Source organism: Chlorocebus sabaeus, chromosome 20 (genome assembly GCF_047675955.1).
Source record: "Chlorocebus sabaeus isolate Y175 chromosome 20, mChlSab1.0.hap1, whole genome shotgun sequence".
NCBI lineage: Eukaryota > Metazoa > Chordata > Mammalia > Primates > Cercopithecidae > Chlorocebus > Chlorocebus sabaeus.
Genome location: NC_132923.1, coordinates 104,996,457 through 105,139,141, shown reverse-complemented (window position 1 = coordinate 105,139,141; position 142,685 = coordinate 104,996,457). Strand labels below are relative to the sequence as shown.

The 142,685-nt window shown below is 46.0% G+C and overlaps 2 protein-coding genes and 1 long non-coding RNA gene across 10 annotated transcripts; all 3 read left to right on the top strand.

Annotated features, from left to right (window-relative positions):
• Nucleotides 1-51,967: 51,967 nt before the first annotated feature.
• On the top strand, nt 51,968-80,373 carry KHDRBS1 (KH RNA binding domain containing, signal transduction associated 1). 2 transcript variants are annotated; one of them, XM_007979612.3, is made up of 9 exons: nt 51,972-52,664; nt 67,183-67,307; nt 68,387-68,503; nt 70,023-70,169; nt 73,390-73,523; nt 74,323-74,524; nt 75,038-75,105; nt 76,008-76,066; nt 79,027-80,373. In XM_007979612.3, exons 1-9 carry the CDS (start codon nt 52,283-52,285, stop codon nt 79,122-79,124), a joined length of 1,332 nt encoding a protein of 443 aa, XP_007977803.2. In that variant the 5' UTR covers nt 51,972-52,282; the 3' UTR covers nt 79,125-80,373. The 2 variants fall into 2 exon arrangements, with proteins under 2 accessions (XP_072863661.1, XP_007977803.2); XM_073007560.1 differs by lacking the exons at nt 75,038-75,105; nt 76,008-76,066; nt 79,027-80,373 and having other exon boundaries at nt 51,968-52,664; nt 74,323-74,578.
• Nucleotides 80,374-90,208: 9,835 nt separating this feature from the next.
• On the top strand, nt 90,209-97,904 carry LOC140709265 (uncharacterized). Its single transcript, XR_012089737.1, has 2 exons — nt 90,209-92,357; nt 96,337-97,904. It is a non-coding gene; the product is annotated as an uncharacterized lncRNA (long non-coding RNA).
• Nucleotides 97,905-107,800: 9,896 nt separating this feature from the next.
• Nucleotides 107,801-136,892, top strand: TMEM39B (transmembrane protein 39B). 7 transcript variants are annotated; one of them, XR_012089736.1, is made up of 10 exons: nt 107,801-107,951; nt 110,133-110,259; nt 110,781-111,000; nt 111,880-111,963; nt 112,281-112,435; nt 126,090-126,426; nt 128,120-128,307; nt 130,104-130,225; nt 133,792-133,912; nt 136,457-136,892. XR_012089736.1 is itself a non-coding variant. In XM_007979608.2 (9 exons), the coding sequence occupies exons 1-9, from the start codon at nt 107,816-107,818 to the stop codon at nt 136,697-136,699; spliced, it is 1,611 nt and encodes a 536-aa protein (XP_007977799.1). In that variant the 5' UTR covers nt 107,801-107,815; the 3' UTR covers nt 136,700-136,892. The 7 variants fall into 7 exon arrangements, 6 of the variants coding, with proteins under 6 accessions (XP_007977799.1, XP_072863660.1, XP_037850101.1 ...); XM_007979608.2 differs by lacking the exon at nt 130,104-130,225; XM_073007559.1 differs by lacking the exons at nt 133,792-133,912; nt 136,457-136,892 and adding an exon at nt 133,642-133,785.
• Nucleotides 136,893-142,685: the final 5,793 nt, after the last annotated feature.

The following is a 142,685-nucleotide window of genomic DNA, read 5'->3' as shown; positions in this document are numbered from 1 at the left end:
GAACTCTATTCTAATGATATAATCAAACAAGAGAAAATACATATGCATAGGATGCTCGCTGCAATAGTGTTTACATTAGAGAAAAACTGGAAGTGACTTAAATGGCCAACATTCTGTTTTGCTTATTAAACGATGATACCTTCATACAACAGACAGTTATAAAGATTTGGAGGAGAAAGGACAGAATATTTTTAATTGAAAACAACTATTGAGCAGAATTCAAAATGTTATGGGGTATGCTGCAGAATTTGTCTGAATGTTTAAGGCGAAAGTCCAATATTTCAAAGAAGTTTCTGTTGCTCTCTTACATTCCAGACCCCACACACAGTCTCACGCACTACCTGTCTGGCACAGCATTCATCTTCTCTGCCTCCGGGCTTACTGGGTGGAAAAACTTAAGAAGCATTTATGCAAGTACAAGTTCTGAGGCCTCTAACATTAAAGGTATTTACAAAGATAGATATCCACAACATTTTCCAAGTACGAAACACAGGTTTCAAAAATATTGCCAAAAAAAGGGCAACCCACTTGGATCTCCCATCTACGCTGTGGAAGCTTTGTCCTTTCACTCTTCACAATAAACCTTGCTACCGCTCAAAAAAAAAACTACCAAAAAACTCCAAAAAACAAAAATATTGCCAAAAATTTGAACAGTGGTTATTTCAGGCCACACTTCAGGAGATCTTTCTCTTCTTCTTGGTTTTTGTTTTTTTGAGACGGAGTCTCGCTCTGTTGCCCAGGCTGGAGTGCAATGGTGCGATGTCAGCTCACTGCAACCTCTGCCTCCCAGGTTCAAGTGATTCTCCTGCCTCAGCCTCCTGAGAAGCTGGGACTACAGGTGCGCACCACTATGCCCAGCTAATATTTGTATTTTTAGTAGAAACGGTGTTTCACCTTGTTAGCCAGGATAGTCTTGATCTCCTATCCTCGAGATCCTCCTGCCTCAGCCCCCCAAAGTGCTGGGATTACAGGCAGGAGCCACTGCACCTGGCCTCTTGGTATTTTTATGTATTATTTGAAGCTTTTATAATCTGCATACATTATATTTATGAGAAAAAAATGAAGCTATTTTCATGAGGAGTCCACCTTGATTTTACTTTCTCCTATATTGTCCTCAAATCACATTCGACCAGATTTCCTCTAACATACCTTCCTTCTTCAGGAAGAGGAGAATTTACCTGGCTGCCCAGTCCTCCGGGGAGCTACTCCAGACACTCCCTGTGCAGGAAGGGCCTTCCATGAGTCTGGCAGAAACGCTAGGCAGCTCACTACTGTCCTCTTGTGGTCAGAACAGGTCAGAGCTTGATCTAGCGAAACACAGCTCACCCAGTCTACTCTGAAAGCCAAGGTCATCCCCAGAAGTGTGACCTTTGGCTAGCCCTGCGGTTAATGCGATGCACACCAGCATCAGTAGCCCAGCACCCCATCCCAAAACGGGCCATAATCAGAGCTTAGCAGCCTAAGTCTAAAGACTGCAAACCTATCTGAACAACGCTGTCTACTCCAAGCCAGTGACTTTCAGGAGACACTCTTTTCTGACAGCTAGAGCAAGTGATGGAGAGCTTGCCTGTCCACTAGAGAGAGCACTCATGGTCTGAACTTGGGGTTTAAGACTGCAGAGAACGCAAAGTTTCAGGAAAACAACAACAATCATCCTAATCATAAAAGCCCTTGCCCTTGTATGGTTCTTTTTACTTTTCGAAGTATTTCCCAAGGCAGTTTGGCATGTCCAAAGAAATTAACACAAGGATGCTTGCTACAGCAAACGAGAATTTAGGCTGGGCACCTGTAATCCCAGCATTTTGGGAGATCGAGACAGGCGCATCACCTGAGGTTGGGAGTTTGAGACCAGCCTGACCAACAGGGTAAAACTCTGTTTCTACTAAAAATACAAAAAAATGGCCAGGGGTAGTGGCTCATGCCTATATTCCCAGCACTTTGGGAGGCCAAGGCAGGTGGATCATTTGAGGTCAGGAGTTGGAGAGCAGTCTGGCCAACATGGTGAAACCCCATCTCTAATAAAAATACAAAAATTAGCCAGGTGTGATGTAATCCCAGCTACTCAGGAGGCTGAAGCAGGAGAATTGCTTGAACTCAGGAGGCAGAGGTTGTAGTGAGCCGAGATCGCGCCACTGCACTCCCGCCTGGGTGACAGAGCAAGACTCCATCTCAAAAAAAAAATTAGCTGGGTGTAGTGGCAGGCACCTGTAATCCCAGCTACTCAGGAGGCTGAAGCGAGAGAATCGCTTGAACCTGGGAGGAGCAGGTTGCAGTGAGCCGAGACTGCGCCACTGCACTCCAGCCTGGGAGACAAGAGAAACTCCGCTTCAAAAAAAAAAAAAAAAAAAGAGAGAGAGAGAGAGCAAATCTAAAAATCCTTCAGTAAGACAGCCATTTACTAAAATGGAATAGTATGCAACTGTTTAAAAGAATGAAGTAGGCTTGTATGAGTGCAGTAGTGTTTACAACTGATTGATCACAACCAGTTACAGATTTCTTTATTCCTTTTCCACTCCCATGGCTTCACTTGACTTAACTAGCCTTAAAAAAAAAAATTGGTCTACCAATTTGGTCTACAAATTGGTCTACAAATTGGGCACAGTGGCTCATAGCTGAAATTCTATCACTTTGGGAGCCCAAGGTGGGTAGACTGCTTGTACTCAGGAGTTTGAGACCAGCCTGGGCAATGTGGCAAAAGTTCTTCTCCACAAAAAAATACAAAAAATTAGCCAAGGTGTGGTGGTGTGCACCAGTAGTCCCAGCTACTCAGGAAGCTGAGGTGGGAGGATCACTTGAGGTCAGGAGGTTGACGCTGCAGTGAGCTGTGGTCACGCCACGGCACTCCAGCTTGGGTGACAGAGTAAGACTCTAAAAAAAAAAAAAAAAAAAAAGGCCAGGCACAGTGGCACACGCCTGTAATCCCAGCACTTTGGGAGGCCAAAGCGGGCGGATCATGAAGTCAGAAGATCAAGACCATCCTGCCTAACAAGGTGAAACCCCGTCTCTACTAAAAATACAAATATTAGCCAGGTGTAGTGGCAGGCGCCTGTAGTCCCAACTGCTCAGGAGGCTGAGACAGGAGAATGGTGTGAACCTGGGAGGTGGAGCTTGCAGTGAGCCGAGATTGCGCCACTGCACTCCAGCCTGGGCAACAGAGTGAGACTCTGTCTCAAAAAAAAAAAAAAAAAAAAAAATGAGGCCGGGGGCAGTGGCTCCCGCCTGTAATTCCAGCACTTTGGGAGGCCAAAGCAGGCAGATCACTTGAGCTCAAGAGATCGAGACCAGCCTGGCCAACATGGTGAAACCCCATCTCGACTAAAAATAAGAAACTTAGCCGGGCATGGTGGTGGGCGCCTGTACTCCCAGGTACTCAGGAGGCTGAGGCAGAATAATTGCTTGAACCTGGGAGGCGGAGGTGGCAGTGAGCCAAGATCATGCCATTGCACTCCAGCCTGGGCAACAAGAACGAAACTCCCTCTCAAAAGAAAAAAAAAAAAAAAAGATAAATCTATCTGGATGTGTTGGTATGGAATAATCTTCAAGATTCATTGTTAAGATTGTTTTTAAAAGAAGAAAAAAATAAGTGTTTATGTGTCTGTTTAAAATAAGAATTTGTATAACTGTAGATGTATGTATTTAGGTATGTATAGAATACATTGTAAGGAAATACCTCCAATAATGACTGCCTCTAAGAATGGAGGAAAGAGGGCATGGCAGTAGGAAGGAGAACTACTTCCTACTGGATATCCTTATGTACTATTAAATTCTTTATCATGCACATTATTACATTTTCAAGGTAAAATTTATTTAAAATTTAAAATGTACTTTCAAAAGACCGTGGGATATAATGGAATTAGAAAGACGGGTTCAAATCTAGACTCTGAGACTTACCAACTATATGACCTTAAGTAAATCACTTAACTACTTTGAACTCCAATTTTCTCATTCCTAAAATAGGATTAGTGGCCAAGTGCGGTGTAATTCCAGTACTTTGGGAGGCCGAGGCAGGTAGATCGCGAGGTCAGGAGTTCGAGAGCAGTCTGGCCAACATGCTGAAACCACATCTCTACTAAAAAGACAAAAAATAGCCAGACATGGCGGTACACGCCTGTAGTCCCAGTTACTCGGGAGGCTGAGGCAGAAGAATTGCTTGAACCTGGGAGGCAGAGGTTGCAGTGAGCCGAGATTATGCCACTGCACTCCAGCCTGGGCGACAGAGTGAAACTCCATCTCAAAAAAAAAAAAAAAGAAAAAAAATATATATATATGATTAGTAACATCAACCTCATGGTACTGTGAAGATTAAAGATAAGTTTTTGGGAGCTGGGTGCAGTGGCTCATGCCTGTAATCCCAGCACTTTGGGAGGCTGAGGTGGGCAGATCACTTGAGGTCAGGAGGTCGCATCAGCCTGGTCAACATGGTGAAACACCATCTCTACTAAATATATAAAAATTAGCTAGGCATGGTGGCAGCCACCTGTAATCCCAGCTACTCAGGAGGCTGAGACACGAGAATCACTTGAACCTGGGAGGCAGAGGTTGCAGTGACATCTAGATTGGAGTAAAACTGTCCGTATTTGCAGATGACATGATCTCGAATATAGAAAATCCTAAGGAGTCCACGAAATACTATTAGAACTAATAAATGAGTTTGGTGAGGTTGCAGGATACAAGATTAATACACAAAAATCAGTCGAATTTTTATACACTGGCAATGAACAATCTGAAAATGAAATTGAGAAAATAATTTTTTTTTTTTTTTTTTTGAGACGGAGTCTTGCTCTGTCACCCAGGCTGGAGTGCAGTGGCCGGATCTCAGCTCACTGCAAGCTCCGCCTCCCGGGTTTACACCATTCTCCTGCCTCATCCTCCCAAGTAGCTGGGACTACAGATGCCCACCACCTCGCCCGGCTAGTTTTTTGTATTTTTTTAGTAGAGACGGGGTTTCACCGTGTTAGCCAGGATGGTCTCAATCTCCTGACCTCGTGATCCGCCCGTCTCAGCCTCCCAAAGTGCTGGGATTACAGGCTTGGCCACCGCGCCCGGCCGAGAAAATAATTTTTATTTACAATAGCATCAAGAATAATAATATACTTGGGAGTAAATTTAACAAAAGAAGTATTACACAAGACTTGGACAGGCATGGTGACTCATGTCTGTAACTCCAACCTTTTGGGAGGCCGAGCTGGGCAGACCACTTGAGGCCAGGAGTTCAAGATCAGCATGGGTGATACAGTGAAACCTTGTAGCTACAAAAAAAAGTTTAAAAATTAGCTGGGTCATCCTGGCTAACACGGTGAAACCTCGTCTCTGCTAAAAAATACAAAAAACTAGCCGGGCGAGGTGGCGGGCGCCTGTAGTCCCAGCTACTCTGGAGGCTGAGGCAGGAGAATGGCGTGAACCCGGGAGGCGGAGCTTGCAGTGAGCTGAGATCCGGCCACTGCACTCCAGCCTGGGCGACAGAGCGAGACTCCATCTCAAAAAATAAAAATAAAAAATAAAATTAGCTGGGCGTGGGTCAGGTGCAGTGGCTCATGCCTGTAATCCCAGCACTTTGGGAGGCCAAGGCGGGCGGATCACGAGGTCAGGAGATCAAGACCAGCCTGGCTAACACGGGGAAACCCCATCTCTACTAAAAATACAAAAAATTAGCCAGGCATAGTGGCGGGCACCTGTAGTCCCAGCTACTCAGGAGGCTGAGGCAGGAGAATGAAACCCAGGAGGCAGAGCTTTCAGCGAGCCGAGATTGTGCCACTGCACTCCAGCCTGGGTAACAGAGCGAGACTCTGTCTCAAAAAAAAAAAAAAAAAAAAAAAAAAAAAAAAAATTAGCTGGGCACGCACTCCTCTAGTTTCAGCTACTTGGGAGGCTGCAGCGGAGAATGGCTTGAACCTGGGAAGTTGAGGCTGCAGTGAGCCAAGATTGCACCACTGCACCCCAGCCGGGGCGACAGAGCAAGGCTGTGTCTCAAAAATAAACAAATAGATAACAAGATTCAGGCCGGACTCGGTGCCTCACTCCTATAATCCCAGCACTTTGGGAGGCCAAGGCGGGTGGATCACAAGGTCAGGAGATCGAGACCACGGCGAAACCCCTGAAATCCCATCTCTACCAAAAATACAGAAAATTAGCCGGGCATAGTGGCGGGCACCTGTTGTCCCAGCTACTCAGGAGGCTGAGGCAGGAGAATGGCGTGAACCCAGGAGGCGGAGCTTGCGGTGAGCCGAGATTGCGCCACTACACTCCAGCCTGGGTAACAGAGCCAGACTCCGTCTCGGAAAAAAAAAAAAAGATTCAGACACTGAAAACTATAAAAATGTTAGGACTTTGTGTCTGTTTTGTTTGTTTGTTTGGTTGGTTGGTTGGTTTTATAGACAGAGTCTCACTCTGTTGCCCTGGCAGGAGTGCAGTGGTGCTATCACGGCTCACTGCGGCCTCTACCTCCCAGGCTCAAGAGATTGTCCAGCCTCAGCCTTGCAAGTAGCTGGGACTACAGGTGTATACCACTAATACATACCTGGCTAATTTTTTTCATTTTTTGTAGAGACAAAGTCTCACTATGTTGCCCAGGCTGGTCTTAAACTCCTGAGTTCAAATGCTCCTCTCGCCTCCACCTCCCGAAGTGCTAGGCTTAGAGGCATGAGCCTCTGCTCCTGGCCTGTTGAAAGAAATTTAATAAGACCTAAATAAATGGGAAGACATCCCATGTTCCTATACTGGAATGAACAGATGGCATTCTGGGGAGTAAGAAGGCAATACTCCCCAACCTGATCTACATTTTCAGTGAAATTCCTATCAAAATTTCAGCTGGTGTTTTTTTGCTTTTTGTTTTGTTTTGTTTTATTTTGTTTTTTATGCAGAAATTACCGAGCTGATCCTAAAATTCATATAGATATGCAAAGGACACAGAATAGTCAAAATAATCTTGAAAAAAAATAGTTGGAGGACTCACTGATTTCAAAATGTATACATAGCTAAAGTGATAAAGACAATATGGTACTGACATAAGAATAAATATTATAGGCCGAGTGTGGTGGCTCATGCCTATAATCCCAGCACTTTGGGAGGCTGAGGCAGGCGGATCGCCTGAGGTCAGGAGTTCGACACCAGCTGGACCAACATGGTAAAACCCCATCCTACTAAAAATACAAAAATTTGCCAGGTGTGGTGGCACGTGCCTGTAATCCCAGTTATTCATGAAGCTGAGGAGGGAGAATCACTTGAACCCAGGAGGTGGAGTTTGCAGTGAGCCGAGATCATACTATTGCACTCCATCCTGGGTAACAGAATAAGACTCTATCTCAAGAAAAGAAAAAAAAAAGAATAAATATATAGATTAATGGAATAGAACTGAAAGTCCAGAAATAAATCCTTACATTTATGGTCAATTTTGAACAAATGTGTGAAAACAATAACTGGATGTTCGCATGCAAAAAAAAAAAATTAAAATGAACCCCATTTACACTATATAAACAATTTAATCAAAAATATAACATAGACCTAAATATAAGAGCTAAAAAAAAATAATACTCTTAGACCAAAACATAGGAATCAATCTTTACAACACTGGGTTAAACAATAGTTCCTTAGATATGATACCCAAAAGCACAGACAAAACAAAACGAATAGATAAATTGGACTTTGTAAACATTAAAAACTTTTGTGTTTCAAAGGACACCGTCTCTTTCTGTCTCTCTCTCTCTTTTTTTTTTTTTTTTTTTTTGAGACAGAGTCTTGCTCTGTCGCCCAGGCTGGATGGAGTGCAATGGTGTGATCTTGCCTCACTACAACCTCCACCTCCCAGGTTCAAGCAATTCTCATGCCTCAGCTTCCCAAGTAACTGGGATTATAGGCGCCCGCCACCATGCCCAGCTAATTTTTGTACTTTTAGTAGAGACGGGGTTTCACCATGTTGGTCAGGTTGGTCTCGAACTCCTGACCTCAGGTGATCCACCTGCCTCAGCCTCCCACAGTGCTGGGATTACAGGCGTGAGCCAGTGTGCCCAGCCCATCTCTTGTTTTTAATTTAATTTTTATTTGAAGTTCAGGGGTACATGTGCAGGTTTGTTGCATAGGTAAACTTGTGTCATGGGGGTTTGTTGTACAAATTATTTCATCACCCAGGTACTAAGCCTAGTACCTGTTAGTTATTTTTCCTGATCCTCTTTCTCCTCCCAACCTCCACTTTCCAATAGGCCCCAACATGTGTTGTTCCACTTTATCAGGACACTATCTCCTGATGGTGAAAAGATAACCTACAGAATGGGAGAAAATATTTACAAATCATATATTGGATAAGGGACTTGTATTCAGAATAAAGAAGAACGACAACAAAAAAACCCCACTGACCTGTATGCTTTAAAAGTGGATTTTATGGTATGTGAATCACATATCACTAAAGCTGTTATTTTTATTTTTATTTATTTATTTTTTTTTTAGACAGAGTCTGTCTCTGGCGCCCAGGCTGGAGTGCTGTGGCACGATCTCGGCTCACTGCAAGTTCCGCCTCCTGGGTTCACACCATTCTCCTGCCTCAGCCTCCCGAGTAGCTGGGACTACAGGTGCCCGCCACTATGCCTGGCTAATTTTTTGTATTTTTAGTAGAGACGGGGTTTCACCGTGTTAGCCAGGATGGTCTCGATCTACTGACCTTGTGATCCGCCCGCCTCGGCCTCCCAAAATGCTGGGATTACAGGCATGAGCCACTGTGCCTGGCTTTTTTTTTTTTTTTTTTTTTTTTTGACACAGGGTGTCACTCTCACCTAGGCTGGAGTGCAGTGGCAGGATCTCAGCCCACTGCAGCCTCCACCTCCTGGGTTCAAGCGATCCTCCCGCCTCAGCCTCCTGACTAGCTGGGCCTGCAGGCTGTGCCCCTGCACCTGGCAAATTTTTGTGTTTTTTATAGAGATGAGGTTTCACTATGTTGCCTAGGCTGATCTCAAACTACTGAACTCAAATGATCCACCCGCCTCCGCCTCCCAAGGTGCTGGGATTACAGGTATGAGCCACCACACCTAGCCAATAAAGCTGTTTTTGTTTGTTTGTTTGTTTGTTTTTGTTTTGTTTTAAGAGTTACAGATTGTTAGACAGAAAATACTCCTATCTTTCCCTTCCATGGGAAAGGCATCCATAGTGTAACACTCCTGGCTTCTCTCTGCTTCCCCTGAAAGAGGCAAGTAACTGAATCCATCCATGAGTTTGTGATAAAGAATGGGTATAGGCCGGGTGCAGTGACTCACGCCTGTAATCCCAACACTTTGGGAGGCCAAGATGGGCGGATCACCTGAGATTGGGAGTTTGAGACCAGCCTGACCCACATGGAGAAACCCCATCTGTACTAAAAATACAAAATTGGCTGGGCTTGGTGGTGCATGCCTATAACCCCAGCTACTTGGGAAGGCTGAGGCAGGAGAATTGCTTGAACCTGGGAGGTGGAGGTTGTGGTGAGCCGAGATCGCGCCATTGCACTCCAGCCTGGGCAACAAGAGCAAAACTCCGTCTCAAAAAAAATTAATTAATTAAAGAAATAATTGGTATATGCAGCTCTGCACACTCTTGTCCTAAAGGATGCGTTCTGCCTGTCTCTGTATGCCTTAAGTTCTACTTCATCGGGCACTGCCTGTAAATCCATGGTTAAGCCGATGCAATTCTGGGGTCAGTACTTGAATGCGCACCTATCGTCAGACATAGGTCACTCTCTCTAATATCAGCTTTATCAATAATAAGGTTGCAATTTTGGTCTTCATATGCCTTATTTCTTTTTTTTTTTTTTTTTTTTTCCTGAGACGGAGTCTCGCTGTGTCTGGAGTGCAGTGGCTGGATCTCAGCTCACTGCAAGCTCCGCCTCCTGGGTTTATGCCATTCTCCTGCCTCAGCCTCCCGAGTAGCTGGGACTACAGGCGCCCGCCACCTTGCCCGGCTAGTTTTTTGTTTTTTTAGTAGAGAGGGGGTTTCACTGTGTTAGCCAGGGTGGTCTTTATCTCCTGACCTCGTGATCTGCCGTCTCGGCCTCCCAAAGTGCTGGGATTACAGGCTTGAGCCACCGCACCCAGCCACCTTATTTCTCAAATGGTTCAGAGCTTTTTCAAGCAAAGAGAGTACTATTTATAGACTGCTCTTCCAAGAACCCCCACAGCACTGAGAGCCTGATATGAGTGCCACCAAGTAGCCGCAGGTGTATCACAGACACTTAGTTTGGAGAAGTAGCACGGAGCAATTAAATGAGTCAACAGACCTCATTTCTTCTTCTAAATTCATTTATTCATACATTTATTCAACAAATGTGAATCAAGCACCAAGGATGTGCCAGTCATTGTTAAAGGAGCTGGAGATTCAGCCATGAACAAAACTGATCAAAATCCGCCGTAGCGGGGCATACATTTTAGTGGGACTGACAATAAGCCAGGATATATGGTATTTTAGGAGGTAATACATCCTAAGGAGAAATAAATAGCACAGGGAAGGAAAATAGGTAACATCAGTGGAGGGTGTCAAATGTTAGGTAAGGTGTTCAGGAAAAGCCTCATTAAGAAGACGGCATTAAAGACCTGAAAGATATGGAAGCAATCAATGGGTATTTGGAAATAAAAAATTCCAGGCCAAATAAGTGCCACATGTAAAGGCTCTGAAGTGAGAGTGTGTGGTCTGAAGAAAAGTTTGTGTAGCAGAGTGACGGCAGGTGGAGAGGCTAGAAAATGAGGGAAGAGATGTCTCAAGAAGCCAGCTTAGTCTGGGCGCGGTGGCTCACGCCTATAATCCCGGCACTTTGGGAGGCCAAGGCGGGTGGATCACTTGAGGTCAGGAGTTCAAGACCAGCCTGGCCAACAAGATGAAACCCCATCTCTACTAAAAATATAAAAATTAGCTGGGCGTGGTGGCATGTACCTGTAGTCCCAGTTAGTCAGGAGGCTGAGGCAGGAGAATCACTTGAACCCGGGAGGTGGAGTTCACAGTGAGCTGAGATCACGCCACTGCACTCCAGCCTGGGTGACAGAGGGAGACTCCATCTCAAAAAAGAAGAAGACAGCGCTCAGCTGGGCACAGTGGCTCATACCTGTAATCCCAGCACTTTGGGAGCCCAAGGTGAGAGGATCACTTGAGCCCAGGGATTCAAGACCACCCTAGGTAACATAGCGCAGCCTTGTTTCTATAAACACATTTTAAAAATTAGCTTGATGGCACGCATCTGTTTTCCCAGGAGGCTGAGGTGGGAGAATTGTTTGAGCCCAGCCAGTCTAGACTGCAGTGAGCTGTGATTGCACCACTGCACCCCGACCTGGGTGACAGAGTGAGACTCCATCTCAAAAAAAAGCCAGTTCAGATAACACTTTGTAGCTCAGGGTAAGCACTTTGACTTTTACTCATCCATTTACCCACTGCGGTGCTCAGGCAGAAGGGTGACATATCTGAATCTGTTGAGAGCAGATTGGGGGAAGCAAAGGCAGAAACCTGAAGAGCAGCCAGGAGGTTGTTGGTGGCTTAGGCCAGAATGGGAACAGTGGAGAGAGTTGGAAGGGGTCAATTCTAGAGATATTTTGAAGGTAGACCTTACTAAGTGTTGATGCATTGAAGCTAAGGTGTATGACAAAGAGAAGATAAGGATAGCTCAAGATTTTTGACCTGAACAATTGAAAGATGCAGTGGCAATTAACTGAACAGTTTAGGGGTCAAGGGAGCGGATACCAGGAACTTGGTCCTGGACATGTTAAGTTTGAGGTGCCCGTTGCACATTTAAGGGGACGTGTCAAATAGGCAGTTGGTCATATGTCTCGAGTTTAAGAGAGAGGTCCAAGCTGCTTTTTAGCTTACCATTTAGCCACTTGCTAGCCCCATGACCTTACACCAGTCATACTTCCCTCTTACATTAAGCAGAAAGAAAAACAGTAGCTATTATACAAGGTTGTTGTGAGGATTAAACTTGATGATTAGTTAAGTCAGTGGTTTACCGGAGGCTCTGAAAAAATTATGACTATTACTAAGTTCAATTAAACATACAGGCTGGGCTGGATGGCTGATGCCTGTAATCCCAGCACTTTGAGAAGCTGAGGCAGGTGGATAACTTGAGGCCAGGAGTTTGAGACCAGCCTGGCCAACATGGCAAAACCTCGTCTCCACTAAAAATACAAAAACTACCCAGGTGTGGTGGCATGCACCTGTAATCCCAGCTACTCAGGAAAATGAGGCACAAGAATCGCGTGAACCCGGGAGGTGGGAGGTTGCAGTGAGTCAGGACTGCGCTACTGCACTCCAGCCTGGGTGATACAGAGAGACTCTGTCTCAAAAAAAAAAAAAAAAAAAAAAAAAAAACCAAAAAAAAAAAAAAACCCAAAAAACCATACAGGATGGGTGCAGTGTGTAATCCCAGCACACTTTGGGAAGCTGAAATGGGAGGATTGCTTGAGCCCAGGGGTTTGAGACCAACCTGGGCAACATAGTGAGACCTTGTCTCTACAAAAAATTGTCCGGGCATGGTGGCTCACGTCTGTAATCCCAACACTCTGGGAGGCCAAGGTGGGTGGATCCCGAGGTCAGGAGTTCAAGACCAGCTTGACCAACATGGTGAAACCCCATCTCTTCTAAAAATACAAAAATTAGCTGGGTATGGTGGTGTGTGCCTGTAATCCTAGCTATTCAGGAGGCTGAGGCAGGAGAATTGCTTGAACCCGGGAGGCAGAGGTTTCAGTGAGCCGAGATCGTGCCGTTACACTCCAGCCTGGGCGACCGAGAGAGACTCCATCTAAAAAAAAACAAATTAAAAAAAAAAATTATCTGAGCATGGTGGTGCATGCTTATAATCCCAGTTATTCGGGAGGCTGAGGTGAGAGGATTGCTTGAGCCCAGAAGGTGGAGTTTGCAGTGAGCTGAGATCACGGCACTGAACTTCAGTCTGGGAGACAGAGACTCTGTCTCTCAAACAAAATAAAACAAAACAAGGCCAGGCGCAGTGGCTCAAGCCTGTAATCCTAGCACTTTGGGAGGCCGAAACGGGTGGATCACGAGGTCAGGAGATCGAGACCATCCTGGCTAACACGGTGAAACCTCATCTCTACTAAAAAAATACAAAAAACTAGCCGGGCGAGGTGGCGGGCGCCTGTAGTCCCAGCTACTCGGGAGGCTGAGGCAGGAGAATGGCGTGAACCTGGGAGGCGGAGCTTGCAGTGAGCTGAGATCCGGCCACTGCACTCCAGCCTGGGCGACAGAGCCAGACTCCGTCTCAAAAAAAAAAAAAAAGCAAAACAAAACGTGCGTTTGGTTGCTGGAAACCCGAAAATGAAAGATTCTGTACCTACCCTCACTCCCAGTGCAGAAAACTTAGTCAAAGCTTTCAACAAACTCTCGGGTAACAGCAACAATTTGGGAAAATCAGTAGGTCCTGATATCCAATTGGACAATAAAGGAAGAGTCAAAGACAATGGACAGTTGGTCTCAGTATGGAAACCATCCAGGAGATTAGGAAACAAACCAGAAGGTGTACCTGGTCCTCAGGCCAGCTTGCCAGGCAACATTGGACTCATGACCCTTCCACCCCCTGCCCCCTGCTAACCTCTCACTTCCCTAGTAGGGTGAATCCCAGTGCCCTGGAGATGTTTTTGTTTTTGTTTTCTCCAAGACAGAGTCTCACTCTGTCTCCCAGGCTGGAGGGCAGTGGTGTGATCTCAGCTCACTGCAACCTCCGCCTCCCAGGTTCAAGCAATTCTTCTGCCTCAGCCTCCCAAGTAGCTGGGACTACAAGCACCCGCCACCACACCGGGCTAATTTTTTGTAATTTTAGTTGAGACAGGGTTTCACCATGTTGTCCAGGATGGTCTCACTCTCCTGACCTTGTGATCTGCCCACTTCAGCCTCCCAAAGTGCTGGGATTACAGGCATGAGCCACCGCGCCTGGCTGAGATGTTTTTAAAATGTCCAAAGTCGCTCGGGCTAAAACACCTGATGCTGTGATAATCACATCACCTCCCGAGGCCTATTTTCCCACCTGCTTTCCTCTCACTGAGCCCTTTCTCCCCATAATGACCTCTCCAGGCACAAGGGCCATGACCCTGATTCTTCTCAGCTTCTAGGCAGCAGGGGAAACAGCTCAGGGACCCTGTGCAACACTGAACAATGAAAACTCTGAAAAAATGCTGGAACCAACATGAAGAGAAAAGTCAGGCAGCATAAAAGGAGAGAAGCTACCACTGAGTTCCTATTGGGTGAGGGGCTGTGCTAGATGTTTTCAAGACTGAGAAATTATTGCAAGATTTAAACATGTGTCCACACAACATTTGGCTTAGGGGCTGGCATACAGTATGTGCACAAAGAGAACAATAAATTTTTGCTGTACTATTTGTATTATATCTCTTTTAACCCTCACAATACCCTGCAAGCTAGGCTCCAACTGAGAAGCAGTTTGGTAGAGAGGTATGTGTTCTTCTGTTAAACAAATCTGGGTTCGAATTCTAACTCTGCCATGTCTAGGCTTTTGTGGCCCTGAGAAAGCCTCATGTCTTATCTTGTCTTTTTTTTTCTTTTCTTTTCTTTTCTTCACAGAGTCATGCTGTCTCACCAGGCTGGAGTGCGGTGGCGCCATCTCGGCTCACTGCAACCTCTGACTCCCTGGTTCAAGCGATTCTCCTGCCTCAGTCCCCCAGGTAGCTGGGATTACAGGCACACACCACCATACCCGGCTAATTTTTGTATTTTTAGTAGAGATGGGGTTTCACCATGTTGGCCAGGATGGTCTTGATCTCCTGACCTCGTGATCCTCCCACCTTGGCCTCCCAAAGTGCTGGGATTACAGGCATGAGCCACCATGTCTGGCCTTTTTTTTTTTTTTTTTTTTTGACAGAGTCTCACTCTTGTCATCCAGGCTGGAGTGCAGTGGCACGATATCAGCTCACTGCAACCTGCACCTCCCGGGTTCAAGCGATTCTCCTGCCTCAGCCTTCTGAGTAGCTGGGATTACAGACGCCCGCCACCATGCCCATCTAATTTTTGTACTTTTAGTAGAGATGGGGTTTCGCCATGTTGGCCAGGCTGGTCTTGAACTCCTGACATCAGGTGATCTGCCCACCTCGGCCTCCCAAAGTGCCAGGATTACAGGCGTGAGCCACCGCGCCTGGCTCACTTTACTATTCAGAGTCTTGGTTTGCACATCTATAAAGAGGGGGAAACAATGATACCTACCAAACAAAGATTAATCTGAAACCCTCAGTGTAGGTCCTGGCGCACGGTAACTGCTCAGTAATCATTATTATTAGTAGTATTGGAAGAAAGAACACAGAAGTTCCAGAGGTTAGGTCATTTATCCAAGTTCACACAGCCAAGTAGAATACACTCATGGAAACCAGGCTCGGTGGCTCACGCCTGTAATCCCAGCACTTTGGGAAGCTGAGGTGGTGGATCTCTTGAGGTCAGGAGTTTGAGACCAGCCTGGCCAACATGGTGAACACCATCTCTACAAAAAATACAAAAATTAGCCGGATGTGGTGGCAGGCACCTGTAGTCCCAGCTTCTTGGGAGACTGAGACATGAGAATTGCTTGAACCTAGGAGGTAGAGGTTGCAGTGAGCCAAGATTACGCTACTGTGCTCCAGGCTGGGCGACAGAATGAGACTTTGTCTTGAAAAAAAAAAAAAAAAAAAAAAAACAGATTCATTGGGCCTACTCAGCATCTGCGCCTTTCCTTCTGGTGAGAAAACCTTGACTTTTTTTTTCTTTTTTTTTTGAAATGGAGTCTCGCTCTGTCGCCCAGGCTGGAGTGCAGTGGCCAGATCTCAGCTCACTGCAAGCTCCGCCTCCCGGGTTTACGCCATTCTCCTGCCTCAGCCTCCCGAGTAGCTGGGACCACAGGCGCCCACCACCTCGCCCGGCTAGTTTTTTGTATTTTTGAGTAGAGATGGGGTTTCACCAGGTTAGCCAGGATGGTCTCGATCTCCTGACCTTGTGATCCGCCCGTCTCGGCCTCCCAAAGTGCTGGGATTACAGGCTTGAGCCACCGTGCCTGGCGAGAAAACCTTGACTTTTGGGAATTGCCTGTCCCTACTATCAGGCCTGTTGACTTAGGTGGGATTAACACACCTTTTCCCAGCTCTAGAGGCAAGACATGACCCACATCTGGCCAATGACGTGCTCCATCCCTCTGGTACCAGTGACTGGTTTGAGGGTGGCCTTATGACTCATGCCAAGTCCACGAGAACACTGAAACTTTGTCAGATCCATTGGGATGGAGATGAACCTTTCTTTTTTTGTTTGTTTTTGTTGTTGTTGTTGGAGGGGGTTGTTTGGTTGTCTGTTTGCTTTTTTTTCTTTTTAAGGCGGAGTTACCCAGGCTTGAGTGCAGCGGTGTGATCTCAGCTCACTGCAACCTCCGCCTCCCAGGTGCAAGCGATTCTCCTGCCTCAGCCTCCTGAGTAGCTGGGATTACATGCACCCACCACCGCACCCAGCTGATTTTTGTATTTTTAGTAGAGATGAGGTTTCACCATGTTGGCAGGCTGGGCTTGAACTCCTGACCTCAGGTAATCCACCCATCTCGGCCTCCAAAGTGCTGGGATTACAGGCGTGAGCCACCGCGCCTGACCATCTTTGTTTGCTTTTTGAGACAGGGTCTCCCTCTGTCACCCAGGCTGGAATGCAGTGGTGCAATCACATCTCACTGCTGCCTCAACCTCCCAGGCTCAGGTGATCCTCCCACCTCAGCTTCCCAAGTAGCTGGAACTACAGACATGTGCCATTACACCTGGCTAACTTTTGTATTTATTGTAGAGATGGGTTTTTACCATGTTGCCCAGGCTGATCTCCAGTACTCAAGCTCCAGTACTCAAGCTATCTGCCCACCTCGGCCTCCCAAAGTGCTAGAATTACAGGTGTGAGCCACTGCACCCGGCCTGAAATGAACCTTTCTTTGGACTTGACATTTGGAGGATATAAACTTGGAGTTGCTGGAAGTTGCTAGGTAGAGAGAGTGCCCAAATGCAAAGCACACCCAGAGGAACTAGAGCTGAAGGAGAGAAAGAGACTGAAGCTGCCAACTCTAAGTAAGCTCTTGCCTAAACTCTTGAACAAACATGTCTAATGTCTGTACATCAAGTTTTGAGTACATGAAGCAATAACAAGGCAATAATTCTCTCTCTCTTTCCCTTAAGACAACCGAAAGAATCCTTATTTGGCAAATGTATCAGTCAGGGTCCCAAGTGAAAACAGATGACACACTAAAATTAGAATAATTTGAAGAGGGTTTATTTATGATGGTATGAGTGGGTGCAGAGAAACCATAGGGATAGCACAGTGACCCGGGGCTAGCGACACTTGAGGAACTGCCACCACCCTTAGGCCTGAAGGGACAGGGGAGAGCGTTTCCTGAGGGAGGGAATTTTGGAAAAGAGGCCTCCGTAAGAAGAGCTGTGACTGCCCATCAAGGACACCCTGTCAACCTGTGGAGGGAGCAAGGGAATAACTACCCAACTTCTCTCCCTTCTGGCCCCTCAGCCCCAGGGTCTCCAGTGGCTAAGCCCAAGGAGCTGGAAGGCAAAGGAGCCTGCTGATGTGTCCAGATAAGGCAGACACAGAACAGGACAGAAAAGAGAGAAGCATGAGTCTGGAGGCGCCGACAGGAGATAGCTGGCTCGCCCAGAAAGCAGCACAGCCTGGTCTGACTCTCTCTCCTACAGCCCCTACAGTGATGGCTGGTGACAATTTGGAATCTCAGGCCAGAGGGGTTTTTTGTTTTGTTTGTCTGTTGTTTGCTTGTTTTTGATACGGGGTCTCACTGTCACGAGGTTGGAGTGCAGTGGCACAATCTCCGCACACTGCAACCTCCGCCTCCTGGGTTCAAGCGATTCTTCCGCCTCAGCCTCCCGAGTAGCTGGTACTACAGGCATGCGTTACCACGCCCAGCTAATGTTTATATTTTTAGTAGAGACAGGGTTTCATCATGTTGGCCAGGATGGTCTCTAACTCCTGACTTTGTGATCCGCCCGCCTCGGCCTCCCAAAGTGCTGGGATTACAGGCGTGAGGCACTGTGCCTGGCCTGTTTGTTTGTTTTTAAAGGGACAGAGTCAGGGCTGGGCACTGTGGCTCACGCCTGTAATCCCAGCACCCTGGGAGGCTGAGTAAGGTGGATCACTTGAGGTCAGGAATTTGAGACCAGCCTGGGCAACATGGTGAAACCCCATCTCTACTAAAAAATATACATATATTATATATATCTATAAATATATATATATATACACACACACACATATAAGCTGGTGGTGCATGCCTGTAATCCCAGCTACTCCAGGTGGCTGAGGGTTGAACCTGGTAAGCGGAGGTTGTAGTGAGCTGAGATTGCACCACTGCATTTCAGTCTAGGTAACAGAGCGAGACTGTCACTAAATAAATTAATTGATAAACAAACAAAAGAACGGGGTCTTGCTTTGTTGTCCAGGCTGGTCTTGAACTCCTAGACTCAAATGATCCTCCCACCTTGACCTCCCAAAGTGCTGGGATTACAGGCATGAATCACTGAGCCTGGCCAGATCAGAGTTTTAAAACTCTCATCGTTCCCTTTAGTCTTTTCTATATATCCGTGTCCCTCCTTCCCTAGAGAAGACCCTATAGGAGGTTGGAATTCTGAGAATCTGGGAAGAATCCACTGACCAGCCCAGCTTCCCTTGTAGTAGAAGCCTCTAGCTCAGCCTCCCAGTGACCAGAATCCTGGGCCGAGCCTCAGGCCTCATCCTGCCAGCTCCCTTGCCCCACAGACATCTCTCTGCTTGCCACTGTGGCCCCAGTCACCACCAGACAGCAGCTCCGTGACTTCCCTTTCTCTCTGTAGGAGATGTCTGTTTCCTTCTGTAGCCAAGCCGGAGAAGGTTCTGGGATTCCCCACTACTGGCAGAAGCCCAAAAGTGCCCCGAGGACGGGGCTGAGTTGCATCCAAGTATCTCATTTTGGTCACACAGACACCTGTTCCCTCTTTTTTTCTTCCCAAGACACTCACCCTAATCTTCTTTGCCAAAATGAGTTCCTCCCCACTTTCAAATCCAGTTTAAACCTTAGAATCTTTCAGTTTCAACACCAGAGGACATACAATTTTAAAAATTAAAAAAATAAAAAAACCTGGCCGGGCGCAGTGGCTCACGCCTGTAATCCCAGCACTTTGGGAGGCCGAGGCGGGTGGATCACAAGGTCAGGAGATCGAGACCATCCTGGCTAACACGGTGAAATCCCATCTCTATTAAAAATACAAAAAATTAGCCGGGCGTGGTGGCAGACGCCTGTAGTCCCAGGTACTCTGGAGGCTGAGGCAGGAGAATGGCGTGAACCCGGGAGGCGGAGCTTGCAGTGAGACGAGATCATGCCACTGCACTCCAGCCTGGGTGAGAGTGAGACTCCATCTGAAAATAAATAAATAAATAATAAAATAAAATAAAAATAAAACAATCTTAGAATTTCCTCAAAAAGCCTTCCTCATCAGTTCTCCTGACTCCACTCTTGCTATTATGACGATTATTATCGGAAGGACTTCTGCACATGAATACCTAATAATAGCAACTAACAGGTACTAAGATGTACTAAGTGCTATCAGCCCATTGCTGAGCTATTTGCTGTACAGAAACCATCTCATTTAGTCCTCACAGCCACCTTGTAAGGTATGTGCTACTGATATATAGAATATGTTGTGATTGGTAGCCCTGGACTGTACCATGAGGTGACCTTAGGAGCAATTACTTTATCCATTTCTATGGGGAAAAATGAGGCTCAGAAAGGATGAATTACTAACTTAAGTTCACACAAGCAAGCAAAAGGCAGAGATGAAACCTAAACCCAGGTATGACCAACCCCAAAGTCTATGTTCTCTCTCTCTCCCTCTTTTTTTTTTTTTTTTTTTTTTTTTTTTTTTTTTTTGAGACAGAGTCTTGCTCCATTGCTTGGGCTGGAGTGCAGTGGCGCAATCTTGGCTCACTGCAACCTCCGCCTCCCAGGTTCAAGTAATTCTGTTGCCTCAGCTTCCCAAGTAACTGGGACTACAGGTGCCCATCACCATGCCCAGATAATTTTTGTATTTTTAGTAGAGACAGGGTTTCACCATGTTGGCCAGGCTAGTCTCAAACTCCTGACCTCAGGTGATCTACCCACCTCGGCCTCCCAAAGTCCTGGGATTACAGGCATAAGCCACCTCGCCTGGCTAAAGTCTATATTCTTAAGATTGCAATATTTTACTGTGTCCCATGTATGTGCAGTTCCAGAGTTAGGTAGTAGCTGGAGGAGTTTCTGAATTTTCTCTGTAACATGGTTATATATGTGCTAGAATCGCAGTCAGCGAACTTAATATGCAAATGAAATAAATACTCTGTACACTGTAAACAATGTTATCTCTCAAGTTTTTGCAGCAAACACCACCATTATCCCTTTGTAGTTAAGCCCACTTGGCTACCACTCTTGCTCTCAAACCCCCATGAGATGCCATACACTTGAAAAGGGTTTCATCAGAGACGTCAGTGTAAGATTAAGAACACACGACAGATGAAACAGAGAAAACGAGGGAACTCACTAGCAGTTACGGGTAAGACACTCAGGCTATTCGCCTGTTGCACTCCCCATTGCCAGCAAAGCCATCTTTAGTCACTTGGAATCCTGGCCTTGCTTTCACTTTCTTTGTGAAATGTCCCAGATAGTATTTTCCCCACAGTGTAAACAAGTCTTTTTACAATAATCAATGTATTTAATTTTCACAAAAACACTATAAAGTAAGTACTGTTATCATCTCCATTTTACAGATGACGTAACTGAGGCACAGAGAGTCTAAGTAGTTCGCTCAAAGTCACATGCGACATATGGTAGTGCTAGATTCAAACCCTTGAGTTACTGCAGCATTTGTGCTCTCAAAAACTACTACTCAGGCTGGGCACAGTAGCTCACGGCTATAAACCCAGCACTTTGGGAGGCTGAGGCAGGCGGATCACCTGAGGTCAGTCGTTCGAGACCAGCCTGGCCAACATGCCAAAATCCTGTCTCTACTAAAAATAGAAAAAAAATTAGCTGGACATGGTGGTGCACGCCTATAATTCCAGCTACTCAGGAGGCTGAGACAGGAGAATCTCTTGACCTGGGAGGCAGAGGTTGCAGTGAGGTGAGATCACACCACTACACTCCAGCCTGGGTGACAAAGTGAGACTCCGTGTCAAAAAAATAAAAAATAAAAAACATACACACACACACACACACACACACAAACTCCTACTACTCTGTAGTTTGACAACAGAGCTAAATGAAGATAATTAGAAAATCCGCTGTTGCACCAGAATTGCAAAAGGGCTGTGGAGATACGCTTTTTTGTAGAATCTATGTGCTCTAGTAATGTGGAAGGGAGATCTCCCACCTAAAATGTGTGGTGGGGGAGGCCTGTGTCACTCCCCAGACCAGAATTCCCAGGCTCCAGGCTTTCATCTTAGCCCTGTAGTAACCCCCTTAGAAAAAGAATGCTTCTTTCCCATTTGTTCCAACAAAAGTCCTAAGATTGCTCTGATCTACTACCTTGGTTCTGTGCTTAACATTGACCCAGTTACGGAACTAATGGATAGAATATGCTGACTTGTCGGGCCTGGGTGATATGCACACCCTTCTCTGCAGCCACACCCGAACACATGGAGCAAGAATGGAGAGATGGCTCCTAGCAAAAACTAGAGTACTGAGAAGAGGGGAGAGAATGCTGAGCAGGCAAAACAACACATGATCCAGGGATGTAGGTATTGACACTGGTAATTACAAGCCAGTGTGATAAATGACTTGACAGGAAGGAACTGGCACTGGAAGACAGCAGAGGAAACACCTAAACTAGAGGAAGTGACATGTAAGTTGAGATCCAAGGAGGAGGTATCCAGGGCAAGGAGGGTGTGGGGTTGGGAAAGGAAACACGCTGTGCACATTTTTTTTCCTTCTTTCTTTCCCTTCCTTCCTTCCTTTTTTAGAGACAGAGTCTCACTCTGTCACCCAGGCTGGTGTGCAATGGCATGATCTCGGCTCACTGCAACCTTTGCCTCCCAGGTTCAAGGGATTCTCCTGCCTCAGCCTCCCAAGGAGCTAGGATTACAGGCGCCTGCCACCACCCCTGCCTAATTTTTGTATTTTTAGTAGAGACAGGGTTTTACCATGTTGTCCAGGCTAGTCTCGAACTCCTAACCTCCAGTGATCCACCTGCCTCAGCCTCCCAAAGTGCTGAGATTACAGGTGTGAGCCACCACGCCCAGCCACATTTCTTGAAATGTGTGAGATCGGGGCCTAAACATTCACAGAGTCTGTGAGGATGAAGATGTTGGGCCAGTCTGGGTGCCCTGAAGTGGGCCTGAGCAGAAAGGAAGGAAAATGGATTGGGGGCTGAAGATGAGATGAAGCTTTCAGTTTGGATACTGATCCTGAGGGGCACATGGGTCATCCTGTTAGATATGTCAAAGAGACAGCTGAATATGTGGGTATGGCTTTTGGGAGCAGGATCTCTGGACAGAGATTTGGGTGTGATCAGCACAAGGATGACCATTGAATGACCATCAATTAAGGTCACCAAATGGTTACTGAGTATAGGAGAGACATCCTTGGGTGAGGGGACCAAGGGGGAACAGACTCTTCAACAAAGACATCCAGATGGCCAAATAACACAAGAAACAAGCATGTAAAAACATTATTACTGGCCGGGCTTGATGGCTCATGCCTGTAATTCCAGCACTTTGGGAGGCCGAGGCGGGCAGATCACTTGAGGCCAGGAGTTCAAGACCAGCCTGGGCAACATAGCCTAACCTCATCTCTACAAAAAATTTAAAAATTAGTCAGGTGTGTCAGCATGCACTTGTAGTGCTAGCTACTCAGGAGGCTGAGGCAGGAAGATCGCTTGAGCCTGGGAGGTTGAGGCTACAATGAGCCATGATCATGCCACTGCACCCCAACCTGAGCAACAGAACGAGACTCTGTCTCAAAACAAAAAACATTATTACTTATTACTATGTGGGTAGACACATTAAAACAGTGAGATACCACTACGCACCTATCAGAATGGCTGAAATTTGAAATTAAAAGGACTGACAATATCAACAACTGGACTTCTCATATGCCACTGAAAGGAGTGTAAACTGGTATAACCACTTTGGAAAACTGGCAGTATTTACTAAAACTAAACATACGTATGTATCCCCTCTGACCTAGAAGTTTCACTCAAATATATGTAGCCAAGAAAAATAAATGGTTGAGTCTACCAAAAAGGCATATGTAAAAGAATGTTTATAACAGCATCATTCAGAATAACAAAAAGCTAGAAACAACCGAAATGTCTCCATTGTTATATGTTCATTCGACAGAATACTACACCACATACATAAAAAACTAAGTACTAAGTACTAACATGGATGAATTTTATAGCTATGATGTTGAGTGAAAGAAGCCAGAACAAAAATAATGTACACCATGCAATTCCATTTAGAAAAATCTCAAAAACAGGTATAGTTAGTTGATGGTAATGGAGGTCAGAAATAGTGGTTTCTATTGTGAGAGGGGGTATGTCTGAAAGGGGGCCAAGAGAACCTTCTGGGGTCCTGGAAATAATCCATATCTTGATCTGGTTGATGGTTATACAGCGTATACATGTATAAAACTTCAAGCTGGGTGTGGTGGTATGTGCCTGCAGTCCCAGCTACTCAGGAGGCTGAGGCAAGAGGATTACTTGACCCAAGGAGTTTGAGGCTGCAGTGAGCTATGACTGCACCTGTGAATAGCCACTATACTCCAGCCTGGGTAACACAGCAAGACCCTGTCTCTAAAAACTAAAAAAAACCCAACAACTTTTTTTTAAATTAAAAAAATCAGAAAGTCGGCTGGGCGTGGTGGGTCAGGTCTGTAATCCTAGCACTTTAGCAGGCCGAGGCGGGCAGACTGCCTGAGGTCAGGAGTTCGAGACCAGCCTGGCCAACATGGTGAAACCCCGTCCCTACTAAAAATACAAAAAATAGCCGGGTGTGGTGGCAGGTGCCTGTAATACCAGCTACTTGGGAGGCTGAGACAGGAGAATCACTTGAACCTAGGAGGTGGAGGTTGCAGTGAGCCGAGATCACACCATTGCACTCCAGCCTGGGCGACAAGAGCAACACTTCGTCTCAAAAAAAAAAAAAAAAAAAATCAGAAAGTATTCATCCAGTTGTTCATTTAAGGTTTGTGCACATTACCATATCTGTTTTATATCTAAAGGTGGGGGTGAGGGAAAGTTTATCCCCTCTTCCCAAAGCTAAAAGTACCAAAGTTAGCACTGATTCAGGGACTGTGGATGTTTTACAATCGTGATATGATGTGACAGTCTCATGAGGCCCATCTTGATAGTGAAGTTCCCCAGGGCAAGAGCCTCTCTTGTGATTGTCTTCTCTACTGTTCCAAAGCATCTATAGTGGGGCTCAGATCACAGCAGGCCCACAATATCTATGACTCATTATCTGCTCGGAACAGCACACCCAGCCCTTCAGTGTTCAACTCAACACTCACTTCCTGAGTGTCTGCTCTATGCCAGGCCTTGTGCTGAGAGCTAGATGTACAAACACAGGTAAGACACCATCCCTACACTTGAAAAGCAGCCAAGCAAGAGGTGGGTACCCCGGGATGAAGGACAGGACCTTACAGCTGCCAACCCATCCACCAACACATGTAAAATAATATTAGTAACAAATAACCACCATTTATGAACTGCCAGGTGCTTTATGGTGTAACAGATTTTTTTTTCTAAATTGCTATTTTAAACCACAACTGTTTGCAGCTACTTTTGTCTAGTAGGGGAGTGGCACAATTTTTCTCTGGGTAGAGGGTTCTTTGTTTGGGAAAATACTTAATAAGTTGCTTTGGCATGAAGAATGAAGCTCTCCAGGGCTAGGGCAAGACAAAGACAGCTGAACTGCTTTGCAAATTAGAGTGAGAAAAATGTGGCAGCAGAGAGAGCGAGGGGGGGGCCTGAACGCAGAAGGAAGGGAGACATTAGGAGGTATAGTTAGAGAGATCTATGTTGCTTTTGTTTTCCCAGGCTCGGTGCTTTAGAGAACCATCCCTTTGCCTTGCTAATCTTACTTATTCTTCAGGTTTTACCCTTCAAAAATCACTTCCTCATACCACACAGCCACCAAAAAGAATGAAGTAAAGCTCGCTGTACTGACATGGAAAGAAATGCCCTGGCTGTATTGTGAAGTGGAGGCAGGGGAAGTCACCAGCTGGATAGGTGCATAGTAACAACCAGTTTTTAAAGGGACTTTAAAAACACTTCATTGCACTTGGATACGTTTGGAAAGTCCCCCAGAAAAGTACATAACACTCTGTTAACAGCTGTTACCACCAGGGAGGATGGTGGGGAGTACTTTGGAGCTTCTGTTTTCAATTTTTATCCTTTATCTTTAAATATTTTACCATGAGATTTTATCTCTATTTATTTATTTTATTTATTTGTTTTTGAGACAGGATCTTGCTCTGTTACCCAGGCTGGAGTGCAGTGGCACGAACACAGCTCACTGCAGCCTCAACCTCCTGGGCTGTAAGTGATCCTCCTGCTTCAGCCTCCCAAGTAACTGGAACCGCAGGTGTACCACACCATGCCCAAATCATTTTTTTAAACTTTTTTTGTAGAGACTAGCCACTACACTACAAAGTACTGGGATTACAGGCATAAGCCACCTTACCCAGCCTGAGACTCTTAAAAATGGAGTAGGCTTGGTGCAGTGGCTCACGCCTGAAATTCCAGCACTTTGGGAGGCAAGGCGGGAGGACTGCTTGAGGCCAAGACCAGCCTGGGCAACATGGCGAGACCCTTGTCTCTCCGAAAAATTTAAAAATTAGCCAGGCATGGTGGAGCATATCTGTAGTCCCAAATACTCTACAGGATGAGGCAGGAGGCTCACTTACAGCCCAGGAGGTAAAAGCTGCAGTGAGCCCTGTTCATGCTATTGCATTTCAGTCTGGTCAACAAAGCGAGACCCTTTTTCTAAAAACAGAAAGAAAGAGAGAGAGATAAAGAGAGAAAGAAAGAAAGAAAGAGAGAGAGGGAGGGAGGGAGGGAGGAAGGAAGGAAGGAAGGAAGGAAGGAAGGAAGGAAGGAAGGAAGGAAGGGAAAGAAAGAAAGAAAGAAAGAAAGAGAAAGAAAGAAAGAAAGAAAGAAAGAAAGAAAGAAAGAAAGAAAGAAAGAAAGAAAGAAAGAAAGAAAGAAAGAAAGAAAGAAAGAAAAGGCTGGATGTGGTTGGTCACTCACACCTGTAATCCCAGCACCTCGGGAAGCTAAGAAGGGAGGATTCCTTGAGCCCAGGAGTTCAAGACTAGCCTGGGCAACACAGTGAAACCTCATCTCTATGACAATACATTTAAAAATTAAGAAAAAAAAAAAACCCAAAACCTAATCTTCTATTGTAGGTCAGGTCCCCGTGGTATCCTGCCGTCCTCCTTTGTGACATTCAGTACCTTTGGAATCGCCTGCCCGTTGACTTCCCCACCCCTCCACCTCCTGCACCCACCCTATTCCCCTTGGCTCCGAGACTACAAGGACCAGGAACGCCTAGCAAAGTGCTTGGCTTAGGAGTTGACCAAATGAATGAGTTCTCCCACCTTCCAATGACTTTTCTCTTGCCAGGGTTTTGAATCTTCCAGAGAAAGGAGAGAACAGCTCAGCCCCATCTGTGTGTGCCGCCCAGGCCTGGCTCACACTGTTCCTGTACATTCCCCACTCAGGGCAGGGCGAAGATGCCCTCTTTCTTGTCCTGGAGAGAGATGTAAAAGCAGTCGCTCCTGCTGTCTTCACTGCCTCGGCCCTGGGGGACACCAAAATGCCTGAGACCACAACAACTTGTGAGAGGTGTGAGCAGGTGGCAGAGCCAATTACAGGAGCAGGCCCGGGCATTCTGGCTGACCTTGGCAGAGGCTTCCCTTCCATCTTCCTTTTCTTTCTAGCAGCTGGGGGAGGAGGGAATGAAGCCCTAATTGCTTTCACCTTGAGAAAAATCTGCTGCTGACCATGTGCAGAGAGAAGCATTCTGTCATACAGCGGGGGGGAGGAAATTAGATCAGATCGGGAAGGCTGGCGTTTCCCCTGAGGCTCTCGACTAAGGGGAAGAGAGGCGCTTGGCCTAACGCCCCTCCTCACTCTGCCCTGCCAGTCACATAGTGTTAGCTGAGTTCTTCTCTTACTTCTGCCTAGAACCCCACAGGGAACTCCCCATGCCTGCCCCCTTCCCACCCAGGCTGCTGTGACTAACGTGTGCCTTCACTAGGTCTTGCCCAGGCCACAACTCAGGCTGCAGGGTGAGAACTAGAGCTATTCTCACAGGCCCCTAACTGCCAGGTAGATGCCTCTGTCAACCCAGCCTGCGTGTCCCTGCCGAGTTCAGACAGGAAGGCGAGGCTGGCCCCTGGAACTACCAGGGAGAGACATCGGCCAGCCACATGTACCCGATTCTGCCCAGACACTTCTAACATTTGAGGCAGTGGGTGAACTCGCATGCTTTCTCCATCGCTGATGAAAAGCAAGTTCAAAAGCTACATACTGTCCTCAAGCCCTGGGGGAAGCCAGGGCCCTGACAAAGAGGAGGCATTTTAACTCGATAGGGCGGTCTTGAGTGATACTGATGCAGTAGAGTCAACCACCATACGCTCAGCATTGGAGCCACCGAGAACCACCCAGAGCGCATGTGATACTGACGTTAAGCAATTAATGGCACACAAAGCTTCAGAGCACTAGCTGGTCACCTACTGGATCCCGAGTAGAAATTTCCTGTAAGAAATTCTGGGGAGGTCCAGGCGCAGTGGCTCACACCTGTAATCCCAGCGCTTTGGCAGGCTAAGGCGGGGGAATCACTTTCGCCCAGGAGTTTGAGACCAGCCTGGGTAACAAAGCAAGACCCCATCTCTACAAAAAAAAAAAAAATTAGCCAGGTGTGGGGGCACATGCCTGTGGTCCCAGCTACTTGGGGGCCAAGGTGAGAGGATAGCTTGAGCCCAGGAGGTCAAGGCTGTGGTAAGCTGTGATTACACCACTGCACTCCAGCCTGGAGCAAGCAAGAATTTCATTCTAAAAAAAAAAAAAAAATCTGAGGAGGCAATAGAAACCCATAGCGTCATATATAGCCCACTGCAACAAGTTTCTGGCTGTGTGACTTCAATGGTGTCTCTTCAATTTTCTCATCTGCAAAATGAGATTAATAATATCTACCTCAAAGGGCTGCCATGAGAATGAAATTAGTATATGTAAACTATTTAGTGCAGCATGGTGCCCAGGAAGTGCTCACTAAATGGTCACTGTCCATACTATTATTGTTATTTTTTATTTTATTTTATTTTATTTTATTTTATTTTATTTTATTTGTTTTTGAGACGGAGTCTCGCCCTCTCACCCTGGTTGGAGTGCAGTGGCGCAATCTCAGCTCACGGCAAGCTCCGCCAACTGGGTTCACACTGTTCTCCTGCCTCAGCCTCCAGAGCAGCTGGGACTACAGGCGCCTGCCACCACGCCCGGCTAATTTTTTTTTTTTTTTTTTTTTTTTTTTGTATTTTTAGTAGAGACAGGTTTTCACCGTGTTAGCCAGGATGGTCTCGATCTCCTGACCTCGTGATCCACCCTCAGCCTCCCAAAGTGCTGGGATTAGAGGCTTGAGCCACTGCGCCCGGCCTATTTTTTTTTTTTTTTTTTTTTTGAGGCGGAGTCTCGCTTTGTCACCAGGTCGTCACCAGGTTGTCAACCTCTGCCTCCCTGGTTCAAGTGATTTTCCTGCCTCAGCCTCCCGAGTAGCTGAAATTATAGGCACACGCCACCACACCCAGCTAATATTTGTATTTTTAGTAGAGACGGAGTTTCACCATGTTGCTCAGGATGGTCTCGATCTCCTGACCTCGTGATCCTCCTGCCTCGGCCTCCCAAAGTGCTGGGATTACAGGCGTGAGTCACCACGCCCCACCCATATTATTATTATGGAGCTACCAGTGCACACTGCAGTATGGACACTGCGGAGAGATGGCGTGTGGTGGGGACTTTAGGACCATGCAGACCTGGCATGAAACCCTGTGTTCATTATTTCTGCCTTATGTGACCTTAGGAGAGTTAATTAATTTCTTTCGGTTTCAGTTTCCCGCTGTAGAAAGGTATCGATAACAACTACCTTGTCAACAGGATAAAGTCCAGTTATTACCAGGGCCCAAGCATGCAGAAGACGCTCAGAAAATATTAGCTGCTGTCAGTACCGAATCATCACCTTCTTTCTGGCATCCTTCACCTTTATCATTTGGTAGTTTTTACAGAGACATGACAGTCTGCTTAAAGTGATTTACTGTGGAGGAGCATACTGATTTTTTTTCAAAGCCAGTGGTCTCTTTCCTGTCCTTATTCTTCTTGTCATCTCTACTATTTGACCCTGGTGGCCACCTCTGAGACCTCCTCCCCCTTGGTGTTCTTGACTCCAATACCGCAATCTTTGCTTCTCTCTCTCTCTCTCTCCTCCCTTCTTCACAGTATCTTCAGCCTCCCTGGCTTATTCCACAGTCCTGTGGCCCCCAAATTCTACCTGTTCTCCCCAAAAGAAAGACTATGTGGTCACCAAAACCAAGCTCAGCCTGCCATTCCTCCTGATCTTATTGTCCTGGCCACCCCAACATAAAATCTCAGATACTTTTCTTTTTACTTTCCTCTCTTTCTGAATCCAGTCAATTGCCCTTCTGTTTTTTCCTTCAAAATACATTTTTCATGTCCATCTCCTTCTTTTCCATTTTCCCTCTTGCCAATGTCAACTCAGGCCTGATCTAGTTTAAACGTCCAATTCCCATCCATTCTGAATATCGCAACCTTCCCAAAAATATCACTTGAAGCTCACCATCAGATATTCTTTTTCTACCACCCTTTCATCTCTATTCAAAATCCTATTAAGGCTTTTTCCTTTCTACAGTAGATTCAAGAGCATTAAAGGCCTTCCATACCTAGATTTTCTAGCGTTGGCTTTCCATCAGGCCCCAGTCCAGACCCTCCATTCTGTACATCCCTTATCCACCATGTCCATCTCCTCTCCTTCGCATTTGCGTCCTCCTCTGCTTGGAATTTCTTCCCTCCATTTCCTCTCCTATTCAAATTTCCATCCTTCATCCTTCAAGGCCTGGCTCAAAACTCAACTCCTTCCTGAAGCCTTCCCTGACCACTCTGGTCAACAGTGATCACTTCTTCTGAGTTCCCTGTGATGGTATTGGGGGTGTAGGGGTGGTGGTGGTGAAGAGCTGACTGTCTGAGGAACTCGTCAGTGCCTGCTGGATCACCTGCCTGTGCCTTCAATGTATACCTGAAGGCAGAGATGGTCTCTCCCACATCCTCACAGTGGATGACACAGCACAGTGGTTTCGAGTTGAATAGACTTGTGTTCAAATCTTAATCTGTCACTTTCCCACTGGTTGTAAGACCTCGGCAAGCAACCCGCCTTCTCCAAGTCTCATTTTTCTCATCCAAAATATAGGAGTCATAAACGCCTTATACAGTGGTGAAGATTAAATGATGATGTAAGCAAACAACATGGCACAATGCGTGGCATACAACCTAGAAAGGTAGGAATTATTACAGTTCCTGGCACCCTGCAGTCTAAACATTATTCTTGCAGCCTTGCTCATTTGCATAGCCAAATAGTAATTTACATAGACTGTGATATTTCACTATAGGTATATCTGCTTCCCAAACCACTTGCTTTTTCCAATTTTCCATTTTTATAAATGCTACCACTGTTCCAAGGCTCCCGGGATCAAACCTTGGCAATGTACTCAAGCTTTTTCTGCTCTTTCATGGGCCAAACCCATTGGCACTTAATCATGAGCTGTCTCTAACTGTTCTGAGATGTCTTAACTCCCCATTGGGACTGTGCATGTTTTGAGAGCAGGAACTATGACCTGCACTGCCTTGGTATCTGTTACACTGGCATAGAGCAGGGACTCAATACAGATTTGTTTTCTAAAAAAAAATTCTATCAACAAACTACAGGGGCAGCCGTGAAGGAGGTATGACAGCAATCTAAAAACAGAATAAGATATTCTGTAATTATGTTTTATCCTCTCCTCTTTCTCTAATTCATATTCCTCCTACTCATTCGTTTTTTTGTTTGTCTTTTTTTTTTTTAGGCAGTGTTTCACTCCTTGTCATCCATTGGAGTGCAATGGTATGAACTCGGCTCACTGCAACCTCTGCCTCCCAGCTCAAGCGATTCTCCTGCCTCCGCCTCCTAAGTAGCTGGGACTCCAGGTGCATGCCACCATGCCTAGCTAATTTTTGTATTTTTTGTAGAGATGGGGTTTCACCATGTTGGCCAGGCTGGTCTCAGAACTCCTAGGCTCAAGCAATCAGCCCGCCTTAGCCTCCCAAAGTGCTGGGATTACAGGTATGAGCCACAGCGCCCAGCAATTCCTTCTACTCGTTCTTTTTTTTTTTTCTTCTTTTTTTTTTTTAGACAGTCTCGCCCAGGCTGGAGTGCAGTGGCACGATCTCAGCTCACTGCATGCAACCTCTGCCTCCTGGGTTCAAGTGATTCTCCTGCCTCAGCCTCCAGAGTAGCTGGGATTACAGGCAGCCACCACCACACTCGGCAAATTTTGTATTTTTAGTGGAGATGGAGTTTCACTATGTTAGCCAGGCTGGGCTTGAACTCCTAACCTCAGATGATCTGCCCGCCTCGGCCTTCCACAGTGCTGGGATTACAGGTGTGAGCTGCCACACCTGCCCTCCTACTCGTTCTTTAAGGCCCAAATCAATATTCTCCCCTCCAAGATCTGCCATAAGCATTATTTCCTTTTCTTCCTTTATTTATACTACATATATAGTTGCATAGGGATTTTCCCAAGTTTTTTTAAATTAAAAATTGAAAAAACTTAAAATAATGTAGAACTATGTAAAGTGATTATAAAGCTTTTTCTTTTCTTCCCCGTTCTCAAAGGTAACAACTGGGAACACTTTGGTGGGTTTCCCTCCAAATCTTTTTTCTGTTACGCTGGAAATTAATATATTAAGATAGAATATGAAAATAATATTTTTTAAATAATTATGTTTATCGTAGATTTTATGTGCCCAAAATTGGCTATTTTGAGGTCAGGGGAAACTAAAATAAATCCAATATGTGAAATAAATGAAAAAACTTCAAATCTGTTCCATAGCACCTTAATAACTCTATTAGAGAGTCCTTACCACACTGTGCACCTTATGTACACATCTGTATCCCAGTTGACTTGTATGATAGGCAGCAACTACTGTTAATTTTTATATCCCAAATACCTAATTTGCACATAGTAACTGCTCAATAAATTTATTTTATTTTTACATTAAAAAATTATTTTTTTGACTGGGTACAGTGGCTCACGCCTGTAATCCCAGCACTTTGGGGGACCGAGGCAGGCAGATCACTATGTCAGGAGATCGAGACCAGCTTGACCAACATAGTGAAACCCTGTCTCTACTAAAAATACAAAAATTAGCCTGGCGTAGTGGTATGCACCTGTAGTCCCACCTACTCAGGAGGCTGAGGCAGGAGAATCACTTGAACCCAGGAAGAGAGGGTTGCAGTAAGCCAAGATGGCGCCACCGAACTCCAGCCTGGGCAACAAAAAAAAATTTTTGAGGCGGAGTCTCGCTCTGTTACCCAGTGGCATGATCATAGCTCACTGCAACCTTGAACTCTTGCCTCAAGACTACGGAGGCATGACACCATGCTGGGCTACAAGTGATTCTCCTGGCCTCAAGTGATCCTCCCACCTCAATCTCCCAAAGTTCACAGGGTCTCATGCTATTGCCCAGGCTCCAGTACAGTGGAATAATCACGGTTCAGCAACCTCCACCTCCTGGGCTCAATCAATCCTCCCACCTCAGCCTCCCTCAATCCCTCTTCATATGTTTTATGACTATTTTATTTTATTTTATTTTATTTTATTTTATTTTATTTTTTAGAGATGGAGTCTCGCTCTGTTGCCCAGGCTGGAGTATAGTGGTCCCATCTCAGCCCACTGCAAACTCTGCCTCCCAGGTTCAAGTGATTCTTCTGCCTCAGCCTCCCGAGTAGCTGGGACTACAGGTGCACACCACGACGCCCGGCTAATTTTTGTATGTTTAGTAGAGATGGGGTTTGACCATGTTGGCCAGGCTGGTCTCGAACTCCTGACCTCAGGTGATCCACCCCGCCCCCAGCCTCCCAAAGTGCTGGGATTACAGGCATGAGCCACCACACCTGGCACAATTAATTTATTTTTAATAATAAACTCAAGTTTATTTCAGTAATTTTGCAATTCACCATTAAATGATTGATCTATCATTCAGGGTCTTAGCAAGAAATTGAACTAAACTCAGATAATTCAAGAAACTTTAATGAAGGAAATATTCAAGAGATATGGGTAGAGTTATGGGAGCCAAAATGGGAGGTTGTGGTAATTATTTCTGTGGCATTCATAAACCGTGATATGCTCTGTAACACATCAACAAAGTGTCAAGTGGGTTTTGTGTTGGTCAAGAAAAAAAGATAATAAGGCCGGGTGCAGTGGCTATCGCCTGCGCATTTTGGGAGGCCAAGGTGGGCAGATCACTTGAGGCCGGGAGTTCGAGACCAGCCTAGCCAACACGGAAAAACCCCATCTGTACTAAAAATACAAAAAATTAGCCAGGTGTGGTGGCACATGCCTGTAGACCCAGTGAGGCATGAGAATCACTTGAACCCGGGAGGCGGAGGTTGCAGAGAGCCAAGTTCACGCCACTGCACTCCAGCCTGGGTGACAGTGACTCTGCCCCGCCCTGCTTCCCCCGACAAAAAAGAAAAGAAAAGAAAAGAAAAAAGGACAATGGCCCCTAATGCTTCCCATTTCATAATTTGATCTGATATCTATGATTAAACTGAGTAGCAGTGTGGGATGAAAGAAAAAGTCTGACTTCATGTTCAAAATTCTGGGAGAAACACCCTCATTATAGTAATCAACCTCATGCATTTAAATAAGTGTTTCGTAGAGCAAATCTCCACAATTATTTGGGAGCTATGAGCTTGGACTTTGAAATCAGACAGCCCTGGATTTCAAGCTTTAGTTCACCACGCATGTGACGTGCGCAGATTATTTAACCTTTTTGAGCCTCAGTTTCTTCTTCTCTATAAAGTGGGTGTAACTATTGTCCTTTCTCCCAGACTTAAAGGCTTACAAAGAGACTGGCACATACTAAATTATTTTTAAAATATTAGCAATTGTGGTTTCTAACAGTTATTACTCACTAGGCATTATAGGTATTGGGTTCTAAGATGAATGAAAGATTTCGAAAGTCTCTGCTTATAAAACGGAAATTTATCAAGAGGAAAAGACTCCAACTTAAGTTTCCTTTAGGCCATTTTTTAGAAGGTTGGATCATTTTCCTTCCCCCATAAAAAAAAAAACAAAAAACACCTGATAAACTTTCAGAAAGAAAGCACATTGCTTAATTTAAATTTTATCATAGATATTTAAAATAAAAATAGTTTTAGAATAAATTTTTCACTTAGGTCAACATGATACAAAGAAATTCTGTTTTAATGAGTTGTAAGTTTATCTTGTAGGACACTGAAACCACTGTATAATCATTGAAGTCAATATAAGTAAACCAAATTTTACAGAACTAGGGGCCAGAATTTGCCAGTTTTAGGGGTTTATGATTAAATGTTTGTCTTTAAATCCCTAAGTAAGTCACACCTATGATATAATACTTAAAACATTTGGGCTCTCAGCTGGGCACGGTAGCTCACACCTGAAATCCCAGCACTCTGGGAGGCCAAGGCAGGCGGATCACTTGAGATCAGGAGCTCGAGACCAGCCTGGCCAACATGATGAAACCCTATCTCTACTAAAAATACAAAAATTAGCCGGACATGGTGCACACCTGTAGTCCTAGCTACTTGGTAGGCTGAGGCAGGAGAATTGCTTGAACCTGGGAGGCAGAGGTTGCAGTGAGCCAAGATCATGCCACTGCACTCCAGCTTAAGCAACAGAGCGGGACTCCATCTCAAAAAAAAATAATAATAATAATAATAAAAATTGGGCTCTTGAGTTAGACTACCTGAATTCAAATCTGCAGTCACTTTGCAAGTGACTTAACCTCCTTGTGCTTTTATTTTCTCAGCTGTAAAATGGGAATAACAGTATCAGCTTCAGAGGACTGTTGTGAGAATTAAATAACTAAACACATATAAATGTTGGCTATCATTATTTCTTATTCCTGCAATTCCAAGTTCCCAGTAAGTAAATGTAATGTGAAGAGAAGTAGGATCAGCCTATCCTGTCAAAAGAAGTATCTCAATCTGGACGCAGTGGCTCCCACCTGTAATCCCAGCACTTCAAGAGGCTGAGGTGGGAGGATCGCTTGAGCCCACGAGTTTGAGACCAGCCTGGGCAATTTGGCAAAACCCGGTCTCTACAAAAAATACAAAACTTAGCTGGGCACGGTGGCAGGTGCCTATAGTTGTAGCTATTCAGAGGGGCTGAGCTGGGAGGATCACTTGAGCCCAGGAGGTCAAGGCTGCCATGAACCAAGATTGCACTACTGCACTCCAGTCTGGGGAACAGAGTGAGACCCCATCTCAAGAAAAAAGAAAAAAAAAGTATTTTAGGGCCGGGCGCAGTGGCTCAAGCCTGTAATCCCAGCACTTTGGGAGGCCAAGACGGGCGGATCACGAGGTCAGGAGATCGAGACCATCCTGGATAACACGGTGAAACCCCGTCTCTACTAAAAAATACAAAAAACTAGCCGGGCAAGGTGGCGGGCGCCTGTAGTCCCAGATACTCAGGAGGCTGAGGCAGGAGAATGGTGTAAACCCGGGAGGCGGAGCTTGCAGTGAGCTGAGATCCGGCCACTGCACTCCAGCCTGGGCAACAGAGTGAGACTCCGTCTCAAAAAAAAAAAAAAAAGGTATTTTAGAGTAAAAAGTGCCCTAGTGAGCTTGGCACAGATAGTGAACTGCTATCCCAAGAAATGCAGACCAATCATGTTGATAAGGTATCCATTTTATACACATCCCCCCTAGAGCTTAGGGACAAGCCTAGTGAGTCAGCTTATTTGGTCACACAATCAACTGACTGGTCCCAAGCTTTGAAAAATTTTATTTTCCAAAAGTTAATTTAAAAAAACTTAAAGAAAGGCCAGGCTCGGTGGCTCACGCCTGTAACCCCAGCACCTTGGAGGCCGAGGCAGGCGGATCACAAGGTCAGGAGATCGAGACCATCCTGGCTAACATGGTGAAACCCCGTCTCTACTAAAAATACAAAAATTAGCCAGGCATGGTAGCAGGTGCCTGTAGTCCCAGCTACTCAGGAGGCTGAGCCAGGAGAATGGCATGAATCTGGGAGGCAGAGCTTGCAGTGAGCCGAGATTGCACCACTGCACTCCACCCTGGGCAACAGAGCGAGACTCCGTCTCAAAAAAAAAAAAAAAAAAGTTACAGTAGGCCTCAAGTCTCTTTACTACACTCTATTCCTGGGCTGTGGCCTCACTGATGATAGCATGTAAGTGGTCTCAGACAGTTTTCTGGGTAGTCCTTTTTCCGATACTCAGAGACTAAAAACATCTTGATTTTTCCCTCGTTTGTTCCTTTTCACCTAGGTAGGAAGTGAGCACGGTGGCTCACACCTGAAATCCCAGCACTCTGGGAGGCCAAGGCAGGTGGATCATTTGAGGTCAGGAGTTTGAGACCAGTCTGGCCAACATGGTGAAACCCCATCTCTACTAAAAATATAAAAATTAGCCAGACATGGTGGTGCACACCTGTAGTCCTAGCTACTCGGTAGGACCAATATGCTCTTTTTTTTTTTTTTTTTTGAGACGGAATCTCGCTCTGTTGCCCAGGCTGCAGTGCAAGTGGCCGGATCTCAGCTCACTGCAAGCTCCGCCTCCCGGGTTTACGCCATTCTCCTGCCTCAGCCTCCCGAGTAGCTGGGACTACAGGTGCCCGCCACCTCGCCTGGCTATTTTTTTGTATTTTTTTTTTCAGTAGAGACGGGGTTTCACCGTGTTAGCCAGGATGGTCTCGATCTCCTGACCTCGTGATCCGCCCATCTTGGCCTCCCAAAGTGCTGGGATTACAGGCTTGAGCCACCGTGCCCGGCCTCTCCTTTTTATCAACACTGAGTGTAGTATCAGGTTCAGAGTTTCAGCTCAGCAGTTGATTGTTAAGACTAACTTGAGATTAGGGAGAAAGGCAGGTGAGAGTTGGGCAGACCCAACCATGAACCATGTCATTCCGCTGCTGAGAAACCTTTGAATGCCTTTCTTATGCAAATTTAAGAGGCTTATAAGAATAAAATAGGCCAGGCACAGTGGATGGCCAGGTGCAGTGGCTCACGCCTGTAATCCCAGCATTTTGGGAGGCTGAGGCAGGCAGATCACCTGAGATCAGGAGTCCGAGACTAGCCTGGCCAACATGGCAAAGAGACCCTGTCTCTACTAAAAATACAAAACTTAGCTGGGCATTGTGGTGGGTGCCTGTAATCCCAGCTATTTGGGAGGCTGAGGCAGGAGAATCACTTGAACCCAGGAGGTGGAGGTTGCAGGGAGCCGAGATCACGCCATTGCACTCCAGCCTGGATGACAAGAGCCAAACTCTGTCTCAAAAAATAAAAAATAATAAAATAAACTTAGACTGATCTCTTTTTTAACAGGATATAAACCTCTAAGATCCAGCCAGGCTGAACTACAGGTAGGTCCTCAAACAACCAAGTTCTCTCTCCCCTCTACACCCTCTCATGCACCTGGGATGCGCTTTTCTAGTCCCTTACCTGACTAACACCTGAGGTCCATTAAGTTCAGCCTAGATGACACCTCCTCCAGGAAGCATTCCTTAACCTGAGACTGGGTTAGGTGATCCTCCTCTGTACTCCTATAACAGCTTGTATTTAACCTTATTCTTATAATTTACCCACACTGATCCACAATTGCCAACGTACTTATCTGTGTTCCCTCCTCCCCATCATCAGCAAACTGAGGATAGGAACCCACATCTTACTCACCATCATATCCTTAGCCTCTAGCATACTTCTGGCACATAGTAAATGCTCAATAAGTAAATACTTGTTGCATATTTACTGTAGTAGTCTCCTAATTGGTCCTCATGCTTTCGTTTTTCTCTCAATTTCTACACAACAGCCAGAGAAAGCTCAGCACAGCTTACATGGCCATGCAGCATTCTGACCCTACCTACCTCACCCACCTCAATTCTACTTGCTTATGCCCACTGACTTCTCCAGCCACACGGCCTTTCTTTTTCTTCTTAGAATTCACTCAACCAGTACCTGCCTCAGGGCAGCTGCAATTGCTGCACCTTTCGTCCAGAGAGCTCTTCCCCTAGTACGTGTCATGGCTGGCTTCTTCTCCCCCATCAGGAACCCCTGAGAGAGACCTTCCCAGACCATCCTGCTTAAAGTAGCAACCCCATCCCTTCTCAGTCACGCTACCACAGTACCTTATCTTTTTTTTTTTTTTTTTTTTTTTTTTTTGAAATGGAGTCTTGTTCTGTCTCCCAAGCTGGAGTACAGTGGCTCGATCTCAGCTCACTGCAACCTGGCCTCCCGGGTTCAAGCAATTCTCCTGTCTCAGCCTCCCAAGGAGCCGGGATTATAGGCACACACCACTGTACCCGGCTAAATTTTGTATTTGTAGTAGAGATGGGGTTTCACCATGTTGGCCAGGCTGGTCTCGAACTCCTGACCTTGGGTGATCTGCCTGCCTCGGTCTCCCAAAGTGCTGGGATTATAGGCATGGGCCACTATGCCCGGCCATTTTATCATCTTTCTAGAAATTATTTATACCCTGTGTACTTGGTGTTTATCTGTCTCTCTTATGCAGAAAGCAGCACAAAAGCAGGAATCTTGTTTACTGCTTACCACACACCCAGTACAATGGCTGGCATCTATTAAGTAGATATGTAATAAATATTCATTGGATGAATGAATGCATGCATGCCTCATGAATGGAACAAATGCTGCCCCTGAAATAGTCACATTGGGCGCTGTGTCTATCCTTGCTCTGACAGTGCCACATTTTGGGTATTTTGGGACCTCATCTTTTAGAACTGACTTCAGGATCACTTCAAAAGTTACACAAGCTCTTAGACAAGATGGCATGAAGAAAAAAAGTTACAGAAAAAAATCAGATTCACAGCTGGGAATGGTGGCTCACATCTGTAATCCCAGCACTTTGGAAGGCTGAGGCAGAGGGTCGCTTGAGCCCAGGAGTTAAAGATCAGCCTGGTCACGGCAGTGAAACCCCATCTCTACAAAAGAAACAAATTTAAATTAACTGGGCATGATGGTACGTGCCTGTTGTCCCAGCTACTCGGGAGGCTGAAGCAGGAGGATTGCTTGAGCTCAGGAGTTTGGGGCTGTGAGCCATGATTGAGCCACTGTACTCCAGCCCGGGCAACAGAGTGAGACCTTGTCTCAAAAATAAAAAGTAAATAAAATGTGTCACCTGTGTCAATATTCTGAAGAATACATTTTAGGCTCTAAAGGGAATTTGCAAAGAGAAATTCAGGCACCTCTCATTCTGATGTGTAAGTTCTCCAGTGTTATGTTACTTCTAAAAGATCATCTTGTTTTACAGTGAAACTTTTTTATTTTTTTTCTGAGACAGTCTCGCTCTGTTGCCCAGGCTGGAGTGTAGTGGTGTGATCTTGGCTCACTGCAACTGTTGCCTCCTGGGCTTAATTGATTCCCCTGCCCTGGCCTCCCTAGTTGCTGGGATTACAGGTGCATGCCACCATGCCCGACTAATTTTTGTATTTTTAGTAGAGACGGGGTTTCACCATGTTGTTCAGGCTGGTCTCGAACTCTTGACCTCAGGTGATCTGCCTGCCTTGGCCTCCCAAAGTGCTGAGATTACAGGCGTGAGCCACCATGCCTGGCCCACAGTGAAACTTTATACACTAAGAACCGTGTTTTCACTTTTGGACTGCTTTCTCATTTTAGTGATTTTTGAAACAGTTCCATTGTGAATAATTCAATTTCTAGAAAAAAAAAAAACAACACAATGGTATTTAGGTTAGAAGGCATGTCAGGGTCTGAATAATTGCTTCCTTCTCTCCTACAAGAATCACTCCAGCCTGATAACTTTGCTATTCCTCAAGCATCTCACAGATTCTCACCAGTTTGTGCCCCTCTTTTTGTTCTTTCGTCTGACAGAATAGACCTTCTATCCTTTACCCCAGTCCCCAGCAAAATTGTATTCTTCCTTCTAGGCCCGGCTCAAATATTTGCCTTCCAGAATTCCCACCCCATGTAAACTTTCTTCAGAATTAATTCCATTATTTGCTGGGCATGGTGGCTCACGCCTGTAATTCCAACACTTTGAGAGGCCAAAGCGGGTGGATCACTTGAGGTCAGGAGTTCAAGACCAGCCTGGCCAACATGGCAAAATCTTGTCTCCTCTGAAAATACAAAACTTAGCCAGGCGTGGTGGCGCACGCCTGTAATCCCAGCTACTTGGGTGACTGAGGCATGATAATCGCCTGAACCTGGGAAATTAAGGTTGCGTTGAGCTGAGATCATACCACTGCACTCCAGCCTGGGCAACAGAGCGAGACTGTCTCAAAAAAAAAAGAAAAAAAAAAGAATTAATTCCATCATCCCCTTACTTCCCACACCACCTAGTATAAGCGCCATGAGGCCGTGAGGGCAGGTGCAATGTCTGTCTTCTTCATGACTATGTCCCCAGGACTGAGCACAGTGTCTGGCACATGGTACATGTTCAAAATATATTTGTTGAATGAATGAATGCTTCTCCATTCTATTATCTTGCATATATTATTTAGGTTTTTTTGTTTGTTTGTTTTTGAGACAGAGTCTCACTCTGTCACCCAGGCTGGAGTGCAGTGGTACGATCTCAGCTCACTGCAACCTCCAGGTCCCAGGTTCAAACAATTCTCCTGTCTCAGCCTCCTGAGTAGCTGGGACTACAGGTGCCTGCCACCACGCCCAGCTAATTTTTGCATTTTTAGTAGAGACGGGTTTTCACCATATTGGTCAGGCTGGTCTCGAACTCCTGACCTCAGGTGATCCACCCACCTTGGACTCCCAAAGTGCTGGGATTACAGGTGTGAACCACCGCACCCAGCCTGTTATTTAGTTATTTAAATGTCTTCCTTTCCCTCAAGACTGCCAATTTCTTCTATAGTGAGGTCCACAGCTTTATTCATCTTTTATCTCTCTGAGGCATAAATAGGACAGAAGTGAGCCTGGGCCCAGAAGGTGGCATTTATTTTGCTAAAATTCCAAAGCTTGCTCTCAGATCAATTAGCATCACAGTGAATTCCTTTGCTTTTATATTATCTTTTTTTTTTTTTTTTTTTTTTTTTTTTTTTTTTTTTTTTTTTTTTGAGACGGAGTCTTGCTCTGTAGCCCGGGCTGGGCTGCAGTGGCCGGATCTCAGCTCACTGCAAGCTCCGCCTCCCGGGTTTACGCCATTCTCCTGCCTCAGCCTCCGGAGTAGCTGGGACTACAGGCGCCTGCCACCTCGCCCGGCTAGTTTTTTGTATTTTTAGTAGAGACGGGGTTTCACCGTGTTAGCCAGGATGGTCTCGATCTCCTGACCTCGTGATCCGCCCGTCTCGGCCTCCCAAAGTGCTGGGATTACAGGCTTGAGCCACCGCGCCCGGCCGCTTTTATATTATCTTTCAGCCCAAACTAAGCTTCTGACGTGAAAGGGTGGCCCTAAGTTCTGAATATTATCCGCCTCCCCGACCCCAGGCCTAAGCCTAACTGAGCCCAAATATAGTGTCCCTTGGGTCTACATATCTCCAAATTGAGGATGAATTCCCTTCTTTCCCTGGGCTCCTCTGACTGCCATTGCAGTCTTGTCTCCCATTCCACCACCAGAATGATATAGGACAGGATCACTAGCTCAATCAAACACTTAAAGAGGCAGGCTGGTAGCATAAACACCTGGGAAGTTAGAGGTAGTGCCATCTAAAGGCAGAAGCTAGTTATTGCTTGGAGGAGTATGAGCCCAGAGCTCCTGTACGTCCTTAGAACATCTGATGTTTCAAGAAAAACTAGAAATCCAGAACTTTAAAAAAATGTGAAATCTCCCAATGTTTAAGTATTGGCAACTAATTCAATTTTTTCAATTAGGTAGGCCTAATTTTATTTTACTTTTTGAGACGGAGTCTCACTGTGTCACCCAGGCTGGAGTGCAGTGGCACAATCTTGGCTCACTGCAACCTCTGCCTCCCAGGTTCAAGCAATTCTCTGCCTCAGCTTCCCAAGTAGCTGGCATTACAGGTGCCTGCCACCACGCCCGGCTAATTTTTGTATTTTTAGTAGAGATGGGGTTTCACCATCTTGGCCAGGCTTGTCTTGAACTCCTGACCTTGTGATCTACCCACCTCGGCCTCCCAAAGTGCTGGATTACAGGCGTGAGCCACTGCACCCAGCCTAGATAGGCCTAATTTTAAAACATATGCACAGGCTAAATCTAACCTGTGAGCCGTGGTGTTCTTCACTCCTTTCAGCCTCTGATCACGTTATCTCACTGTTCTCCACTGGCACTCTATTTCCTTATCTGAGCATCAAGATTCAGACTACCTTTTGGCCTTATCTCCTGCCATCTTCCATGAGCCCCTCCCGACTCACCCAAATCTAGATCATATACTGCAACTTGCCATTCCAGGGACCCACATCAAATTTTGTAATGTTTTGTTGTCTTTGCACGTGCTGTTCCTATCGATATTCATTGAGTCAACAAATATTTACTGATTAGCCAATCCAGCCCAGCACTGTGCTGGGGACATAACCTTAAACACCAGAAACAAAGTTCCTGCTCTCATAGAGCTTACATTTGAGTTGTAGACATGGAGGTTACTCAAATAATCACAAAGAGGTAAATTCTTTTTTTTTTTTTTTTTTTTTTTTTTTTTGAGATGGGGTCTCACTCTGTCACCCAGGATGGAGTACAATGGCATGATCTCAGCTCACTGAAACCTCTACCTCCTGGGCTCAAGCAATCCTCCCACCTCAGCAAGTAGCTAGTACCACAGGCTCACATCACTACCCCCAGAGAATTTTTTTGTTTGTTTTGTTTTGGTAGAGACAGGGTTTCGCCATGTTGCCCAGGCTGGTCTCGAACTCCTGAGCTCAAGTGATCCGCTCACTTTGGCCTCCCAAAATGCTGGGATTACAGGCATGAGCCACCACATCCAGTCCCAAAGAGGTAAATTTAAAAGGTGCTGTTTTAGGAAAGAGCCATGAAAGCAGGTAACAAAGGGAACTAAGCCGACCTGCACTAGGGCGCCTGGACACCTTCCCTGAAGAAGTGGCAATTGACTAAATCTGAAGAATATATAGGAATTACAGTAGCTAAAGAAAAGAGGAGGAGCTAAAGAAAGAAAAGACGAGGGACTAGACTGGAGTAAGGGGGACAGTGATTGGAGTTTTAGGCTAAGGAACCAGAATGGGTGTGGTCGAGAGGAAGCAGGAGTCTGGCTTATTTGAGGAACTGAAAAAGGCCAGGACTGCTAAGCACAGGAACCAGGCAGGAGAATGGCATGAGATGAGGTAAGAAAGTCAGGTGTAGCTGGGCACAGTGGCACCTGTAGTCTCAGCTACTTGGGATGCTGAGGAAGGAGGATCATTTGAGGCCAGGAGTTGGAGACTGCAGTGAGCTATGATGGCGCCACTGCATTCCAGCCTGGGCAACACAGTGAGACTCGATCTCTATAAAAAAAAGAAAAGAGGCCGGGCGTGGTGGCTCACGCCTGTAATCCCAGCACTTTGGGAGGCTGAGGCGGACGGATCACCTGAGGTCAGGAGTTCGAGACCAGCCTGACCAACATGGAGAAACCCTGTCTTTCCTAAAAATACAAAATTGGCCGGGCATGGTGGCACATGTCTATAATCCCAGCTACTAGGGAGGCTGAGGCAGGAGAATTGCTTGAATCTGGGAGGCAGAGGTGAGCCGAGATTGTGCCATTGCACTCCAGCCTAGGCAACAAGAGTGAAACTCCATCTCAAAAAAAGAAAAGAGAAGAGAAAAGAAAAGAAAAAAAAAGAAAAGTCAGGCATGCAGGTAGGGGCAGGTCAAACATGTTAACAGGACTCAGGTCTTTACCCTAAAGGCAATAGGAAAAATATTATTCTGGCTTCTGGGTTGAAAATAGAAAAGGAGTGGAAGTAGGGGACCAGGTCAGAGGTGGCAGAAGTTCAAGAGAGGCATTATGGCACTTCAGATGGAGGCAGAGGCAGGGGAGACAGAAATGTGGATGGGATTTTCAGTATTTATGAGGTAAGCAACAAAGGACTTAAGAATGGTTTGTATGTGGTGGGGGTAGAGCGATGAGGCAGAGGAGGGAAGTCAGAACAAGTCTCAGATATCCAGTGTGTGTAGTGAGTTAGGGATGCTGTTCCCTAAGATACAGACACTGAGAAGGAGCAGGTCAGTGGCGAAGGCAAAGGGTAGAGTGTGAGTTTGTCTATTTATTTATGTATTTTGAGACGGTCTTTCTCTGTCGCCCAAGCTGGAGTGCAGTGGCGCTATTTCGGCTCACTGCAACCTCCACCTCCCAGGTTCAAGCGATTCTCCTGCCTCAGCATCCTGAGTAGCTGGGATTAAAGGCAGGTGCCACTACACCAGGCTAATTTTTGTATTTTTAGTAGAGACGGGGTTTTGCCATGTTGGCCAGGCTCGTCTCAAATTTCTGACCTCAGCTGATCCACCTGCCTCACCCTCCGAAAGTGCTGAGATCACAGGCATGAGCCACTGTGCCCAGCCTATTTACTTATTTATTTTTGAAATAGAGTTTTGCTCTTGTTGCCCAGGTTGGAGTACAATGACACGATCTTGGCTCACTGCAACCTCCACCTCCCAGGTTCAAGCAATTCTCCTGCCTCAGCCTCCCAAATAACTGGGATTACAGGTGCCCGCCACCATGCCTGGGTAATTTTTATTTATTATTATTATTTATTATTTATTTATTATTATTATTTTAAATGAAGTCTCATTCTGTTGCCCAGGCTGGAGTGCAATGATGCAATCTCGGCTCACTGCAACCTCCACCTCTTGGGTTCAAGTGATTCTCCTGCCTTAGCCTCCCAAGTAACTGGGACTACTGGCGCCCACCACCACACCTGGCTAATTTTTGTATTTTTGGTAGATATGGGGTTTCAATATGTTGGCCAGGCTGGTCTAAAAACTCCTGACCTCAGGTGATCTGCTTGCCTTGGCCTCCAAAGTGCTGGGATTGCAGACGTGACCCACTGCACCTGGCAAGCAGCTCACTTTCTAGTTAGCAGGACAGGCAGGAAAAAAAAAAAAAAAAAAAAAAGACGATTATAATCCAAACATCACACAAGCCTCAGCAGTCTGTGGATTCAAACAAAGCTACATGAATGCTAATCATCCCAAGTTCCTGTTCTTGCCCCAGCAAAGTCTCCTCCAAGTATTTCTGGGATTTCTCTAGGGACTTTTCACACAAGGCTGTCACTGGTCACATCAGCCTTGCTCTGATCCCTTCTACCTCTACCAAAGGTGCCTACTGTGGGAAAGCCTGATGACCCTGTGGGCAGGACTCAGACTATTATGAGGCTGGCAAAGGGCAAGCCTCAAAGTGAACGACTCCTTCAATTCTGCTGGCCCTGTGTTCTCTCTCTCTCTCTGCTGGAGCAGGCCGGAGAGAGGAAAAGTTCCATGAAAGAGCTGGGTCCAGAGCAGCACTGCTAATGCCTGCAGTTTGGGTTCTACTGGGGACATGTCAAGTTTGAGGAGCCTCTGAGATATCCAAATGAGGATGTTAGGGATGCAATTGGCTTTCTGGATTTGGAATTCAGAAGTTTGAGTTAGAGATCTGAATTCCAGAGCTATAAACATGGAGGAGGGAGTACCAGCACAGGACCAAGCTTTGCTGAATTCCCAACATTTAAATGCCCTGGCCCTCTCTCCACCTGGCCACTTCCCAAATACCCAGCTTTCCTAACTCATCTGGGCAGTTGGTCAGTCACTCCCTCCTGTGCATGCCCATGTGTGTCTGCAGCCTTCTGTTACAACACCTTTCATTCTACATGGCAACTTGATTTACATATTTGTCTCCTTGAGAGTAGGGACTTTCTCTTAATGTTGAATTTTGGTCTCCCCATCTCCTTCCCCTTCCCTCCACATATGTGGTGCCAAGTGGTGTTTAAAACTGAACAAATGAACTACACTTTTTTTTTTTTTTTTTTTTTTTTTTGAGACAGAGTATTGCTGTGTCACCCAGGCTGGAACGCAACGGTGTGATCTCGGCTCACTGCAATCTCCACCTCGTGTGTTCAAGCAATTCTCTGCCTCAGCCTCCTGAGTAGCTGGGATGACAGACACCCACCACCACGCCTGACTAATATTTTGTATTTTTAGTAGAGACAGGGTTTTACCATCTTGGCTAGCCTGCTCTTGAACTCCTGACCTCGTGATCCACCCACCTCAGCCTCCCAAAGTGCTGGGATTACAGGCGTGAGCCACCATGCCGCCTGAACTACACTCTTGGAAGAGAAACTCTCCTGCCCAGGGCTGGGGCCTTTTGTCTCCTGGGAACTGGCTGTGATGCAGGAGAGGAAGATGGGGCCTGCAGATCTCCCACCTGCTGAGATCACACAGTTCAGGAGCTCTAGGCAAATTTCAATCCTTTCAGTCATTCCCTTAGTGAGTCATGTGAAAGTGAAAGTCTGCAGTAAGGTACTCAATAAATGTGTGTGGTGATCATAACAATGACCAATATTGCCTATGAAGTACCTACTAATTGCCAGCCTCTGTGCTAAGTGCTTTATAGACACTATCACCATTAACCCTAACAGCCCTGGGGCAGACATTGTTATCTCCGCTGTTTTTGTTTGTTTGTTTGTTTTGAGATAGAGTCTTGCTCTGTCACCCAGACTGGAGTGCAGTGGCAGATCTCGGCTCACTGCAACCTCCGCCTCCGCTTCTCCTGCCTCAGGCTCCCCAGTAGCTGGGATTACAGGTGCGTGCCACCATGTCCGGCTAATTTTTTGTTGTTGTTGTTGTTGAGACAGAGTCTCGCTTTGTCACCCAGACTGGAGTGCAGTGGCCAGATCTCAGCTCACTGCAAGCTCCGCCTCCTGGGTTCACGCCATTCTCCTGCCTCAGCCTCCCGAGTAGCTGGGACTACAGGCGCCCGCCACCTCGCCCGGCTAGGTTTTTGTATTTTTTAGTAGAGACGGGGTTTCACCGTGTTAACCAGGATGGTCTCGATCTCCTGACCTCATGATCCGCCCGTCTCGGCCTCCCAAAGTGCTGGGATTACAGGCTTGAGCCACTGCGCGCGGCCTAATTTTTTTACTTTTTACAACAACCACCAGCATGTTGGCCAAGCTGGTCTCGAACTCCTGACCTCGTGATCCACCTGCCTTGGCCTCCCAAAGTGATGGGATTACAGGTGTGAGCCACCGCGCCCAGCCATCTCTGTTTCATCAAGGAGAGGGAAAAGGAGTCTGAGCTAGTGTGATAGTTAATTTAGGTGTCAACTTCACTGCATTAAGTTATACCCAGAGAACTGATAAAGCATGATTTCTGGGTGTGTCTGTGAGTGTGTTCCCAGAGGAGAGTGGCCTGTGAGTGGACTGAGTGGTACAGATCCACCCTCAATGTGGGCGGGCACCAGCTAATTGGCTAGGGCCCAGAATGAACACAAAAGGCAAAGAAGGGATTTCCTGTCTCTCTTCCTGGAGCTAGGACACTCTTCTTCTCCCATCCCTGGACATTACTTCTCCATGCTCTTCAACCCTTGGACTTCAGGACTTACACCAGCAGCCCCTGGGTTCTCAGGCCTTCACCCTCTGAGAATCACACCACTGGCTTCCTTGGTTCTGAGGATCTCAGATTTGGACCGAGCCACATACCGGCCTTCCAGGGTCTCCAGCTTGCAGAAAGCCTCCAATGGGACTTTTCAGCCTTCATAATCATGTGAACCAATTGTCTTCACAAGTCCCCTCTCAAATGTCTATATCTATCTATATACCGTGTTTATTCTCTCTAAAGAATCCTGACTAATGTAGCAAAGCAAAACACTGTGCGCAATCACCCAGTAGGTAAGAGGCAGAGCTACCAACCTCCATCTGAACCATTATGCACTGCTGCTGTACCCTATACCACAGTAACTGGATTAAGGGTAGAAGAAACTTTCTCTTTTTGGAACCTCCTCCTCCCCCGAAAACAAGCCTAGCTATACTCAGTGAAAATGATACAGATCAGAAAGTAGGACTTTCAGATCCACAGCCAACATAAAGCACCTACAAATCTTCATCAGGCACTAAAGGGCATAATAATGATTACTTCTGCTTATAAGCGTTACCATCAGGAGGTTTACACTGGTATTTGTTAATGTTCATAACAAGCCTTCAAGGTAGATGTCATTAGCCCACTTTATAAAAGAGGAGACTAAGTTTCAGAGGTCTTCCGAATGATACACAGTGAGGACAAGGCATTGCTGGGTTGTTTGAATTTGCCCCACTCCAACCTCAGTCTTTTCACATGGCTGCTACCTTTCAGGTGGACCTAGGGCAGCATACTGTGGTCAACACAAAATAAACTCCAGACTTCTAGGCTTTCAGGGCAGAAATTACTCTTCCCAAAGCCCCGAGAAGGACCCCAAAATAGGAGGCTGCTGCATCACTTAGTGGGTACATACACTGCAACCTCAACCACTCAGGGCCTGAGATTACCTTTAAGGTTCTCACCTGGAAAAAGAGCACATCTCTCCTGCTCAGCCTACTCTCAGGGAAAGCAAGTAAAGATGTGGCAAGCACCCAGAAAGACTGAGCGTTATTTTTTTGTTCTGTTTCCAGTGTTTTTAAAATTGTATATAGTTATGGCTACAACATGTTTTGCTATGCATATGCAGTAACTGTTTATTCTAGTCTAGAAAGGCCATACCTTTATCAAAGTTTTATTAGACTCAGCCCAAGGGATCTCTATTTGGGCATCTCATTACAGGACAAGGACGCTTCAGCCATTTGTACCACCACCACTCAAGCAGGATCTTCAAGGGTGGCAGTGGAAATGAGTTGCAAGGGAACTATAAATTCTCCTTGCCCCTTCCCCACTCTTCATGCAGTTGCTCTCTCAATCCACCTATTCCTTCAAGTCTGACACTAGATTACTCCCATTCCCTGAACACATTTCCCACATTCTCATCTCTGCTCATTTATTCCACTTCTCTTCGCCTGGAACTTATTCTCCCTTGGCCAAAATCTATTTTCTGCATTGAACTCCAACAGCACTTAATTTTTTCGCTTCTTTTTTTCTTTTTGACACTGAGTCACTCTGTTGCCCAGGCTGGAGTGCAGTGTGGCACGATCTCAGCTCACTGCAACCTTCACCTCCCAGGTTTAAGCGATTCTCCTGCCTCACCCTCCCAAGTAGCTGGGATTACAGGCGCATGCCACTGCGTTCGGCTTTTTTGTGTTTTCAGTAGAGATGGGGTTTCACTGTATTGACTAAGCTGGTCTTGAACTCCTGACCTCAGGTGATCCACCCACTTCGGCCTCCCAAAGTGCTGGGATTACAGGAGTGGGCCACTGCACTGGCCCTTTTTTTTTTTTTTTTTTTTTTTTTTTTTTTTTTTTGAGACAAGGTCTCACTCTGTCATCCAGGCTGAGTGCAGTGGAGGCAGTAGTGGCTCACTGCAGCCTCAATCTCCCAGGCTCAAGCAGCAATCTTCCCACCTCAGTCTCTCAAGTAGCTGGGACAACGGGTGCATGCCACCACACCCAGCTAATTTATTTATTATTTGTAAAGATGAGGTCTCACTATGTTGCCCAGGCTGGTCTCGAACTCCTGGATGCAAGCGATCCTCCTGCCTTGGGATTACAGGCATGAGCCACTGCACCTGGCCTGCACTTAATTTTCAACTATCTTTTTGACATTCATCACATTTCATTCATTACAAGCACTCAAAAATATTTTTTTTCCTACTTGACTGAGGACAAGAGTCACTTCTTGGAACCTCAAAGTAAATGTATATATACTTTTTTTTTTTTTTGTGAGGAGTCGTCTCCCTCTGTCACCCACGCTGGAGTGCAGTAGTATGATCTCGGCTCACTGCAGCCTCCGCCTCCCGGGTTCAAGCGATTCTCCTGCCTCAGCCTCCTGAGTAGCTGGGATTACAGGTGCCTGCCACCACCCCCGGCTAGTTTTTGCATTTTTAGTAGAGGCAGGGTTTTGCCATGTTGGTCACGCTGGTCTCGAACTCCTCACTTCAGGTGATCCGCCCACCTCAGCCTCCCAAAGTGCTTGGATTACAGACATGAGCCACCGCATCCAGCCTATATTTTATATTACATATATATAATTTATGTGGATATGTGTGTTTTCTTTTCATTTCTGTGGGTGACTTGGTAAATCCTCTCCCTTAACCGAAGAAGGCCTTTACGTTCTCTAGTTAAAGGGTTCTAAGTTTCACATCCAAAAATCAACAGTTTCCAGGCACTCAGAAGACAATTTCCGAAGAAACTTTTTTTCCTTGTTTTTTTTTTTGTTTTGTTTTTTGAGACGGAGTCTCGCTCTGTTGCCCAGGTTGGAGTGCAGTGGTGCAATCTCGGCTCACTGCTGCCTCCGCCTCCCTGGTTTGAGCAATTCTCCTGCCTCAGCCTCCCAAGTAACTGGGATTACAGGCATGCACCATCACACCCCGTTAATTTTTATATTTTTAGTAGAGACGGGGTTTCACCATGTTGGCAGGCTGGTCTCCACCTGGCCTCAGGTGATTCGCCCACCTCGGCCTCCCAAAGTGCTGAGATCACAGGCGTGAGCCACCGAACCCGGTGGAAACTTTTTTATTGTAGAGATGAGGTCTCATTACATTGTCCAGACTGCTCTCGAACTCCTAGCCTCAAGTAATCCTTCCATCTAGGCCTCCCAAAGTGCTGGGATTACAGGCATAAGCCACCACACGAGGCCCCAAAGACTTTTGAAAAGTGTGGGCTCATTAGGAGAACTGATCCAGAAGAAAAAGAGATGGGAGTGAGCGCTTTAAATGGAAGAAGAAAAAAATCTGTGGAGGGAACGAAAAGTTAGAGACAGCACTAAGCTTTTGATGGCTTATGGGACAAGTAGGGACCTAACGCTCCACCTGCATATAGCACTCCAGGATGTGGAGAACGCTGTGGGAGACTGCCCATCTGGCCTTTGAGAGTAGTGGCAAGGGTCTCTTTGAGCAAGTCTGGAGTGGTAGAAGGAGCCACCCTAATGATGCAAGCAACGTGGATTAAGGATCTGGTCTCTACTCCACTTTTTGGCAGAAGAATCACTTAATTGGCGATGACAACGGCAAAACAAAACACAATTCAGAGAAAGCGGTAAAATATATAAAAAGAGCTAAAATGCTGCTTAAGATTTCCCTGACCAACAACGGCAACCGTTTTGGAACCGACTGGAATAGATCTAATACTGGAAATACATGTACTAGAAACCACTTCTTGTGTTCCCTATGTCTGGGGCCCTTTTCTTTGCTAGACTTCAGATCTCTGATCCGAGCCATCCCTCTTAGCTCATGTCCTCCAGTAGCCTTCAGAGTTTCCACCGAGCCGTCCTTTCTCAATTTCTCCCTCCAGGTTTCCCTCCCCCAACTTCCCCTCCTGCATCGCACTCTCCCTTATTAGCCTTCCTTTCTCCTTCCTCTCTTCCTCCCCAGGCGGTCTCAATTCTCTCTCCCTCCCCTTTCCGTGTCCCTCACGGCAGTCTCCTTTTATTTCCTTACTTCGGTAACCGCCCTCCACCCCACTTCCCTCCCCACCCCACTCCCCACCCCACTCCCCACAGCCTCCCTCCGCTGCTCAGCCGTTGGAGAGGGCGTGGCCCCGCGAGTAACAGGTCTCCCGCCCCACACTCCGCGGGCCCGCGCGCAGACAAAGACATTCCACAGCTCCCGCCCCCTCCACGCACTAGGCCAGAAGAGGGAGGAGACACGTGTCCCGCTAGCGCCGAATCACGTGGAAAAGGAAACGAACTGAGCCGGCGGCCTCCCGCGCATGCGCGTCAAGCTCTGGCCTGGCGGGCGCGGAGGGAAAGCCAGAGTCAGGAGGCGACTTCTTCGGACGCCGCGGCGGTGCGCAAGCGCCGTGGCCGGACTGGGGACTTTGTTCTCCGCGGAGAAACCCAAGGGCGGTGCCGGTGACTGGCTGCGCACGCGCGCCGCCTCATTTCCGGTGCTCTCTCTCGCTGGGTCGCTCGGGTCGGCTTCGGTCGCTACTGCTCCCGCTCTCCCACCCCCGCCAACCGCCGCTCGGGCCTCTATCGCTGCCGCGTCGCTCTCTCGCTCCTTGGTTCGCACATCCTCCCCGATGCAGCGCCGGGACGACCCCGCCGCGCGCATGAGCCGGTCCTCGGGCCGCAGCGGCTCCATGGACCCCTCCGGTGCCCACCCCTCGGTGCGTCAGACGCCGTCTCGGCAGCCGCCGCTGCCTCACCGGTCCCGGGGAGGCGGAGGGGGGTCCCGCGGGGGCGCCCGGGCCTCGCCCGCTACGCAGCCGCCACCGCTGCTGCCGCCCTCGGCCACGGGTCCCGACGCGACAGTGGGCGGGCCAGCGCCGACCCCGCTGCTGCCCCCCTCGGCCACAGCCTCGGTGAAGATGGAGCCGGAGAACAAGTACCTGCCAGAACTCATGGCCGAGAAGGACTCGCTCGACCCGTCCTTCACTCACGCCATGCAGCTGCTAACGGCAGGTAAGGGGGCCTCCTGGGTCCCTCTGGGTCGCCCGGCCATCCTGGGGCATGAGTGGCCCTGGCTTTGTTCCTCTCGCTTCCCGCCCCCTCGGGACCGAGGCAGTCGGGAGCTCCGGTGTCATCCTCATCTTTGGGAGCCTGGATTCCACATTCCCACCTCAACTCGGAGTGCGTGGGAGAATTTCTAGGCTGCAGTGGAGGCCCAAAAGCGACTTTGCGATCTCCGAGCGCTAACGTCTTGATGGATGGTGCTGAGCTCCCCGCCCCTTTCCCGACTCTTCCCTCCTCCCTCCTCTTGCGGCTGCCGGGCGCACAGATTCTTCCAGAAATTAACCTGTATTTCCCCCTTTCCCGAAGGGAAACCCTTTTTGATCGCGGGTGGTGATGAGCGCCTCGACCGAGGTGTAGGAAGTGAAGACAGCCGGAGTGGGGAGGGACCGTGGGAGGAAGGGCCGAGGTGAGGTGGGGTGAGACTGGAATGCCCTGTCCAGCGCCTCGCTGTCGCTGGGGCCGAGCCGGACTTAGCGGTAACCGCAGCTTAAGTTGCTGGGAGGAAGGAGCGATTTATGGGATCGGAACTTGAGGTTTCCGAATCAGATTTCCGACTAAGGCTGATAAAGTAAGAATTGCTACTGAGCCTGAAGGTTGTCCTCTTTCATTTTACACCATGTTCACTATCACGGAAGAAGGAGTGAAATAACCCTAGAGACAGTGAAATGGGACGATAGGGTCTCCCGCGTAGTTCACATAACGTTTCCCAACGAGATGGACAGAAATTGAGAGAAGTGGCATGATGCTTGTACTGAAAGACTTAGTCTTTTTGTTGCTGTTTTTTTACATTTTTGATTCAGTAGTGAAATAAATTAGAAATGAGAGTCTTTGTTCTGTAGATTAGCGCTCTTTTCCTGATCAGCACTAGTCAATCACCTAGTCGCTCTGATTTTTCCCTAAAGCTGTCTGACCTTCGCTTCAAGTTAAAACATTATTTTAATAAATATTTCTTATGATACCTAAATTTTAGTAAGCAAGTAAAAATTCACATCCTTCAACACTGAATGAGTAGTTGGACTCTTTGGGAAGGTTAATATAATGGACAGTTCATTATGAAAATATTATCTCCCTCTCTTTGTTCTTTGTCTCCCAACACTGTAAGGTAAGGGATCTTTATCAGTGTGGTGTTCATCTTTTATGTTTTAAGATAACTGTCAAAAACTATTGATCCTTAAAAGTTACTTAGAATTTTCAGTCTTCCCTCACTGCTTAACTAAGAGAGGAGTGCTCTTTATTTTTAACCTGGGCTTTCTGGATGTTTTTTTTTTTTTTAAACCCAACTCAAATTGGAGAAGTGTGGTTGAGGTAATGTTGGTTTGGGATGTATGAATTCTTTCTAGCATGGATAAGTGTTAGTGTATGTCGAGCCTGGCTTTTAAGGTATTTCTCAATTATCTTGCAAGGGGATTGCAGTGAAGTCGCAACCCATTGTGAGGAAGTGAGACTTTGAGAAGATAGAATAGTAGTATTTAAGCTCTGGTAAGATCACATGGAAGGGGCGGGCGCGGTGGCTCACGCCTGTAATCCCAGCACTTTGGGAGGCCCAGACGGGCGGATCACGAGGCCAGGAGTTTGAAACCAGCCTGACCAACATGGTGAAACCCCCGTCTCTACTAAAAATACAAAATTAGCCTGGCGTGGTGGCGCATGCCTGTAATCCCAGCTACTTTGGAGGCTGAGGCAGGAGAATCGCTTGAACCTGGGAATCGAAGGTTGCAGGAAGCCCAGATTGCGCCATTGCACTCCAGTCTGGGCAACAAGAGCTAAACTCCATCGCAAAAAAGGAGAGTAAAAAAGAACACAGGGAAGAAAAATATAGCTAAGACTTCATGTTTGAGGTCTGAGCACTTTACATTAAATATTTAACCTATGAAATGAGAACTTTTATTATCTTCATTTTTACAGATGAGGAAACCAAGGCACCCAGAGATTAATAATTTGCCTGAGGTAACAAAATTAGTAAGCAGCATAACCAGGGTTTTTAGTCAGTCTACACACCTTCCCCGTTCCCTCACTGTAGTGCCTGCTGCAAATTGTACTTTAAAAGTAAGCTATAATTGGACAAAATATTAAAATCTAGCTGGGATGATAGGTGACCCAAAAAAAAAAGTGTATTTGAAAATATCAAAAAAAAAAAAGACAAAACTTTGAGGGATGTAGATTTTGAATATAGACTTCTGTGTTAAGCAGATTGATATTCAGCAGTGACGACAGTCGAATGTATTTGCAGACATAAGGATTCAATCATCCATCTTTGTTTTCTGGAAGAAAAATAATTTATCTTATTGTGTTAATGTATTTATATACTAAGTAAAATGCTGTTATATATGTCAGTGTTCTTTTTCTTTTTCTTTTTTTTTTTTTTGAGACGGAGTTTCGCTCTTGTTGCCCAGGCTGGAGTGCAGTGGCGCAATCTCGGCTCACCGCAACCTCTGCCTCCCAGGTTCAAGCGATTCTCCTACCTTAGCCTCCCTAGTAGCTGGGATTACAGGCATGTGCCACCACACCCGGCTAATTTTGTATTTTTAGCAGAGACGGGTTTTCTCCATGTTGGTCAGGCTGGTCTCGAACTCCCGACTTCAGGTGATCCGCCCATCTGGGCCTCCCAAAGTGCTGGGATTACAGGCATGAGCCACTGCGCCTGGCCTCTTTTTCTACTTTCTACAATCAGTAAAATATAGGTTAGTATAAGTGACTCAAGAATAAACATTTTGAATAGATTAGCAATCTGCAAAAGATCTTGGAGGGATAATCAAAAATCCATCCTTCAGAAGGATGGAAAAAGTGGAAAACATTTTACAAAGTCTGTTGAAACTTCAAAATAGTTAATTCCTTTATTTACAATATTCTCTAGAAATACATTAAGACCTTCCCAGTTCATTCTATAGGGCTAGCAAAACCTGCTATTAAAACTGGAAAATAAGGGCCGGGGCCGGTGGCTCACGCCTGTAATCCCAGCACTTTGGGAGGCTGAGGTGGGCAAATCACGAGGTCAGGAGTTCAAGACCAGCCTGGTCAACTTGGTGAAACCCCTTCTCTACTAAAAATACAAAAAATTTCTCCGGGCGTGGTGGTGGGTGCCTGTAATCCTAGCTACTTCGGAGGCTGAGGCAGGAGAATCATTTGAACTCAGTAGGCCGAGGTTGCAGTGAGCCCAGATCGCGCCACTGCACTCCAGCCTGGGCAACAGAGCGAGACTCTGTCTGAAAAAAAAAAAAAAAAAACCGAGAACACCTTTTCTAGGAATGTGCTCAAAGAAACTTATACATGAATACTTGATTCATAAAATGGTGTGCGTTGTTCACAAAATATTGCAACTTGTTTCACCATTCATTGGCTAATGTGATAGATTTACAACAGAAAATATTTAGCTGGGCACAGTTTCTCATGCCTGTAATCCCAGCATTTTGGGAGGCTAGGCGGGTGGATTACCCGAGGTCAGGAGTTCGAGACCAGCCTGACCAACATGGTGAAACCCTGTCTTTACAAAAAATACAAAAATTAGCTGGGTGTGGTGTCAGGTGCCTGTAATCCTGGCTGCTTGGGAGGCTGAGGTAGGAGAATCGCTGGAGGCAGAGGTTGCAGTGAGCTGAGATCTAGCCAACAAGTGAAACTTAATCTCAAAAAAAAAAGAAAAAAGAAAAGAAAAAGAAAAGAAAGTATTTGTATAGCAGTGAAAATGGACGAACTACAGGCAACAACATGGAGAAATCTCCAAAATCTAACGTTATATGAAGAAAGTACATCCCATAAGACTACATATGGTATAATACTATTTCTGTAAAACAAAGCCTAGTAAGATTAAGCAGAATATCATTAAGTATACATTTGTCTGTGATAATGCAGTTTTGTTTTTGTTTTTGAGACGGAGTCTCGCTCTGTCATTCAGACTGGAGTGCAGTGGCGCGATCTCGGCTCACTGCAACCTCCACCTTTCAAGCAATTCTGCCTCAGCCTCCCGAGTAGCTGGGATTACAGGCGCCCGCCACCATGCCCGGCTGATTTTTGTATTTTTAGTAGAGATGGGGTTTCACCATGTTGGCCAAGTTGGTCCCGAATTCCTGACCTGGTGATCCTCCCACTTTGGCCTCCCACTGTACTAACACTCAGACTACCCGTGTTACAGGTGTGAGCCACCACGCCCAGACCAATGCAGGTTTTGTTTGTTTGTTTGTTTGTCTTTAACGAAACTAAATGTGCTTATTGGCTGGGTCTGGTGGCTCATGCCTGTAATCCCAGGACTTTGGGAGGCCAAGGTGAGAGGATTGCTTGAGTCCCAGTGAGAGCTTATCTCTACAGAAAATTTAAAAATTAGCTGAGAATGGCGGCACACACCCATAGTCCCAGCTACTCGGTAGTCTGAGGCAGAAGGATCGCTTGAACCCAGGAGATTGGTCTTAGACTGAGGTGGAAGAATCGCTCGAACCCAGGAGGTCGAGGCTGCCTTGAGCTGAGATCATGCCACTGCACTATAGCCTGGGCAACAGTGAGACCCTGTGTCAAAAATAAATAAATAAATGTGCTTACCATTTAGTTCAACAGTTGCATTCTTGGGTATTTATTTCAGGGAAATTAAAACTCAGGTTAACACAAAACCTGTACATGAATGTTCACAGCAGCTTTATTTGTAGTAGCCAAAAACTGGAAGCAAACCAAATGCCTCCAGTAGGTAAATAAACTGGCACACCCATACCATGGAATGGTGCTCTGCAGTTTAAAAAAAAAAAAAGGAACTGTTAATAAATGTAGCAACTTGATTGATCACAAGAGAATTAAGCTGAGTAAAGAAAGCCAGTCTCAAAAGGTTTATGTACTATATGATTTCATGAATATAACATTCTTGAAGAAATGAAATAGTGGAGATGAAGACTAGATTAGTGGTTGCCAGTGGTGAGAGATAAGGGAAGACGGTAACTGGTTATCAAAGGGTAAGGACCCTCACGATGGAACTGTTCTGTATCTTGACTGTGGTGGTGTTCACATGAATCTGATTAAATTGCATAGAACTAAGCGAACAAATAAGTGCATGTAAAGTTGGTGAAATCCTAATAAAGTCAATGAATTCTTAATTTATTTTGTTTTTTTGTTTTTTTAATGGAACCTGTACAACAAATTTTCTTATTTTAATGTTAATTTTCTGATTGTGATACAGGTATGCAAAATGTTAGGGGGAAAACTGAAGTATACAGGATCACTGTTATTTCTTACAACTGCACGTAAATCTACAGTTGCCTTAAAATTAAAAAAAAAAAAAAAAACTTTTTTCCAAGATGCGAAGCTCTAAGCTCTAAATTGTGCACTAAGGAAAAGATTTGGGAGACCATAGTCGGTATGGCAGAGTATTCTACTGTCCTGGAATGTAAACATTGAGCCCCTATGAAAGGGCTCTTAACAGGCCTTTGGGGGATTTTTTTTCTTAAATCAATACCCTACCCAAGCTTTCTATACCCATAGCCAATATTGTATATAATATATTGTAAATTTGTATTTTTTTGTGGGTTGCTAATCAGTAGCTTCCATCAAATTCTCGAAGGGACCTATGATTCCAAAAAAGATAAAGAACCTGTTGGCCTTGTGCTCTTGCTTGAAACAGTAATTTGTTAAATAGAACGAATGAAGTTGTTTCGTAATAGTAAGCTTACCGGACTTCTGATTCTAAAAGATGATACCAACAGAAACGGTGAGAATTATAAATTTGGGGATGATAAAGTTATGTGAGTTGTTTAAGGGAAGTTGAGGGTGTTAACAGTACTACTTTTTTTTTTTTTTTTTTTTTTTTTGAGACAGGTTCTTACTCTGTCACTCAGACTGGACTGCAGTAATGCAATCTTGGCTCACTGCAACCTCTGCCTCCCGGGTTCAAGCGATTCTTCTGTCTCAGCCTCCTGAGTAGCTGGGACTACAGGCAAACGCTGGCACATGCCAGCACGCCCAATTTTTAGATTTAGCTAGAGTAAATCTTTAAATCTTTAAAGGGTTTAACTAAACCCCAACAGGGTTTCACCATGTTGGCCACGATGGTCTCGATCTCCTGACCTCGTAATCTACCCACCTTGGCCTCCCAAAGTGCTGGAATTACCGGTGTGAGCCACCGCGCCCCAGCCAGTACATTTCTTTAATTTGGTTAATGGTTATAGATCCCTATTGTGTATCAAGCATTGTTCTGTACTAAGAATTATAGATACTCAGCAGTGGAAGGAATCCAGAGATTGTTAAACAACAGGCAAAGGAGAAGTGCTGTGTTTAGAAGTGTAGAACCAAGTATATTGGGTGGCTAGAGGGGGGTATGAAATGAACCCTGACCTTTTAGATCAATTCTGCTGAGAATCTTGCTCTCCTAGAAACACTTGCTCTGGACACCTTAGAAAATCTTGACCATTATTCCTTATGTAGGCCATATCAAACGTTCAGTTGGCCGGGCGCGGTGGCTCACGCTTGTAATCCCAGCCCTTTGGGAGGCCAAGGCGGATTGATCACAAGGTCAGGAGATCAAGACCATCCTAGCTAACGTGGTGAAACCCTGCCTCTACTAAAAATAGAAAAATTAGCCGGATGTGGTGGCACGTGCCTGTAGTCACCAGCTACTTGGGAGGCTGAGACAGGAGAATCACTTGAACCCAGGAGGCAGAGGTTGCAGTGAGCTGAAATTGCGCCACTGCACTCAAGCGTGCACTGCACTCAAGTGTGGGCAACAGAGCAAGACCCTGTCTCAAAAAAAAAAAAGTTCAGTTAATGATATATTTGTAGTAATTTGTTTTTAGTTAACCCAGCCTAGTTGATAAAGTTTATATGTAATTTTCCCAAACTTCTCTAGTATTAACATTTTTTAATACATTACATCTCTCTCTCGCCCTCTCTCTTTTTTTCTTACCGTTTTTCTTATTAACATTCTCTTTTAAAGTCATATACCAAGCATGTAGGAGAGCTGGGAATCAAACCCATTTTGTCTAGCTTCAAAACCTGTGTTCTTTCCTCAGAGACGTATTAAGCAACATGGAAGCTTGCAGTGTGGTTGGGAGAAAAAAAAAAAAGTGGGTGGGAAAGGTTAAGTTATAGTAAAAGATGAAGGAAATATCAAAAGGTTAATTGAATTTACTCTCTTTGGTATAAGAAGTGACTTGGGTTTAAGTGTCTGCTATGTCACTAATTAGTTTTGAGATCTTGGACAAGTTATATAACTTTTCTGAGCCTGAGTTTCTTCATCTGTCAAATGAAGATAATACTGGTTACAAAGACGAAGTGAGATAATAAATACAAAATTCCTGACACATAGAAGGCAGTGGATAAGATATGATTATTCTAAGTGGCCAGGAAACAAATGGGTCACCTCTTGTGTTGTTTACACCTCAGCTTTGTTTTCTGTGGCTCTTGGGACATCCAAGGTCTCCAGAGACCCAAGCAGAGATTACTTAAAGGAGTCAGTTCCAAAAGGGTTATCTAGAAAGTACTTTTGCCTGAGGTTGAACCATTTTTAGGAAACTCCTCCTTGATTTTTTTTCTTCCCGTTTCAGTCTACTCTAGCTCTCCAGGGAAAGCAAGGACAAGGAGAGACATACAGAGTTGAAAAACAAAAAAGAAAGACCATCAGACCACTAAACATCTGAGACACCCATAAAGCCTCTTTATTACCTTTAGGCTACATACCAGTGTCTGAGGGTATAAATTGTACTTCCCAAAATTTTATAAAAATCAGCTCTTCCTTGCTTAAATAAAGTGTGCCCCCACAAACACACACTCATCAAGAGACAATAGGAAAAGCATGAAATTAGAAGAGGCCCAGTGTGGTGGCTGACGCCTGTAATCCCAGCACTTTGGGAGGCCAAGGTGGGCGGATCACCTGAGATCAGGAGTTGAAGACCAGCCTGACCAACATGGTGAAACCTTGTTTCTACGAAAAATACAAAATTTAGCTGGGCGTGGTGGCAGGCGCCTGTAATCCCAGCTACTCGGAAGGCTGAGGCAGGGAGAATTGCTTGAACCTGGGAAGCAGAGGTGGCAGTGAGCCAAGATTGCGCCACTTCACTCCAGCCTGGGCAACAGAGTGAGACTTCGTTTCAAAAAAAAAAAAGAGAGAGAGGGCCTGAGTGTTGGGGGTTTTCTAAAGTTTTTTGTTAAATTTTTTTTGGAGACAGGGTCTTGCTCTGTCACCCAAGCTGGAATGCAGTAGCGCCGTTACAGTTCACTGCAGCCTTCAACTCCTGGTCTCAAGTGATCATCCTGCCTCAGCCTCTCTAGTAATTGGGACAACAGATACACACCACCACACCGAGCTAATTTAATTTAATTTTTTTTTTTTTTACATTTTAGTAAAGATGGGGTCTCACTCTGTTGCCCAGGCAGGTCTCAAGTTCCTGGGTTTAAGCAGTCCTCCCACTTCGGCCTCCCCAAGTTCTGGGATTATAGATGTGAGCCCCTGTGCCCAGCCAGGCCTGGATTTTTAATTCTTAATCTGTTACTTTAACAATTTTATGACCTAGAGATAGTTATTTAACCTCTTTGAGTTTTTATGTTCTCAGATGTAAGTAACTCAGTTCACTGAGTTATTTAACCTCTTTGAGTTTTTGTTTCCTCAGATGTAGGTAACTCAGTTCACTGAGTTATTTTTGAGGATTAGTGAGGTAATAGTCTATGATATTTGATACATAGTAGGCATCAAATAAATATTCAGCCCCAGTTGGGTCAGGTAGCATGTACCTTTAGTCCTAGCTAGTGGGGAGACTGAGGTGGGAGGATCCCTTGAGCTCAGGAGTTTGAGGCTGCAGTGAACTATGATGGTGTCACTGTACTTCAGCCTGGGCAGTAGAGAACCCATCTTTTCTTTTAAAAAAAAAAAAAAAAAAAAAAGGTGGGCACAGTAGGTCACGCCTATAATCCCAGCACTTTGGGAGGCCGAAGTGGAAGGATCATTTGAGCCCACAAGTTCAAGACCAGCCTGGGCAAAATAGGGAGACCCCGTCTCTATAAAAAAAAAAAAAAAAAAATTAGGTATGGTGGCACACGCCTGTGGTTGCAGCTACTGGGGGTGCTGAGGTGGGAGGATCGCCTAAACCTGGGAGGTTGAGGCTACAGTGAGCCATGATTGTGCCACTCATTCCAGCCTGGGTGATAAAGTGAGACCCTGTCTCAAAAAAAGAGAACAATGCAGTGGCCCCCCCCCCCCTTTTTTTTTTCTTTCTGTGAGACAGAGTCTTGCTCTGTCACCCAGGCTGGAGTGCAGTGGCGCAGTCTCGGCTTACTGTGACCTCCACCTCCTGGGTTCAAGCAGTTCTCTCAGCCTCCCAAGCAGTTGGGACTACAGGAGCATACCACCACGCCCAGCTCGTTTTTATACTTTTAGTAGAGATAGGGTTTCACCATATTGGTCAGGCTGGTCTTGAACTCCTGACCTCAGGTGATCCACCCGCCTCAACCTCCCAAAGTGCTGGGATTACAGGCATGAGCCACAGCACCTGGCCCCCTCCATCTGTCTTGAAAGCTCAAGTAGCTTCTTAGTCTTCTGTTTGCTTCCTTTTCTTCCCTCTCCCTCTGTCCCTTCATCCCCTCCCTGCCCACTCCCTCGTTCCCCCTCTCTTCCCTCCTTTCCTTTCTCCCTCCTTTCCTCCCTTTCTCCCTTCCTCCCCTCTCCCCTCCCCTCTCCTTCCCTTCTCCCCTCCTGTCTGCCTTCCTCACCCAAACTGGAGTGCAGTTGCACAGTCATCATAGTTCACTGCAGCCTTGAACTCTTGGGCTCAAGCAATCTTCCCACCGCAGCCTCCTGAGTAGCTGGGATTACAGGCATGTACCACTACACCCAGCTAATTAAAAAATATTTATTTATTTATATATTTATTTTTGGTAGTGATAAGGTCTCGCTGTGTTGCCCAGGCTGATCTCAAGCTCCTGGGCCCAAAGCAGTCATCCTGCCTCAGTCTCCCAAAGCACTGGGATTACAATCGCACGTGCTACTGTGCCCAACCAGTGTTTTGCTTTGTAGGTTAAAATTCGGATTCTCTTTTCAACCCTCTGTTTTATTTAAATGATCCTTCTCTGAATTCTCTAAAAATGCTTTGCTTTGCTTTTTTTGAGATAGGACCTTACTCTTTCACCCAGGCTGGAGAGCAGTGGCATGATCTTGGCTCACTACAGCCTCTAACTCCTTATCCTCCTGTCTCAGCCTCCCAAATAGCTGGGACCACAGGTGCATACCACCATGCCTGACTAATTTGTTATTTTTTTGTAGAGAAGGGATCTCGCTATGTTAACCTGCCGTGGTCCCAAACTCCTGGGCTCCAGTGATCCTTCTGCCTCAGCTTCCCCGAATGCTGAGATTACAGGTGTGAGCTACCATGCCTGGCCACTGCTGTTCTTTAAAAAGTTGTGAAATCATAGGACAGAAGGATTCTAAGATCTGACTAGTTCAAAAATAGAAGAATCCATGTTATAGAAAGGTCTTATATTATCACAATGGTCTTTAAGAAATGAAAAAATGAAAGGCCTTAAATTCACAGAGTATATTACATTGCATATAAACACACCTTCCTGTAGGAGTATAACAGATTAACAGACTTTGAGTTATTTTGCACTGACCAAGATTTCTGGGAAGTGGTATAAAATATAGCCGAAAGTTCTAACTCAATGGTAGTCCTAGGAAGCACAAAGCGACATAGATAAAATGAAGTATCTAATTTGTTCCACATTTCTTTTGTTGTTGTTGTGATGGAGTATCGCGCTGTTGCCCAGGCTGGAGTGCAGTGGCATGATTTCAGCTTGCTGCAACCTCTGCCTCCTGGGTTCAAGAAATTCTCATGCCCTCAGCCTCTCAGGTAGCTGGGATTACAGGTGTGAGCCACCACCATGCCTGGCTATTTATGTGTGTGTGTGTGTGTGTGTATATATGCACACATATATACACACACATATGTATATATACACACACACACATATATATACACACATATACACACACACACATATTTTTTTTTTTTTTGAGACGGAGTCTCGTTCTGTCACCCAGGCTGGAGTACAGTGGTGCGATGTTTGCTCACACTCACTGCAAGCTCCGCCACTTCCTGGGTTCACACCATTCTCCTGCCTCAGCCTCCCAAGAAACTGGGACTACAGGCGCCCGCCACCACGCCCGGCTAATTTTTTTGTATTTTTAGTAGAGACGGGGTTTCACCGTGTTCGCCAGGATGGTCTCCCTCTCCTGACCTCGTAATCCGCCCGCCTCGGCCTCCCAAAGTGCTGGGATTACAGGAGTGAGCCACTGCGCCCAGCCTATATGTATTTTTTTGAGATGGAGTCTCGCCCTCTCGCTCAAGCTAGAGTACAGTGGCACAATCACGGCTCACTGCAGCCTCTGCCTCCCGGGTTCCAGCGATTCTCCTCCCTCAGCCTCCTGGGTAGCTGGGATTACAGGCGCATGCCACCACGCCTGGCTAATTTTTGTATTTTTAGCAGAGATAGGGTTTCACCATGTTGACCAGGCTGATCTCGAATTTTTGGCTTCAAGTGATCCGCCCACCTCTGCTTCCCAAAGTGCTGGGATTACAGGCGTGAGCCACCGCGCCTGGCATATATATATATATATATATATATATATATATTTTTTTTTTTTTTCTTAGTAGAGATGGGGTTTCACCACGTTGGCCAGGCTGGTCTCGAACTCCTGACCTCAGGTGATCTGCCCACCTTGGCCTCCCAAAGTGCTGGGATTATGCGCGTGAGCTACCACTCCCGGCCTGTTCCACGTTATTAAAAACTCCTTGGCGATGTTCTCAGATCAGAATTATGGCATCTTTGTTCTTCTAGGACTTCGAGGATTGAGTACCTAAGTTTTCCAGTCTGAGAACTTAGAAAGTGGTGTAGTCAAGTACAGTAGGCTCAAAAAGATTGATCAGAAAAAGTTAATATTAGCAGCAGGAGAAAAGAGGTAGAGGTCAGGATCTGCCACCAAACAGTAAGGGTTAGGGTTAGGATTACCCTCACAAGTAAAGTGTTGAATGAAGCATTACTCTATTAATTGTAAGGTCAAATTTGTTATCTATTCCAGGCAGTGAAACATAAGATTGTGAAGAGCACTGTCATTTACAGTTCTTCTTGTAGGATTAAAGGTTTTAATTAAGGATATTTACAGTTCGTCAGCAATTTTAATTGTCTGGAAACCAGAGAGTTATGTGCTCTATTAGTTCATGGTATAGTATAGCCTCTGAAATTAGGCTTTTTAACAAACAAGACTTCAGTCTGAAATTCTAAATTCTATATAACATGTCTGAGTCAGTTACTTTGCTTCATCTATATATTTCAGAGCTGCACCTCTCTCAACATTTATTTTAAAAACTCCCAGTGCGGTGGCTCACACCTGTAATCCCAGCACTTTGGGAGGCTGTGGTGGGTGGATCACTTGAAGTCACACCAGCCAGCCCAGCCAACATGGTGAAACCCCATCTCTACTAAAAATACAAAAAAAAAAGTTAGCCGGGCATAGTGGTGCATGCCTGTAGTTCCAGCTACTTGGAAGGTTGAGGCAGGAGAATCGCTTGAACCCGGGAAGCAGAAGTTCCAGTGAGCAGAGATTGTGCCACTGCACTCCAGTCTGGGTGACAGAGCGAGACTGTGTCTCAAAAAATAATAATAATTAGTAAATAAATAAAAACTGTTAAGGGTATACATTTGCAGAACATGTTTGAGGTAGGGTATGTTTATACTTTAAGCCAATGATTTTCAAAGTATGGTCCCTGCACCAGCAGTATCAGAATTACCTGGGAACTTGTTGGAATTGCAAATTCCTAACACAAATCCCAGACTGGGTTTGAGGCCCAGCAATCTAGTTTAATAAGCCCTCTTCTAGGTGATTCTGATGCATGAAGAAGTTTGGGAACCCTAGTCTTAAAATTCTAGAACATGAGAATATTATGTAATATTCTATTACAGAATATTCTCTGATATTTAGAATGTTCCACTGATTTTAGGGAGTATATGTATTTTAACTATTCTCAGTGGATCATACAAGCTTTCAGTTGCTGCTCATTCCTTGGGCACTTTTCCCTCATCTCTGTTAGAACTCCTGTTATAGTACTTAACTCTACTTCATTGCCACCCCTATAGTCTGGGAACTCCAGTATATAAACAGTGAAGATAGAGACCAGTCTGACTCGCTCTGTTGTATCTCCTGTGCTTTGCAAGACAGATGCCTGGCTCTTAGTAAGTCCTCCATAGTGGTTAATGATTGTACCTATTATAGCTCTCCCTTCACCTGCTTCTCCATACCGTAGGAAGCACTCAAACACTTGCAGTCACTCAATGAATGAAGTTCCTTAATGGTAGGAAATCTTTTTGTATGCCAAGTTTCTATCTAATGAAACTGTCTTAACCTGCGAATTGAAAGTACTTTTGGGTGATGATGGATATGTCTGTGGCCATGATGGTGGTGATAGTTTCATGGGTGCCTACTTATCTCCAAAGTCATCATGAATTGTATACATTAATTATGTATGGGTTTTTACATATCAGTTATACTTCAATAAAATGTTTTTTTAGAAAGTACCTTGTGGCTGGGCCGGGCGCGGTGGCTCACGCCTGTAATCCCAGCACTTTGGGAGGCTGAGGCAGGTGGATCACCTGAGGTCGGGAGTTCAAGACCAGCCTGACCAACATGGAGAAACCCCGTCTCTACTAAAAATACAAAATTAGCTGGGCATGGTGGCACATGCCTGTAATCCCTGCTACTTGGAAGGCTGAGGCAGGAGAATCGCTTGAACCCAGGAGGCAGAGGTTACAGTGAGCCAAGATCGCACCATTGCACTCCAGCCTGGGCAACAGGAGTGAAACTCCGTCTCAAAAAAAAAAAAAAAAGTACCTGGTGCATTTTGTATTGTTTAGACATTGGCTGAATTTGGGCTAGATAATGGTGACGATATATTAAGTACTTTATGAAAAATTGCCTTTAATTAGGCATATCTACATATTTTATTAACTTCTCTTACGTCACACAACTAGTGAGTAGCAGAGTAAGAACAAGGTCTTTCAGACTCTTAAGGACTAGTATCTAGAGTACTAATGTCACCGTGGAACTTTAATGGAACTATCCATTGTATATTTAGATTATTGACTTTTGTTTTTTTCAAGGTAAGAATATATTCTGTCTTGATGCAGATTTTAATTTTTTGTTTGTTTCTTTATTCCCCTTTCCCCACCTCACCCAATTAATTTTGTTAAATCGATTTAAGAAACATTTAAATGTCTCTATTCTCACGTGAGGCTTCAGGTGAGGTTAGAAGAGCACACTGCTTTTATTAGAAGCAGGCTTTGGGCTTTCTAATCAACTTCATATAACTTTAGTACTTTCAGCTAGTTTCTTTCTGAAATTGGCACATTCATGTGTACTATTTGGTCTCACTATATGGTACTCCATGTTATTGCTTTAAGCAGACCTCAAAATTTGCTTTTACTTACCAGAGCAAAAATTTAAATTGTTTTTCTTATTCAGAAATTGAGAAGATTCAGAAAGGAGACTCAAAAAAGGACGATGAAGAGAATTACTTGGATTTATTTTCTCATAAGAACATGAAACTGAAAGAGCGAGTGCTGATACCTGTCAAGCAGTATCCCAAGGTAAGGCAAAAAGTGCCTTGCATCTTTGAGTTATCTTTATAGTTACGAGAGAGTCATGGACTCCTGGGGATTGTGATGCTTTAGAAACTTAAGCCTGAGAAGCTTCTCTTTCATGCTTGCAGTACCTGTTTCTGGCAATTGAAATATCTAAGTTCTTAACTAAACATAGTTATGGTCAGGAAGGAAATGTAATAATCTTTTTATTATCAAAAAGTTTCTTTCTCTCATGACTGCTCAGGCTACAAGTTCAAAGAAAAAAAAAATAAAACCTGAAGAGTTGCTCTCTGTCAAAAGACTAACCTGAAATAATACAAATCCTCAGTTGGATGAAGTTAATTTTATTTTCTTACTAAAAGTTTACTTTTAAGTAAATGCTTTTTTTCTTCCTTTTTTTTTTTTTTTTTTAGGAAAGCAATTAGTTACATTTAGTTTATCCAGCGTGCTATCAAAGGGTGCTATATAGTCTCTTCTGTTCTGAGGTCACTGCGTTAACAATGTTTATGTATGTTAAGGCATGCATAAACAGGCACAGTGGCTCATGCCTGTAATGCCAGCACTTTGGGAGGCCAATGCAGGCAGATTACTTGAGCCCAGGAATTCAAGACCAGCCTAAGCAACATAGCAAAACCCTATCTCTACAAAAAATACAAAAATTAGCCTGATATGGTGATGTGCACCTATAGTCCCGGCTACTCCAGAGGCTGAGGCGGGAGGATCACTTGAGCCCAGGAAGTCGAGGCTGCGGTGAGCCATGATCATGTCACTACACTTTGGCGTGGGCAACAAAGTGAGAGCCTGTCTCAAAATAAAGTAAAAAATAAAATAGTAAAGGTCTTAGTGTATTATGGAGGATGGCCAGAATACATCAGAAAAGCCAAATTCAGGTCTAGGAACTGCCACTTTCTAGTTTCATAATCTTAAACTAATCACTTTATTAATATGGCTTCAGCGTCCTTCAGTAAAACGGGAATGGTAATACTCTACCTTTGCAGGGTTGTTTAAAATCAAATGAGGTAATTTATGTGGAGATGTTTTTATATAGTAGCATGTATATTTAGAAATCCTTTATTTTTTGTCAGTTCAATTTTGTGGGGAAGATTCTTGGACCACAAGGGAATACAATCAAAAGACTGCAGGAAGAGACTGGTGCAAAGATCTCTGTGTTGGGAAAGGGCTCAATGAGAGACAAAGCCAAGGTAAGCTCACATTAGTGAGGCAAGAGGACATCCTAATGCCTTCTACTTGCCCAGAATGCAGTATAGATGCCTTATAGAGGCAAGAATTTTGTGTATGTACAGAATGTGGCTCCTTTAAGTTTGCACTGGGTGCAAGAGATTATACACCAAGTTAATTTACTTGCTTGGCAACCCTGGAAGAGCCTAGGTGTGCCCTGGTGATAGTTTTCTTTTGGACTTTTGACTGCGTAGTAGTGGACACAGCAGTAGCATCTTGCGCATTGGTAGGATTGTCCGGGAATACTTGAAAGGGGAGCTGGATATACTAAAACTTAGTCTAAAGCAGACAAAAGACACTAAAAGGCAAACAGCACACCCCCTTTTTTGTAACCTGGAAAAGTGAGAACAATAGTGTTGTGAGAGCAGAAGAGTTTGAGGATTAGTTGGTTTGTTTTATAGCCGGCTGGAATGTGAGGCTCACTAAAAAAATGTATTCCAAAAGGAGCCATGAGTAATCCTGACTACAGAATCTAATGAGTCTTTTCCCATGCGATAGCCGCATATACTGTGTACTCTGTGACAAGCAACTTCTCACCAAAACAGAATGGTCTTAGGCTTCTGGGGTCACCTTATTTGATGAGATATGCCCGCTACAGTCCAAAAACCTATTCTTTCAATCCTCCTTTTATGTAGCCTAATGGACACGTGTTTGTTTTCTCAGGTCATTTCTTACTAGATGCATATAGTTAGGACTGAAGTGTGTTGTTCTAGCTAATGAGATTTACATGAGCTTTTCTTCTCTCTGTCCTGACTTCTTTCTTCCCCTAGCACTCCCTAGACCATATAAGCAGATAAGCAGAGCTCGTGGTGATTAACAGCTCTACCTGAGATTTAAAAACAAATGCTTGGCACACAGCTATTATCTGAATAGAGACTAGAATTAAGTTTTTCTTCTTTATGCTTTTAGTAAGAGCTCCAGTGGATATCTCAGGGATTTAAGATGACAATTAACTGTTAGCAGCAGACCATGTGCAAGTTTAGCAGGCTGTGTAAATTACTGTTCTTTAGAGCTTGTTTCACTTTTTTTTTTCTTGAGACGGAGCCTTGCTCTTGCCCAGGCTGGAGTGCAGTGGCGCAACCTCCAACTCCCAGGTTCAAGTGATTCTCCTGCCTCAGCCTCCTGAGTAGCTGGGATTACAGGCAGGCACCACCATGCCCGGCTAATTTTTGTATTTTTAGTAGAGGTGAGGCTTCATCACGTTGGTCAGGCTGGTCTGGAACTCCTGACCTAGTGATCCGCCCACCTCGGCCTCCCAAAGTGATGGGATTACAGGCATGAGCCACCATGCCTGGCTGCTTGTTTTACTTTCTTAAACTTTACTGTTTTTCTTTCTTTTTTAATTCTCAGCTCATACCAGTTAAACTTTACTGTTTTTCTTAGACATTGGGGATATTTCTTGCTGTTCCTTTGGCTTAGAGGTAAAGGTGTTGTTTTCTCCCTAGTCCATGTGGTGTGACGTTTCTCTGCATTTTTCCATAGGAGGAAGAGCTGCGCAAAGGTGGAGACCCCAAATATGCCCACTTGAATATGGATCTGCATGTCTTCATTGAAGTCTTTGGACCCCCATGTGAGGCTTATGCTCTTATGGCCCATGCCATGGAGGAAGTCAAGAAATTTCTAGTACCGGTAAGGAAATCCATATCCTGTGTCTTCTGAGCAAAAGAGAACTGGGATCTTATGCTGTTATGAAGGTAGGGTTTCTTAACAAAGGTCTCTGCATAACCTGTATGTATACCAAATTCTGCATTTATGTTCATTTTCCTGAGGTAGTTCATTGCTTATACCTAGTTCTCCAAGCATTAAGCTCCAAGGCCACTCTGTCCCTCCTTGTCTAATGTGGTAGTCATTGTGTACCGGTATCTGTTGTCAGTATCTCGGGTCCACAATGTGCCTGCATTCTGATACTTGGTTAACTACGGTTTAACAGGGTCTTCACCTAGCTGAGTATTTTGGTGGTAGTGTGGAACAAGGAGATTGTATTAAGAAGGTGACTAAGGTGCATCCCTGCCCTCAAGAAGTTTATGCTGGCCGGGCGCGGTGGCTCAAGCCTGTAATCCCAGCACTTTGGGAGGCCGAGATGGGCGGATCACGAGGTCAGGAGATCGAGAACATCCTGGCTAACACGGTGAAACCCCGTCTCTACTAAAAACACAAAAACTAGCCGGGCGAAGTGGCGGGCGCCTGTAGTCCCCGCTACTCGGGAGGCTGAGGCAGGAGAATGGCATAAACCCGGGAGGCGGAGCTTGCAGTGAGCTGAGATCCGGCCACTGCACTCCAGCCCGGGCGACAGAGCAAGACTCCGTCTCAAAAAAAAAAAAAAAAGAAGTTTATGCTGTAGAGAGTAGAGGCTAGCAGCAAGAAGCTTATAGTATCTAGTGTTACTGAGTTAAATTCTGACCTGAGCACACTCAGGGATTTCTTTCCTGGAGGAGTTTGCTGAGGACGAGTTTGGTTTGGAAGAGGTTGACTGTTGATGTTTCACAGATTGGTGAGCAGCTTTTTTCAGACTATAACTGAGGACTAGATAGAGATGGGACAGGCCAGTTTATCTATCTTGCTTATTACTATCTTTGAATACTTGGTTGGAACGTTACTTTGAATAAATAGGAAATGGTACTATTTTTGCCTTTTAGCAAGGCCAGGTGGTTGTCAGAGTTCATACTACTGTTGAATATTTAATAACAAGGATGAATCTGGAAGCTTATGAAGGATTTGGAATATTATTCAACTAGAATTGAGTAAGTGTCACGCGTTCATCAGAAAACTGAGAGGAGATAAGATACAGTCCTTGGTTTTCTTGAATGTTAAATGAGGGAGTTGGAACTAAATGTAGTGTCAGAGGATGTGAAAATTGATAGAGCAAAAATTTATAGGCAGTGTGGGCCGGACACGGTGGGTAACGCCTATAATCCCAACAATTTGGGAGGCCGAGGTGGGCAGATCACCTGAGGTCGAGAGTTTGAGACCAGCCTGACCAACATGGAGAAACCCCGTCTCTACTAAAAATTAGCCGGGCGTGGTGGCGCCCAGCTACTCAGGAGGCTGAAGCAGGAGAATCGCTTGAACCCGGGAGGCAGAGGTTGCGGTAATTCGAGATTGTGCCATTGGACTCCAGCCTGGGCAACAAGAGTAAAACTCCTTCTCCAAAAAAAATTAAAATTTTAGGCATTTTGTACCCGTAATGCTGAACTCCAAGGATGCCAACAGTCTCAAATGTCTTCACAGCTGCTTTGCTTTCAAGTACCTCATCTTCATTAGAATGTTCAACGTGAAACAGACCATTTGACATATCCTAGAGAAAAACACAGCTGGTTAATCTTACTCAAGGGAATTCTTTTTACTCTTTTTGGGGTGTTCTATTGATCACCCAAGCATTCAATTTCCAAAGGACTGCAGAGGGAATACCCATCTCCTCTCTTTATTGTTAGTCTCCCTCATATTCCTCAGAAGGGTTAGGTTTATGAGGCTTCCATGTAAGTGAATCTTTTGAAAAAGATGCCTGCCGGGGAGATGTGGGTTTCCTCAGTGTTGCTGTGGTAGTTGGAGGAGTCTGAGGAATGGTCTGGCATTAGTTACTTGATTCTCCAAGGTGTGAGTCTCAAGCAGCAGTAATGTGTAAGGTAGGAGGAGCCGGACAATTGAGGGGGGCATCAAAGACTAGCATCATCTATTGAAACTGTATATACCTGGGATGTGTAAAAATGCATGAAGTATTAAGACTGAATGGCTCTCAACAGGAAGTGTGAAAAGATTTGCAAATGGCATTTGGCTTGATTTTTCCCTCTTGTGGAGGAAAAAAAAGTGAGATTATTTTTGCATCTGTGACCAGAGCCCTCCATTTTCCCCTTAGAATAATTAATTATACCAGTAATGCTTCACAGTGCAGTAGAAAGAGCACTGGACCATGTATATCTGTCTCTGTATGTCTTCCTGGACAGGTTATCATTTCATTTTTCTGAACTTCAGATTTTTCATCCAAACATTTCTTAAATATCTGTCAGATGTCTGATACTATGCTTGGGTGTAAAGTTACAAAAATGGCTCCTGAAGAGCTTACAGTTTAGTGACAGACAATTCTAAAATGATGTGGTAAGTGCTTGCATGTAGGGAATTACGTGGTACTTTGAGAAAAGAGGAGTTGTAGGAGTGGCATCAAGAGAAAGTTTTTCAAGAGACACTTATTTAGACAAGTCTTATAAGGATGAGTTAAGAATCCCTCAGGTGGACAAAAAAGACAGTATAAGGACAAAAAAGCCTGCTGATCCAACACCTAGATTTTGAGACAGGTAATTCTGAATTCACATCTAGAGTCTGCCATTTATTAGCTCTATGTTCTTAAGTTGGTTGATGTATACTCTTTGAGTCTGTTTTCTTAACTGTAAAATGTGGAGATCTGCCTACTTCAGGGACATTTTGAAGATAAAACTGAAAAGTCTATATAAAGTTTATTATATGGAGCCAAATGCATACAACTCCATTAATGGTAGTGGCTTTTATTATTCCAGGAAGAGGAAATTATTTGCAACGAATGGATGTGTAAGAGTATGCCAGGCTCTGAACTACAAGTTGTTCAGTCTGGCTTGTGGGGAGGTTATATATATATAGAACGAATGGAAGTGATCCAGAGAGCTAGGCAGGGAGCACATTATGAATAATGAGGAGTCTGCTGTCAAGACTTTTCTCAAAGAGGTGACAGGTAGGGTGCCATTTGACTTCAGAGAATGAATGATGTGAGACCTCACCTGGGCTCTCAAAGCTGTTTTTAGAATTCAAGGCTCCCATGGGCCGGATGGTTTCTCAGTAGAAACTGTAGATATTACACAATACTCGTATCTTTCATTCCCAGGACATGATGGATGATATCTGCCAGGAGCAATTTCTAGAGCTGTCCTACTTGAATGGAGTACCTGAACCCTCTCGTGGACGTGGGGTGCCAGTGAGAGGCCGAGGAGCTGCACCTCCTCCACCACCTGTTCCCAGGTAAAAATAATGGAGACACCCAGAAATAAGATGTAAATTTGACTACTAGTATTCTCTCTTTTAGTAGTGCTCTTATGTCTCGCTTAGGAAGGGTCTCAGGATTTGTACATTGCATCGAGAATAGAATTCTACAACCAGACATGATGGCTCACGCCTGTAATCCCAGCATTTTGGGAGGCTAAGGCAGGCAGATCACCTGACATTAGGAGTTTGAGACCGGCCTGGTCAATGTGACGAAACCCCATCTCTACTAAAAATACAAAAATTAGCCGGGTGTGGTGCTATACAACCTGTAATCCCAGCTACTCAGGAGGCTGGGGCAAGAGAATTGCTTGAACCCAGGAGACAGAGGTTGCAGTGAGCCAAGATCATGCCACTGCGCTCCAGCCTGGGTGATAGAGCAAGACTCCATTTCAAAAAAAAAAAAAAAAAAGAGTTCTAGCTCTTGGGCACTTTGACGATAGCCAAGTGCTACAGTCTAGCTGAAACTTTTGGTCTTCTAATTTTGGACAATCCTAGCATTTTTTAATGGTCTGACTTTAAAATTCTACCTTTTGTGACTGACCTTTATGGAGTATTCAGACTCTCCAGACCTACCCAAGGCAGTGCAGTGATGAACTGGTCCACTGTAGGACCTGGGGGATCTTGCAGTGTGGGTCCTTTACCCTGTACATTCCTCCGTGCTTTAATAATAGTTAAGGCTTCATGAAATCTGCTTAACTCCAGAATTTATAAACAAATCAGAGCATAAAAGTCTGTTTATAAAAAGCTCCATTTAAAATAAACTTTCATTTTGTAGGGGCCGTGGTGTTGGACCACCTCGGGGGGCTTTGGTACGTGGTACACCAGTAAGGGGAGCCATCACCAGAGGTGCCACTGTGACTCGAGGCGTGCCACCCCCACCTACTGTGAGGGGTGCTCCAGCACCAAGAGCACGGACAGCGGGCATCCAGAGGATACCTTTGCCTCCACCTCCTGCACCAGAAACATATGAAGAATATGTAAGAAATTTGAACAATGTGCCCTTTCCCAATACCTAGAAGGCTGCCAAAGGAAATTGAATGACAGGGCCTCAGTCCTTTATGTGGGTGTCATGGGCTGCCTGTAAGATTTGCAATCTGCCCTCTTCTCTTGCAGTGAATGTTGAACTATTAGAAGATTTTTCCATTTTAGGCATGGTTTTACTATAGGCCTGTAGATTAAACAAGAAATAAGATGTACCTTAATGTAGTGTTTTATAATGAATTTCTTACTACTAGTACTGATAATACTAAAGTTCGATTTTGTACTTCCTGCCCACACTTGTTCTATGGCATATCGTATTTGTATGGGTTTTCTTTGTTTAGTAACCCTTTCTCTTTTGGCTATCCTACAGTTAGGCATTAACATTTTGGAGGGAAATGTCATGTCCTTTTAATTCAGAAGCTTACCTACTCCCATGGGTTGTAATTACCTTTCCTACTCTATGATTTTGATCTTTTATTTCTTTTTTTTTTTGGTTGGTGTTGTTCTAGGGATATGATGATACATATGCAGAACAAAGTTACGAAGGCTACGAAGGCTATTACAGCCAGAGTCAAGGGTGAGTCAGGCAGTATAAGCACTGTTTTGTGTCCTAAGGATGGATGGAGGAGGGAGTTGGAGGAGCAGAGAGATTTAGACAGCACAACCCTGAGGAGCAGAATAGTTCACCTTTTGAGGGTATCTCCTGTGTAACCCCCACAACTCTGACTGGTCTTGAACTTGAGTTCAAGCAGTCCTCCCACTTTAGCCCTCCCTAGTAGCTGGGGTTACAGGTGCATGCCACCATGCAGTGCTTTCCTCTGCTTTTGACATCTGTGAAGCACACACTTGGATTTGTAAATTTGGATAACTGAACCTTAAATTTTAATTTAGAACCTGAGAGTAACAGATGAAAAATTTCCAAGCTGTGACTACATGGAAACAAGGAGAAATGCCTTTACATTATTTTGATTTATTATTTTAAAATATCAAAACCACATTAAAGTTGATAAAATTTTACAAGAAACTTGAATTCCATTACCATAACTTAGGTTCTTTTCTGCATTTCTCTTTAAGACCATTTCCTTGTATGTCCATATATATAGTTTACCCGTGAATTCATTGAAAAAGAGTCCCAGAATTCTACAGCAGTGATAAGACAGTTCTTTTTTCCTTCTGGTGAGCCCTATGAGTACATGTATATGTATGCTATATTAAGAGGGTCAATTTAGGATTGTGCTTTTTCACTTTATATTCTGTGGTATCCATTTTTCTTTGCAGTAGTTGTCATAATTATTTTATAAGTACATAGTATATACATATTTTGGAAATATTTTGTGGTTTAGGGGATGGGGCAGAATAAGTATTTTCCTGTATTAATACACATAGTAAAATGACTGAAATGTGGAAGTATTTGAGAGAAAGGTGAAACTAAAACATAGTTACTCTGTAGCTTCCTAACACTCTGTCTTTGGCTTTCAGGGACTCAGAATATTATGACTATGGACATGGGGAGGTTCAGGATTCTTATGAAGCTTATGGTATGTCTTTATCTCTGTGGTGGGGCAGAATGTACAAGTAAGTGCCTGGGAGAATGCTGGTGACTAAAGTATTGAGAGTCAGGCAACACACCTAAGGATAAACCTTTAGAAGGCCAAGATTTTGCTAGATGTGACAGAGTTCCACGGTACTTCAATTTTGCAGTACATGGTAGAAAGAGGGACTGCTAAAGTGAGGTGGGGTATCGCTATTCTTGGAAGGGTAGTGTGTGTCTTAAACGAGGGCTCAAGACCAGCTTGGTCTGACTGGAGCAGCAGACTTACAAGCTAATGTTGATTTTTTTCTACTTTAGGCAGGGAAATAGCTAGACCTGGGTTGTATTTCTGGGCCTTTGCTGCCAATATCTAGGCCACTTTGGTAGATAACAAGAACTTAATCATACACAACTGTACTCATCTACCCCATTTCATTAAAAAAATAAATTTAGATCTAATTGAAAAGAATGTCATTGTAAAGGAGATGTCAGCTGAAAGGGACCTAAATGGCAAGCAGCTAGCCAGACCAGGTTGGGGGGCAAGAATAGTATTAGGGCCAGGCGTGGTGGCTCATGCCTGTAATCCCAACACTTTGGGAGGCTGAGGTGGGTGGATCACCTGAGATGAGGAGTTCGAGACCAGCCTGGCCAAGATGGTGAAACCCTGTCTCTACTAAAAATACCAAAAAATTAGCTGGGCGTGGTGGCAGGCACCTATAATCCCAGCTACTCAGGAGGCTGAGGCATGAGAATCACTTGAAGCTGGGAAGCAGAGGTTGCAGTGAGCTGAGACCGCACCATTGCACTCCTGCCTGGGCAACAAGAACAAAACTCCGTCTCAGAAAAGAAATAGTGCCTATTGGAATCAGATTAGAGGCTGTAGGGGCAAGAGCCAATTCAGGACAGTACTGGCACCAAGCTCCTTGTTAGCTTGAAGACATCTCAACACAGTCCTTGATCCCAAAAGAGCTATGGAGGCTGCAGCAGCATCAGGACAAGGGTGCCTTCCCTGAGGTTTGGTTAAAAACACATTGCTCATGTGTGTCCTCAAGAGCCAGTTATGGCCCTGTGTTAATAGGCCTCATTGGGAATACTATGTGGCAGTGGATGCAGCTAGAGCTACCTTTTCAGTGTGAGGTATTTTCAGCATACCTGAGGGACTTCCAGAGAGTCCTTGGCAGGGGCTCATCAATTGACAATTCACACTAAGATACTGGTTGACAATCCCCTTATCCCTAGCTGAAAAAGAGGAGCCCCTTAGGGCCTCCCAGAGACAGACAAGCTGAGCCCAACTCAGCACAGTATGAAGTAGCCAATCAGCTGCTTGCCCAAGGAAACTGTTTTTACCAGTTTTAGTGAAATAGCACTGGATAGTTGCCAATCACTAAGACGGCTTTGCTCTGCTCATATACCACTATTTAGAAGGGCAGTGTGATTGCACCCAAGTATTTCCCACCATCAGTGAGGCAGTACAGTGGGGCCTCTGTATGTGTTTGACTAAATTGCATTTCTGTTTTGCTGGAGAAAAGACCAAACTGAAGAGGCAGGCTTTTCTTTGTGCTCCTGATATGATGTTGCCACAGTTAATCTGTTCTGATCTCTGCTTTGATTAACAGAATTAGAAAAATAAACTGTCCAGGATGATCTGTATACGTCAGGAAAAAAAAAGAAACTGTCTTGTTGATACCCAGAAGCCACTTGGAAAGTGATGGACATATGTGTTACACTAGGGGTATAATTAGGGTTCTGTGTGACTTTAGATCTATATAGGAGTTTGAGGCCTATAAAGATGGAGGCAGATACTTGTGAATACAGGCAGCTGGAAAAATACTTCACGATGAACTAGTGTGTGTAAGGTGTGGGAAGAATAAGCTTAAATGCAATTTATTTTCGTAAGAGGTCACCTCTAGAAATATGTGATCATATTCCTCAGGCTTTTCCCTGTCACAAAGGAGAAACATTTGAGGATGTGAACCACATTGTCTGGCTTCTCTCAACTGTCGACTTAAGAAAGGAGATAAGGAAGTACCCTTTTTTTTTTTTTTTTTTTTTTTTTGAGATGGAGTCTGGCTCTATCGCCCAGGCTGGAGTGGAGTGGCATAATCTCAGCTGACTGCAACCTTTGCCTCCCAGGTTCAAGCGATTCTCCTGCCTCAGCCTCCTGAGTAGCTGGGATTTCAGGCGCGCGCTACCATGCCTGGCTAATTTTTGTATTTTTAGTAGAGATGGGGTTTCACCCTGTTGGTCAGGCTGGTCTCGGACCCCTGACCTCGTAATCTGCCTGCCTTGGCCTCCCAAAGTGCTGGGATTACAGGCGTGAGCCATCGTGCCCAGCCTTGGAATTATCTTAAACAGTGCTGTCAGTGCAGCATTTGATTGCACATCCCTCTACCAGAGCGAGCAGTATCAGCTCTGCTGGTGGAGGGCCCCATGGAAAGTGGCCCTTGCTTGCTTTTCCCTGAGAGCTAGAGGACACTTCTCCATAAGGAAACATGACTTACTGTTGCTTGGAAGTGGGGCTGGCTGCCTGCTTCCAATCTGAAAGACTTCGAGAAGTTTTCCCGCCTTACCTGAGCTGCCTGCCAAATTGTTTTGGGAACAGGAAAAGTGTATTGCAGACTCATAAAATTGACTTCCTCACTATCTCAAGCAAGGTGTGTTGGGTATCTCCAGGTTTGGGGACTGGAGTATAGATCACGTTTGTCTATGAAGAACCTCGTTGTGGGAGATTACTCCAGAGTCAATGGCAGCCTTTTTGAATTTGTTCCCTTCTGTCCTTCCACTCAAAACTGAAAAATTGCCCAGACTGCCCAATAGGGCCAAGCCGAGTAGAAAGCAAGGAACACCAGGGGAAGTGTCAAGACATTAGAAGAAACGCAGTGTTTTTGGTGATGTTTACTATGTGACCTATCCCTGTTCATCCCTAAGTGCCACATGGTTTATAAACTGTCTTTGTTTTCCCCACAGGCCAGGACGACTGGAATGGAACCAGGCCGTCGCTGAAGGCCCCTCCTGCTAGGCCAGTGAAGGGAGCATACAGAGAGCACCCATATGGACGTTATTAAAAACAAACATGAGGGGAAAATATCAGTTATGAGCAAAGTTGTTACTGATTTCTTGTATCTCCCAGGATTCCTGTTGCTTTACCCACAACAGACAAGTAATTGTCTAAGTGTTTTTCTTCGTGGTCCCCTTCTTCTCCCCACCTTATTCCATTCTTAACTCTGCATTCTGGCTTCTGTACGTAGTATTTTAAAATGAGTTAAAATAGATTTAGGAATATTGAATTAATTTTTTAAGTGTGTAGATGCTTTTTTCTTTGTTGTTTAAATATAAACAGAAGTGTACCTTTTATAATAAAAAAAAGAAGTTGAGTAAAAAAAAAAACACAAACCTGTTAGTTTCAAAAGTGACTTTGCTTGCTTAAAGGTTCTGAAGTAAAGGCTTGTTAACTTTCTCTTAGTTTTGATTTGAGGCATCCCGTAAAGTTGTAGTTGCAGAATCCCAAACTAGGCTACATTTCAAAATTCAGGGCTGTTTAAGATTTAAAATCACAAACGTTAACGGCAGTAGGCACCACCATGTAAAAGTGAGCTCAGACGTCTCTAAAAAATGTTTCCTTTATAAAAGCACATGGCGGTTGAATCTTAAGGTTAAATTTTAATACGAAAGATCCTCATGAATTAAATAGTTGATGCAATTTTTAACGTTAATTGATATAAAACAACAACAAAATTAGGCTTGTAAAACTGACTTTTTCATTACGTGGGTTTTGAAATCTAGCCCCAGACATACTGTGTTGAGAGATACTTAGGGGGAGGGAGTCGGTTTTGAAGAGGTTTATGGTGGTGGGGAGGGAAGGCCTCCTGAATTGAGTTTGATGCAGAGCTTTTTAGCCATGAAGAATCTTTCAGTCATAGGATTAATAATTAAATTTTCAGTATTTAAAAAGACAAAATATTTTGTCCATTTGAGATTCTGCACTCCATGAAAAGCTCACTTGGACGCTGGGGCAAAAAGCTGATGATTTTCTTAAGTTGACGGTTGTCAATATCGAACTGTTCCCAAGTTAGTCAAGTATGTCTCAACACTAGCATGATATAAAAAGGGACACTGCAGCTGAATGAAAAAGGAATCAAAATCCACTTTGTACATAAGTTAAAGTCCTAATTGGATTTGTACCGTCCTCCCATTTTGTTCTCGGAAGGTTAAATGCTACATGTGTAAGTCTGCCTAAATAGGTAGCTTAAACTTATGTCAAAATGTCTGCAGCAGTTTGTCAATAAAGTTTAGTCCTTTTTTAATCAAAGTAAATGTGATGAATTGTCATTTTTTTGGGTGGACCATAAAATAGTTTTCTCTTTCAAATAAACTTAAATTAACTCTAAAGTTAATGGGCTTGTTAAAAGTTGGAAACATTCTTAAAAGTGGTGGGGGGGATTTTATTTTAAGTTTACCAAAAAAAAAGTTGATGGAGTTGTTAAGTTTTAGTTTAAAAATAACCAAAGCTTTTTCACCCCCTGGAAGTTGTTGGAAGCAGTTGTATCCAATCCTATCAAAAATTCTAATTTATGGAGAGTTTTCAACTCAACTGAGCTGAAACTTGGATTGGTTTCCATACATAGGTCTCAGTATTTAAAAGTGCGAGCCAGCCTGGTTTGCACCTTCTGTAGAGCCCCTAGGTGGCTCTAAAGTGTGACACCAAATAATTTGTGTGAGCTCAGAAGGGGACAGCACCTGCCTTTAGACATGACAGTTCAGCCAACTCTGGGTGCCCTTGAGGGTTTCTCTTTGAATCCCAGAAATGCTGATAACTCAGCTGGGCTGGGGCAGGATTTGGCATGATAGGCTGGCTCTGAACCCCCTCGTAAGAGACCAAGAGAGGAAGTGATGGTATTGGTTGGTCCCTCTTCTACTCTATGCTGATTCTCAGGGTTCTCATGGCTTCCCTAAGAGAGCCACCTAAACTGCTCGGGGGTGAAAAATCCTCTTGTATTGAAGTGCCAAGCTGCCTGCAGCAGTGCATGATGGACATTTTTTTTCTTTTTAAAACACACCAACAAAAAAATGTATTTGTAGATTGTGATAAAATGTAAATAACTGAATTTTCAACCATGGTTTGAAGTCAGCTTTCAGGGCATTATGTCTTGTTTTGATGAAAAGAGATCACTCTATACCCCCCTTTTTAAAGGAAAATTATCGCAAGAGAATCAGGATGTGTAAAGCTAACATGCATCGCAAAAAACCAAAGGTAACCTAAATGTCTGATTTTAATAGCACATATTTCTCTTTTACATAAACTGTGACAGCAACTTGCATAAACAATTCTTTAGCTGTTAATTTTAATGTTAAAACTTTGCAAAACTTGTTTAATAAAAATAGCTGTAAAAAGAAAAACCATATGTTGCCGCATAAATTAGCCATAACTCTTAATAATCCTGCCCATCACAAGTGAACTGTAATGTAACCTGGGCACAAAGTCTGACATCTTAAATGACACATTGTAAAATTTCAATGACTGTAGATTAGACCTCCTGCTGCACCCCAAAAGCTTTCTGCTCAGCTATTTAAAACTGTGTAAGGATGAGTCCCTGTAGGTCCCCATATTGATGTTCACAATGAAACTTTACTTAAAATTTCTTAAAAGTTGCATGTTTCTCCTGTAATGTGTAAACTGCATGCAGGATCTCTTTATCTTTTATTTTGTATGTCTTTAAAAAAACTTCCTCTTCAAAAGACTGATCTGTTATTTCTCCATTTTCAGGTGATTGAAAACTCCTGAGGCATTACCTGGACTAGAATGGGTAGTGAAGACCCATGTCAGGTATGTTAAGGTGGCTTTCAATAAGGACCATGTAACTGTATCATAACTGTAAAACAGTTATGCTAGGAGGTGGCCTATAAGGTGGTCAATGGGTTAATCTTTCTTGTGGTCATTTGTACTTTATTTACAACATCACCACACTTACATGTCCATACTGAATTTACATCTAATGGTTGATAAGGCCAGACAATATCAACTTGGATCTGTTGAATCCCACTCTGTTTATCCTGTTAATAACCTGATGAGGCGGTATTCCCCTTGGAGTTCATTGGTTGCAAGCAACGAAGTGGCTAATGTAAATAAAAGAGACTTTATTAGAAAGGTGTTAGGGGCTCAACGTTTAGTGTGAAGGCTAAAAAATCTGGTGTGGGAACTGTAGTGGCTACAGGGAACTGGGACAACAATGGTAGACCAAAGGAACGATCTTGAAACAAGAACTGGCTCCTTGGGCACAACTCAAACTATGTCGGGTCTCTTTCTGCCTCAAGAGTCAGGTTTTAGAGAGGGAATATCAGACTGGATTAGCTGAGTCACATGTGTAAGAAAAAACCAATTCCTCAAAAGGCAGTTGGGGAGTTACTAGGAAAGGGAAATGGATGCTGGGCAGACCAGAAACAATTGTCCAGTAATACCCGTATTTTACAGAAGTAACTTAGACCTAATGAAGTTAAGTAACTTCCCAGGGTCACATAATTAGTATGGCTAGTACTCAAGCCCAAGATTTGTGTTGCCAAAACCTGTCATCTTAACCCTGTACTATACTGTCCTTAGTCTAGGGAAAGGGTATTTCTTATACTTAGGAGATCCTTCATAGGGATAATTGTGGTATAGAAGAAAGGACATGGAGCCTACAGAACACTCTTCCTAAAGTTTAACTCCCTGGTTTGTATAGTTGGGGGCTGTGACAACAGTGAGCTTTCCTGTTAATTGAAGCCATTAAGCAACTAACTGGCTGATTTTTCTCTCTGCTCTGAGTGAGGTGTTAGGATTAGGATGACACTGAGGAGAAAGGCCTAACTAGGTAAGCCAAAGGCACATAGAACCTTTCACAGGGAAATTTGACTTCTTGGAATTTCTTTTTCTTCCAAACCTGCCTCTCGGCCTCTGAGAGATCTGGAAGCTTTAAGGAGGGGCATGTGTGCTGAACAAGTTTCTGGGCACCTGGCAAGTCCTAAGTTTGATGTTGGTCACATGAATGGCTAGGAAATTTAGCAGGGGGGAATCGCTGAATGTAGAGAATTTAGTCTCCACTCTTCCTAGGGTAGTCTGAAGAAGAAAAATGGATTAGAAGTTTGGGGAAACCTTTCATCTGGACTGTGCTTGGAAAGACGGGTTCTGTTGTTTGTGGACCCAGGCCTGCTGGTGTTCTGCCTGTTCTGGACGTGTAGCTTCGCCCATTGACCCAAGTATTTTCTGTAAAATTCTGTCACTCACTACCTGTGAACTTTATTTATTTATTTTAAGGTGGAGTCTCAACTCTCTTGCCCAGGCTGGAGTACAGTGGTGTGATTTCAGCTTACTGCAACCTCTGCCTCCCGGGTTCAAGCGATTCCCCTGCCTCAGCCTCCCGAGTAGCTGGGATTATAGGCACATACCACAACGCCTGGATAATTTTTATATTTTTAGTAGAGATGGGGTTTCACCATGTTGGCCAGGCTAGTCTTGAACTCCTGGCTTCAAGTAATCCACCCACCTCAGCCTCCCAAAGTGCTAGGATCATAGGTGTGAGCCACTGCACCCAGCCAACCTGTAAATTTTTATTACAATTCTGTAAGCTTTAGAGACAGGCAAGATCAAGATTGGGTGTCTATCCTGGCTCTGCTTCATGTGAGCCTTTGTCACCTTAGTCAGAAACAAAACCCTTTCAGTGCCTCATTTATCATCAAATGAAGTTGATGATAATACCTGACATTTATCACTGTGTGCATCATAATATCCTAACAGAGTTAATAAGTATCTCATTTGGTCCCTTTCTACCTTTGTTTCTGTTTTGAGGAAAAATTCACACAGCATAAAATTTACAATTTTAAAGTGTACAATGCAGTAGTTTTAAGTATATTTGTACTGTGCAACCATTTCCACTATTTAGTTCCAGAATATTTTCATCACTCTAAAAAGAAATCTTGTATCTGCTAATAGTCACTCCCAACTCCCCTCTCTCTTGGATTAGTGGCTGTTGGCAGCCACTAATCTTTCTGTGGGTTTGCCTATTCTGACCATTCCGTATAAATGGAATCATACAATATATGCTTTTTGGAATTGGCTTCTTTGACTTTGCATAGTGTTTGGTTCATCCAGTTGATAGCATGTAACATAGTACTTCATACTAGTCATAGGAAACATTACTTCCAAAAGCAGCCCGTTTCATTAGAGACGGCTCTAAGTATTTTCTCTCTCATTTTGAATGAGACCTGTACCTCAGTAATTTAAACTGAATCTGCTTTGGACCCCTGAAGCAATATCCTTTCAGGTATTTGAAGATCGTTTTCATTGCTGTGTCTTTCCCATCTCTAAAAATTTTCTTGGCTTGGCTGTGCACGGCAGCTCATGCCTGTAATCCCAACACCTGGGGAGGCTGAGGTGGGAGGATCACTTGAGGCCAGGAGTTCAAGACCAGCCTGGACAACATAGCAGACTTTGTCTCTACAAAAAGTAAAAAAATTAGCTGGGCATGATGGCTTGCACCTCTAATCCTAGCTACTCAGGAGGCAGGGGCAGGAGGATCACTTGAGTCTAGGAGTTCGAGGTTACAGTATACTGTGATCACATCACTGTACTCCAGCCTGGGTAGAAAGTTTTTAAAATACTATTGGTCCCAATAAAATACATTTCCTGCATGCCAAATGTGGCCTTTAGCCTACCAGTTTGCAACCTCTGGTTAGCTTCTGTTAGTATAAATTAAAGGTCATGTTAGCTTTTTTTTTTTTTTTTTTTTGAGACAGAGTCTCGCTCTGTCGCCCAGGCTGGAGTGCAGTGGCGCGATCTCCGCTCACTGCAAGCTCCGCTGTCTCCGGGTTCACGCCATTCTCCTGCCTCAGCCTCCCGAGAAGCTGGGACTACAGGCGCCTGCCACCACGCCCGGCTAATTGTTTTGCGTTTTTAGTAGAGACGGGATTTCACCGTGTTTGCCAGGATGGTCTCAATCTCCTGACCTCGTGATCTGCCCGCCTCGGCCTCCCAAAGTGCTGGGATTACAGGCGTGAGCCACCGCGCCCGGCCATGTTAGCTTTTTTAAGTGATTCTTTTTGGACAGACATAACTGTCCTAGTGGCAAAGAAGTTTAGAGTTTTGGGGGAGTTTTAAAATAACAACTTTATTGAGATAGAATTCATATACCATACTGTTCTCTCACTTAAAGTGTACAATTCAGTGGTTTTTAGTATATACACAGAGTCATTCAGTCATCACTATGGTCTGTTTGAAATGTCTTTATCATCCCAAAAAGAAACACCATGCCTTTTGTCTGTCTCCCACCAATTTATCCCTCTAGCCATAGGCTACTACTCTCCTTTCTGTCTCTATAGATTTGCCTGCTGTGGACATGCACTAAAGATGACAAGGGTTTAGCCTCCAGAAGGCTAAGACCAAGGGTTCAACCAGTCACAGAAGACCACTTTCTGTATGATTTCATGCAAATGAAATTTCATACAAATGAAATCGTACAATAAGTGGTCTTTTGTGACTGGCTTCCTTTTTTTTATTTTTATTTTTATTTTTTGAGACAGAGTCTTGCTCTGTCACTCAGGCTGGAGTGCAGTGGCATGATCTCAGCTCACTGCAACCTCCGCCTCCCAGGTTCAAGCGATTCTCCTGCCTCAGCCTCCTGAGTAGCTGGGATTATAGGCACGTGCCTCCATGCCCGGCTAATTTTTGTATTTTTGGTAGAGGTGGGGTTTCACTGTGTCGGCCAGGCTGGTCTGGAACTCGTGACCTCAGGTGATCCACCTACCTTGGCCTCCAAAGTTTGGGATTACAGATGTGAGCCATCATGCTCAGCCGACTGGTTTCCTTTCACTTAGGATGTTTTCAAGGTTCATCCATGTTGTAGCATGTATCAGTACTTTGTTTTTTTTTTTTTTTTTTTAAGTGTTAAATGCGATTTCACTGTATGCATATACTACGTTTCATTTATTCATTCATCCATTGACAGTCATTTGGATTGTTTCTACTTTTTGGCTATTACGAATAATACTGCTTTGAATATTTGTATATAAGTTTTTGTGTGGACATGTTTTCAGTTTATTGGGTATATACCTAGAAGAATTTCTGGGTTCTGGGTCATATTGGGACTCTGTTTAATTTCTTTCTTTTTGTTTTTTGGGAGACAGAGTCTTACTCTGTCGCCCAGGCTGGAGTGCAGTGGTGCGATCTCAGCTCACTGCAACCTCTGCCTCCTGAGTTCAGGTGATTCTCCTGCCTCAGCCTCCCAAGCAGCTGGGACTACAGGCACGTGCCACCACACCTGGCTAATTTTTTGTATTTTTAGTAGAGACGGGGTTTCACCGTGTTAGCCAGGATGGTCTCGATCTCCTGACCTCATGATCCACCTGCCTGAGCCTCCCAAAGTGCTGGGATTACAGGTGTGAGCCACCATGCCTGGCCTGTTTAATTTTTTTAGGAACTGTCAAATTGTTTTCTGCAGAGCCTGTACCATTCCTACCAGCAATGTATGAGGGTTCCAAATGCTGCATAGCCTCACCAGCATTTACTTTATTATATCTATCTTTAGTGGGTGTGAAGTGGTACCTCACTGTGGTTTTGATTTGCATTTCCCTAATGACTAATGTCATTGAGCATATTTTCATGTGCTTGTTAGCCAATTATATATCTTCTGTGGAAAAATGTCTGTCTAAATACTTTGCCCATCTTTAAATGGGATAATTTGTCTTTTTATTAGTGAGTTGTAAGTTCTTTCTTTCTTTCTTTCTTTTTTTGAGATGGAGTCTCGCTGTGTCGCCCAGGCTGTAGTACAGTGGCTGGATCTCAGCTCACTGCAAGCTCCGCCTCCCAGGTTCACGCCGTTCTCCTGCCTCACCGTCCCGAGTAGCTGGGACTACAGGTGCCCGCCACCTCACCTGGCTAGTTTTTTGTATTTTTTAGTAGAGACGAAGTTTCACCATGTTAGCCAGGATGGTCTCGATCTCATGACCTCGTGATCTGCCCGTGTCGGCCTCCCAAAGTGCTGGGATTATAGGCTTGAGCCACCACGCCCGGCCAAGTTCTTTATATATTCTGGACGCTAAACCCTTGCCAGATACATGATTTGCAAATATTTTTCCCATTCAGTGGTCTTTTTACTTTCTTTAAATTACCAAAATGTTCCATTTTGATGAAGTCCAGTTTATGTTTTTTTCTTTTTTGTCATAAGTAATAAGAAGCTATTGTCTCATTCAAGGTCAGGATTGTACCTGTTTGTGTTTTTCTCCGTTTTTTAGTTTTGGTTATTTTTATTTGTTTGTTTTATGGAGACAGAGTCTCACTCTGTCCCTCAGGCTGAAGTGCGGTGGTATGATCTCAGTTCACTGCAACCTCGAACTCCCAGGTTCAAGCAGTTCTCATGCTTCACCCTCCAAAGAATCTGCTACTACAGGTGCGTGCCACCATGCCTGGCGTATTTTCTGTATTTTTTAGTAGAGGTGGGGTTTCACCATGTTGGCCAGGCCAGGCTGGTCTTGAACCCGAGCTCAGGCCATCCACCCACCTTGGCCTCCCAGAGTGCTAAGATTACAGGTGTGAGCCACCATGCTGAGCTTTAATTCTTGCGTTTAGGTCTATGATTCATTTTATGTTAACTTTTGTGCATGGTCTGGGGTGGGGGTTCAAATTCATTCTTTTTTTTTTTTTTTTTTTTTTTTTTTTTTTGGAGACAGAGTCTCGCTGTGTCACCCAGGCTGAAGTACAATCTCAGCTCATTGCAACCTCTCCCTCCCAGGTTCAAGCAGTTCTCCCTGCCTCAGCCTCCCGAGTAGCTGGGATTACAGGCGCCCGCCATCACGCCCAGCTAATTTTTGTGTTTTTAGTAGAGACGGGGTTTTGCCATGTTGGCCAGGCTGGTCTGGAACTCCTAACCTCAGGTGATCCGCCTGTCTCAGCCTCCCAAAGTGCTGGGATTACAGGCGTGAGCCACCGTGCTTGGCCCAAATTCATTCTTTTACATGTGAATATCCCATTGTACCATTTGTTGAAAAGACTATTCTTTCTTCATTGAATGGTCTTGTCGCCCTTATCAAAAATCAGTTAACCACAGATGTATGTAGGTCTACTGCCTTTTGAAGTAGTTATTACCTAAAGTGGTAATACAATTTCTGGCAGTTGCTGTTCAATAATAAATAATAGCCGATCAGATTATTTTTACATCACTGAGAGTTTGTAAGTGATAGAGCTAGGATTTGATCCCAAGTATGGGTGACTACAAAGCATGCCTTTATTTTCTGTATTATACTGCAGGCTGCTAAAATGGGAATGAAGCTGTTCTAGCTGCCATGCCTGGTCATAGGTGGTGGTTTTCCAGAGGCTCAGAGGCTGTGCTCCAGCATGCCCATCTCCCACCATCAACTTCCTCCCTTCCTAGCCCTCTCTTCCTCCACCACTGTCCATAGTCTCCAGGGTAGACACTTGGCAGTGACAGTTACTACTGAGGGAATACTCTGACCCTTCTTTACCTACAGTACAGATATAGGCTTAGGGTTTGTCCCACCTTTATACTGTCTTCCACCAAATCCCATCTCCTGTCCCAGGCTAAGAATGAAGTTAGAGATGCATTAACACCTGATAGGACTTTGTGGCCACCAAAGATATGGATCAGAGTGTGTTAGGCAACACATGGGCTCACTGTCTTCTTGATATGTTTCTGTACTTTGTATGACCTTACAGAGGCTGCTGTTTGCTGGCGGTACTACTAGTAAGTAGTCATTTTCATTTTTTTCCCTCATTTTGTTCTCAGTTTATGCCATCACTGATCTTGACCACATTTAAAAGAAGAGGAAAGTGAGATAGGGAAAATAGGCAGCTTTGCTTGGCTAAGGGAGAAGAGCCCAATTTGAATGCCTACTGTGTGTCCCTATTTTTATAGATTAGGCAACTGATACTGGAAGAGGTGAGGTAATTTACCCCATGGTTGCATAGCACGTTAGGACAGGGTGCATATCAACATTTTTGTACAGCAGAGTCCATTCTCTGTGCTGAAAGCTTGCTGCTTCTGTAATTCCAAATTTCATTGACCCCAAGAGACTGCTTATTGTAAGTTGTGTCTTTAAGTGCTGGAAAGAAAGAGAGAGACAGAGAGACAGACAGAGGAGAGAGGGGAGAGGGGAGGAGGGGAAGGGAGGGAGGGAAGGAAAAAGACTGCCAATTAAGCTGACATAGTGGTTTCTTTTCACATCAAATACAAGGTGCATCCTGAAAAAAAAAAAATCATATTATTACCGCATTTTGTGAATTCAGACATGTATTGACTATTTACTCTGTGCCATGTAGTTTTCTCTACTAGTGAGGTAAATGTTGTTATCCCATTTTTACACATGATGAAACTGAGACCAGAAAATTTTAAATAGGCCAGGCCTGGTGGCTCACCCTGTAACCCCAAGGCAGGAGTATCACTTGAGTCCAGGAGTTCGGCACTAGCCTGGGCAACATAGTGAGACACCCATCTCTACCAAAAAAAAAAAAAGGTAGATGTGGTGGTGCACGCCTGTAGTCCCAACTACTTGAGAGGCTGAGTCAGGAAGATTGCTTGAGCCCAGGAGGTCAAGGCTGCAGAGAGTCATGATCATGACACTATACTCCAGCCTGGGTGACAGCGAGACTCTCTCAAAAAATACTAATATATCTATAAAATAATAAATTAAAAAATAGTTATAATAGTAGTGTATCATCATGTTCTCTTGCAGAACTGAATACCAGGGAGCCTGGAGGAGCTGCCTGAGAAAGGCTTAGGGAGGGCCAGAGAAAGGGGATCGCATTTAAGTTGCATCTTAAAGGATAACCAAAATTTGCCAGGCAGACAAATGGATAGTTTAGCATAATACTTTATTATAGCTTTAAGCCGACTAATTTAATGAATTAATTAGAGGTGGGGTCTTGCTTTGCCACCCAGGCTGGAGTGCAGTGGTGTAATCATAGCCCACTGCAGCCTTGAACTCCTGGGCTCAAGCTGTCCTCCTGCCTCAGCCTCCCAAGTAGTTGGGACTACAGGCATGGGCCACCATGCCCACTTGACTTTTTTTTTTTTTTTTTTTTATAGAAACAGGTCTCTATGTTGCCCAAGCTGGACTCAAACTCCTGGCCTCAAGCACCTTCCCAGAGTGGTAAGGATTACAGGTATGAGCCATCATACCCTGCCTAAGCATACTACTATCAAATTCTGCCTCAGTTTCAAGTCTCAATTTCATCATTTGTAAAATGGGGATAATACATACTTCACAACATCGTTGGGAAGATCGAGTGAGCTAATGCATATAAAACATTCAACAGGCCAGGCACAGTGGCTCACATGTGTAATCCCAGCACTTTGGGAGGCCGAGGTGGGTGGATCACCTGAGGTCAGGAGTTCGAGACCAGCCTGACCAACGTGGAGAAACCCCGTCTCTACTAAAAACACAAAAAATTAGACGGGCATGGTGGCGCATGCCTGTAATCCCAGCTACTCTGGAGGCTGAGGCAGGAGAATCGCTTGAACCTGGGAGGCAGAGGTTGCAGTGAGCCAAGATCGCACCATTGCACATAACAAAAGCGAAACTCCATCTCAAAAAAAAAAGCATTCAACATGACACGTAGTAAGCACTCAAATATTAGCTATAAATAGAGATTGGAAGAATAAGTTGGTGCTGATTTTGGAAGCTACGTATTAGTCAAGGAGTTTGAACTTTATTCTAAAGTTTGAGCTATTTAATGCCTTAAGCATGAGAGTGACTTACATCACATCTGTTTACCAATGTGCCGGCAAGGTAGGGAAAATAAGGGAAGGAAACTTTCTGTAAAGTGGCGCTACTTCTTTGTGGGAGAGTGAAGGAGATATTCTCCCCTTGTTGTCCTCCTGCCTTCCCTTCTGCCTGAAGGCCTGTTAATTCCTGCCTTTTTCAGAAAGGAGACTCATCTCTCCTGTCTGGTACTTGGGTTGTTTGAGGATGAGATGTCTGGACTGCCCTATGTTATGGGAATCTCTTCATGTCGTATTCCTTTCACCCACCCTGTGAAATGGAAACCGAAACTCCTGAGTGTCTACTAATAGAAACTTTGCTCTTAACGGATTGTTAAAAGTCCTCAATGGATAAGGTCCCTGCCTCCATTTTAAGCTCTTAATTATGTGCTAATTCTGTGCTGGGAGTCTCGTATACAGCAAGCTTGTCCAACCTGTGGCCCAGGACAGCTTTGAATGCAGCCTAACACACATTCATAAACTTTCTTGAAACATGATGAGATTTGTCTGCAATTTTTTTCTTAAGCTTATCGGCTGTCGTTAGTGTATTTTATGTGTGCCCCAAGACAGTTACTCCAATGTGGCCCAGGGAAGCCAAAAGATTGGACACCTCTGAATTATACAGTATCTCATTTAATTCTCACAACCCTGTGAAGCAATGATTATCCGTGGCATACAGAGTGAGAAATGTATGTCTAGAAGTTGAGATAACCATAGAGTCCAAGAGATGGAGATTAGACTGAAGTCTTTATGCTCCTCTTCAGCTGCTGGTCTTCTCTGTACCTAGGGTGGCCACATGATCAGCTTACACCGAAGTAGTTCCTGGCTTTGGTGTATAGGACTGATACCCCTGGCTTGGTTTCCAGATTCCTGAAGTTAAAAAACTTGGATTCTGGGCCGGGTGCGGGGGCCCACGCCTGTAATCCCAGCACTTTGGGAGGTCAAGGTGGGCAGATCATGAGGTCAGGAGTTTGAGACCACCCTGGCCAACATGGTGAAACCCTACCTCTACTAAAAATACAAAAATTAGCTGGACATGGTGTTGCACATCTGTAATCCCAGCTACTTCGGAGGCTGAGGCAGGGGAATTGTTTGAACCTGGGAGGCGGAGGTTATGGTGAGCCGCAATTGCACCATTGCACTCCAGCCTAGGCAACAAGAACAAGACTCCATCTCAAAAAAAAAAAAAGACTTGGATCCTTATGAGCCCTCCCCTCTTCTCTTCAGACCCACATGTACCTCCTGCTCACTGGATTAATAGTCGTTGCATGTTTAAAGCTAGCAAGCATCTGATGAATATTTAATAGCATCAAGCAGACAGGCTGCAAACAGCTGTCTGAGACAGCAGCTGCTTAGGGGGAGGGGAGGAAGTGCACAACACTGCCTTAACTACCCGTTCTTTTGTTCCCTGGCCTAGAAAATAGACCTGGCTTTTCAAGGCCCCTTAGGAGCACAAGGCTATGGGGGCACTGCACCCTAGTCCTATTGTAGCCTGATTGCTGCCCTCGGCTCCTAAGGAGGCTGCCTTCAAGCAGGAGACTCAACCCTTTTTGGGAGGTAATGGGGAAGAATGTTCACTGACCTCTAGAATCCATTTTCCAGTCCCAGGGCTGGAGGTCTTCTACTCTATTGTCTATTCTGGCTCTGAAGCTGAGGATGCAGTCTCATCTAGTGTTCTGCAAACTGCAGCTCACTCTCTCTGGGTTTTTTTGTTTGTTTATTTTGAATGTAATTTCTGCTTTCGTGTACAGCTCTCTCTTCTAAAAGGAGAGAGACGTGTATCTGAAAGGGATGTGAATTTCATAGCTGTGCTGCTGAGGTTTAGCTTCTTGGTATTCCGTGGTCACAGATTCCCTAGCTTCTCACCAGTGACCATACTTCTCATTCCTAGCCGGTACTGTGGTGATTGTATTTGCATCTCAGGCAGGGAATGGGCTGATAGGAGTTCTCATGTACACAAGCTAACCCCATCCTTAGACCTTGGGGAGCTTCATGCTTCAAGGAGGCCTTGTCACTTTCAGGGCAAATTGGGGGTGGGGAGGGGGTCGTCCAGGGACTCATTAAAAAAGACAGCTTAGTTGAGATGTTTCTAGATAGAGTGTGAGGCACAGCCAGTCTATCAGCCCAGATTAATCAGCTAAAAAGGGCACCTTGCCAGAAATTTGGGTACTATTTCTGATCTTAATATTGCATTAAGATGCCTGAATTGACTGTTCCCTTGTCAACCTCAGGGTAGCCAGTCTCTTTCTTCTAGGCACTGTGATGTGTGTGAAAACTTGAGATAGAAGAGTTTGGGTTCAGATACAGGGCTAATTATTCCCAGGGGTCTTCTAACTCCAGCAGCCTTCATGGTTCCTATTCATGGCCTAGCTTTAGGTATAAGATGGTTGCTCCTCAGGTCTCAGGCTCTGGGGTTGGAATGTAGCAAACACATTCTGCATCTGCCTTTGAGAAAGAGAAATATCTTATTCTCTGATGTGATTATTTTTAAGCTTCTCTCCAGAAATCAGTACAAATGTCTCCTTTCATTCTTTTTAAAAATACATTCACTATTATACATTAAACACCTACTATGTGCTGGACACTGGGGATCCAGTGGCTGGTGAACAGCATAAAATGGTCCCTGGCTTCGTGGAGTTTATAGTCTATTTGTGGAAATAGACATTAAACAAATAATCTCATAAATAACAAATAATTTCAATTGTGTAAAGTTCTACAAAGAAAAGAACGGTGCGATGAGGGTATACAACCTAATACTGTGGTTTTCCTTGAGGAAATGATGTTTAAGCCAACATCTAAAGGAAGACTTAGCTAGGCAGAGGGCTTGGGGAAAGGACATAGAGCAGCACTTTATAGGCAGAGGATAGGACTGAAGCAAGTTGAAGCCAAGGTAAGAATCTGGACCTTTTTTATTTTTATTTTTGAGACAGATCTTGTTCTGTCATCCAGGCTGGAGCACAGTATCAAGATGATGGCTCATTACACCCTCGACTTCCCAGGCTCAAGTGATCCTCCACCTCAGCCTCCCAAGTAACTGGGACTACAGGCAGGTGGCTGATTTTTTCTATTTATTGTAGAGGCAAGATCTCAATATGTTGCCCAGGCTGGTTTCGAACTCCTAGGCAAAATTGATCCTCCTATGTTAACCTCCCAAAGTGTTGCAATTATAGGTGTAAAGTCCACCTAGCTGGACCTTATTTTTTTATTTTTATTTTTTTTAAGAGATGGGGTCTCAGGGGCCAGGTGCAATGGCTCACACCTGTAATTCCAGCACTTTGGAAGGCTGAGGCGAGCGGATCACCTGAGGTCAGGAGTTCAAGACCAGCCTGGCCAACATGGTGAAACCCTGTCTCAACTAAAAATTCAAAAAATTAGCTGGGCGTGGTGGCGGGTGCCTGTAATCACAGTTCCTCAGGAGTCTGAGGCAGGAGAATTGCTTGAACCCAGGAGGTGGAGGTAGCAGTGAGCCGAGATTGCACCACTGTACTCCAGCCTGGGCAATAAGAGCAAAACTCCGTCTCAAAAGAAAAAAAAAACAGATGGGGTCTCACTGCAGTGAACATAGCTCACTGCAGCTTCTACCTCCTGGGCTCAAGCCATCCTCTCACCTCAGCCTCCAGAGTAGCTGGGACTGTAGGCATGGGCCCAGCTTATTTTTTAATGTTTTGTAGAGATAAAGTATCACTATGTTGCCCAGGCTTGTCTTGAACTTCTGGCCTGAAGCGGTCCTTCCACCTCAGCATCCCAAAGTGCTAGGATTACAAGTGTGAGCCACTGCACTTGGCTGACTTTAAAAAAGCAAAGTTTCATAGAGTTTTGCTTTCCAGTTCACAGGGTCGGTGAAAGGAATAGGATATGAGGAGAGTCCCTTAACACATGGCAGTCCTAACATCCCGCTGAAGACAACTAAATGGGAGGAGGGGGGTGTGGAAAATGAAATTATTCAATGTCTGATTTTTAAACTTGCTGATGAGTGGAGAATGGTTATGGGGACCTATTAAGAAACTTGCTAGTCTAGGCAAGAAATAAGAAAGGTCTAGCTGGGCATGGTAGCATGTGGCTGTAATCCCAGCTACTCGGGAGGTGGAGGCAGGAGGATCTCTTGAACCCAGGAAGTAGAGGTTGCAGTGAATTGAGATCGTGCCACTGCACTGCAGCCTGAGTGACAGAGTGAGACTGTCTGGTACCAATAACAAAAAAGGGCTATAGTAGAGTAATATTGCAAATGTAGAGAAGGTAAATGAATTCAAGAACTTTTGCCAGGCACAGTGGCTCATGCCTGTAATCCTAGCACTATGGGAGGCCGAGGCGGGTGGATCACCTGAGGTGAGGAGTTTTGAGACCAACCTGGCCAACATGGTTAAACCCCATCTCTACTAAAAATACAGAAATTAGCTGAGCATGGTGACGCATGCCTATGATCCCAGCTACTTGGAAGCCTAAGCGAGGAGAATCACTGGAACCCACAAGGCAGAGGCTGCAGTACTGGAGCTGAGATTGTGCCACTACACTCCAGCCTGAGCAAAAGAGCAAGACTCTGTCTCCAAAAAAAAAAAAAAAAATATATATATATATATATATATATATCTTTTAGGAGATAGAATGAACATAGTGAGGTTCCAGGTTACTGACTGGAACAGCTAGGGAGATGGTAGCGCCATTTAAAAGACGGGAAGCACTGGCAGGCATGGTGGCTCACACCTGTAATCCCAGCACTTTGGGAGGCCATTAGGAGGATCCCAGGAGTTTGAGAACAGTCTTAGCAACATACGGAGACAAAAATTTAAAAGTTAGCCAAGGATGTTGGTGTGTGTGTGTGATCGTATTTGGAGGCTGAGGTTGGAGGATCAGTTCAGCCCAGGAGACTAAGGCTGAAGTGAGCCATGATGTTGCCGCTGTACTCCAGCCTGAGTGACAAAGCAAGACTGTCTTTAAAAAAAAAAAAGAAGGAGGAGCATTGCTACAGGTTTTAGCATGAGATCAAGCCCCTTCCCTGTGCCCCAGATTTAAGATGTGTCTCCTCTAGTCCACCCTATTTGGTGCTGGGATGAATCCTTCATAACATCCATGGCTCCTTGAGCCTAACATTGAGTTACCAATAATAGTGATAAGAAGATGCCTATTTTCTGATTTCCATTCTTCAACAGACTTTAAAGATTTTTGTTCATCTTTTTCACATCCCTAGGACAGCAGAAAGCATTTTTCCCTTTGTTTATAGAGGCTTCAAAGCTTGGATAGGCCCCCCAAAGGTTTTGTTGATTCTTCCCTGGGTCACTCAGCTGATATATGACCAAGGACAGGAGATACTGAGTGTGAGACTGCATTTTCATTACCTGACAGCAAAAAGAGAATTCATAGGCTGTGGACTTCTGTTTTCTACCCATCTGTGTACCCAAGAAACCTGTGTACTGAATGAAACAACTAGAGTTGTGCTGTGGGATGGGGCAGTTGTAAGGGAAGCAGCCTGGTCAGGTGGGAGGCTGGGAAGCCCCCTAATAGGGGAGCTTTCTTAATTTTCTACCTTGTGTCTTTGCAGCTATCAGAGGACTCCGGAAACCTGGAGAGCTACCTGCTGTATAAAGGCTGGCCTGAGGGCATTTGCTGAACACAGAGAAACCCAGGAGAGGAGATCAGCAGTTTTCTTTCACTCTACTTGATGTGTCAGATTTACCCAGAGAAAGCCAGTCAGGATCCCTTAAGAGTCTTTAGGCCCAGAATGGAGTCCTCAGGGCTGCAGGGGACTGTGGTGCTAACAATTAAACTGTTCAAGACTTTAAAGAGTTGAAGGGGACTAATGGGTATCCCTAGCATGGCCTCCTAGATGGGAATGAACTGGCAACTCCGACTGTGCCATTCCCAGTCTATGTGGTTCCCTTTAGCCTCCCAGAGAATTGGCTGAAACACCCTATGACCGTTTTCTGTTTCCCCACTATCACACCTGCGTTACGGGTATCAGCCTGTGAGTCCTTGAACCCTTCCAGAGGGCTCCCAAAGGAGGGTGATCACCGCCCCTCCATTGAAGACTGAGGAAAGCCAAGTGAGAAGATTCAGTTTATTGGGGCAAGTTATTTAACATCTGAACCTGTTTTTCTCTTCATTGTTTATTACTTACCTTGTCCAAAAAGGTCATAAAGGGTAGTAGGGCTTTTTCTGTTCCACCTCTGTACTATATTTCTCCCCAGCAAGTATCTGCCCCTGAGGAGCTCAATAAAGGTTTGGTCAAGTGATGAATGGCCCCACTCTGGTAGCTTCTATCAACTCTGGGAGAGAGCCAAAGCCCCCGTCTAGCTCTCACTTTCCTTCCAGCTATACTAGGCCAGCTATTTGTTCTGACATTTTCTCTTGAAGGATTGGAAAATCAGCCTTTGATAGGCTTCTGGTTTCCTCTGGCCTATTTCTAGGTTGATTTATACTCAGCTTCCTGAGAGGCTAGGGACCTCTGATACTGCACTCTTCCCTAATGCCTTCTAGTTATTTACCCTAACAAAGGAACAAGGGGAAGAACTGAGTTTAGGGAGAGAATAGAGCTTATCTGCATTTTTTTTTTTTTTTTTTGAGATGGAGTCTTGCTCTGTCGCCCAGGTTGGAGTGCAGTGGCCGGATCTCAGCTCACTGCAAGCTCCACCTCCCGGGTTCAGGCCATTCTCCTGCCTCAGCCTCCCGAGCAGCTGGGACTACAGGCGCCCGCCACCTCGCCCGGCTAATTTTTTTGTATTTTTTAGTAGAGACGGGGTTTCACCTTGTTAGCCAGGATGGTCTCGATCTCCTGACCTCGTGATCCGTCCGTCTCAGCCTCCCAAAGTGCTGGGATTACAGGCTTGAGCCACTGCGCCCGGCCTGCTTATCTGCATTTTAACTGTGCCTGGGGCATTCTAGTGAGCTTGGATTGGTCCTTAGCAGGAACAGAAGTATAATGGAAAGGGATTCCTTAAAGTCAATTGATTTACAAGGGGCAAGCTATTTAACCTCTGAGCCTGTTTCTGTCTTCATTGTTGATTACTATAAATAACAGCTAATAATTTACTTATTTCTTAGTATGTACCAGGAAAATGAGAAAAACTGAGACTCAAGGAGAATAAAAAAACTTGCCTATGGTTAGAAAAAGACTTCATGGTCTATACTATCAGACTTCATGGCCTATTCTTTTGACCTATTTGTACCTCTCACAGCCACAAGTGCTTTGAAATAGTAAAGCATTTTGTTTGCATAAGGGGTTCGTCTAGGATGACAGATCATCTAGGTTTACCCAAGACAGAGTTTCTGGGATATGGGACTTTTAAGTGCTAAACCTGGAAAAGTCACAGGCCAGCCTCGATGAGTTTGTTACCCTGTGTTTACATTGGATGCTCTGAGTCCAGGGCTGACAAGGGAGGAGTTTGGGGTGGGGAATTAGGGAATCAGGTGGCATCCTCATCATATATAAATGGAGGCACAGAACCTGAGTCACTGGCTGAGGAGCCAGGGTTAGATTCCTAGACAGGTATGCCCTCAGTCCACTAGGATTTCTACGTGGGAGCCGCAGAATTTTGTAGGAAAGCTTACAGGGCTGAAGCCAAACAGATCTGAATTCAAATCCCAGCTCATCATTTGTATCTTTCCAGAGCCTGTTTAAATTTTTTTTTTTTTCTTTTTGCTTTAAGAAGAGCTGTAGGGCCTGTTTACTCCATCAAAGTAGGATAAGAATTGCTACCTACTGAATGGGATCTGAGAAGCAAATGATGTGTTTGGAATGCCTGGCACGGGCTCTGGACACAATACTGCTCAATCCTTAAGTTTCCCTCCTCCTTTTTTCCCAGGCTTGTGGGTCTTATGCAGTCCTGTCACCTGTCACAGCCTTCATCCTCCTGTTACCACTTAATGGCCCTTGGGATCTTCCTTTGAGAGCCCTGACTTGTTGGGCTTGGCCCACCCACCCAGCTGCCCTGTATGTCAGTCACCTCCCCTGCAAGCTGAGAAGGGATGACATCAGCCTTTCCCTCTTCCCCCCTCCCAAGCCTCTAGGCTGTTTTGAGCCATAAATATTTTAGTTGGGCCTTTCTCTGGCTGTTGCCAAGGTGATGGGCTCTCAGGGGACTGGGGTGGGAGTGTGGAGGTGGGGCTGGCAGCCTGGGGCCTGGCAGCAGAGCTGGCCTTGGAGGAGCGGGTATGAGGCCTGGCCAAGAGTCAATGTGTGCAGCTCAACAAGCAGGCTGTTGCTCTACCTGCCTGCCTGCCTGCCCTTTCCTTGGCCCCTCAGAGCCACTTCTGTTGCCTACAGGCCTACTTCTGCCCTTGGCTGCTGCTGCTCAACCTTAGGTAAACTGTTCAATGTCCCTAGGTTTTCATTTTAACATCCGTAACAAAAATCCAGGAAAGCAAAGTTTTGTAAAAATGCTGTAAGATGCAAGGCTAGTGAATCATGATTGGAGAAGCTAGGTCCCATCACCCTTTCTGATAGACCTAAAGGCTGAGGTCTTGATGCCATGTGGATGTGGCCCTAAAGACAGCTCTTAGATATGCAACTGTCTCCCCTTCCTCCTTTCCCACAATGCACCGTCTACTGTTTTCTCTAAAGTTCCCAGGTCTAGCTAGATGACCTGGCCTGGCATGGGGTAGCCCAGGAAGGAATTGGGCCTTGTGGCTTATGAGCAGAGTTGAGAGTCTCTTTTGCTTGAGATACAGAAATTCAGGTCCCCAAACTAGATCTGGCCCTCATCCTTACCCACCTCACCTCCTTCCTGGTGACCTTACATCTGGCTAGCTGCTAAATTCTAGGTTGTGACAGCATGCCCCACCCCCTCTCCTTGGGATGGGTCTAAGAAGGCCCATAGAGGAGGCACTGGGATCCATTCCCTACCCTACCATTGAGAATCGCTGCAGTTGTATCCAGGATTTCACATCTTATTCCCAGCCATGCCCAGCTCCATTTCCCTGTTGTACTTGGAGTTCAGATTCCTTTGCATCAGGCTCTCTCTGGTGGTTAAGATGTGCATTGCAGAAAAATAAGATAAATGAGAGACTGAATTTCAGGCCACCCTGAGAGGTGGGGATAGTTTACACCAAGGAAAAGAATCTGTGTCTCCAACTCCTAATAACTTCCGCTCCATTTGTCACATAGGATGTCTCTCCCATGTGTTTGCTTCTCTCCATTAATCCTCACAACATAGTAATTTTCCTAATTTTACAGATGAAACAGGCTTAGAGAATTGAAATCAAGCCCAAATTCTTTACTGTGTGTAACATTCAGGATCATCAAGTGATCCGAATTGAACCTATTTTTCCCGCCTCATCTTCAGTTACTCTCAAGCCAAACTGGACTCACCCTTCTGGAACGTAGCCTACTTGACAGTTCCCTCTATCTTAATTACCTTAAATACATTACCTGTCAAAATCCAATCTCTTTTTAAACTAAAGAAATACAGTATTTTCTGGGTTTTCTATAGTTCGCATATATTTGTAATAAATATAAGATGTGGGAAGACGAATGGATGAGAATGGGGGTGGGGGATTGCCTGGTAGGTGGGAGGTTGTGTGGGGAGACTAATGTATACATGGAGTGAGAACAGCCCAGGAACTTGGAAGAACATGAAGACACCTGGATTCTCTGGTATTGAAAATCAGATGTAAGTATTCTTGCTGGCAAGAGAAGGTGAAAGCACATCGCTGGTGGGCTGGGACCGGGCTGCAGGTGACATTTTTTTCAAAGCCTTCAATCTTAAATTCACGTTAGTTTGTTTGAGATGGAGTTTTGCTCTTGTTGCCCGGCTGGAGTGCAATGGCACGATCTTGGCTCACCACAGCCTCTGCCTCTTGGGTTCAAGCGATTCTGATTTAGCCTCCTGAGTAGCTGGGATTACAGGCATGTGCTACCATGCCCAGCTCATTTTGTATTTTTAGTAGAGACGTGGTTTCTCCATGTTGGTCAGGCTGGTCAACCTCAGGTGATCCGCCCGCCTCAGCCTCCCAAAGTGCTGGGATTACAGGCGTGAACCACCGCACCCGGCTTGTTTTTGTTTTTGACATAGGGTCTTGCTGTTGCCCAGGCTGGAGTGCAGTGGCGCAATCTCAGCTCACTGTAACCTCAACTTCCCAGGTTCAAGTGATTTTCATGCCTCAGCCTCCTGAGTAGCTGGGATTATAGGTGCACAACACCACACCCGCCTAATTTTTGTATTTTTAGTAGAGGTGGGGTTTTACCATGTTGGCCAGGCTGGTCTTGAACTCCTGGCCTCAAGTTATCTGCCCAACTTGGCTTCCCAAATTGTTGGGATTATAGCCGTGAGCCATGCCCAGCCCACATTAGTTTACTTTGTACTTCACAATATATCCATGTTTTAATAAAAATAGCTAATGCTTCAATAGCACTGAATGGCTCCAGAGAATGTGTTCTTAATGACTGCATTTTGATATTGAATATTCTGCCTTATATTTCCGTTGAATAAAACTGACATTCCAGAAAGCTGCATTGTATTTTATCCTGCGGATTCATCACTTCTGTGTACCACCAGAGGTCTTCATAGTCTGGGCTGAAAACTGCTGATTTAAGGCCAGGTGCGGTGGCTCATGCCTATGATCCCAGGACTTTGGGAGGTCGAGGCGGGCAGATCACCTGAGGTTTAGGAGTTCAAGACCAGCCTGGCCAACATGGCAAAACCCCAGCTCTACTAAAAATACGGAAATTAGCCAGGCATGGTGGTGGGCGCCTGTAATTCCAGCTACTCAGGAGACTGAGGCAGGAGAATCGCTTGAACCCAGGAGGCAGAGGTTGCAGTGAGCCAAGATCATGCCATTGCACTCCAGCCTGGGCAACAAGAGCAAAAGTCCATCTCAAAAAAAAAAAACAAAACAAAACTGATTTATAGGACGGATTTGGGCAAGGTGTTATGGTTCCATTTTGTAAATCCAGTTATTTGGGAAGCCCAGGCAGGAGGATCATATGGGCCCAGGAGTTGAAGACCAGCCTGGGTAATAGAGTGAGACTATCTCTACAAAAAAAAAAAAAAAAAAAAAAAAATTCTTTTGAGATGGAGTCTTGCACTGTTGCCCCGACAATGGCGCAATATCGGCTCACTGAAACCTCCACCTCCTAGCTTCAGGCAATTCTCTTGCCTCAGCCTCCTGAGTAGCTGGAATATAGGTGCACACCGCCACGCCAGGCTAATTTTTTTTTTTTTTTTTGTACTTTTTAAATTTTGTTTTTTGAGACAGTCTTGCTCTGTCCCCCAGGCTGGAGTGCAGTGGCGCGATCTCGGCTCACTACAAGCTCTGCCTCCCAGGTTCACACCATTCTCCTGCCTCAGCCTCCCGAGTAGCTGGGAATACAGGGGCCCGCCAACATATCCGGTTTTTTGTATTTTTAGTAGAGACGGGGTTTCACAGTGTTAGCCAGGACGGTCTCAATCTCCTGACCTCGTGATCCGTCCGTCTCGGCCTCCCAAGGTGGTGGGATTACAGGTGTGAGCCACTGCGCCTGGCCTTTTTTTTTTGTACTTTTAGTGGAGATGGGGTTTCACTATGTTGGCCAGGCTGGTCTCGAACTTGTGATCTGCCCACCTCGACCTCCCAAAGTGCTAGGATTACAGGCCTGAGCCACCACACCCAGCCATTTTTATTTTATTTATTTATTTATTTTAATTAGGCACAGTGGTGTATACCTGTAGTCCTAACTACTCGCGACACTTAGGTAGGAGGATAACTTGAGTCCAAGAGTTGGAGGCTGAAGTGAGCTATGATTGCACCACTACATTCCATCCTGGGTGACAAAGTGAGGCTGTGTCTCTAAAAAACAGGACAGATTTGCCAACTTTTGGCCATGGTCCTAGAATAACATGACCAAAGAAGAGACCTCAGCTTCCAGTACCCAGTGACAGGATTGGCTTAGAGCCAGTGACATTTCCTCAAAAACTTAAGACTCCTGGAAGGACCAATAGATAGCAACTTTATCAGGAAATGAAAGCTCAGGGAGGGGAAGTGAGGGTTTCAAAGTTACAAAACAGCTGAGACGTATGGTCACAGGTCTGGAAGACAAGAGCCTAGCCAAAATCCTGCCATCTTATTATTTTCTCCAGGGATTGGGAATGATTGTATGTGGGATATAAAAATATTTTTTACAAAAGAAAAGATAAATATTTTCTCCAGGGAACCTGTAAAAGGCAGATTTGAAAAGGACAAAAACCCTAGGTCTTTCAGGTAGATTCTATAATAGAATTGTAGATTCTAGATTATTTCAGTTGCAGTTGTCAAACACCAGGCACAAACTAGCTTTCTACAACAGAAAAAAATCCATAAAAGCTTCAGGTATGGTTGGATCCAGGAGTCAATTGATGCCATCAAGAAAGTGTCGGGCTGGGTGCAGTGGCTCACACCTGTAATCCCAGCACTTTGGGAGGCTGAGGTGGGCGGATCATGAGGTCAGGAGTTTGAGACCAGCCTGACCAATATGATGAAATCCATCTCTACTAAAAATGCAAAAATTAGCCAGGTGTGGTGGTGCGTGCCTGTAATCCCAGCTACTCAGGAGGCTGAGGCAGGAGAATTGCTTGGAGCCGGAAGACAGGTTGCAGTGAGCTGAGATCACGCCATTGCACTCCAGCCTAGGCAACAGAGCGAGAGCAAGACTCCATCTCAAAAAAAAAAAAAAAAAAAAAAAAAAGTGTCTTGGCTGGGCGTGGTCTCTCACACCTGTAATCCCAGCATTTTGGGAGACCAAGGCAGGAGGATCACTTGAGTTCAAGATCAGCCTGGGCAACATAGACCCTGTCTCTCTCAAAAAACAAAACAAAACAAAAGACACATTTTTTAAAATTAGCCGGGTGTGGGTCAGGCGCGGTGGCTCATGCCTGTAATCCCAGCACTTTGGGAGGCCAAGGCTGGTGGATCACCTGAGGTTGGGAGTTCGAGACCAGCCCGATCAACATGGAGCAACCCTTTCTCTACTAAAAATACAAAAATTAGCCAGGCATGGTGGCGCATGCCTGTAATCCCAGCTACTCAGGAGGCTGAGGCAGGAGAATCACTTGAACCCGGAAGGTGGAGGCTTTGGTGAGCCGAGATCGTGCCATTGCGCTCCAGCCTGGGCAACAAGAGTGAAATTCCAACTCAAAAAAAAAAAAAAAAAAAAAAATTAGCCGGGTGTGGTCGCATGCATCTGTAGTTCCAGAAACTCTGGGGGCTGAGGTGGGAGGGTAACTTGAGCCCAAAACGTAAAGGCTGCAGCAAGCCATGAACACACAATTGCACTCTAGCCTGGGCGACAAAGCAAGACCCTGTCTTGAAAAGAAGAAGAAAGAAATGTCTACTGATCTCTTGACCTTTTTTTTTCCTTTTGAGACAAGGTCTCTATTGTCTGGGCCACAGTGCAACCCCAAACTCCTGGGATCAAGGAATCTTACAGCCTCAGCCTCCTGAATAGCTGGTACTGCAGGCATGCACCACCATGCCCAGCTAATTTTTTAAATTTTTTGTAGAGATGGATCTTGAATTCCTGGGCTCAAGTGATTCTCCTACCTCCGCCTCCCAAAGCACTGGGATTACGGGCATGAGCCACTGCAGCTAGGCGTTTCTTGATTCTTCTGTGTTTCCTTCATCGTCAGCTAAATTATTCTCTTAAAATGGCAAGATGGGCCGGGTGCGGTGGCTCACGCCTGTAATCCCAGCACTTTGGGAGGCCGAGACGGGCGGATCACAAGGTCAGGAAATCGAGACCATCCTGGCTAACACGGCGAAACCCTGTCTCTACTAAAAAATACGAAAAAACTAGCCGGGCGAGGTGGCGGGCGCCTGTAGTCCCAGCTACTTGGGAGGCTGAGGCAGGAGAATAGCATAAACCTGAGAGGCAGAGCTTGCAGTGAGCCGAGATCTGGCCACTGCACTCCAGCCTGGGCGACAGAGCGAGACTCCGTCTCAAAAAAAAAAAAATAAATAAAAATAAAAAAATAAAATAAAATAAAATAAAAAAATAAAAATGGCAAGATGGCCACCAAGACCTCCAAGTTTATAACTTACTTGCTTAGCCAACCCAGAGGGGAATAAAAATTTCCTTCCCGATAGTTCTAGCAAAGATCCTAGGACTGCATCTCATTTGGGCTGACAGGTCACTAATGCCCTCCTACTCCCCAACAACCCCAACCAGTCACTAGCCTTAGGAGGCAGGGATATTGGAATGCTCTGATTTGCCAAGCCTGTGTCTTCTGCCCACAAAGGAACTGCAAAGTAAGGCAACCCCACCAAACCATGGACTGAGAGAGTCAGGGGAAGAGTAGTTCCCCAAGGGAAAAATCAGTGTTCTTATGAGGAGGAAGAATAGATGAGCAGGCAAAGTGAGTAGTCCACCTTACAAGGTGGGCTGGAGCCACAGGTAATGGGTGGGTCACATTCATGGCAGTCCATACAAGTGGACTTACCTCCCCCACTTTTTTTGAGACAGGGTCTCACTCTGTCACCCAGGATGAATGCAGTGGTGTGATCGTCTCACTGTCATCTCAAATTCCTGGGCTCTAGTGATTTCTCTCCCTTCAGCCTCCTGAGTAGCCAGGACTGCAGGCACGCATCCACCATGCCCAGCTAAGTTTTAAATTTTTTGTAGAGACAGGGTTCTCTTGTGTTGCCTACGCTGGTCTCAAATTCCTGGACTCAAGTGATCCTCCCACCACAGTCTCCCAAAGTGTTGAGATTATAGGCATGAGCCACTGCACCCAGCCTCTATCAGAATTTCTATGGCTGGAAAAAAGAAATCCCAGTCCTGGTTTCTTCTTTGCTTGTTGAGACAGGGATAATCGTTTTACATCCCTGGGCCACTTTTCCCCTTGAAGGGAAGGACCGACTTGGTGTAAAATCAATCATAATTTTTAAAATATACATTTGTTGAACTGGACTCAATATTTCCATTTGTGCAGGCTAAATACGTTGGAGTAATCCTTATCTCTTCTCTTCCTCACACACGCCTATCCATTTTGTCAACAGGTCCCATTTTGTTTTTGTTTTTGTTTTTTTAGATGAGGTCTTGCTACATCGCCCAGGCTGGGGTGCAGTGGGACTGTCATGGTTCACTGCAACCTTAGTTTCCCAGGGCTCAAGTGATCCTCGCACCTCAGCCTCCCAAGTAACTGGGACTACAGGCGCATGCCACCACACCTGGCTCATTTAATTTTTTTTTTTTTTTTTTGTAGAGACAGGGTCTCACTTTGTTGCCCAGGCTGGTCTCAAACTCCTGGGCTCAAGCAATCCTTCCACCTCAGCCTCCCAAAGTGCTGGGATTACAGGCATGAGCCACCATACTCTGCCCAACAGATCCTGTAGACTTTACCTTCAAATCCAGAATTCAACCAGGTCTCACCATCTCACCCAACCTGGTGCAAACCATCAACGTCTCTTGCTAAGATCATTGTCACAGCCTCCTGCCTGGTGTCCCTGCTTCCACCCTGGTGCCCCTGTAGTCTATTCTTACCAGACAGCTGGAATAGTTATTTTAAATAGAAGTTCAAACCCTATAATAACTCTACATCTCATTCAAAGTAAAAACCACACAGCCCTACATGATCTATCCCTTCTCATGTCCTAGTCTTACACCTATACCTATGCCACATTGGCCTCCTTTTTATTTCTTAAACACACCCTCTTGGCCTGGCGTGGTGGCTTACGCCTGTAATCCCAGCACTTTGGGAGACTGAGGTGGGCAGGTCACTTAAGGTCAAGAGTTCAAGATTAGCCTGGCCAACAAGATAAAACCCCGTCTCTACTAAAAAGTACAAAAATTGGCCGATCGTGGCCGGGCGTAGTGGCTCACACCTGTAATCCCAGCATTTTGGGAGGTCGAGATGGGTGGATCATCTGAGGTCAGGAGTTCAAGACCATCCTGGCTAATACAGTGAAACCCTGCCTCTACTAAAAATACAAAAATTTAGCCAGGCATGGTGGCGGGCACCTGTAATCCCGGTTACCTGGGAGGCTGAGGCAGGAGAATCGCTTGAACCCGGGAAGCAGAGGTTGCAGTGAGCCAAGATTGTGCCACTGCACTAAAGCCAGGGCAACAGATAGGAAGACTCCAGTCTCAAAACAAAACAAAACAAAAAACAAAAATTAGCCACCTGTAATTTCAGCTTGACGGGAGGCTGGGGCAGGAGAATCGCTTGAATCCAGTAGGTGGAGGTTGCCATGAGCAGAGATCAAGCCACTGCACTCCAGCCTGGGCAACAGTGACTCCGTCTCAAAAAATAAAAATGGAATAAAAAATAAAATAAATACATAGATAAATACACCCTCCTGGCTGAGGGACTTTGCACTATTCCCTCTGCCTGAAATACCCCCTTTCTCCAGAAATCTGCACGACTGACTCACTCATTTCCTTCATGTGTTTACTCAAGTCAACTCTTGAAGCCTACTCTGCCTGCCCTATTTAAAACTGCAACCCCATCCCCCTTTCCTGTTTTTCCTCCACACCAATCATTCCCTTCTAACATACTACAGAATTTACTAATTTTGTTCATGTCTATCTCCTCCCACTTGACTGTAAGCTCTATGACTATCTATTAATGAAGTATCTACTAATTAATTCAATTAATTGAATACTGCTATTAGGTGCCAAGTACTGTGCTAAGCAATGGAGCTACAAGATGATTGAAACTGCTTGTAGGACTCGTGAGGGAAGAAATCCCACTGACAATAAATGTATCTCATTTAGTGAATGCTTCTCCAAACATGATGGCTAACGCTAAAACAGACTCAGTTCTGCATGCACTATTTCATTTAACCCTTACCGAAACCTACACGGTGACTATCAGCAGCCTCATCGTAAAGCATAAAAAACAAGATTTCAAGGCTGGGCAATGGCAGAGTTAGGATCTGAACCACGGTATCGACAATGAGAACGGTGAGTAACGTCAAATGCGAGAAATATTTAGGACTTAGGCTAACAAAGACTAAGGCAAAGATAGGATGTGGGGGCCGAGGGAGGGGGGAAGTGACTCCTGAGTTTTGATTGGGGCAGACTAAAGCGCAGTGAGGCCTAAGAGAAGGATGAAGCGCAAAGTGGGGCTGGGATGGAGGTGCCCGCGGACCGCTCAGGGATATGGTCCATCTCCAGGGGAACCGAGAGGCGGCTCCGCACCCTCGCCTGCTCGCCGCCGCCCCGGTCCTGGAGATGCTGGGAGAAGACAAGCACGGGAAGAGCAGGAGGTGGGTTCCGTTCCCCTCCCTCTTGAGTCTCTTCAGCAGCAGCTGCAGGAAGGGCGTGGGGGACCGCGAGACAAAGAGCGCGCAGGAACCGCCTCTGTCCGGGTGGCCCCTTTAAGAGGCGCGCGCCCAGCTTCCAGCCCGCCTTGTATGCAAATATAGCGGCGCGGCGGGAGCGCGCGGCTGATACCCGGGACTGGGCTGCAGCGGTTAGTCCTCTCCCGGCCGCCGTCGCCTCCGACATATTGCCCGCAGGAGCTGCGGCGGCGAAACGGAGAGCGCCGGGGGGAGGAGATGGGTGAGCAGAGCAGCTCAGGCTTGGCCTGGCAACTAGCGGGCGCGCGAGTTAGGATGGCCAGGCTGCTAATTGCTGCCCCACGCGGACAGGAGCCCGGTGACGGGAGGGGGAGGGGATGCGAGTGCAGAGGGGATCCCGCCCCCTCCTGTCGTTTTGCGGAGTGGGGCCTCTGTTGTGGGGGCGGGACATTGGGTGGTGGGCGGGGCTTCTAAGACGGATCCCTGTGGGGGCTTGGGCTTTGGTGAGGACCCGCTCGTCGTGGCTAGAAAGGGGGCGGGGCTTACCAGTGGGCGGGGCTTCGGCGCTAAGGGCGGAGCTTCTGGGGTGGGGGCGCTAGTGCAGTCGGAGTTTCTGGGCTGGAGGGGCTTACACGGGAGGCGGTGGGGCGGGGAGACTTCAGACTGAGGGAGCCCATTCTGGAGTGGGGCTTCTGGGCTGAGAGGGCTTTTACTGGCTTGTGAGCGGGCTTTCTGGACTGACAGTTGTGTGTAGGCGGAGCTTCTGGGCTGAGGGGCTTTATGTGGGTGCAGAGCTTCTAAAGAGAGGAGAGTGGGTGTGGGCAGAGCTTCTGGACTAATGGTGTTTGTGTGGGATTTTCTAAGCCAAGTATCATAGCGTATGAACAGAGCTTCTGGTCTGGTGGTTTATGGAGGGCAGAGCTTTTCGCCAGGTACTTTTTAGAGATTTGTGGAGGTTTATAATTTTGGGCATACATCCAGGCCCAAAATTGGCTCCGAAGTGTGGGAAACGCTTCCGAGCTGAGATGCTACGGCATGGGGTGTATGTGAATGCAGGCTGCTGTGTTACTGTGAAGAGGTATGAACAGGTTATAACTTTTTAAAAATATGTATATATATATTTTTAATAGAGACCGGATTTCGCCATGTTGCCCAGGCTGGTTTCCAACTCCTGGCCTCAAGCGATCTTCCGTCCTCAGCTTCCCAAAGTGCTGAGATTATAGTCGTGAGCCACCGCACCCAGTCAGGTTGTGACTTTTGTAGGTGCTTAGGAGCTTTGTGCAGAACTTTTGTGCAAAGTGGTTCATGGGAGCTTGGGCTAGACTGCTCAGCCTAGTAGGTTCAGTTTTCGGTCCACAGCCACAGCATTCTCCCAGCCATATCCTTGACCCTTTATTTAGGCCCTGGGTCCTGCCCATGAGATCCCAGAATACCCTTTGAGCTGAATCATGGGGCCCTGGAGGAAAAAGCTGTCCCAAAGGTACCCAGAGTTATAGACCTCCAGAAACGTAATGTCTGAATGGCGCCCAATGTGTACCAGAGTTGAGAGCACAATACCCAGCCACGATACTGTGACAAGAGTGTAAACTGAGTTTCCTAATGTGTGAAAAACTTAACCTTGCTGGGTTTGTTCACTCATCAGCATATACTTGCTGGGCACTGTGGTAGGGGATATAACAGTGAAAAAGACAGATAAGGTAACTGACTTCATTGACCTTCCATTGTGATAGGACAGACAAGCAATAAGCACGTTAACAAATGAATAAGGTAATTTCAGAGAGAGAATTGTAGTGGAAAAAAAGAATAAAATTGCAGACAGAGTGATGGGGAGGGTTACTTCAAAACTTCAGAAATGGCAGTCAGGGAAAGACTTTCCAGATAGGATACTAGAGGTAGCAATGAGCTTGGCTTGCTGAAGAAAGAAAGATCAAGATGTTTAGAGCATGGGGCAGGTGGTAGAGGGTGGGTATGAGATAGAGAATGATAGGGGATGAAGCTGAAGATGAAAGAAGAGGCCAGATCATAGGTCTCAGTGAGGATTAAATGATAAAGTGAGATACTAGGTGACTGGTAGCTGGTATCATCACTGCTGTTATCCTTGATATATGCCCCCTGGCTTGAGGCTCTATGTTATGTTGAGCCCCACAGGAGGACGAAGAGGTCCCAACAGGACATCTTACTGTCGAAATCCACTCTGTGAGCCAGGATCCTCGGGCGGCTCTGGTGGAAGCCACACTTCCAGCGCATCGGTGACCAGTGTTCGTTCCCGCACCAGGTAAACCACCTCTCTGTCTCGCCCCTCACTGTGGCCTCACAGGGACAGTGTGGACAGGGCTCTCTCTGACTGGATTCTGAGGTGTAAAATCCTAGATTCCAGTGGGGGCTTAGAGGGGAGTGAGCAGCAGAAAAGACCCAGAGGGAGCTCAGTTGAGGGTAATCACTTGGACAGATGCAGTGGGACATGGTAGAATAAATCCAAAGGCCTGGATTCTAATTACAGTTCTGCTCCAGTTTTGCTGATGGCTTGGACAAGTTGCCTCCCCTCTCTGGGCCTCCTTTTCCTCATCTGTAAGACCGACCTAATAATTCTTTCTCTCCTAGGGGGTGTTGGAAGACCTGAATAAGATTAGGGATAGGAAAAGGCTTTGTCAGGTTCCTTTGTCTGACAGTATTAGGAAGACCCTGTCCTTGCTATAAGCTGCTTTTCTGATCTTATCCCACAATCCTTTGCCTCAGAAGCCCTTCCTGGTAGGATTCTCAGGTCAGCCATTGATGTTGTTCTCTCTTCACTGCCAGGAGCAGTTCTGGAACAGGCCTCTCCAGCCCCCCTCTGGCCACCCAAACGGTTGTGCCTCTACAACATTGCAAGATACCTGAGCTGCCAGTCCAGGCCAGCATTCTGTTTGAGTTGCAGCTCTTTTTCTGCCAGCTCATAGCACTGTTCGTCCACTACATCAACATCTACAAGACAGTGTGGTGGTATCCACCTTCCCACCCACCCTCCCACACCTCCCTGGTAGGTACTCAACAAGGGTGTGTGTGTGTGCACGTTTCTTTTGGTTTCAGTTTAGCATAGCCTACTAAGCACCACAGTGCCCTTGCCTCCATGCTGAACATGGAAGGTGCTGAAGGAACAGGAAACTGATGATTCACTGAACGCTCCTAGTGTGTTTAGTAGCACATTGGGCACTGTAAGTGTATCGGAGATGAATCTGACGAAGATTTTACCTAAAGGAGCTCAGAGTCTTTTTTTTTTTTTTTTTGAGATAGAGTTTCGCTGTTGTTGCCCAGGCCTGAGTGGAATAGCGCAATCTCAGCTCACTGCAGCCTCCACCTCCCAGTTTCAAGTGATTCTGCTGCCTCAATCTCCTGAGTAGCTGGGATTACAGGCATGCGCCACCATGTCTGGCTAATTTTGTATTTTTGGTAGAGACAGGGTTTCACCATGTTGGTCAGGCTAGTCTCGAACTCCTGACCTCAAATGATCCACCCACCTCAGCCTACCAAAGTGCTGGGATTACAAGCATGAGCCACCACGCCCGGCCAGGAGCTGAGTCTTAATCCGGTAGTGGAGATGAACCATGGGCGTACATGAGTGCTTCAAGGGGAGGAAAGACTTCAGTGCAGAAACAGTATAGGGACAGGGGCATGTGTGAGCAGAGCAAGAGGGCTCACATACCACTCTCTTATCCTCAGGGACTGTCCCACTTCCCTTCTTGGGGTCCTGTTCTACTCCTCTAGGTAATTTCCTGGCCTGACTCAGCTGGAGGCCGATGAAGGTCAGATAATGGGGACAGTCTCTGTGGAAAGAAATGGGCAGGGGGAGGTGGGTATGAAAAAAGCCTGCATATGGGCAAGGGGCCCACATGACCCCCAGGCCTCTGCCCCCTGACAGAACTTCCACCTGATCGACTTCAACTTGCTGATGGTGACCACCATTGTTCTGGGCCGCCGCTTCATTGGGTCCATCGTGAAGGAGGTGATTGGGTCCTAGAGGCTGGCCAGGGACTTTGGGATTCCCCGTTTCCCCTGGGGATGCCAAGGAAACATGCCCAGCCCTTCAGCCTTAGGGTATTTCCTTGGGGCTCCCTTTGGACTTGGTTGAAGAACATTAGTTAAATCCCATCTTGGAGTTTACTGGGTATCAAAGAGAAGGATTTACCTTGCCAGGTTCTGCCCAGCCTGCTGTGCCACCTCTCCCTGGGTGGGATCACAGGTCATGCTGGGTGGGATTTGGGCACAGCCCCTTCGGCCTCCATCCAAGGCCCCATCCCGTCCTATCTTGCCCTGACCCAGGCTTCTCAGAGGGGGAAGGTCTCCCTCTTTCGCTCCATCCTGCTGTTCCTCACCCGCTTCACCGTTCTCACGGCAACAGGCTGGAGTCTGTGCCGATCCCTCATCCACCTCTTCAGGACCTACTCCTTCCTGAACCTCCTGTTCCTCTGCTATCCGTGAGTACCCCTCATTGCCCAGCACCTGGCCCCTGACCTCTGCCCTGACCATGGCTGGCTTACCAGGCCTCCATATCTGAAAGATCGGAGGCAGGGAGCAACATCCCCTCACATTGTCTGGTGACACCCACTGAGGTCAGGATAATTAGCCTTTTTTTGCAGAAGAAACTGAGGTGGCATAATTTACCCAGCTCTCACTATGGGGGAGGTCAGAATGGGACTCAGATCTGCATATATATCCCAAAGGAACATTCCCAAGAAGGAGTACATGGGCTTTGTCTCCCTCACTCTTCCTTTTGCCTCTCTGGTTCTTTCCCTTTGTCTTTGTCTCTCTTTGTGTATCTCAGTGTTTGTGTAATCTCTTGGTATCTCCCCAAGTCTGTGTGCCAGCAAACAGCTGTGTGGTTGCATGTCTCTGTGTGGGTGTCTATGCATGAAGCATGTGTATGTGCCTGCATATGCATGTGTATATGTCTTTGTGCCTGTTTTTACTCTTTTTCTCCATCTCACCAGACCCTAGATTGTTGAGGATGGACAGACTGTGTCGGGGATGTGCCCAGGACTGCCCCTTTGTGGCCTTGCATCGGGGAGAACTTTGGTGAGGTGTTGGATCTGGCTGCTTCTGGGGCAGGCTCCTGGCTGCCTGAGCATTAACAGTCATTTCCCAACCACCAGGTTTTCTGGTTCACAGAATTCCTCAAGCTGGGTCAATCTTGGTCTCTGGGAAGCTTCGGAGCTGGCACCTCCCCCTTTCTACCCTGCATGTCCAAAAAGGCACTGGCACGGAAGCCCTGTCACACTTGCTTCAGTTATATCTACTTTTTAATTACAAGAGTGACATGTGGCCAGGCGCAGTAGCACACATCCGTAATCCCAGCACTTTGGGAGGCCAAGGCGGGCAGATTGTTTGAATCCAGGGGTTTGAGACCAGCCTGGGCAACATGGTGAAACCCTGTCTACTAAAAACATAAAAAACTAGCCAGGTGTGGTGAGGCACGCCTATAGTCCCAGCTACTCAGGAAACTAAGGTGGGAGAATCACCTGAGCTCAGGAGGTCAAGGCTGCAGTGAGCCAAAATTGTGCCACTGTACTCTAGCCTAAGCAACTGGAGTGAGGTCCTGTATCAAAAAAAGAGTGACACGTGTGTCTTATAAAAACATTAAACTTTACAGAAGCTTTTAACATGGAAAAAGAAAGTCCCACATAGTCTTATTCCCCCAGAAGTCCATTACTGGCAGCATATTTTCCCAAAATATTGTCTGTGCAAGTACATACACATGCAGTTTTTTTGTTTGTTTTTGAGATAGAGTCTTATGTCACTTGGGCTGGAGTGCAGTGGCACAATCTCGGCTCACTGCAACCTCTGCCTCCTGGGTTCAAGCAATTTTCCTGCCTCAGCCTCCCAAGTAACTGGGATTACAGGTGCCCACCACCATGCCTGGCTACTTTTTGTATTTTTAGTAGAGATGAGGTTTCACCATGTTGGCCAGCTGGTCTCAAACTCCTGGCCTCAAGTGATCTGCCCACCTCGTCCTCCCAAAGTGCTGGGATTACAGGTGTGAGCCATGGCACCTGGCCACATGCAGTTTTTTAAAAAACAAAAGTGGTATTATGCTATGCATGCTGTACAGTTTACCATACTTTTCACTTAATCATATAACGGATATTTTTCTATGCCAATACATATGGGTCTGTCTCATTTTATTTTATTTTAGAGATGAGGGTCTTACTGTATTGCCCAGGCTGGAGTGCAGTGGCTATTCACAGGTCTGTTCCCACTACTGATCAACACAGGAGTTTTGACCTGTTCTATTTCTAACCTGGGCCAGTTCATCCCCTTCTTAGGCAATTATGTGATCCCCCACTCCCAGGAAGTCACCATATGGATGCTGAACCTTTATTCAGGCACCTCATCGGCATAGCCCATTATAGCCTAGAACTCCCCAGCTCAAGTGATCCTCCCACCTCAGCCTCCTGAGTAGCTAGGACTATGGGCCACCATGCCCAGCTGCCTCAATTTTTTAATGGCCTCATAGTATTCTATGTTATATAAGTTTTCACAATTTATTTGTCTTCTACTGGCAAACTTTTTTTTTTTTGAGACGAAGTCTTGCTCTGTTGCCCAGGCTGGAGTGCAGTGGCACAATCTCGGCTAACTGCAACCTCCAACTCCTGGGTTCAAGCAATTCTCCTGCCTCAGCCTCCCAAGTAGCTGGGATTACAGGCATGCTCTACCACGCCCAGCCAATTTTGTATTTGTAGTATTTTTGTATATTTAGGTTTCTCCATGTTGGTCAGGCTGGTCTTGAACTCCCAACCTCAGGTGATCTGCCCACCTTGGCCTCCCAAAATGTTGGGATTACAGGCATGAGCCACCACGCCTGGCAATTTTTTGTATTTTTAGTAGAGATGGGGTTTCACTGTGCTAGCCAGGATGGTCTCGATCTCCTGATCTCGTGATCTGCCCACCTCGGTCTCCCAAAGTGCTGAGATTACAGGCATGAGCCACTGTGCCCGGCCTATTGGCAAACTTTTAAGTTGTTTCTAGCTTTTCCTTATTCATAACAATGAGGCATATATCTTTGCATATGTGTCCAATATTTCTGCACAGTAGATTCCCAGAAGAATTAACTACACCAAAAGATATGTTCATTTACATTTTTCATAGATATTAACAAATTGCCCTTCGAAAGGGTTGTACTGATTAGAACTTAAGAGTTGCCGGCTGGGCATGGTGGCACATGCCTGGAATCCTGGCACTTTGGGAGGCCGAGGCGGGTGGATCCCAAGGTCAGGAGATCGAGACCATCCTGGCTAACACGGTGAAACCCCGTTTCTACTAAAAAATACAAAAAATTAGCCAGGCATGGTGGCGGGCATCTGTGGTCCCAACTACTCGGGAGGCTGAGGCAGGAGAATGGTGTGAACCTGGGAGGCGGAGCTTGCAGTAAGCCGAGATCGCACCACTGCACTCCAGCCTGGGCAACAGAATGAGACTCTGTCTCAAAAAAAAAAAAAGTTGCCTTAATTTGACAGTTTATGGTTACTACCTGGTGAATCTTTTCTTCCTGGATGCAGATAACACCCAATGTCCATATTATGCTTTATTTTTCATTATTTAATTTAAAAATGTTTATTGACCAAATATAAACTTACTGTAAAAAATTGAATCCAATAGTGCTAAAAAGCTTATAATGAAAACCATTGCTGGGCACAGTAGCTCATGCCTGTGATCTCAGTGACTTGGGAGGCTGAGGGGAGAACATCACTTTAGCTGGTGAGTTTGAGGCCAAAGAGAGCCATGATCATACCAGTGCACTTCAGCCTGGACAACAGAGTGAGACCCTATCTCTAAAAATAAATAAATAAATAAATAAATAGGAAAACATTAGTCTCCAACCCCACCCTCCAGATTTTTAGTCCCACTCTTCAATAGCAGTCTCTTTTACTTTCTGGGTTTTATTTATTTGTTTGTTTAGAGACAGAGTCTGTAAACCTATTATCCAATTCTAAAGTGCCACTGCACTCCAGCCTGAGTGACAAGACCCTGAGACAGGGTCTGGCTCTGTTGCCCAGGCTGGAGTGCAGTGGTGCAATCTCAGCTCACTGCACCCTCTGCCTCCCAGGCTCAAGCCATCCATCCTCCCACCTCAGCCTTCTGAGTAGTTGGGACTACAGGCATGAGCCACTGTGCCTAGCCTGCTTATTCTTTTTAAAAATTTATTGATTGGCCAGGCGCGGTGGCTCACGCTTGTAATCCCAGCACTTTGGAAGGCCAAGTTGAATGAATCACTTGAGGTCAGCAGTTCAAGACCAGCCTGGCCATCATGGTGAAACCCTGTCTCTACTAAAAATACAAAAATTAGCCAGGCGTGGTAGCCCACGCCTATAGTCCCAGCTACTCAGGAGGCTGAGGCAGGAGAATTGCTTGAAACTGGGAGGTGGAGGTTGCAGCAAGCTGAGTTTGGACCACTGTACTCCAGCCTGGGCAACAGAGTGAGACTCCGTCTCAAAAAAAAAAAATTACTGATTTATTTTAGAATTGAATAATAGGTTTACATAGTTAAAATTCAGAAGGTTTAAAAGAGTATACCATGAAAAAGTCTTCCCTTGACTGCTGCCTCCCAGCCACCCAGTTTCCTTTCCAAGAGGTAATCATCAATGTTTTTGGTTTCTTGTATATCCTGGAAACAAATGTTCTATGCATATACAAACATACCACATACACACATATGCAAGTATATTGATTCCCTGCAATGACAGATGATTTAGCTCACCGTCCCATCCTTACTGTTCCTAGTAATTGATAGCTTTTAATATTTTTAATTTTCTGTTGGTTATTTTTGTCAATAGTGTAAGTATCCCTATACTTTTTTTTCTCCATCAACAATAGTCAGTATCTTGAATCATTTTTATGTAAGACAAGAATATTAGGTACCCAACCACTTTTCCTCCCCTCTTCCTCTTTTCACTTCCTGGCAGCTGTATTTTTACTTTTATATTGTCAAGCTTGACATTCACGTTCTCCTGTGTAACCACATTTAAGCCTTCCGTTCTTTGTCTAAGTCTGATTCTGAAAATTAAAAACCAGTATGTGGCTTTGATATAATTATGTGTATGCAGATATCATTCACTCCAGGGCCCAGTAGTATGCATACATGATGTTTCTTCTCTATAGTTACAGAGTTACAGTCTTGGACCTCTTTATTTATTTATTTATTTATTTATTTTTGAGGTGGAGTCTTACTCTGTCACCTAGGCTGGAGTGCAGTGACGTGATCTCAGCTCACTGCAACTTCCTCCTCCCAGGTTCAAGCAGTTCTCCTGCCTCAGCCTCCCAAGTAGCTGGGATTACGGGTGTACACCACCACGCCAATCTAATTTTTTGTATTTTTAGTAGAGACGGGGTTTCACCATGTTTACCAGGCTGGTCTTGAACTCCCAACCTCAAGCGATCTGCCCACCTTGGCCTCCCAAAGTGCTGGGATTACAGGCATGAACCACTAAGCCCAGCCAGGAACTTTTTTTTTGTTTTTTGTTTTTTGTTTTTTTTGAGACGGAGTTTTGCTCTTGTGGCCCAGGCTGGAGTGCAGTGGCGCCATCTCTGCTCACTGCAGCCTCTGCCTCCCTGATTCAAGCGATTCTCCTCCCTCAGCCTCCTGAGTAGCTGGGATTACAGGCATGCACCACCATACCTGGCTAATTTTGTATTTTTAGTAGAAATGGGGCTTCTCCATGTTGGTCAGGCTGGTCTCGAACTCCCAACCTCAGGTGATCCACCCACCTTGGCCTCCCAAAGTGCTGGGATTACAGGCGTGAGCCACCGTGCCTGGCCGGCAGGAACATGTTTTTAAAGGACTTCTTTTTTTTTTTTTTTTTTTTTTTGAGACGGAGTTTCGCTATTGTTGCCCAGGCTGGAGTAGCCCAATCTCGGCTCACTGCAACCTCTGCTTCCCAGTTTCAAGTGATTCTCCTGCCTCAGCCTCCCGAGTACCTGGGACTACATGCACCCGCCACCATGCCCGGCTAATTTTTTGTATTTTTATTAGAGATGGTGTTTTACCATGTTAGTCAGGATGGTCTCAATCTCCTGACCTCATGATCCATCTGCCTCAGCCTCCCAAAGTGCTGGGATTACAGGTGTGAGCTACCGCGCCCAGCCTTAAAGGACTTCTTTAAAGGGCTTGTACTCCCAACTACTCAGGAGACTGAGGTATAAGAATCACTTGAACCCAGGAGGCGGTGGTGCAATCTCAGTTTATTGCAACTTCCGCCTCCCCGGCTTAAGCCATCCTCCCACCTCAGCCTTCCAAGTAGCTGGGACTACAGGTGCAGGCTAGCATGCCCAGCTAATGCCAGAGGTTACAGTGAGCTGAGATTGTTCCACTACACTCCAGCCTGGGCAATAGAGCAAGACCCTGTTTCAGACCCCCCTACACACAAATGTTCCTAGTGTCAAGGCGAAATGGTTTTCTTACACTCCATCAATTACTTAAAATCATAGCACATTTTAGTTTGCTTCATATTTACATTATAACTTTCTTATATGGCTTTTTATTTTTCTTGGACTTTCTAATTGCCTTTCTTTTTTCTTATTGACAAAAGAATGATGAGCCTTCATCATATCCTCAAGTTTATCCAGCCTCTCAGTCATACTGCCTGTTGCCTGGAGTCCATTTCCTCCTCCCTACTTCCGCCACAGAGGCATCCCTCCTGGAGCCCTTCCTCCTCCTGCTGCAGTCTGGAGTGTTTGCTCTTTAGGTCTGCTGTACAGCTCTCAGCCTGGGACTTCCCTTCACTGCCCTCCTGGGTTGGACCCCCTGCTTCCTGAATCCCATGTCTTCCTCTTTCTTGGTTTTCTTATTTTGCTGGAATAAATTATCAGGTAATTTCCTTAGCAATGGGTACATTGGAGGTGTATACGTTCTGAGTCCTTGCATGTCTAAAAGTCTTTATTCTGCCCTCATACTTGATTGATGGTTTGGCTGAATGTGGATTTCTTTTTTTTCTTTTCTTATTTTTGAAACAGAGTCTGTCGCCCAGGCTGGAGTGCAATGGCACGATCTCAGCTCACTGCAACCTCCGCCTCCTGGGGGATTCAAGCGATTCTCCTGCCTCAGCCTCCTGAATAACTGGGATTACAGGCACGCCACTATGCCCGGCTAATTTTTGCATTTTTAGTAGAGACGGGGTTTTACCATGTTGGTCAGGCTGGTCTCAGACTCCTGACTTTGTGACCCGTCCACCGTGGCCTCCCAAAGTGCTGGGATTACAGGTGTGAGCCATCGTGCCCGGTCTCTATGTAGATTTCTAAGTTCAAATTCACATTCTCAGAACTTTTGCAGTTATTATTCCATTGTCTCTAGTATCCAGTGTTGCTAGTGAGAAGTCTGATGCCAGTTTGAGTTTGATTCCAATTCTTTTGTAGATGACTTGTATTTTCCTTTCTGAAAGCATTGAGGAATATTCTGTTTATCTTTTGATTACTTGAAATTTCAAAGGATGTGTCTGTTATGGGACTTTTGTCATTCATTCTATCAGGACTCTAAGGACTTTTTTAACCTGGAGATTTGAGTACTTCTTTAGCTTGGGGAAATTTTCCTCTGTTATTTCTTTGATAATAACTTCCTCTCAATTTTTTCTATTCTTTCTGGATTTCTGTTCATCAGATGGTAGACCTCATAGATTGGTCATCTTTTTCTTCTGTATTTCTCTAATAATCTCTCTCTGTATGTGCATGGCCTTCAGAGAGATTTCCTCAACTTTGTCTTCTAGCTTTTTTAGTGAGATTTTTTCAGCAATCGTATTTTTCGTCTCTAAGGCCTCTACATTTGCTGATTGTTCTTTTCTCATAGCATACTATTCTTGTTTTAAAAATCTCTTACTTTCCTCAATTTTGTCTTTTCACTAGGATCAATTTTTCTGTTTCATGCTGCTTGTTTTCCAAGTATAGTTGACTTCTTTGCTTGTCTCTTTATATGTAAAAATGGAGGACTGAGTAGCAGGAGTGCATTTTCTTTCTGTCATTTAAAGGGATGGGAGCTTTGACTGGAGGCTCTAAGTACATGGGCAGGGCATACTGACTGGCAGGCTTTGCTTTGAGGATGAGTGAGTGAAGTGCCAGTTGTTAGGCTTTGAGCCTCCGTAGGCCAGAAAGGGAGTGATGAGGGTTTTACTCTAAGATATCCCCATTAGAGACCTCAATTCTCAGTTTACTCAATTTCTTTAGAAAAGATTCCTTCAGGGTGTGTTGTATGAGGTGAGTAGGGGAATAAAGGGACTGACTCTTATAAGTAAACATGGGTCATTGTTTAATCCTATTTATTCAGCCCTGCTCCTCACTTCATCTTCTATCATATGTGCCCACTTCAAGCCAGAGTCTCTCTTGGGTCACTCTGGGTAGATAAGCTCCCACCTCCAGTCCAGTTCACTCATGGCATATTCTAGGCCTGTGCCACCCAGTTGATAGCTCCTAGCCCCCTGTGGTTATTGAATACGTGAAATAGGCTAGAATGAGTTGAGGTGTGCTCTAAGTGTGAAATACACACTGATTCTGAACACTCAGTACACACACACGAAAGAAAGTAGGCTGGGCATGGTGGCCCATGCCTGTAATCCCAGCACTTTGAGAGACTGAGGCAGGCGGATTGCTTGAGCTCAGGAGTTTGATACCAGCCTGGGCAACTTGACAAAATGCCATCCCTACCAAAAATACAAAAATTAGCTGGGCATGGTAGCCTGCACCTGTAGTCCCAGCTACTTGGGAGGCTGGGGTGGGAGGATGGCTTGAGCCCGGGAGGTGGAGGTCACAATGAACTAAGATTGCACCACTGCACTCTATCCTGGGAAACAGAGCCAGACCCTGTCTCAGAAAGAAAGAAAGAGAGAGAGAGAGAGAGAGAAGAAAGAAAGAAAGAAACTAAGACTGGGCACAGTGGCTCACACCTGTAATCCCAACACTTTGGGAGGCCAAGGCAGGGTAGATTGCTTGGGCCCAGGAGCTTGAGACCAGCCTGGGCAACATGGAAGAACCCTGTCTCTACAAAAAATATAAAAATTAGTTGGGCATGGTGGCACACACCTGAAGTACCAGCTACTTGAGAGGTCAGAGGATTGAGACCCCATCTCAAAAAAAAAAAGGCCAGGTGTGGTGGCTCACACCTATAATGCCAGGACTTCGGGAGGCCAAAGCAGGCGGACCACCTGAGGTCCGGAGTTCGAGACCAGCCTGACCAACGTGGAAAAACCCCGTCTCTACTAAAAACACAAAATTAGCCGGCGTGGTGGTGCATGCTTGTAATCCCAGCTACTCGGGAGGCTGAGGCAGGAGAATCGCTTGAACCTGGGAGGGGGAGGCTGCAGTGAGCTGAGATCATGCCACTGCACTCCAGCCTGGGCAACAAGAGTGAAACTCTGTCTCAAAAAAAATATAATAATAATAATTTCATCTCTTTTATTGTTATTTTTTTGAGGGGGAGATGAAGTCTGTTACCCAGGCTGGAGTGCAGTGGTGCGATCTCTGTTCACTACAAGCTCCGCCTCCCGGGTTCACGCTGTTCTCCTGCCTCAGCCTCCAGAGTAGCTAGGACTACAGGCGCCCACCACTACGGTCCGGCTATTTTTTTTATTTTTAGTAGAGATGGGGTTTCACCACGTTAGCCAGGATCGTCTCGATCTCCTGACCTCATGATCCGCTCGCATCGACCTCCCGAAGTGCTGGGATTACAGGCAAAAGCCACTGTGCCTGGCCCGTCTCGTTTTTAATGTGGCTAAATTCTGTGACTCTGGTGGCGGGCACCTGTAGTCCTAGCTACTCAGGAGGCTGAGACAGGAGAATGGCGTGAACCCAGGAGGTGGAGTTTGCAGTGAGCTGAGATCTCGGCACTGCACTCCAGCCTGGGCAACAGAGCCAGACTCTGTCTCAAAAAAAAAAAAAAAAGAAAAAATTATGTGACTCATCTTTCTGTTGGAAAGCAATGCTCCAGACGATGGCTGCTGCTTCGTCTGTTAGCATGTCTCCATCTGCTCTCTAAGTTTGTCACAATCATTTGTGCACTGATGACCCCCACTCCCATTTTATATTTTTGCTGATAACACATTTATTTTCTACTTCGATAGACTCTCATGTAGGGTGGAGGAGATGGGAGGGAATCTGCTATCGTGCATATGAAGCTGCTTCTAACTTCTAACCTGTCAGAGCAGTCTGTCACCAAATAATTTATCATAGGATCTATCTGCAGTCCTTCTTAGAGACAAAGCCAGTGAGATTCTTTAAGTTTAGGTGGAGACCCTTGTATGTTCACAAAGGTGCCCCCACCCCCTCATTACCACAAGATATCCTGAAGAGTATTTCGGGAATCCCATTTTAGTCTTTTTTCCTGTCCCCATAGAATCACTGGCCTCTTCCTTTTCTAGTCATAATTCTATTAATCATCTATTCTGGGCTGGAAACTATGCTAGGGGTTGTTGTAGGACTAAAAGACAGTATTTATGAGAACACTAGTGTAATACCTTGCTGAGAGTGGGATCAATACAAGCTATGTAATTTAGGGCAAGTTTTAAGGAAACTGAGGCTCATAGAGGTTAAATAACTGGCCGTAAATCACAGAGCTAGTCAAGTGGCAGAGCTGGAATTTTTTTTTTTTTTTTTTTTTTTTTAAGGCAGGGTCTCATTCTGTCACCCAGGCTGGAGTGCAGTGGTATGATCTCAGCTCACTGCAGCCTTAAACCCTGCTAGGATCAGGTGATCTTCCCACCTCCACCTCCCAAATAGCTGGGACTATAGGCATACAGTCCAGCTACTTTTTGTATTTTTTGTAGAGACAAGGGTTTCACCATCTTGCCCAGGCTGGTCTTGATCTCCTGGCTCAAGCAGTTTCTCTACCTCTGCCTCCCAAAGTGCTGGGATTACAGGTTTGAACTACCATACCCAGCCCAGAGCTGGGATTTTGATGCAGGCCTATTTGACCCTAAAGGTTATGCTCTTGACCATAGTTCTGGTTTTATATTCTGGACTGTATAGTAGAATTGACCACAATTCTCTTAAGTTATTTTATTTAGCCTTACCACAGAAAAAATGGTAGCATCCCTATTTTATAGATTGGAAAACAGAAACCCAGGGAGGCTAAATGACTTGCCAGGGACACTCAGATATTTCTTCTTGGGACCCCCAGAAAAAAATAAAAGGAAATTTTTCATTTCTTTTAGATGGGGTCTCACTCTTGTCCAGGCTGGAGTGCAGTGGTGTGATCTTGGCTTACTGCAACCTCTGCCTCCTGAAATGTAACATTGTCAGCCAAATGCGGTGGCTTACGCCTGTAATCCCAGCACTTTGGGAGGCCGAGGCGGGTGGAGGTCAGGAGTTCAAGACCAGCATGGCCAACATGGTGAAACCCCATCTCTACAAAAATACAGAAATTAGCTGGGCATGATGGCGGGTGGCTGTAATCCCAGCTGCTCAGGAGACTGAGGTGGGAGAATCGCTTGAACCCAGGAGGCGGAGGTTGCAGTGAGCCAAGATCACACCACTGCACCATTCCAGCCTGGGCAACAGAGTGAGACTCTGTCTCAAAAAAAAAACAAAAAAAAAAACAAGACACGTAGCATTGTGATCAGCCCTAACTCCTTGGGGCAGCCCAGGAACCCTTGTGGGGATGTGTAAGTCTGAGGACCTGGGGAAATTGAGAGGTCACAAGCTGAAAAAGAGAATGTTTATAAAAGGCCCTACTATGATGGGCATGGCACTTACCCACTTTTTGTAATTACTCTTCTAGACTATGGGCCCATCTAGTTTTCTCCTCATACAATAGCAGCCACGCACAAAAACTCCTTGACTAATTAGCTTGAGCCCTGCTCTCAGGGTGCTGCTCAGGGGAAAGGATTTGTTCTGTTTAAGGGCCCATTTCAGTGCCTGGTACGTAATAGACACATAAATATTTGTTCCTGAACTGTGCTTCTCTGCAAACTAAATAACAACTCATTACTTATACCTCTCTTGTGTGTGCAGTTTTTTTGTGTGTGGTTTTTTTTTTTGAGACAAAGTCTTACTCTGCCCCCCCAGCTGGAGTGCAGTGGCACAACCACTGGTCACTGCAGCCTGAACCTCCTAGGCTGAGGTGATACTCCCACCTCAGCCTGAGTAGCTGGGACTACAGGCGTGTGCCACCATACACGCCTAATTTTTTTTTTTTTTTTTTTTTTGAGACGGAGTCTCGCTCGGTCGCCCAGGCTAGGGTGCAGTGGCGCGATCTTGGCTCACTGCAAGCTCTGCCTCCCAGGTTCACGCCATTCTCCTGCCTCAGCCTCCCAAGTAGCTGGGACTATAGGCGTCCGCCACCACGCCCGGCTAATTTTATTTTATTTTATTTTTTTGAGACGGAGTCTCGCTCTGTCGCCCAGGCTGGAGTGCAGTGGCCAGATCTCAGCTCACTGCAAGCTCCACCTCCTGGGTTTACACCATTCTCCTGCCTCAGCCTCCCGAGTAGCTGGGACTACAGGCGCCCGCCACCTCGCCCGGCTAGTTTTTTGTATTTTTTAGTAGAGACGAGGTTTCACTGGGTTAGCCAGGATGGTCTCGATCTCCTGACCTCGTGATCCGCCCGTCTCGGCCTCCCAAAGTGCTGGGATTACAGGCTTGAGCCACCATGCCCGGCCTAATTTTTTGTATTTTTAGTAGAGAGAGGGTTTCACCGTGTTAGCCAGGATGGTCTCGATCTCCTGACCTTGTGATCCGCCCACCTGGGCCTCTCAAAGTGCTGGGATTACAGGCGTGAGCCACCGCGCCCGGCTGTTTTTTTTTTGTTTTTGAGATGGAGTCTCACTCTGTCGCCTAGGCTGGAGTGCAGTGGCGTGATCTCGGCTTACTGCAAGCTCCACCTCCCGGGTTCACGCCATTCTTCTGCCTCAGACTCCCAAGTAGCTGGGACCACAGGCACCCGCCACCACACCCGGCTAATTTGTTGTATTTTTTAGTAGAGATGGACAGGGTTTCACTGTGTTAGCCAGGATGGTCTTGATCTCCTGACCTCGTGATCCACCCGTCTCGGCCTCCCACGGTGCTGGGATTACAGACATGAGCCACTGCACCTGGCCCATACCCTCCTAGTTTTTTTTTTTTTTTTTTTTTTTTTTTTTTTTTTTTGAGACAGAGTCTCGTTCTGTCACCCAGGCTAGAGTAACGTGGTGCGATCTCGGCTCACTGCAACCTCCACCTCCCGAGTTCATGCCATTCTCCTGCCTCAGCCTCCCGAGTAGCTGAGACTACAGGTGCTCACCACGACGCCCAGCTAATTTTTTGTATTTTTAGTAGAGACAGGGTTTCACCGTGTTAGCCAGGAGGGTCTCAATCTCCTGACCTTGTGATCTGCCTGCCTCGACCTCCCAAAGTTCTGGGATTACAGGTGTGAACCACCATGCCCGGCCACCCACCTAATTTTTAAATTTGTTTTGTAGGGATGGGGTCTCACTATGTTGTCCAGGCTGGTCTTGAACTCCTGGGCTCATGTGATCTTCCCACCTCGGCCTCCCAAAGTGCTGGGATTATAGACGTGAGCTACTGTGTTTGTCCTCTTTGTACACTTTTAACTAATCACTCATAATGATTTGTTGAGTACATGCCTTGATCTTTGGTACCAAACAGTTCTGATTTTGAGCCCCACCCCCACCTGCCCTATCACTTCCTTACTAATTGTGTAAGCTTTGGGAATTTACTTCCCCTTTCCGAGCCACAACTTCCTCAGCTGAAAAGGGGACAAAGTAATAGTACCTAATGCATAGTGTTATGAGAAAAGAGTTTGCCTGAAAGCATTCGGTACAGTGCCTGGAACATAGGCCATGCCCAGCAAATGTGGGCTGTTGCTGTTGTGAGTCATCCCTAGGCTGCGAGTGCAGGGACTTGCTTCTTGCTTCCTACTGTATCCCCAGTGTCAGCATTTCTGCTGTACCCCCAGTGCTTGGCAGGTACCAAGTGGTAATACGTGTGCTAAATGACTGGCCCTTGGATGGGAGGGTGGATGGATGGAAGGTCTGGTAAATTCTCCCCTCTGGGCAGCCAGGAGAGCTGAGGCCCATGGAGGAAAGAAGATCCCCTCAGTGGCTGGGAATTGGGATCCTGGCCCATGGACAGGCCTTCCCTCACCACTGTCTTCCCCAGCAGGTTTGGGATGTACATTCCGTTCCTGCAGCTGAATTGCGACCTCCGCAAGACAAGCCTCTTCAACCACATGGCCTCCATGGGGCCCCGGGAGGCGGTCAGCGGCCTGGCAAAGAGCCGGGACTACCTCCTGACACTGCGGGAGACGTGGAAGCAGCACACGAGACAGCTGTATGGCCCAGACGCCATGCCCACCCATGCCTGCTGCCTGTCGCCCAGCCTCATCCGCAGTGAGGTGGAGTTCCTCAAGATGGACTTCAACTGGCGCATGAAGGAAGTGCTCGTCAGCTCCATGCTGAGTGCCTACTATGTGGCCTTTGTGCCTGTCTGGTTCGTGAAGGTGCGTAGCTCAAACCAGGGAGGGAAAGGGCCTAGCTGGGACCTTTCCCTGCTGCCTGCCTATGTGATTTCTCCTGCTGGCCTAACTCTGCTGTTTTTGATGTGATTTCCCATCTGTTCTCCTCTGGAGGACTGGAGCGACTACTGCCTGGAGTGTAGTGGTCACTGAAGCCTCAACCTCCTGGTCTCAGGTGATCCTCCTGTCTCAGCCTCTTGAGTAGCTGGGACTACAGGCATAAGCCACCATGCCCAGCTAATTTTTAAATTTTTTATAGAGATGGAGTCTCACTATGCTGCCCAAGCTGATCTCAGAATTCCTGGTCTTAAGTGGTCCTCCTGCCTCAGCTTCCCAACGTGTTGGGATTACAGGCATGAGCCACTATATCCAGCCTGTGTCCATTTTATTTTACTTTTCTTATTTTTTATTTTATTTTATTTTTTTGAGACAGAGTCTCCTTCTGTCAGTCAGGTGAGTACAGTGGCACGATCTCGGCTAACTACAACCTCCGCCTCCCGGTTTCAAGCAATTCTCCTGCATCAGCCTCCCAAGTAGCTGGGATTATAGACATGTGCCACCATGCCCAACTCATTTTTGTATTTTTAGTAGAGATGGGGTTTCACCATTTTGGCCAGTCTAGTCTCAAACTCCTGGCCCCAAGTGATCCACCCACCTTGGCCTCCCAAAGTGTTGGGATTACAGGCATGAGCCACCACACCCCAGCCTGTGTCCATTTTAGAATGCAGATAACTAGATTCACTGAAGGGAAGTGACGTGTCCAACGTCACCCAGCCAATGAGGGAAACATGGCATTGTTATTCATAATACTTGATTACAAAGACTAGTGAGTTTGTATTTCAGCAATTGTTGTGACACAGACATGTCACAATGTCTGGCTTTATCATTTAGTAAGGAAGCTAGTGTTCATCCAGATTTGAGTGACCCCAAAAGCCTGTGCTCTCTTTTGTTACTTATATGGTCTCCTGGGAAGGTACCTCCTTAGCTGCAAACTGCAGTGGGCTAGAGAGAACTTAATGTCTTTTTTTTTTTTTAGACGGAGTCTCGCTCTGTCGCCCAGGCTGGAGTGCAGTGGTGTGATCTCGGCTCACTGCACCCTCCACTTCCCAGGTTCAAGCAATTATCCTGCCTCAGCCTCCCAAGTAGCTGGGATTATAGGCGTGTACCACCACACCCAACTAATTTCTGTATTTTTAGTAGAGACGGGGTTTCACCATGTTGGCCAGGCTGGTCTTGAACTCCTGACCTCAGGTGATGCACCCACCTCAGGCCTCCCAAAGTGCTGGGATTACAGATGTGAGCCACTGCACTGGGCCTAGTAGTTGCTCTATCCTCATTTGACAAATGAGGAAACTCAAGCACAGAGAAGGTAAATGAGTTGCCCAATGTCACATAGTAAATAAGCGAAAGAGCCAAGATTTGAATTCAGATCTCTTGGACCCCAGAGCCTGTTCTCTGGCTCAGAGTGGTGGGCAGTAGGAGCAAATTTCCTTGTAGAAAACCAACTAGTGGGCACAGGGCCTAAGCCTTCTTTGTTGGGTGTTTGATTCTTGGTTTCGGGCTATTCTGAGGTCTCCCCAGGACTGTCCTAACCTCTCAGTCAGGTAGAATCAGGGAGGGAAAGGGAATGAGGCCATTATGGGGATCCCAGGCCTCACCCACCTTCTGCTACCCCCAGAACACACATTACTATGACAAGCGCTGGTCCTGTGAACTCTTCCTGCTGGTGTCCATCAGCACCTCTGTGATCCTCATGCAGCACCTGCTGCCTGCCAGCTACTGTGACCTGCTGCACAAGGCTGCCGCCCATCTGGGCTGTTGGCAGAAGGTGGACCCAGCACTGTGCTCCAACGTGCTGCAGCACCCGTGAGTCACCCTACCCTGCTTGGCCCAATCCCAGCCCTTCTGGTCAGCATCTGGAGTCACTTGTCCACCTGCTGATTAACGTATTCAGTTAGCAAATAGTTACTGAGCGTGTCTTATATATTAGGCCAAGCGTCCAGGGTGGGGTATGGTGGGGCCTGACACATATGTTCCCTGTCCTTGGGTAACTTGCAGTATACTGAAGATGGGAGGGGACCGATGGTAATTCTTGGACTTGTTGACTTTCTCTTTGCTGACTGTTTATTCACTCATTGCCTTACTTGCTCATGCTTCACTCTTCTCTTACCTGCTCACTCATCCACTGGGTCATTACGTCACCTACTCTTTCAGCAGATGTTTACTTCCACCCAATCCATACCAGGCCTGTGGATGGCCAGGCAAAAGAGCTTGGACTGGCCGGGCGCGGTGGCTCAAGCCTGTAATCCCAGCACTTTGGGAGGCCGAGACGGGCGGATCACGAGGTCAGGAGATCGAGACCATCCTGGCTAACACGGTGAAACCCCGTCTCCACTAAAAAATACAAAAAATTAGCCGGGCGAAGTGGTGGGCGCCTGTAGTCCCAGCTACTCGGGAGGCTGAGGCAGGAGAATGGCGTGAACCCGGGGGCGGAGCTTGCAGTGAGCTGAGATCCAGCCACTGCACTCCAGCCTGGGCGACAGAGCGAGACTCCGTCTCGAAAGAAAAAAAAAAAAAAAAAAAGAGCTTGGACTTTGACTTAGGCCCAGCGGGGGATAGAGGATTTTTAGCAGTGGAGGGACCCATCCCAAGGTGTGCTTTAGAATCATCAGCCTGGTGCCAGGATGTGGTGCTGTGCTAGTTGATGCTGAACCCTGGCCAGCGAAGGATGAGGTAGGCAAAAGAGACCTAGCTGCAAGAAGGCACCCAGAGCAGAGGCAGAAATCACACTGCTCAGGGACCCTTTTTCAAAGTACTTTTCACCCCAGGTTATACTAATTTTCCTGCCTGTATTCCCCCATTAGACTGGAAGCTCCTCAAGGCCAGGATCACCTCTGAAGCACATCTGAGTCTTGGGCCCAGGACAAGGCTTGGCAGAGAGGAGGCCCCTAGGACAGGTTTGCAGAGGTAGGCCCACCAAGGAGCAGAAATGCAAGCAAGGCCACAGAAGCTAAGCCTCCTGGTGTTGGCCATGCATGTCAGTCAGGGTCCCTTTCAGGCTCTGTCCTGGAGGTCCAGAAAAGTGACTGGGCATTGCTGATTGGGCCAAAAGGAGGCTTGGCTCCGCCTTGGGCTCTGAGGGGCGGGAGGAATAGGAAGATAGAACATAGCTGAACATGAGGCTATACCTGTCCGTGGCTCACCATGGTCCTTCGCATGGCTTCCCAGCTGGGTCCTGCCAAACGTTTCTGCCTCATCTTTTACCAGGCCCCAACCCATCGTCTGCTCTTCAGTAAAGCAAAGCAAATCTCCTCAGGTCCTCATATGCTTTATGCACTTGTGCATCCAGGCTTTTGCAAGTGATGTGTCTTTTGCTTGGGATGGTCTTTCCATTCTTTCTATCCTTGTTAACTCCTATTCATCTTTTAGCACTTGCTTTCTCCAGGAACACTTTCCTGACCATCCAGATGGGTTCAGTGCCCCTCTCCTATAAGGGGCCCCTCCTTTCAGTGGCCCATAATACCATGATCATTGCATTTAATGTTTTCTACTGTGTTTGCTTAGTTACTTGCCTGTCATTCCAGGACTCAAAGTTCACGAAGCTCAGGGCCCTTGCCCGTCTAGCACTCAGTTGCCTCCTCAGGCCTTTTTTTTTTTTTGAGATGGAGTCATGCTCTGTTGCCCAGGCTGGAGTGCAGTGGCGCAATCTTGGCTCATTGCAATCTCCACCTTCTGGATTCAAGCGATTCTCCTGCCTCAGCCTCCCGAGTAGCTGGGACTACAGGTATGCACCTCCACACCTGGCTAATTTTTACATTTTTAGTAGAGACGGGGTTTCGCCTTGTTAGCCAAGCTGGTCTCAAATTCCTGACCTCAGGTGATCCACTCATCCTGGCCTCCCAGAGTTCCCAAAGTGCTGGGGTTACAGGCATGAGCCACTACGTTTGGCCTAGGCCTTTCTTTTTAAGGTAAAATTTCCATACAGTGAAATGTGCAATCCTTTTTTTTGAGACAAGGTCTTACTCTGTCTCCCAAGCTGGAGTGCAGTGGTGCAGTCACAGCTCACTGCAGCCACAACCTCCTGGGCTCAGGTGATCCTTCCACTTCAGCTCCCAAGTTGCTGGGATTACAGGCACATGCCACCACGTCCAGCTAATTTTTGTATTTTTTTGTCTGATGTTTTGCCATGTTGCCCAGGCTGGTCTAGAGCTCCTGGGCTCGAGCGATCCACCCACCTCGACTTCCCAGAGTGCTGGGATCACAGGCATGAGCCACTGCACATGGCCTACAAATCTTAAAAAGCGTGCAATTCTTTTGAGTTTTGATAAAGGTATATAAGCTTATGTAACCCATCAAGATACAGAACATTTCCAGCCCTTCAGAAAATGTCCTCATGGCCCTTCCTAGTGATCTTTCCCCCAAGACAACTACCTTTCTATTTTCTTTCAGCAGAGGTTAGTTTTGCCTATCGTAGAACTTAATATAAATGAAATCATTGTGTCCAACTTCTTTTTTTTTTTTTTTGGCGGTGGAGTGTCACTCTGTTACAGTGACACGATCTTGGCTTACTGCAATTTCCGCCTCCCGGGTTCAAGCAATTCTGCCTCAGCCTCCCAAGTAGCTGGGATTACAGGCGTGTGCCACCATGCCCAACTGATTTTTTGTGGGTTTTTTTTTTTGTTTTTTTGAGACGGAGTCTCACTCTGTCGCCCAGGTTGGAGTGCAGTGGCCGGATCTCAGCTCACTGCAAGCTCCGCCTCCCGGGTTCACGCCATTCTCCTGCCTTAGCCTCCTGAGTAGCTGGGACTACAGACGCCCGCCACCTCGCCCAGCTAGGTTTTTGTATTTTTTAGTAGAGACGGGGCTTCACTGTGTTAGCCAGGATGGTCTTGATCTCCTGACCTCGTGATCCGCCCGTCTTGGCCTCCCAAAGTGCTGGGATAACCGGCTTGAGCCACCACGCCCGGCCCGATTTTTTTGTGTTTTAAGTAGAGACAGTGTTTCACCATGCTGGCCAGGTTGGTCACAAACTCCTGACCTTGTGATCCGCCTGCCTTGGCCTCCCAAAGTGAAGCTGGGATTATAGGCGTGAGCCACTGCACCCGGCCCCAACTTCTTTTATTCAGCATATTGTCTGTGAGGTTCATTCATGTTGTGAGTCACACAATAACTTTTCTTTTTTGTTTTTTGAGACAGTTTCGCTCTTGTTGCCCAGGCTGGAGTGCAATGGCACGATCTTGGCTCACTGCAACCTTCACCTTCTGGGTTCAAGCGATTCTCCTGCCTCAGCTTCCCGAATAGCTGGGATTAGAGGCCTGTGTCACCATGCCCCGCTAATTTTTTTTGTATTTTTAGTAGAGATGGGGTTTCACCATGTTGGCCAGGCTGGTCTCGAACTCCTGCCCTCAGGTGATCTGCCCACTCTTGGCCTCCCAAAGTGCTGGGATTACAGGCATAATCTCACTGTGCCTGGCCAACTATTTTTTTTTTTGAGTGAGTCAACAAGGCAAGAGCATTGGGTTGAGAAGGGGGCTGCTTACAGGCTATGACTTCAGTCCTCTGGTCCAGGCCCTTGGGATTCCTGGGAGATCTCACAGGACATTATAAGAAAGCTCACTGGTCCCACCACATCATTCATATGCTCACTAGGGCCTCTCTGTGCCAGGCCTTACAGCATGCTCTGAGAACACAGGGGTGGATTAGATCGTCCTGCTCAAGGGCTCTCAGCCTAGTGAGGTATACAGGTAGGGAAATAAATGACCAGCATTGGGAAATGTGGACCAGTAGCAGGAGATGCTGGAACAGTTAAAGGATGCCAAATGGGCCAGGCACGATGGCTTATGCCTGTAATCCTAGCACTTTGGGAGGCTGAGGCGGGTGGATCACCTGAGGTCAGCAGTTCAAGATGAGCCTGGGCAACATGGCGAAACCCCGTCTCTACAAAAAATACAGAAAAATTAGCCGGGTGTGGTGGCAGGTGCCTATAGTTCTAAGGCAGGAGAATCGCTTGAACCCGGGACGTGGAGGTTGCAGTGAGCTGAGCGCCACTGCACTCCAGCCTGGGCGGCAGAGTGAGACTGTGTCTAAAAAAAAACTCATAGGTGGGAATTGAACAGTGAGAACACTTGGACACAGGATGGGGAACGTCACACACCAGGACCTGTCGTGGGGTCGGGGGAAGGCGGAGGGATAACATTAAGAGAAATACCTAATGTAAATGATGAGTTAATGGGTGCAGCACACCAACACGGCACATGTATACATATGTAACAAACCTGCATGTTGTGCACATGTACCCTAGAACTTAAAGTATAATTTTTAAGTTTAAAAATTAACTTAAAGTATAATTTTGGATTTAAAATCCAAAAAAAAGGATGCCAAACTCTGGGGAGTTTGAGAAAGGCTTTGTGGAGGAACCTGGGTTTTGAAAGATGATGAAGAGCTTACCAGAAGGATTAGGCTTTGGGAAGGGCAGTCCAATTGGAGGGAGCAGCTTACGGAGAGACATGAAGCGTACAGAGTGCTGGAGGAACGAGAAACAGCATGAGCTGTGTGGTGAGGGTTGTGGGAAGCCACACAAGACCTCAGAGGCCATGCCAAATCCTTGGGGCTTTGACTCCACGGGCACTAGGAAGCCTTCAAAAGGTTTTAAGCAGGGCCAGGAGCTGTGGCTGGTGCCTGTAATCCCAGCACTTTGAGAGACAGAGGCAGACAGATCACCTGAGGTCAGGAGTTCGAGACCAGCCTGGCCAATGTGGCGGAACCTCGTCTCTACTAAAAATACAAAAATTAGCCAGGCGTGGTGGCAGGTGCCTGTCATCCCAGCCACTCTTGAGGCTGAGGCAGGAGAATCGCTTGAACCTGGGAGGCAGAGGTTGCAGTAAGCCAAGATTGTGCCACTGCACTCCAGCCTGGATAATGAGATCGAAACTCCTTCTCAAAAAAAAAAAAAAAAAAAAAAAAAAAAGCCCACAAAGGGTTTTAGGCAGAGGGTGATTAGGCTCAGCTTAATATTTTACAAAGACCACTCAGACAACTGTGTGGTGGACCATTTGGAGGCAAGAGGTGAGACCAGATGAAGCAAAGGAACCAAGAGAGGAAAAAGGATTTTCTCAACAATCTCTTAGTAATTAGTGTCAGCCCTAGACCTTCTAACTCACAGTACAGTGAATTCCCCATGATTCTTACCCCATTTTACAGGGGAGGCAACTGAAACCCAGAAAAGGAAAGTCAGTGTGTCTCAGTGATAGAAATGGGAGTAGAGCCTGGTGATTCCCTCCTGCCCATTCTTCTTGTACCCCTTTTATGGGTGAGCTGGGGATAAGGGGCACTGTTGGGCTGTGCCTCCAGGTGGACTGAAGAATGCATGTGGCCGCAGGGCGTGCTGGTGAAGCACAGCAAGAACGTCTACAAAGCCGTAGGCCACTACAACGTGGCTATCCCCTCTGATGTCTCCCACTTCCGCTTCCATGTGAGTCTCCTCCCCGGGGAAGGAGGGTTGGGGCCTGAGGGAGAGGGTGGGAGGATCTGCAGGGCAGGAATGTGATGTCATTGCAAGAGAAAGCTATTTTCAGTATTTCCCCAATCCAAAGGAAGACAGTGCACACATGTAGCACAAGGACAGCCATACAGATTGTCACTTAATAACTGCAGCTCGGCTGGGCATGGTGACTTACGCCTGTAATCCCAGCACTTTAGGAGACCAAGGTGGACAGATCACCTGAGGTCAGGAGTTCAAGACCAGACCAGCCTGGTCAACATGATGAAACCTCGTCTCCACTAAAAATACAAAAATTAGCCAGGCATGGTGGCGGGCGCCCATAATCCCAGCTACTCAGGAGGCTAAGGAGGGAGAATCACTTGAACTTGGGAGACGGAGGTTGCAGTGAGCCAAGATCACGCCACTGCACTCCAGCCCAGGCAACAGAGCAAGACTCATTCTCAAAAAAATAAAATAAAATAAGTAAATAACTGCAGCTCATTTGGTTGTAGATCTTTCAGGACATTGGACAGAGGGAGAGAAGATGATAGTAAAAGAAGGGGCTCTTGGCAGTGAAAGACAATACTGTCTTTATTGTTACTGTGTGCCAGGCATGTCCTTAAGCACTCTCCATGCACCTTCCAGTCAGCCTTCCCCTGAACCTTGTATGTGAAAGATATGCTAGGGTTATCTCTGTTTTTAGATACTGAAATCAGCTTAGAGAGTTTAACTTGTTAAAGGCTGCCTTGTTGTGAAACTTGAGATGTAATGGTAATGACTCATGACTTAGCTATGGAAAGGGCTGCCCAAAATTATCTAAAATAGTGATCTTTTTTTTTTTTTTTAATTTCACTATGAAATCCGCCCCCCCCCCCCTTTTTTTAAAACACAATCAGAGGCCAAAATCCAATATATGGGACCTCCTGGCGCTGCTCTGTTTGGAGGAGTTAGAACCCCCTTCACTTCCTGCTCACCCCTCCTGTAACTCCTAAAGGATCCCCTTGAAACCTGGGGCTCAAAGGACACAGCATGAGAAATCACTGACCTAGACTGATGTGTTCATTTCACAGTTGAGAAATCCAAGCCCCAGAGAGGAAAAGGACTTGCCCAAAGTATTGCAGCCTGTTAAGTGCAGAGCTGAGCCTGACATCCTGGTCTCTTGGCCTCCCATTTCCTGCCACTTCTCCTGTCCTGTAAGCAGCTCTTGAGATTTAGGTACCTTGGCCCCTGTGGAATCAAAATCCCTAGACACTGTGCACTTTTTTGAACTGATAAGAAATTTTTTTTTAGTCCCTGCATTCTGCCTTGCTGTTGAGAGTGAGCTGTTGCCATGTCCCTTGGCAGCTTCCAGCCTAGCTAGGGATGCTACCTATGAAGTAGTAGGTAATTCAGGCTGTAGAGTCTGTAATAACTTTCCATGCCTGTGTCATAGGATTCTAATTTGTTCAGGCCCAACAATAGCCAGGAGATGACATTAAAAGGTGTTGATGTTATTGAGGGTCAGTGGATGAGGGAGAAAAAATTTTCAAAAATTAAAATTAAAAAAATATATAAAAAATTTAAAAAATCGATAGATAGATAGATAAATTGATTGATTTTATTTTTTATTTTTTGAGACAGAGTCTTGCTCTGTCGCCCAGGCTGGAGTGCAGTGGCTCTATCTCAGCTCACTGCAAGCTCCACCTCCTGGGTTTACGCCATTCTCCTGCCTCAGCCTCCTGAGTAGCTGGTACTACAGGCACCCGCCACCACGCCCAGCTAATTGTTTGTATTTTTAATAGAGACGGGGTTTCACCGTGTTAGGATGATCTTGATCTCCTGACCTCGTGATCCGCCTGCCTCGGCCTCCCAAAGTGCTGTGAGCCACTGCACCTGGTCAAAAAAAAAATTTTTTTTTTTTTTTTTTTTTTTTTTTGAGACGGAGTCTTGCTCTGTAGCCTGGACTGGAGTGCAGTGGCCGGATCTCAGCTCACTGCAAGCTCCGCCTCCTGGGTTTACGCCATTCTCCTGCCTCAGCGTCTGGAGTAGCTGGGACTACAGGCGCCCGCCACCTCGCCCGGCTAGTTTTTTGTATTTTTAGTAGAGACGGGGTGTCACCGTGTTAGCCAGGATGGTCTCGATCTCCTGACCTCGTGATCCACCCGTCTCGGCCTCCCAAAGTGCTGGGATTACAGGCTTGAGCCACCGCGCCCGGCCAAAAAAAAATTTTTTTAAAAGGTGTTGACTTTAGACCACAAAAAGAGTTTGAGAGAGCAAGCAGAACCTGTCAAGAAAGACTTCCTAGGGGAGGTAGAAGTTGAACAGGATCTTAGATGACTTACGTGGGAAGCAGCAGTCCTATCAGGAGGAATACCACAAGCAGAGGCAGAAGAGGTGGCAAAGTCCACATCCAACCCCAGAAAGTCTTCCACCCCACCCATGTCTGCATGGGGCCCCAAGAGCCTGTCCCCTTCACTGGCCCACCCAGAACCCCTATCCAGGAGGAAGGTTTCTGGAGCACACCTTTTAGCCATGCCCACCCCCTTCTGGTTGCAGTTCTTTTTCAGCAAACCCCTGCGGATCCTTAACATCCTCCTGCTGCTGGAGGGCGCTGTCATTGTCTACCAGCTGTACTCCCTAATGTCCTCCGAAAAGTGGCACCAGACCATCTCGCTGGCCCTCATCCTCTTCAGCAACTACTATGCCTTCTTCAAGCTGCTCCGGGACCGCTTGGTATTGGGCAAGGCCTACTCATACTCTGCTAGCCCCCAGAGAGACCTGGACCACCGTTTCTCGTGAGCTCTGGGGTGACCTCAGGGACAGCGTCCAGGCTTCAGCCAGGGGCTCCCTGGCAAGGGGCTGTTGGGTAGGAGCGGGAGGGGGGAAAAAAAAAGACAAAAAAATCCACCAGAGCTTTGTATTTTTGTTACGTACTGTTTCTTTGATAATTGATGTGATAAGGAAAAAAGTCCTATTTTTATACTCCCAACAAGCCTGTGTCCTGTGGTTCTTTCCCTTCGGGTGTGTGAGACGTATTGCAGAGGTGTGAGATTCTGGTTTAGAAAGCCCCCACATGTGGCTTCTGAAGCCTCTGTGGGTACTGCCTTCTTCAGGAGAGAGGAGATGAGGCGGCACTGGAGGCCATGGTAGCAGTGATAGCTACTGCGAACTGAATGCTCACTGTGTACCAGATGCTGCTCTGTGTGTATTTCAGGCCTTGCCTTAATTTAACTTTTATGACAACCCTGGGAATAAAGTACTGTCACTCCAATGGATGAAGAACTGGAGCTCAGGGAGTTATAGTGACTTGCCCATAGTCATACAGCTAGGAAGTGGTAAAGCTGGACATAAAACCTCTGAAAGGCCTGGCACAGTGGCTCAAGCCTGTAATCCCAGCACTTCGGGAGGCTGAGGTGGGTGGATCACTGGAAACCAGGAGTCTGAGACCAGCCTGGCCAAGATGGTAAAACCACGTCTCTACTAAAAATACAAAAGTTAGCCAGGCGCAGCCGGGTGCAGTGGCTCACGCCTGTAATCCTAGCACTTTGGGAGGCCAAGGCAGGCGGATCATGAGATCAGGAGATGAAGACCACGGTGAAACCCCATCTCTACTAAAAAATACAAAAAGATTAGCCGGGCGCGGTGGCAGGCGCCTATAGTCCCAGCTACTCAGGAGGCTGAGGCAGGAGAATGGTGTGAACCCGGGAGGCAGAGCTTGCAGTGAGTCAAGATCATGCCACTGCACTCCAGCCTGGGCGACAGAGTGAGACTCAGTCTCAAAAAAAAAAAAAAAAAAAAAAAGCCAGGCGTAGTGGCGCATGTCTGTAGTCCCAGCTACTTGGAAAGCTGAGGCACGAGAATCGCTGGAACCTGGAGGCAGAGGTTGCAGTGAACTGAGATCGCACCATTGCACTCCAGCCTGGGTGACAGAGCAAGACTCCGTCTTAAAAAAAAATAAAAATAAGGCCGGGCACCATGGCTCACACCTGTAATCCGAGCACTTTGGGAGGCCGAGGCAGGTGGATCACCTGAGGTCAGCAATTTGAGACCAGCCTGACCAACATGGAGAAACCCTGTCTCTACTAAAAATACAAAATTAGCCAGGCATGGTGGGTGGTGCATGCCTATAATCCCAGCTACTCAGGAGGCTGAAGCAGAAGAATTGCTTAAACTCTGGAGGCAGAGGTTGCAGTGAGCCAAGATCGTGCCACTGCAATCGTGCAGTGCCAAGATAGAGCCAAGATCCAGCCTGGGCAACAAGAGCGAAACTCCATCTCAAAAAACCTCTGAAAGATGACACTACTATCCTGGCAGAGGGTGATGTCTTGATTCTCTCAGCATGTAGTCACTGAGACCCTCCTTACTGGGTATTATGCTAGATGGTGAGGATGCCAAGACACGAACAAGCAAGTAATACTACACTGGGATGAGCCCAACAGTTACAAGGTACAGCAGAGCAGAGGGGAGAGAATGTTTAATTTTCTCTGGGCTTCTTGGAGGAGGGGATAGTCTGAATTGTATTAGCCACTTCCTAGGTGGACAAGAGAGGAAAAGGGTGTTTCAGTTAGAGAAGCAGGCAAATGTAATAGTGCACATGCAGTAGCACATAGATTTGGAGCATCCTGGTGTGTTTCGGGGAAGGAAAACAAAATGCAGATCTTAGAGCAGGAAGAGTTAAAAAACAAAAAAAAAGTGGAGCGGGAAAGGTCAACAGAGGCTGGATCAGGGAGGACCAGTAGTCCTAGGCTAGCAAAGGTGTATGAGCAGGGTCACATGCTAGAGTAGAAACAGCTGCTTGTAGGGTCACTGCCTCCTATGGGCATAGGATAGAGGGTTCAGGCTGAAAGGAGAGGACACATGGACACTCAGCCATTCTCATCTATTCAGCCCATGGTCCCTGAGCCCTTCTTGGCCATAAGGTATGCAGACGAGCTCACAGTGGTATATGGGAGACACACACCTCAACAAATATTTTTGGTGCCTCTATTGAGGCGGACACTCTGCTGAACACTGGAATGGTTACAAAGATAAGGAAAATACTGTCCCTTCCAAAGACAACAAGGAGAAATGGACACACATTATGAGCAAATTTGGGTGTGAAATGCTAAGGAAAACTAGTGTCCATTTCTTTTTTTTTTTTTTTTTGGAGACGGAGTCTTGCTCTGTCGCCCAGGCTGGAGTGCAGTGGCCGGATCTCAGCTCACTGCAAGCTCCGCCTCCCGGGTTTACGCCATTCTCCTGCCTCAGCCTCCAGAGTAGCTGGGACTACAGGCACCCGCCACCTCGCCCGGCTAGCTTTTTGTATTTTTTTAGTAGAGATGGGGTTTCCCCGTGTTAGCCAGGATGGTCTCGATCTCCTGACCTCGTGATCCGCCCGTCTCGGCCTCCCAAAGTGCTGGGATTACAGGCTTGAGCCACCGCACCTGGCACTAGTATCCATTTCTTCCTGTAGTAGCAGAGAGGACAGGTACCCTATCTGGAAAGACAGGCTTCCCCAAAGAGCTGATAGCTGAGTTGGGTCTTGAAAGTGAGTAGTTCTCAGAGTCGGGCGCGGTGGCTCACACCTGTAATCCCAGCACTTTGGGAGGCTGAGGTGGGTGGATCACCTGAGGTCAGGAGTTCAACACCAGTCTGGTCAACATGGCAAAACCCCGTCTCTACTAAAAACACAAAAATTCGGCTGGGCGTAGTGGCTCACGCTTGTAATCCCAGCACTTTGGGAGGCTGAGGCGGGTGGATCACGAGGTCAGGAGTTCGAGACAAGCTTGGCCAACACAGTGAAACCCCGTCTCTACTAAAAATACAAAAATCAGCTGGGTATGGTGGCAGGCACCTGTAATCCCAGCTACTCGGGAGACTGAGGCAGGAGAATCGCTTGAACCCAGGAGGCAGAGGTTGTAGTGAGCCGAGATTGTGCCACTTTACTCCAGCCTGGGCGACAGAGCTAGACTCTGTCTCAAAAAGAAACAACAACAACAAAAAAAAATTAGCCAGGTGTGGTGGTGCATGCCTGTAATCCCAGCTAGTCAGGAGGATAAGGCAGGAGAGTCGCTTGAACCCGGGAGGCGAAGGTTGCAGTGAGCCAAGATCATGCCATTGTACTCCAGCCTGGACAACAAGAGCAAAACTCTTGTTTCAAAAAAAAAAAAAAAAAAAAAAAAAAGTGAGTAGTTCTCACGGCTAAGTGGGGAAGGGAGGGCACTGCATTCTAAGCAGAGGGAACAGCATATGCAAAGGCACATCAGAAGATAGGAGCGTATTTGAAGAAAAGTGGTTCTCCAAATATGGTTGGAGCCTGCGTTGCATGGTGGGGAGTAGCCCAAGTAGCAGGTAAGGACCAGTCTGTGTGCCAGATTAAAATGGGCATTACCTAAGGGCAGGCAGTAGGAAGTTGCTAAGCAGAAGAGTTACACTGTAAGGTTTCTGTTTTTTTTTCTTTTTTTTTTTTGAGACGGAGTCTTGCTCTGTCGCCCAGGCTGGAGTGCAGTGGCCGGATCTCAGCTCACTGCAAGCTCCGCCTCCCGGGTTTACAACATTCTCCCGCCTCAGCCTCCCGAGTAGCTGGGACTACAGGCGTCCACCACCTCACCCGGCTAGTTTTTTGTATTTTTTTAGTAGAGACGGGGTTTCACCATGTTACCCAGGCTGGTCTCGATCTCCTGACCTCGTGATCCGCCCGTCTCGGCCTCCCAAAGTGCTGGGATTACAGGCTTGAGCCACCGCGCCCGCCTTTCTTTTTTTTTTTTTAATGAGACAGCGTTTCTCCATGTTGCCCAGGCTGGTCTTCAACTCCTGGGTTCAAGCAATTCTCCCACCTCAGCCTTCCCAGTAGCTGGGATTACAGGTCTCTGCTTTTCAGGAGATAGTGGGTGGGAGCCGGAGAGTCTGGAGGCAGGAGGCCAGAAAGGAGGCAGGCAATATAGAACAGGGCAAAGTGATGAGGTCTCACTGTAAGCAGGGGCAGTAGGAAGGGAAATATAGTGTGCCCCTTCCTGACCTTCATCCTAGAGTTTTCATTTTGATTTCTTTCCCGCAAGAAAATAGGCCAGGCACACAACTAAAGTTGGCAATTTGTTGTGACAGGCCCTCATTCTGCTTCCAGAAGATAGATCCCTCTATGTCTTGAAGATATAGCCTGGCTCTGTGTGTCGAGGTGGGGGACAGGAGGGCTGGCATGTCATAGAAAAAGAAAGGCCTGATATGTACTAGCCATATGTCCCATGATTCAAAAGGCATATGAATAATAAGAGCCTCAATTTCCTCATCTCTAAAAGGGGAGATCATATCCCTTGCTCTGTGTAACTCAATTTTCTGTTCATTCCTTTGTTTATTCATTCAACAGTTATTTATGGAGCGCACATAATGTGCCAGATTCTGTGCTAGGTGCTGGAGATACGGTGGTAAACAATACAGAACCCACCCCTGCCCTCAAGGAGCTTGCTGTGAGGATAAATGAAATAATGATTATGAAATCACTCTGTCAACTATACTGCATAAGTCTCAATGTTTTTCTTTTTTCTTCTTTTTTTTTTAAGAGACAGGGGTCTTGCTATGTTGCCCAGGCTGATCTCGAACTCCTGGGCTCAAGCAATCTGCCCGCCTCAGCCTCCTAAAATGCTGGGATTGCAGGAATGAGCCACCACGTCCAGCCTATTTCTTTCTCTCTCTCTCTCTCTCTCTGTTTTTGTTTTTGTTTTGTTTTGTTTTTTTCAGAGACAGAGTCTCACTCTCTCACCCAACCTGGAGTATAGTGGCACAGTCATGGCAGTGCAGCCTTGACCTCCTGGGCTCAAGTGATCCTCTCGCCTCAGTCTTCCGAGTACAAGTGCGCATTACCAACCCCCTCTAATTTTTTTCTTTTAATTTATTTTTTGTGGAGATGGGGTCTCACTGTATTGCCCAGTCTGGTCTTGAGCTCCTAGCCTCAAGTGATCCTTTGACCTCAGTCTCCCAAAATGTTAGGATTACAGACAAGCATGAACCGCCACACCTAGCCCTATTTTTCTATTTCTCATCTCCCAATAAGATTGCAACCTCAACTAGGACTACCTGTGTAGGCCTAATCAGAAAACCTGAGTTTAGTCTTACCTCTTCGTTTCCTTTTCTCCATAGCCTCATTGAGCAAGGCACTTCCCCTCTCTAGATGATTCGTTATTCATATTCAGCCCAGGGTCTATGACTGTTGTTTTGTTTTTAGAGACGGAGTTTTGCTCTTGTCGCTCAGGCTGTAATGCAGTGGCGCAATCTCGGTTCACTGCAACCTCTGCCTCCCGGGTTAAAGCAATTCTCCTGCCTCAGCCTCCCGAGTAGCTGGGATTACAGGCACGCACCACCATGCCCGGCTAAGTTTTGTATTTTTAATAGAGACCATGTTGGGCAGGCTGGTCTCGAACTTCTGACCTCAGGTGATCTGCCCACTTCAGCCTCCCAAAATGCTGGGATTACAGGCGTGAGCCACAGCACCCAGCCGTTTGGTTTTAACTGTGAAAAGAAGGGATAAACTGGCCGGGCGCGGTGGCTCAAGCCTGTAATCCCAGCACTTTTGGGGCGGGGGGGGGGGCGGGATCACCTGAGGTCAGGAGACCAGCCTGGCCAACATGGTGAAACCCCCATCTCTAGTAAAAATACAAAAATTAGCCAGGCGTGGTGGCAGGCACCTGTAATCCCAGCTACTCGGGGGTCCGAGGCAGGAGAATCGCTTGAACCCGGGAGGCAGAGTTTGCAGTGAGCCGAGATCGCGCCATCGCACTCCAGCCTGGGGGACAAGAGCGAGACTTTGTGTCAA

Excerpts from the sequence above, each read along its gene's own strand:
- KHDRBS1 (XM_073007560.1), top strand. The coding sequence starts at position 51,971 with ATGCGCGTCAAGCTCTGGCCTGGCGGGCGCGGAGGGAAAGCCAGAGTC. Across the intron at positions 68,504-70,022 it reads CAATGAGAGACAAAGCCAAG|GAGGAAGAGCTGCGCAAAGG; the intron begins GTAAGCTCACAT and ends ATTTTTCCATAG. Across the intron at positions 70,170-73,389 it reads TCAAGAAATTTCTAGTACCG|GACATGATGGATGATATCTG; the intron begins GTAAGGAAATCC and ends TTTCATTCCCAG.
- TMEM39B (XM_007979608.2), top strand. The coding sequence starts at position 107,816 with ATGGAGGTGCCCGCGGACCGCTCAGGGATATGGTCCATCTCCAGGGGA. Across the intron at positions 126,427-128,119 it reads TGCCTGTCTGGTTCGTGAAG|AACACACATTACTATGACAA; the intron begins GTGCGTAGCTCA and ends TGCTACCCCCAG. Across the intron at positions 133,913-136,456 it reads TCTCCCACTTCCGCTTCCAT|TTCTTTTTCAGCAAACCCCT; the intron begins GTGAGTCTCCTC and ends TTCTGGTTGCAG.